General features: G+C 39.7%; 5 protein-coding genes across 5 annotated transcripts; 3 read left to right on the top strand and 2 right to left on the bottom strand.

Annotated features, from left to right (window-relative positions):
* The first annotated feature begins 5,719 nt into the window (after nucleotides 1–5,719).
* LOC134206565 (large ribosomal subunit protein bL27) lies at nucleotides 5,720–6,995 on the top strand. The gene is made up of 3 exons (XM_062682295.1): nucleotides 5,720–5,878; nucleotides 5,931–6,094; nucleotides 6,759–6,995. Exons 1-3 carry the CDS (start codon nucleotides 5,827–5,829, stop codon nucleotides 6,960–6,962), a joined length of 420 nt encoding a protein of 139 aa, XP_062538279.1. The 5' UTR covers nucleotides 5,720–5,826; the 3' UTR covers nucleotides 6,963–6,995.
* Nucleotides 6,996–8,976: 1,981 nt separating this feature from the next.
* LOC134205152 (DNA damage-binding protein 1) lies at nucleotides 8,977–41,306 on the bottom strand. Its single transcript, XM_062680128.1, has 8 exons — nucleotides 41,110–41,306; nucleotides 40,776–40,924; nucleotides 12,445–13,054; nucleotides 11,579–12,350; nucleotides 11,356–11,519; nucleotides 10,137–11,129; nucleotides 9,892–10,081; nucleotides 8,977–9,711 (listed from the first exon to the last, which is right to left on the bottom strand). Exons 1-8 carry the CDS (start codon nucleotides 41,168–41,170, stop codon nucleotides 9,234–9,236), a joined length of 3,417 nt encoding a protein of 1,138 aa, XP_062536112.1. The 5' UTR covers nucleotides 41,171–41,306; the 3' UTR covers nucleotides 8,977–9,233.
* A 10,558-nt stretch (nucleotides 41,307–51,864) lies between these two features.
* LOC134205156 (neuropeptide F-like) lies at nucleotides 51,865–135,164 on the bottom strand. Its single transcript, XM_062680133.1, has 5 exons — nucleotides 135,100–135,164; nucleotides 115,350–115,591; nucleotides 53,320–53,439; nucleotides 52,559–52,613; nucleotides 51,865–52,423 (listed from the first exon to the last, which is right to left on the bottom strand). The coding sequence occupies exons 2-5, from the start codon at nucleotides 115,532–115,534 to the stop codon at nucleotides 52,391–52,393; spliced, it is 393 nt and encodes a 130-aa protein (XP_062536117.1). The 5' UTR covers nucleotides 115,535–115,591; nucleotides 135,100–135,164; the 3' UTR covers nucleotides 51,865–52,390.
* LOC134205155 (synaptic vesicle glycoprotein 2B-like) lies at nucleotides 89,227–101,992 on the top strand. Its single transcript, XM_062680132.1, has 4 exons — nucleotides 89,227–89,765; nucleotides 100,680–100,801; nucleotides 100,862–101,249; nucleotides 101,327–101,992. Exons 1-4 carry the CDS (start codon nucleotides 89,275–89,277, stop codon nucleotides 101,901–101,903), a joined length of 1,578 nt encoding a protein of 525 aa, XP_062536116.1. The 5' UTR covers nucleotides 89,227–89,274; the 3' UTR covers nucleotides 101,904–101,992.
* LOC134205154 (synaptic vesicle glycoprotein 2B-like) lies at nucleotides 102,746–113,335 on the top strand. Its single transcript, XM_062680131.1, has 6 exons — nucleotides 102,746–103,020; nucleotides 103,344–103,505; nucleotides 104,160–104,322; nucleotides 104,415–104,536; nucleotides 112,112–112,523; nucleotides 112,585–113,335. Exons 1-6 carry the CDS (start codon nucleotides 102,888–102,890, stop codon nucleotides 113,171–113,173), a joined length of 1,581 nt encoding a protein of 526 aa, XP_062536115.1. The 5' UTR covers nucleotides 102,746–102,887; the 3' UTR covers nucleotides 113,174–113,335.
* Nucleotides 135,165–144,179: the final 9,015 nt, after the last annotated feature.

Genomic DNA, 144,179 nt, shown 5'->3' with positions numbered 1-144,179 from the left:
CATTTGGAATAAGCCTTAGAAATGGATTCAGATAAGATACCGATTGGATTTGGATTGCATTTGCATTGGACTCGGATTTTAATTGGATTTGGATTGCATTTGGATTGATTTTGGAAATGTTTTGAATTGGCTTTGTATTTTAATTAAATTAGATTTGCATTGAAACCGGATTGGATTTGGATTGATTTTTTATTGTATACTAGATTTGGATTCGATTTGAATGGATTTGCATTGGATATGAATTGGATTTAGATTGGAATTGAATTTTAATAGGATTTGGATAAGATTTGAATTGGATTTAGACCGTATTTTGGATTGGATAGCATTTGAATTGGATTAAGATCGGATTTATTTTGGATTTGATTTGGATTGGTGTAGGATTGGATTTGGGGTCTCCAGTAGCCTTGCGAGCAAATGCGTGGGATTGCTAATCCGGAGATGGCGAGTTTGATTCTCAGTCCGGTCTACGATGTTCTCGGGTTGGAAACTTTCTCAACACTCTGGGCATAGTGTACCCATTGTACTTGCCACACAAGATACATACTCATGCAATAGCGGGCATAGAAAACCTTTCAATTCATTCAATTGACTGAGGAAATGCTAATAGAATACTAAGTTGGAAAGAAGGCCAAGTTCCAGTTGGAATGTAGAGCCATTGAAGAAAAAGAAGAAGGAATGGATTTGAATTTGATTTGGATTGGAATTGATTTAGATTGCAAAATAAATCTGGATTGAATTGCGTTTGGATTGTATTTGCATTGAAATCGGATTGGATTTGGATTTAATTTGGATTGAACTAGATTTGGATTCGATTTGAATGAATTTGAATTGGATCTGGATTAGGATTTGATTTGAATTGCATTTGGACTTGGGATTGTATTTTAATGGGATTTGGATTGGATTTGAATTGGATTTAGATTACATGTGGACTGGACTAGATGTGGATACGATTTAAATGTATTTGGATTGGATTTGAATTGAAGTTGGATTGGAATAGGATTGCATTTGGATTGGATTTAGATTGAATAGGATTTAGAAAAGATTTGAATTGGATTTGTACTTGGATAGGATTTCGCTTGGATTGGATTTAAATTGGACTTGTATTCGGATTGAATTTGGGTTGTATTTCCATTGAAATCAGATTCGATCTTGATTGGATTTGTATTTGATTTGGAATTGAGTTTGTATTTCCCTTCGATTGGATCTGGATTGGTGTAGGATTGGGTTCGAATTGAATCTGGAGTGCAACTGGATTGGATTCAGATTTTATTGAATTTGGAATAGTTTTGAATTGGATTTGAATTTGAATTGGATTGGATTGTATTTGCATTGATATCGGTTTGGATTTAGGTTGGATTTGGATTAAATTGAGATTGAGTTTGAATTGCATTTGGATTATAGTTGGATTGGATTTAAATTGGATTGCATTTGGATTGGATTTGGATTTAAATTGGATTGCATTTGGATTGGATTTAGATTGGATTGAATTTGAAATAGAGTTGAAATGGATTTGTATTTTGATTGGACTTAGATTGTATTGAAGTCAGATAAGATTTAGATTGGGTTGTACCAGATTTGGATTCGATTTGAATGGATTTGCATTTGATTTGGATTGCATCTAAATTTTGATAGGATTTAAATTGCATTTGGATTGGATTTGAATTTGATATGGATTAGAATTGGATTTGAATTTGATTTAGACTGGATTTAGATTGGAATTGAATTTTAATGGGATTTGAATTGGGTTTTGATTGGATTTGAATTAGATTTGGATAGTATTTGGATTGCATTGCATTTGAATTGGATTTAGATTGGATTGCATTTGGATTGTATTTGCATTGAAATCGGATTTGATTTGGATTGAACTTGGATTAAATTTGAATTGAATCTGGATTGGATTTAGATTGCATTTGAATTGGATTGGTTTGGAATTGGATTTGTATTGTATTTGCATTGGATTTTGATTGGATTGAATTTAGGTTAGATTTGTATAGGACTTGAATTGGATTTGATTTGAAATGGAGTTGAACTAGATCTGGATTTGATTTGAATTGGATTGTATTCGGATTGGATTTTTATTATGTTTAGACTGGAGTTGATCTAGATTTGGATTGGATTTGGGTCGTTATTAGTTTGTATTGCATTTGGATTGGATTTAGATTGGATAGGATTTAGAAAAGATTTGAATTGGATTTGTACTATGATTGGATTTCGATTGGATTGGATTTGAATTGGACTTGTATTCGGATTGAATTTGGGTTGAATTTCCATTGAAATCAGATTCGATCTTGATTGGATTTGCATTTGATTTGGAATTGAGTTTGTATTTCCCTTCGATTGGATCTGGATTGGTGTAGGATTGGAATCGAATTGAATCTGGATTGCAACTAGATTGGATTAAGATTTCATTGCATTTGGAATAGTTTTGAATTGGATTTGAATTTGAATTGGATTGGATTGTATTTGCATTGATATCGGTTTGGATTTAGGTTGGATTTGGATTAAATTGAGATTGAGTTTGAATTGCATTTGGATTATAGTTGGATTGGATTTAAATTGGATTGCATTTGGATTGGATTTGGATTTAAATTGGATTGCGTTTGGATTGGATTTAGATTGGATTTAATTTGAAATAGAGTTGAAATGGATTCGTATTTTGATTAGATTTAGATTTTATTGAAGTCAGATTAGATTTAGATTGGGTTGTACCAGATTTGTATTCGATTTGAATGGATTTGCATTGGATTTGGATTGGATCTAAATTTTGATAGGATTTGAATTGCATTTGGATTGGATTTAACTTGGAATTAATTCGAATTGGAATGGATTTAGATTGGATTTGGATTGGATTTTAATGGAGTTTGGATTTGGTTTCTAGTGGATTTGGATTGGATAGCATTTGGATTTATTTGGATTGGATTTGGATTGCATTTGGATTGTTTTTGCATTGAAATCTGAATGGAGTTGGATTGAATTTGGATTGTACTAGATTTGGATTTGACTTGAATGGATTTGCATTGGATTTGAATTTGATCTGGATTAGGATTGGATTTGAATTTGATTTCGACTGGATTTAGATTGGAATTGAATTTTAATGGGATTTGGATTAGATTTGAATTGGATTTTGATTGGATTTGAATTAGATTTGGATAGTATTTGGATTGCATTGCATTTAAATTGGATTTAGATTGGATTTATTTTGGAATTGTTTTGGATTTTTGTAGAATTGGATTTGGATTGCATTTGCAATGGATTTAGATTGGATTGCGAAATAAATCCGGATTGGATATCATTTGGATTGTATTTGCATTGAAATCAAATTTGATTTGGATTGAACTTGGATTAAATTTGAATTGAATCTGGATTGGATTTAGATTGCATTTGAATTGGATTGGTTTTGAGTTGGATTTGTATTGTATTTGTATTGGATTTTGATTGGATTGAATTTAGGTTAGATTTGTATAGGACTTGAATTGGATTTGATTTGAAATGGAGTTGAACTAGATTTGGATTGGATTTGTATTGGATTGTATTCGGATTAGATTTTTAATTATGTTTAGACTGGAGTTGGTCTAGATTTGGATTGGATTTGGGTCGTTATTGGTTTGGATTAGATGTGGATTGGTTTTGTTTTTGTATTGGATTTGGATTGATTTTTTATTTGGGTGTGAATGGGCCTAGATTTGTATTGGATTTAGCATTGAACTGTTTTATCATTAGATATGGATTCGGCTTTGAATAAGTAATGATCTTTAACTATAATTAGAAACTCACTTTAACAAATTATTGAAAAATCTAGTGCTAGGATCTAGTGCTTTATTATATTTGATGTTCAATTTGGAAATGAACTGCTGGTGAGTTAGAACCTAGAGATCAAAAAAAAACATGATTTGAACCACAGGTGCAATTAAGTAAAGTAATTTTATAATATGCAATGATTTACAAACTCTGTACGTGCCAAAAAAAAATCATTCAGACTCGATTAAATATTGAAGAGTCATAAATAAATAAAAAAAAAAGAAACATTGATGGGTAGAAAATTTAAATAAAAATAAAGTTGATCGAATTGGAATTATAAGTTGATTTATAGGTTAGAATGTCGATAAACAATGGATGTGAATGTGAATGTGAATGGATGTGATAAAGAATGTTTGTAATGTATTTGGACTGGAATCTGGTTTAGATGTAATTTGCAATGGATAAAATTTTGATTAAATATTGATTCCTGTGAATTGTGATGGATTTTGATTGCATATGTATTTACTTCATATATTAAGTACTTGACTTAGATTAGTGAATATCTTGCGTATGAAAATGTAAAACGAAATGAGACATTCAATAATAATAATTGAATGTGGATTAAACAACAATGCAATATCTTAGAGAGTAGAGGTGAGCGGGATTGTGGTGATAGCGATTAAGTTAAAAATAAATAAAATAAATTAAAGTCCAACAAGTATTTAAATGTACTGAAAAAGCTTAAAAAGAAGTACAAGGCACTTATTATAAATCTTTGCATATCACAAATTCTTTAACATGTGATGTAAGCAAGCTTTGAAAGCTCAGTGCATATTGCTGGCAATTCGCCAAAAAGTAGGCAATTATATTGCACCTAATGAACGTGAAGGCATTTATGGTAAAATATGGCAACAAGGTATGAATGGCACGAATGGAGTGTTAACCCATCACTACCGGACCATGTCTCATATGTCTATAGATATGAGTAAAATGGTAGAAACAATTGGAAATTTTGGCCGATGTGTTTAGGCGCATCAACGGCGAGACCTGCACCTGGGCGGAGACTACCGTAGCGTAGTGCCCATTCCTGGACCAGGACCTACAGGAGTAGGTCCGAGCAGCGGTGGACCTATAGGAATAGGTTCGTGTTCCCGGTGGCAGTAGTAGGCAGCGGGTAAGCGGGTGGCACCGCCCCCTGCTGGTCGAAATGCCGCCGGAGGAAGCAGTTCCCGATGACAATCAAGTCAGAGAGCGGGTAGAACTGCTCTCTACTTTGATTGTCATTCGGAGGTAGCGGCAATCGCTCCGATTAGGAGCGGTGGTTGAATCGGTCACGACAAATATCATTCGAAATACAAAGCAGAAAACTTTTTTATTTAATGAACAACACTTGTGTCGAAAGTGTTTTGCTGTTGAAACCAATATGTGATACGGCGAGTTACTGAAAGTGTTTCGCACTCGATTTCCACATGTTTGACCAGTAAGGCAAATCAAAGTGCAAAACACTTTATAGTAGCGTGTATATTTTTTTGAGTGAGTGTGAAGATGTAATGTCAATAAGAAGAAGAAGAAGAGTCGATTAAATCCATTGAAACACGAATGATCGACATACGATCACTAACGAGTATTTTACGACATCCCTATATGCGAAGCGCGACGAATAGAGATGTCGTGAAATCCCAATTAATCGATTATTCTCGATTCTTGTCGATTGTTGAATCGATTAACCGTTGGATAGTAATCGATTCAAAATCAATCGATTATCATAACGATGAATCGATTAATCGAAGTAATCAATTAATTAGCGACATCCTTATGATGTCGTAAAATCCTGATTAATCGATTAGTAACTAATCGATTACCCTCGATTCCTCTCGATTATTATATCGATTAATCGTTGGGTAATAATCGATTCAAAATTAATCGATTATCACAACGATGAATCGATTAATCGAAGTAATCGATTAATTTGCGACATCTCTAGCGACGAAAAATGTCAACATTGTTTACGTAAAAGCGTGAAATCACTCCGTAATTTGTAAAATATCTTGTTTCTCTATTAATTCATTATTTAAAATAAAAAAAAACATGAATGTTTTTGCGAACCCTAACAATCTCTTAAAGCAGTATCCTTTCATAGGTAGGTGGAATAAACATAGAGTAAGGTGTTAATACAATTCGCTCTTTTTTAGCTTTCATAAGACATGCATCGAAAAAGACCGGTGGTAGCACCAAAAATCCTGCAGATCACGGGAGGCCAAAGCACCGCGGATGGAAGGTACAGGATGGTCATTTCGTATCAGCTGGAACCATTCTGGCCACTCAACGTACTCCACGCTTTCATCCGGGACTAAATGTGAGTGGTTTTATAACCAATGAGCTGAATAGGATTTCACTTTTCGAGCATACTATACTGTTGCTCAAATTATAAGACCTGTTATTAAATTCTAGGCAATAATATGGAATTCTCGAAAAAAGCTTCATGTGTATGTATATATACACTTATTTATCATATTTAATTTACTCCTTCAAATCTTAAACGGATAATAATCTCATCGGCGTATTGATAACAAACCCTACAAGACTTATTCATGTGAAATAATTGGATGATGTATCGAATGTTAAGAACTTTGTTATGTGTTTCATAACTGTTGGGGAAGGTACATGTACATGCTCGTAGTATGATCGATCAATCGTACTTCATAGATTATTGAGATTACGAGCTTTAATACGTGTCGGGAAAGTAAACTGAATGTATAAGTTACATCAAGCATAATCTGAATAGGCTATTATGTACATTCAAAGTGGGAAAGAAATTTTTTCAAATTGCAATAGTATATTATATTCAGACAATCGGTCATTACATAAGCGAATACCATGAGCTTATGATTATAAGATTTAAACACAGAGAAATTTTAAATGCATATAATTTTCATCTACATCCTACATGTAATTAATTATATTTTAGGATACTTTACCGATAAAATTTGTTTATTAAAATGGATTCAATGTGATTTTAGGTTGGCTTTGGTAAAAATGGAACCATATTCGCCCTCGAGCACGGAAAGGTTTATGTGACCTGTGAAAAGCTGGATTTAAACTGGGACCACACCTGGGTGCAGCGGATCTACGCTGGACGCGAAAATCAAACCATCTACAAGAAATTTTTCAACGTCGTTCCGGTTGAGCAGCACCACCGTTTTAAATTAATAGAAGAAGTTTAAAATAAAAAAAATCACTGATTGATCTTAAGAAAATTATTTTGAGTCGGGTCAAGTACGAGACACTGAAGACAATCTTACTGTTGAGGTCGAAATACGTATCTATCAAGGTACAATTAAGTGGTGGAATTAAATGGGATTGTACAAACTAGTCTTATGACAAATGAAACTGATTGATCTACCAAGCGGTGGATACCTTTCTCGTGCATATATCTATCATACCACTTTGATCCCAGAGTCCAATCTGACTAATTTTGAATATAGGAATGGACATGATTCCCCTCCGAATGCAACTTGTTAAAAGCAAATCGGTTAAGAGTAAGTGCCAAAAAAGTGTGATGTGGTGCACAACTCAGTTCGTCGAGTTAGTCGTGTGGATTTTTAGAACCCGTTGGATATGATGATTAGTTTGCTTTTGGTATGATCTATGATTAAAACCCGTCAACAGAATAGAAAAGTATGTAATAGAGCACAAGATTGAAATTCATTTGAGCACTCAGCTGGGGTCGTTCTGGATTGAAAATCCTATGAACGGCTCGAATAGTGTTATATTCAACTTATGGCAAATATATCTTCTGCTTGTCATTATTTGTGGCGTGAACTTTCATCATTTTTTTCCTAGAAAATAGAACGGCCAATGGTGACTGCATATCAAGAATCTACCAAGAATACGCTGAGATATGGCAATTTCTGCGAGAAACATTATTTTATTGCCAACGACAGAAATGATCACACCAATTATTGTTATCTTAAATACGTTAACATACTAGCAGACCCGACGAACTTCGTGTCGCCTAAAATTGATTTATTCTCTGCGCTTAATGTTAATGTTTTCGAGTTATGCAGAAATTGATGTTTCACTTGTATGGGAGCCCTCCTTTCCAAAGGAGGGAGGGGTCTCGAACTATCTTAAGAACCTTCCCCGGCCCCAAAAACCTCTGCATACAAATTTTCATGCCGATCGGTTCCGTAGTTTCGGAGTCCATAAGGTTCAGACATACAGAAATTCATTTTTATGTATATAGAAGAAGAAGATTTGGTATTGAAATACCTAAGCATGTTGTGCCTAAAATATTTTGCATATTAATTTTTAGTATTATTTATTGGTATTTTAGCTCTTATGCAAGGCTAGTAAATAACAAAGTATGGTATCAATAACAGAATAAGGTATTATTGAGCTAATTTCTCCTGCTAGGGATATTCTCCCTTGTAAAAGATCGCCGATGAAGCAGGCCTTAGTCACATTACGCCTTGCATATAGAGTCAAGGTTGGAAAGCTGAAAACAGCTAGTCTAGCCTTTGGCTGATTTCCCGAATGAAATAAAAGTTACAGTTCGAAAAGCTAAAACAGTTTGAATAAAAGTTCGATAGGTGAAAAAATCACCCGGTCATAATAAAAGATAAAAGCGAAGCCCAAGAATCTAGTCTATCAAAATTTTTAGGTCCTTGACTGTCGTTTCGCGTTGAAGTTATTTTTTTTCCAACATAATCAAATAATAACAGATAACAGAAAACAACACATTTTCATTATATATGTACCCTAAAAACGACACCTTTCCGGTGCAGGACGAGGACAGAAAACTAGAACTTTCTATTATTGGTTTAAATTAACAGGATCGGATTATTTTAAGCAAAGTTATGCTAATTTAAATTTGGCTCAATAAGGGTTCTTTCCCAAATTACGTAACGCTGAAGGGAGAGGGAGGGGGTCCAGCCGAGCGTTACGATCCATACACAAAATTTAACCTTCCATACAAAAAGTGTTACGTGGAGGAGGGTGGGGGTCCAAAATCACCAAATTTAGCGTTACGTTACGTTAAGACATTTCGGATTAGGGAAACAATTAGGGGCCGTACACTTATTACGTAAGCATTTTTTTTTGGGTTTTTAAACATGGGGGAAGATGTAAGATTTTTTCCATACAAATATTTTTTTATTTATATGGAGCGTAGGAAAATGGAAGACTCTCCATCCCCCCATAAGTGCTACGTAATAAGTGTACGACCCCTTACTCATGTCACATGTTTATGGATCACTGTATTTCGTTTATTACTCAGAAACAAGAAATAATGTTTTAGTATTTAAACGTTTACTTCAACTTTTTTTCAAACAAGTGTCGTTTGGTTACATTGCTCAATGCATGACTTGGTATTCGAGGGACGTCTTTCTACATACTCGTTCCCGGGAGCTAACTTCTTCAGGTCTTCTCTTCAACAACACCAGAACGACCAAGTTTGTAACCGTGGCAGATTGTAACATGACAGATAATTCCGTCTAGTGTATCCTGGTAAGATCTTCCACAATCTTTATTATGTCATCCACCGTCGCCTCTTTCTTGGTTCCTTCGACATCAATCTGCAGCCCTAGAGCCGCTTCATGCATCTTTTCCCGATTTAAATCTAGAAAACTTTCTACCAAATCCCCATCGATGAAGCCTTCGCATCGCTCCGTTTTCATCTCTGTGTGAAAACTGCGCCAGTAAGCATGATCTATTTTGCCTACTGATTTGATTGTATCGGTTAGGTTCTCCTGTAGCTTACGTAGAAATTCGTAGTAGTCGGCCGGAATTTGCGTAACCAGTCCAATCGCCCCGCTGACAGTTCCGAACAGTACACATCCAGAAGTGGGCGTCGTACGTTCGCCAATATTTTCCATTACGAGGGAGCCATGCCGGAACACGTTAACCATATCGCCGAGATGAACCTGGGCAACTTCGGGCATTTGTTGTCGTTCGTCGTCTGTGGTTGCAGCGCTACAGAAAGAAGGCAATCTAGATTAATCTTGGATAAATATCTGATAAAGAAAGCGAGTTTCCTCATCATCCAGTCCAACTTGAATTGCAATATTTTTTACTTTGGATGATTTTTCAAATAATAGTTATAAGGACAATGCCATTTCAATTCAAAAATGGAAATAACTGTAATACACATACCAGTCTTTCAAGCAAACGAAAAGATTGTTACTATTATCCGCCCCGAGGAAGGCGTCGTCGTCCAAAATTTCTACGGCCGTCATCCAGTTCGGTTGATAATCACGTGCGATTTCCTCGAAACTGCCCTCCATTTGTTTGTACTGCAGCAACGTGATGGATCTCATCAAATCGCCGACCAAAATAAAATCACCTGAATCAGGAAAAGTTAAAATTGGAGAATAAATGAAGGTTGATAGTATAGAAACCTTTTGTTTTGCAGTAGAGTGCCAGCACGTTGTTGAAATGACTGCATTCGAGTCGTAAGTCTTTATCATCAGTCCATTCATATAATCGTACAGTTGAGTTGATAGTCGCCAACACTCGTCCATTGAATTCCACCAGCGAGTAACAGGCACCTTTGATTTCTTTTTCACTGACTTGGGTAAGATTTCCATCCGCATAATGGTAGATTATAATGCGTCCCACCTTTGGTTCCGGCTCTTCTGGATTGACCAACGCCGTTCCAACAATGTAATACGTGTTGGGATCATTGCCAAGCTTCGCCGAAATCAATGACATAGCGTACTCTGTCTGCATGAAGTGATGGGCATGTAAGACCTCAAATGTATTCTGGTCAATAATGAGCAAGTTGTGAACTTCCACTTCCTGCCCGAATTCGGCGTTACTAGCTCCGGGCTTGAGTAGTGCTATATTCGTCGACGATGTCACATTCGAAGTCTGCGTTGAGGCACTTTGTCGGGACGGCGCCAGGCCACTGGAATCTTGAACGTCCGTTCGTACCGTAATGACTCCGAACGTTTGCGATGCTTCCTGGTAAGCAATCCGACGAGGCGACTCGCCCAGCGGAACCGTTCGAATGTGTAGCTTTTGTATTTCGTCGATCGTTCCCAGAATAACGGAATTCTTCGTAGCCAACGCCAAACTGTCCTGGTAAGCTTCTGCATTCAGGGAACACATGTGGTTCACCTCCTTCAAGTTGACGTTGGAAAACACCAATTTGTGATTGGAACTGTAGATGACTGTGGGTCGGTCTGAGCAAGCAAAGACATTCGTAGTCGATAAGGAACGGAACGTTTTCAAAATCGTTGGCTGTGTGCCTAAGGTGACTTTCTTCTGGTCTGTCAATCGGTTAGTTTTCTTATCGAGTACGAAATAGAACATTGATCCATCGCCAAGAGCACACAGCAGGTAGACGATTCCCTCGAAATGAGCCATCAAAATGGATCGGGGTATAATTTCTGTAAAAGTTTCATATTATAGAATCTGAAGAAAATTACAATATTTCTATAATAAATGAAGCAAGGGCCACTAAATCTACGATAAATTAGATTTCTATTGATGATTAAAACTGTGAAGAATTGCTTCAAGTATTAAAGATGATTGATAGAAAACAGAACCAACCCTGATTAAAAAGTAGTCAGGATGAGGTGCTTTGACGGTAAACTATAAAAAAAGGATACTTGCCTCCACCTAGCTTTTCAGTGTGTACCATTTCCAAATTCGGCAACCTCAAGATACAAGCAGAAATATCTGTCCAGAGGCCAACCGCCACCAATTCCGCCTCAGTAGCACTGTCTTCCAAAGGCGAAATATCTAAACAAGCTACTTCATAGTCCAACGTGACAGTACTGAGGGATAGAGAATATATTACTTTGATATTCGATAATCTGCTTACGAACAATCTTACCTCTTATGTACCAACTTTCCCGAACCAATTTCAATGTAATAGATATCATAAGCCGTGGCGCATACCATTTGACAGGAATTACAAGCGACAACGCTGATGCGCTTATCATCTGGAGGTTTCCACTCGAAAATCATTGCTTTGTTGTCACACTGAATCAACCGAGCGGTCGTCGGAGTAACCTGAATGATTTGGCCAAAGTCCACGTTGGCGCAATAGAATGTTTGCTGGTCGCTGAGGAATCCAGGAATTTCCGTTTCTTCCACTTCCTCCCCCGACAACGTGAGAATTCGGGTATGTCCAACAAAGGAAAGCACCAACGTATTATCATACGGACTGTCATCGATACCGACACGCAGCGCCCACATACCTTTGATTCCTGGTAAGTCAATGCAGGCATGCTCCTGTATACCGATTCCGTTCCGAATAATACGCAATGAGCCTTCCTTGTAGCTTCCCGAGCACGTGATCATTTGGCCTTGACCTTGCTTTTCCAAATCTACAATGCACATGTCAATTATAGGAGCCAAATTGGTAAACGTTTCCATGACGGTAACGTAAGCTCCGTTGTCGCCCGCCGTTGTGTTCAATTTCACCAACTGTGAATCCCCATGGCGGGATCCTATGAATAGAACTCCATTGTCCAAGTATGTAATACACTCTGGGATGGTAATGTCACCAAGAAGCTCTACTTTAATATCTTTTACACTCAATTGGCCTTTCGCGTTTTCCTCCGTTTCCAAGAACATCATGAAAAGATGACCGCTCATATTGCCTGATTACATAGAAAAATTGTTAATAAAAAGTTATGTGCTGAGAAGAATTCAAGGAACGATTTCTATCAATAGCCTTTCTTGTAATTTACATACCCAACAAATAGCGGAATCCTTTGCTGTCGACTCTGGCATAGCAATTTATGGTACTTTGCTTGATAATGGGTGGAGCTACTGCCACATAACTGTCTCCGTCGTGATACACAACCGACTCTTGTCCAATTACAATCGCTCCGCCGAGGGGTGTTGGCACCGGAATCAACATGGTGGCCTCGGTTTCAACATTATCCTGTTTCCAAGCAATCTTGGTGAAGTCCTTATCCTTCAGATTAATTTCGTGTGTCTTGATGTGGCGGCCATTCAAGTCCTGATGGATGACAATCAACGTCGGATGTTGAGTTCCGTACAAAAATTCCACATCCTGCACGTGAACTTCCTCCATTCGCAAACTGGTGGCCTTCAGCTCGTGGGTATCTCGATCCAGGGGGATAATTTTGAACAAACCCTCGTATAGCCGCATGCCGATAACTCGTGCCTTCGGGTCTATGACTGCCAGGATGCCAGTCTCGGCTGGTTTGCCAACGCGATCTGCCACATTACCGTGGGCTTTGGTGATTATTTCGATGTCATCTCCTTGCACGGCACATTCTAAGATCATCGCATTGTAGCGATGGGTTAAGATGAATATGAGATCCTTTTGTGCCTCCTGAAAAAGATAAAAAAGAATTTTATTTAGCTATAATGGAGCTGACGCCTTTGCTTATGGAACTACCCCACCCATTTTGGCCCTTCATACAGGAGTTTGATGAAATGCAAACAATAATATAAAAATGATCAAATCGTTTGTCAGATTTGGCCAGTGCTATCGGCAGGTGTCTTGCTACAATAGATGGTAGTATCATCATCATCAGCATCAGCATAATGGAGCTGACGCCTTCTGTTTAAAAGTTCACTGTATGCTGAAGTTGTAGAGTTTTGGTTTGTAAATTTAAGCTCAAGATCCAATTCTAATCTTAATCCTAAACTAAAAAACTTTTTTCATTCACCCCAAGGAATTCGTCCAGAAGTTTCCCCAGGTACTCCTCCGTGCTGTACCGATATCGATAAATCCGATATTACTGATAAATATCGGATACAAATGGTCAATACGATAACTCAAAATCCGATACCCAGTGTTAGCTGTCAAATCAAATTGGCGAGCGGCTATTTTCTCCGCGGATATTTTTGATATCGTCTTTGTATCGTATGGTATTTGTCTTTACGACCCGTAATTGTTTTTTTTTTCACGACGACGGATAAACCGGATTACCAACAAGGCAAATCATATGAAAATATGCATCCGGAACGACCCGACATGATTCGTGAATATTATTTCCGAGGCGGCTCACTTAAGTTCTCCATTAGTGCAGCAAACGGTAAACACAGGTAAACACACATAACTCTTTCGAGATGTTATCGGACGTGCGTGGATCCAGATAAATCACATACAGCAACAACAACCCAAAATGTAGTCAACAAAACGAAAATGTTTCGTTCACCTTCTATTTCCATCATATCTCAAATTCCAGTGTACAACAGCATCGCGATGAGAAAGCAACAGACATTACCATCTACTATCAAAACGTAGGTGGTCTGAACACCAGCATCGACGACCACCGCCTCGCTATTTCCAGTTCCTGCTACGACGTTATAGTAATAACAGAGACATGGATCGACTCCAGAACACTTTCCAGCCAAATGTTTGGTCACGATTACGAAGTATTTCGTTGCGATCGGAATCAACACAACAGCAGGAAGTCTACTGGTGGCGGTGTCTTGATTGCCGTGCGTTCCGGAATCAAAGCAAAACCAGTTGAAAGCGATTCTTGGAGGAGTCTCGAACAAGTCTGGGTATCAATCGAGATGGGTGACCGAAGCCTGTTCCTGTGCTCGTTGTATATCCCTCCTGATCTGGTCCGTGACATATAACTCATCGATACTCACTGCCAGTCAGTCTACGCCGTCTTTGAAACGGCCACTCCAACTGACGAAGTGCTTGTCCTGGACGATTTCAACCTGACTGGTGTCTCTTGGAAGCAGTCCCACAGCGGTTTCCTTTACCCTGATCCAGAACATTCGATCCTGCATGCTGGCGCTGTCTGCCTGTTGGATAACTACAGCTCAGCCACTCTTAGCCAAATAAACGACATTGTGAATGAAAACGTTCGCACTTTGGACCTATGCTTTGTAAGCAGACAGGACAATGCACCGCTCATCTTGGCAGCACCTTGCGCACTGGTCAAAAATGCTGCTCATCACCCTCCACTACTTATCAGCATCGAATACAGTCATGTACACGACTTCATCGAACCTACTGCTCCCGTGTCATATGATTTGAAGAAAGCCCACCACTTAAGTATTACAGATGTATTATCGAGTATCGATTGGGGAAACGTTCTCAATACGCATGATGTGGATGAAGCTGCTCTAGTCTTCTCACATGTCATGATGTACGTCATCGATAGGCACGTTCCGAAGAGAGTTCTGAATAACATTTCGCGACCTCCCTGGCAGACAAGCGGATTACGAAAACTGAAGACAGTTAAGAGAGCTTCTCTGAGGCAATTTACCAAGTATCGGACACTACCACTGCGAGATCAGTACGTGAGGCTCAACCATGAATACCAGCGTGTCAGTCGTCAGAACTTTTTGCGTTACCAGCACAGCATTGAGCGTAAGTTCAAGCAGCGGCCAAAATCTTTTTGGAGTTACATCAACAAACAGCGCAAAGAATCTGGTCTGCCATCTTCAATGCAGTACAACGGTGAAATAGCGTCTACCCCATCGGAGCTCTGTGGGCTATTCGCTGAAAAATTTGCCCGTGTCTTTAGCGATGAGCGTATTAGTGCTGACCAAGTTAGACTCGCAGCTAGAAACGTTTCATTAAGCAACCAAACATTAGGCGTGTTAGATGTCGACGTTGACGCTATATCTAGGGCCGCAACAAAACTCAAGTCATCCTATAATCCAGGACCAGACGGTATTCCGTCTGCTTTCCTCAAAAAACAAATTTCTTGTTTGGTTGACCCTCTTCATCGTATTTTTCATTTGTCACTGTCTAGTGGAATATTTCCATCTTGCTGAAAAATCGCTCACATGTTCCCGGTGCACAAGAAAGGTAGCAAACGCAACGTAGACAATTACCGAGGAATCACGTCATTAAGCGCCGTTTCTAAGCTGTTCGAACTCGTTGACATGGAACCACTACATTCGCACTGCAAGCAACATCTCAGCCCCGACAAACACGGCTAAACCGCCGGTCGTTCTACCACTAGCAATTTGCTATGCCTTACTTCGTACATCACCAACAGCATGCTCAGAAGGATGCAAACTGATGTTATCTACACCGACCTTTCCGCCGCATTTGACAAGTTGAACCATGCTATCGCTGTTGCCAAACTCGACAGGTACGGCATCGGTAGTGATTTATTGGGCTGGTTCCGCTCCTACTTGACTGGCCGACAACTGATGGTGACTTTAGATGACTGCGAATCGAATAGTTTCCAAGCAACATCTGGAATACCGCAGAGAAGCCATATTGGGCCACTTATATTCCTGCTCTACTTCAATGACGTCCATCTAGTCATCGAAAGCCCTCGACTGTCGTACGCTGACGATTTGAAAATGTTTCTCCAAATTAGTTCAACTACTGACTGTCTTAATTTACAACGCCAGATCAACCTACTTGACACGACACTCGAACGCACGAATTACATCAAGGACCTTGGTGTAGTCCTGGACTCAGAGCTAACATTTAAGCAGCACATCTCGTACGCTGTCGATAAAGCTTCTACACACAAAAAACAAAAATTGTTTTACAGAAAATTTCATACTTTCCACCTAAAAAGTGCTTGATTTCCTTGAAAATGAAAATGAAATTCGTTTCAGTTAAAGTTATTTTTTCTATTTGAAAGTGTGTTTCTCATTTTCTCAATGTGAAATTGAAAGTTCTTGCGTTCCGCCTTAAAATTGTAAAACTCTCAAATCAATCAACGGTAAACAAAGGTGCGAAACCGGCAAAACAGAGAAAAACAATAAAAAATAATCTTTCACTCAGATCTGGGGCACTACGTGTTACGTAGGTGGTAAATATATGAAATATAATATATCAATATTTTTTCCCAACACAATTGGTTCCATCTTTATAAGACCCACTTAAAGAAATTACTACATGTTTCATTATATTAAAATATTGCATACATCAAATATTCACCTTGCGTGAATATTTTCTTATACATAAATAAATAATAAACTTTACTATTTTTTAGCCATTGATTTATCAAGAACGCACATAGTGCCTTTCCCAGTACATCAGCAGCACCTCTCAGTCTCTTTGTATTAGAAAAGTGCGACGACAAAAACAATTAGCTCTCGACTTGGCTCTCGATCAATTTTTAGTTTTGTTTTAATATACCTAGTTAAACTCGTTTTTAAATGCGGTGTAAATTTGTTCGGTAGTGGCTGAATTTAGCACGATCTAGTGTGCTTTCTGGGTTTTCCGAAAAAAAATGTGCCTCGCAAGTGGGATTCAGAATAGCACCTCATGGAACAGTAGACCGTTCCGATGGTTTACTTCGTTTTCTGGGAACAAACACCAGAAAATAGCACCAACTGTTTGTGGCAAAAGTGCTACCACTAACCCGAGAATGTGCAGCTTGATGTGCTGTTATGTAATACTTGTGACACATATATGATACCAATATCACTGTACAGCATAAAATCATATGTCTGTCACCCAGAATCACGCTGGTATCACGATAGCAAAAGATATTTTAGTTACTAGATAAAGATTGTCGCTACTGTTCCCTTTGTTCTGCTGTCCGAAACATGTGTGGTACATACCTGTCAAATCGTATGGATTTTCCTTCTTTGACATTTAGCTCCCCTATCCTCGCCAGCAAAAGATGTTCCGGACAGCGACGACAGCGACAATCTTTATCTAGTAACTAAAATATCTTTTCGATAGCACGATGATTTCTGTACCCTGCCCTTCGACCGTTGTATTGTACGCAGGGTTACTGATTCCTACATAGCATCATCTTTCGCTTGAGATGCCGCTCAGCTATGAATAGCACAGTTTTTGTTTGTATGTCTTCGTCACACGTGAGAACACGATTCGTAATGAACCAAACCATACATTTCGGGCTTCTCTTTTCATCCGTGCTTTTGCCTATCACTGAGTTACCAGTATCTGCAAATTGGAAGCAAATGGCACTCACCAGTTATTTGTATCTGCACGGATTCTTGCTTTGCATATAAAGTGTTCATCGCATTCCTTGTTGATTGCATCACGAGCGATGGATCGCCAAAACGCATCGCGAGTGATGATGATTGGGTATGATTGGAAGTTGTAAGGAGTGTTACTCAGGATTCTCTTATGGATATAAACCTAGAGGTTCTGCGTTAGCCTTTCGGAACACTTGAAGCGCAAGCCGCGTGGGTTTGTATTTAGTACATGTGGGTGTTAATTATTGTTATATCGCTTCGAACTTAAGAGATAGACGCATACAGTATTCATCAAAGTTATTTGGGAGATCTAGGGCTTCTAGTTGAAGATGAAATCAGATGCATCTTCTTGACAGCACTAGAGTATGTGCGACGACGTAATGGGGTTGAAACTTATACGATTTAACCCTTTAAAAGGCAGATGAATCTAAACAATAAATTAACAAACACAACAATAAGACACAATGTCTGCATGGTATTAAACTCGAATGTAAGTTTGTTATACATTAAACAGTTCAGAAACATTAGAAAATGGTGCCTTGCAAGCGGGACAACATTGGTGGCAATATATTTGCCGCTGCCTTGCAAGCGCAATTTCAGCAGCAACAAAAATAAAAAAAAAAGATTTTTTAAAAATATGTTTTACGTTAAACAACTCAAAACAAGGCACATTACATTTTTTAGTGAAGAGTCCTAGTCGGGAAACGCATTATCAATAAAAACATTTTTTCAGTTTTGTTCCCAGGAAATCCAAAATCCAGGGAATACAAGAAAAGCAACGCATTTTTCACGCTAAACACCCCATAATCTAACACAGGAGATACAAAACAAATTAATACCAAATATATCTTTGTCGTTTTTTTTAACGAATTACAACTGAAAATCCATCTTTCACTCGAAACTTACAACCTATTCGTAAAAAAAAACTGTTCTCAGATTGACATTTCAATTTTTATGGCTTAAATTCATCTAGAGTGTTACTAGATATAAAATATAGCCACTAGATTTTTTTATTCTTTATTGAAGTGTTTTAAATAATTATAAAGTTCATCACTGATAGTTACTGCTTGGTGGTACACGTGTTAATTTGTTGTTCCGAATTTCATATTTGTGATTTTTTATATTTAAAAACTTACTCACTTGACTCCGAAAATAAGCATCATGAAAAAATTGGATTAAGGCATACCGTCGTCGGGGGTGACAATGGGTCTGAGGTGAGAAGCCAGCGTCCTGTCCTCACCGACAGTCTGGTGGTCGGAATAAAATCGTTCAAAAGGTCTCTTATAATTCAGTTGTATTGTTCTCAGATATACTAAATCTAATCTACAAGCATTTTATGTAGCTGAAACAGTGACCCCCATTTATCCCCATTTGAACCACTGTTACTCCCGAAGACGGTACCTAATAACACCTCGAACACATTTTTTGATTGCTATTGATACTATTGCTTGATTGTACATCATTTGCTCTATACATCATTTACCCCATTTAACCTATACATATTGGTGGAGCCAGAGTTCTGGTAATGGTAATGGTGGGGCACCAGTAACTTTAATACACACCAAGTCTCACTGGCATATAAAAACAAAGATTTCTCGGATACTTATTCAAAAGGACGTATGTGATTTTGTAACCAAAGACTTAAACGTCGATTTATCCAATCTGATAGCACTCCCACGCAAACCAACACCACCAACGGGTAGCCGAAGGGTTCTCTTACTTGTCTGTGGTGATGGTTTGCGTGGGAGTGCTATCAGATTAGAAAAATCGACGTTTAAATCTTTGGTTACAAAATAACATACGTCCTTTTGAATAAGTACCTGAGATTTCACATTAGATTCGGAAATATTCGAAAATTAATGCGTTGGCTAATCTCATTTCAATTCTCAAATTTCAGAATAAACATTCAATTTGGTGGGTCACGTGCCTACACAGAAAAAAAATCCGTGGTAAAAACTACTATTTAGTAGACTACGCTCTTTTTTTAAAGCTTTTTAAGAAATTCACCACTGATTCAGTTCATTTGACAACATTCCGCATGGGCCTCAGTTGATTTTACTGCGCGCATGGTAAAAACAAACAGGTTTGTTATCTGCTGAAAATCGTTTTTTTGTTCGGCAGTACGGTAAAAAAATACTGTCAGTATTTAAAAAATATTTTTACCGAACACCCCGTCAAATATGCTTACAAAGTTACCGAACACATCTGTTACCCAGCAACTGCAACTTGATAACAAATTTAGTCGCCATTTGCATTACTCAAGGTGTTGCGGTTTTTATCTCTAGCGTAGTTTTGCTTGAATTTGCTACGCTTTCCGATATTTTGTGGTAAACAATAGATCTTAAATTCTTAAACAAAACACAGAATTCTAAGATCGCAATTTCTTCTTTTTTAAACTCCTCTTCTTTCTTCCCTCAAAAGCGGAAAAGTGATTTTATAATCGCTTAATTTCCACCATACGCTTACATTTAAAAATAAATTAGTTATTACACATAATACTCATTTCCTATTTATAATATTACTTCAGGTATTAGTTTCTATTTTGAATTTTTAACCCCAAAAAAAAAACATCTTTTTACCGATCGATCGGTAATACAAATAAAGTTTTACCTAAAATATTGGTAAACTTTTACCGGCGTCCTGTTATTTTATTGACGGAAATTACTGAACACGTCGTTAATTTTTTACCGAACAAACTGTAATTTTTGACAGTTCATATCAATTTCTGACCCCAGTAATCTTAGTTTACTATGTACAGGTGAAGACAAATTGGAAGAAGCACTCCGCGCCCTATTTTAGAAATCTAAGACTTCCGTTTGGTGCCAACATATTGAAAACCTATTGGAATATGAATTTTTGCTATCACGTTGAAATCTTGGCTAATGTTTTACCCCAATTTATTATTTCTTCAATGCATTAGAATAATTAAATTCTTTGAACAGTGCTAATCACATAAACCAATGTGGTAGGATGGGTGATGCACTGCACACTCTTCTTAAGAAGAAATGCAAAAATGCTAAGCCATGTTTACCAGTATTAAATATATCCTTATAACAATCTCAATAGAAACTTGCATAAACACGCAATAATTAAATAACGTTAGATTTCTAGACCAACATTTGAAAAGGGCGTAACAGCCAAAATTTATTCCTTCTGATTCTTCGTCCACATATAAAGTTATATACGTAGACGAAGAATCAGAAGGAATAAATTTTGGCTGTTACGCCCTTTTCAAATGTTGGTCTAGATTTGTCATGCTATTAGTAATCTATGGTAAACTACGACGAGCAGCGATATCATTTGAACCTCGCTTCATACATCCCATGCCTAGGTAGGTATATTATTCTCCATCCGCATCGCTTGCTGTCCGTTGCAATGTTTGCCGGCGCACCGCGATGATTCAATTTTTCTATCATCTTCACCACTCATCGCCAATCATCATCGCATCCGATCGCAAATCTCCAAATTCTGCTGGAGATAAATCGAGGCCGATGCAAAAGCAGTACGAACAGTACAACACTTTTGCACACACCGAGTCACTCACCACATGGTGATGAATCAAACCGAAGCAAATGCAGTACGAATAAATACGAAACATATTCATACAGGATTCACTCGTCAGCTTTAGGAAGATGTATTTTGTGCGGTTCATTCGGGATGCATCGTTTATCGTTCTTTTCCTATTCCGTTCGCAATATATGAGTGAATGCGAGATACTTGATGCGATTTCCAGTAACCCTGATTGTACGAAACAGAACATAATTTGTTGTTTTGAAATGTCAAATACGCCGTTTGTCATATGAAATAAAAACAAACATTTGCAAGCTGACTGAGTAAAATTCGTTTTTCTGCAATTCCGGATGATATTTTTCACAACATTGGCAAAATAATTATTCGTAAGCCCATTGTTTGCTACAATTACGCTCTGAAGATGTCTTCTTATTGATTTTGCCAGTTCTTGGGTTGTTTCTGGGAAGATCTACCGTCTTTTTTGCATGATATTCAATGGTTTGCCAGAGTTCTGTATCGTGTGATTTCAAACATTTTGTTCAAGGATCCCATGAGTTTTAATTGGAATGAGGTCTGGGGATTGGGAAGGATGCGGGATCTTTGATTTGCCATTAGTCAGCATCTACTTTCTAGATGGGAAGAATGTTTTGTACCGTTGTTTTGGACAAATTCAAAATTGGATCTATGACCCAATTGAACGGTTCTGGCTTTATCCTTCAAAATGTCCAAATGAATTAAACGATCAGTGCCTTTTGCACTGAAATCACCCCAAACCATAGAATAGAGTGATTAACGTCCGCAGAAATAATTGCCCTGCGGAATATTTACAAGAACTCGCATATTGCTGCTGAAATACCTATACGAAGAATTGAAAAACTATGACTTTTTCATATCGATAAATGAACTGCTGACGAGAATTCACAATTTATTTTAAAAAAATATGGGTAAATATTGTGTAATTATGATGATCTATTGTAGCAAAACACCTGCCGAAAGCACTGGCCATATCTGACAAACTATTTTTGACATGATTATATTATTGTTTGTATTTTATCAAACTCCAGTATGAAGAACCAAAAATGGGTGGGGTGGTGCCATAAGCAAAGACACTTATGTGAATCCACGGGATGAATAGAGAATCTCCTTCCAGAAAAAAGTTCGTACATACAATAATATAATCTAGCCCTCAATTCCCAGATTGACCCAAGAGATGGGAAGAAGAGCCGCCCTTTATCCACGAGATGTTAACAATAGGAAGTTGGCAATTCCACTCTTCTTATCCAAATCGCCCTGATGGTTTTTTTATGTAAACTATAGTAACAGTTTATGATTTCTATACATTTTGATGAAAAATATAGTTTTGGATTTAGAGGTGAGCCAGCCTAGGGCTGCAAACCTCTATAATAAAGATATAAAAAAAAAAGTTTTGGAAAACGGTAAAGTCAGTTTCAAAACAAGCTGTCAAATAGATACAACGGTGGAAAGAAAATACGTGTGTCATCTCGTCACTGTACGCGTACAGCGTGATACGAAAATCATTGTGCGGAAATCATATGTCTGTCGATAGTATAAGCCGGCAAAAAAATCACTTTCATATAACGCTGAAGTGAGCTTCCGAAGCGCTGTTCTTCATGCGGTATCGACAGGTAAGTTTTTTTATTTACATAGAACCGAAAAATGTCAGTGGCAAGTGTGAAATATCAAAACTGCGCCCAGATTTGGTGCTCCAAAGCCGTAAACGCTGCTGTTTTAATTGCGGCAAATCATAGTATGTACGAGGTATTAATATACTTATATGATTTTTTCGGTTTCTTTTCCTAGGTAAATTGCGAGTCTCGGCATCTATGACGAACAGGAAATCAATAGCGCAATGCTTACGGATCCCTATGATGCGCAGCACGACAAGTGGCAGGATTCTTTTGTGGCCCTCTCAACCGTTGTTAAAGTGCTATGCAAATCATCAATGAACATAAAGAAATAAAAGCATGAATAAATAAATAAAACGAATAAATTTAATTTGTAAAGAAGAGTTGAGTGGTGGGTTTACGGGTGGGAGGTTTTTCGGGGCGAATGAAATGATTTTTTATTGAGAATAATTCGCTTTCTTTTTTAACAGTGTAGCCATTTTGGTTTGACATTTCTACAATTTGTTTTGAATGTTTGAACTTTTATTTCCAGGGCGGTATGCGGCTTTCAAAAATGTGGTTATTTTTAAAGTTGGCGTACTTTTAATTTGAACATTCGCAACTCTCTACGAAAAAGAACCAATGCAACTTTTCATTTTAAACAATGTTTTTCTTAATTTTAATAATGATTTTTCTTTCTGTGTAGGACATTAGGACTAATATTTAGGATTGCCAAGATTTTTTCCGACATTTATTGCTTGAAAGCCATCTACTGTTCTCTTGTGCGTTCTATCCTAGAGTACTGCTCTGCAGTTTGGAGCCCAGCGTACATCAATGGCGCCGAACGTATCGAATCGGTCCAACGTCGGTTCCTGCGATTTGCACTTCGGAAGTTGCCATGGAGGGATCCGTTTTGCCTACCGAGCTATAAGAGCCGATGCCAGTTGATTGATCTGGAACTTCTTCGTGCTAGGAGAGATATTGCTTTTTGCATTGAAACTTTTCGTTTCGTCGTTGAAGACAATGACATTTGCCTTCAGCGACTGCTTCCCCGATAGACCTTTTATACATGTTTTTCACTCATACATGAATAATACTGTCAAAACTTGCATTTGACAATGAAAAAATCAGCTAAAAGCTCTATTTATTGACATCGGTGCACTCACACAAACAATCGACATTAATTGCCAAAAATCAGGGTTACCAACTTTATAACTTTCACCTTGTCGCCGAGTCTTGCGCTGAGTGCTCGGCGCGGAAATCCAAAGGTGGGAATAAAATTTCGGGATTTATGCGCAATACCACCCGGGCGATGACGATCGCCGATATACTACAGGGACGAATCGACTGCGAAGGTATTCTGGAGCAGATAGATTTGAATGTTCGACCAAGGACACTCCGCAATAGCGGAATGCTTAGACCACCACTGCAAAGGACGAATTACGGACTACATGGGGCAATCGGTAGCTTGCAACGCGTATTCAACAGAGTTGCAACATTGTTTGGTTTCCATTTATCGCGTAATATGTTACGTCGGAGGTTTTTGTCTTTTTTTTAACACACCTAGATAGCAATTTTACTACTGTGACTTTTTTAAATTGATTGTGATTTCTAAATGTACTTTATATTTTAAGACCATCATTGGGGCCACACAGAGCCTGTTGATGTTGTAAACAAATAAACAAATGAGCATCATAGGCAAATGTCGGAACCAAACAAACTCGCGAGCTGTTGAATTTGGCCAACATTTCAGTCTGGGTAGCACATGAAAGCTATAAAATCAGGGGCTTAGCTTATCATAACCGAGGAAAATAATTTCAATGCTTCCATCACGGATTCTTTTTTTTGTATTTGTCCGTCAGGACCTGGCTAGGACCGGGGTTGGTCCAACTCGCTTCTGTGGTCATTCGTGTGTGGTTGGGGTTGCAGGGTGATGTGCGGATGTTCCGGTGCCTTTTTGGTTTCCGTGCGTGTGTCTGTCGTTTTTATTTATGGATATTGTGTTCTTCTTATAGCTGGATTTTTGCTTATCTTGGATGTAATCGACTATTTGCTTCATACTTTCTTCGCATTCTTTCCTGAATATGTTTTGTAATGGTTTCATATACTCCAGGAAGGACATGATAGTTTACACGGATGTTGTTCAATCTTGGACAGTCGTAAAGGACATGTTGTAAATCTTCACGTTCTCCGCAGTACTCGCAGTCGTCGTTCACTTCAAGTTTCCATAAAGCACGTCTTTTTTTGTGAGTGTGTCCACATCTGATTTGGTTTAGAACTTTTAGCTGGTTCGGATTTAATGACATTCCTCTGGTCCATATTTTCTTGTGTGGGTATTTCACAAACGTGAAGTGCCACATACCCTTTTCTGTAGAAATTGTGCCGTATGATCTAGTCCAATCGTCTTATATTTCTTTGGAGCTTGTGATCTTCGCGTCTGCTAGGGTGATGGAATTGAAGAGGGTTTGTTGTTCTTGGGCCTTCGCTACTGCTGCTCTATCTGCGATTTCGTTTCCTTTTATACCCATGTGGCTTGGAATCCATTGTATCCTGATCTTGTTTCTAAAGCTGGCTTCTTGTATGTCTTGAATGTTCTTGTATATCTCCCAGGCGATATAATTTTCGCCAAGAAGCATTTCACAGGCGCTTCTTGAGTTTGTCATGATGACTGCTATTGTGATCTTGTGCTCTTTGATGATTTCTGTTGCTTTTAGGATTGCCAGATGTTCTGCATTGGTTATTCAGTAGTTGTTGTTTATATTTTCGGCTATTGTTTGGTTATTTCCGATGTTGTAGATTGCAATAGCAGTGCCGGTGTCCATTTTGGATGCATCAGTGAACAATTGTTGATAGTCCTTGTACTTTGACTCGACCGTCTCAAGAAAGAGCTTCCGCCATATTTCGGGACTAAGTTTGGATTTGGTTGTTTGTGATTTTCCCAGTGTTGTGGAGACAATATACGAAAAGTCGAGCATACTTCATTCTACTTCGCTGGTGATATTCCCTGTCGGATGGATGAAGTTGGTACACCGAGTCAGCACGCTTGTGTGTCCCGTGAGATAGAATCCGTTTGGAATTTCCCTGGACAGCGTGCTACTAACGAATTTTAGAAGAGATGTTCTGTGGTGTACTGCCCTTAAGAGTTCTCGTTTTCCCAAGGATTCGATCCTTTGTTGCATTGGCATTTGTCCAGAGTCACATAGCATGACGTGCCACGGAGTGCTTTTAAGGTATCTCATGATGCAGCGGATATAGGCATTTTGGACGTCTTGCAGTTTGGCTATTGCCGTTTTTGCCATATACTGGAGTTCCGTATTCCAAGCGACTTCGGATGACCGCATTTCCTACTTTGATCAGCATTTCTGGATTTGCACGACTTTTCGGTCAGTCGAGGCAGAAAATCGTTCAGGTTGTCGCATGCCTCCTCTATGGTATCTCCAAAGGCTATCGCTGAGAAATCGTCCGCGAATTGTACTAGGATACTCTTTTCGTTGGTTAATCGGTGTATCGCTGTCGTGTACAGGTTGAAAAGAACCGGCGAAAGAGGGCATCCTTGCGGTAGCCCTTCGCTAATTTCCGATTTTATCTCACCTGAGATATTCATGGAGCCAGGATATCATTTTTTTCTGGTATTCCAAGTGTCATCAGTTGTTTGAGGAGAATCTCCAAATCCACCGAGTCGAAAGCCATTATGACATCTAGAAAGGCCACTACGCTGTTTTTGCTCTGATCCTTGGCTTCTTTGGCCGCGTTTACTATATAGTTGATGGTTGTTGTAGCTGATACGTTTTTTTGAAACCCGAACGATAGGTCAGGGATGATGTTTTTCAAAGTTGCTATTTCCATTATTCTTCCTTTCACAACTGAGTTTATGAGCTTAATTTCCACGTTCATGAGCGCTATCGGCCTTCTTGAATTGGGCAAACTTGGGTCCACTCCTTTCTTGGGAATGGGTTTTATGGTGGAAATGCGCCATCGGTCGGGAATGCGTTCATTCACGAAGACTTTGTTGAGCATCTCAAAAGTTTTGCCTTGCATTTCTGGGTATAGGGCCCTCCTTAGCCGTGCGGTAAGACGCGTGGCTACAAAGCAAGACCATGCTGAGGGTGGCTGGGTTCGATTCCCGGTGCCGGTCTAGGCAATTTTCGGATTGGAAATTGTCTCGACTTCCCTGGGCATAAAAGTATCATCGTACTAGCCTCATGATATACGAATGCAAAAATGGTAACCTGGCTTAGAAACCTCGGAGTTAATAACTGTGGAAGTGCTTAATGAACACTAAGCTGCGAGGCAACTCTGTCCCAGTGTGGGGATGTAATGCCAATAAGAAGAAGAAGATTTCTGGGTTTAGGTTCTTGAGTATTTCGTAGGATTCACTGTTTTCGCCTGGGGATGATTTGTTGTTTTTGGTATTGAGAGCTGTCTGCCACAGCCATCTGTCAATGCCATCTCGTACGCCTCGTATCCCGTCCCCGTTCCTCCGGATGGGAGCTGGACAGATTTTAGTTTTCCACCAAAGTACTAGTCCATGAACTCCATACTTTTCTCAAAATCGATGTCTTTCTTCCCGTTTTTCGTTCCACTGATCGCTGTGTCGACTCCATTTATGATGTTCCAGAGCTGCCGTGTTGGTGTGGCTTCATCGATCTTTTCCGTTAGCTCCTTGGTGTATCTCCGTTTCTGCCTTCTTACTACTTTCTTGAATTTTGCTCTTTCCTTCTGCAATGTGATGTAGTTGACTTCGGATTTGTTTTTATTATAGTTTTTTAGGACTTTCCGTTTCGATTAATACAGTGCGTTGATTTACACGTTCCACCATGGCTTAAGAAAGTTTTTTTTCTTGTTTTTAATCTGCACCATCTGCACCGTTTTTGAATATCTGCACCATTTCCTCCGGGGAATAGATGAATTGTGGTCGAATGTTATTTAATGTATCTATCACTTGTAACTTGTTAACTTTTTTAAACTTTTTCGCCGACATCGGGGAGTTGTTGTCGAATTCGATCCAGATATCGAAATGCGTACTCCCGAACTCTTACTCCCTCACTGACCAAGATGCTTTCCTCGCTGTTCCTGGAGTCGCTAAAGTTATATCCACCGCTGTGTCGTTTCCGCCAGGAGGGACAACCCTTGTCCCTGAACCGTCGTTCAGGAGAACTGTAACTGAATCTTCGAATAGTGTGTTTATAAACCTTCCTCTAGCACAAATGGTCGGATTGGGGCTCCAGTTGATGTGATGGGCATTTAAATCAGCTGAGAGAATTGTTTCCCCTTCTAGATTGTCGATAAACGAAAACAGCTCTTCTAGCGCGTTTCGAGTGTGGGTGTTCAAGTTTCCATTTGGTGGCCAGTATGCGGAAATAACGTTGCATTTGTTAAAACCGGCGAAATTTTTGATCTGTACTCCGACAATTTCGATTGGATCTATATCCGGGATTCTCAGTTGTGAGAAATCTAGCTCCTTCCGTAATAAAACGCCGACACCTCCGTACCCCTCATCTCTCCGACTAGAAATCAGTTCGAAATTCTCCATGGAGAAAGGTTCTTTGTGCTTCAACCAAATTTCTTGGAGTGTTGCGAGCTGTATGTCGTTTTCCATCATGCTTACGTATAATTCTTCTCGCGTTTCCATCTCCCTTATACTTTGTATATTGTGCTGTAGGATTCTGATTTTTTTAGTCGCCATTTCTAGTTGTTTCTTCTATTCTGTTGTTTCCCGATTGGAAATGCTCGGTCTCGGTTTTTACGATTTTGTCCAGTTCGTTGTAGACTTCGATCAGCAGATGGTCCGTGTCGGTGGTTGTTCCTTGTTTCCCTAGACAGCGCTGTATGTTGTCACGGAGCTGGGCGACCTGACGCAGCCATGACTTTTCATAGAAAACACTCAATAGGTCTTTCCTCAGTTGCCCAATTAGAACCTCCTTATGGTGATTTCCTGTATATTCCGAATTCGTACCTTCCCACACGATTCTGGCAAAACTAGTCGGCCTAACCGGAATGCTTCTAGGTTCGCTCAACTGTCTCCTGTTGCCGTTTTTCTCGCTGTGGTGTGCTTTCGATTTCCACCAGTCACCGCGCGAGTTTTGTAACGGGTCGTCGCCATCATCTTCCTCCAACGCTTCGTATCTGTTACTTGTGGGAATTGATGTTTCCAAGTCGACACCTCTCTCCTTCATTTGCTTAACTCTCTTTTCTCGTCTCACCCTTCCCTGGCATTCTTTGCTGGCAGCTCCATGGTCTTTCTTGCAGTTGACGCATTTCGGTTGGTTGGGGCACGTATTTTATGCTTCATCGTGTAGATCCCCACAGTTTCCGCACCGCTTTTGGTTTCGGCACTTTGCTGTCTGGCACTGCTTGACTGAGAAGACATAAAGGCTCGCTTTGAAGAAGCACCATAGATCTTGAACGCTCTTGGGACCTCCCTTCCCTCTACTACTATTTTGAGGTTCCTGGTTCTTACCAGATTTTCATCCTCGTCCTTGCGCTTCATTCATTCCACCTCCCTGACCTTGACTCCCGTAGCCGCCTCCGTGTTATGCAGAAATTCTTCCTCACCAAAATCCAGTGGCACCCCCGCGACGAAGCAAACCGTCTCTTTCAACGAGCTAGGGACAAAAACTTTCATGTTGAATTTTTCCAACTCCACCTTTTGGAGCAGCTGGTAATCCTCCTTCTTCTCCAGGTCGATTCGGAACCGAAATTTTCCGATCTTCACCGTCACTTTTCTGAAATTTGCGTCGTGCAAAATCCAACCCAAAACTGCTGCATGGTTTGGGATATCCTTTTCGAAATCCATCGGCTCAAAGGCGACTTCGGAGAGCACCGCGATTGGAGTTGCACTTGTTGTTTGCTGGGTTGAACTCCTGGCTGTGTAGGATCTTCGGATAATGTTTGAGCAGGGGCGTCTCGTGGAGTTTTGCTACACCTGTTCTACCATGCTGATAAAAAAATATTCAACAATTTAAATAGAAAAGATTTACAAAACAATAAATGACTTGATTTTCTCTTTTGTTACAAAAATGTTTTAAATTTAGATGCACTTAAAATTTTAGACTCTCGCAAATCGTCTAAAATCTAACTTGGTAACAGTTGGCAATAATTGGATATTGCTCAGAATAAAGATCTTTCATATCGGCTCATTCCACCATTCAGGGTACACGGGTCCCATCGGCGCTAATATTTAAACTCTCACATATTTTCTTGCTATGAAAGAAATGTTACTAACCATTATTAGTATAATAATTATAGTATATAATTAGTATATAATTATACAATTATTGTTTGATGCGACCCCAGATTGTGACGACCAATGAGTCACATTTAGAAGCTGAAATGTGTCCCAGTTATTTAATTTTTCAAATTTAGTGAAAACTATACCTTTTTCTCTATGTTGATTGATTTTGAGTATTCGTAAAAAAGCATTATTTAATCTCTCTTTTGAAAACGCAAATATTAATTTAATATTGTTCTTGATGCATTGCATATTCATCACGAGAAAAAAGAAAAACAAACTGTTTCCAATTATATCGGCGCGAAAGCGTGCGCGGTGCGCCTTTCGGCAAAGCACAGCCCGACACTACGATCGAGCCTAACCGAAGGTGCGCATCGTTGATTGTTCTCGCAGCGCGTCGAACGGGTTTGACTCCTGCGCGCATAGCAGAACTTGCATCTAAACGTGCTTGCTTCGCATGCGAAGGAGGATGATGTGAGAAAACGGAGAAAGCTGGCAACGCTCACGCTGGTTCTCTGCGCGGGGAGAACGAATGAGCATACCAAGGAGGAAATTATTTCAAATCATTTGTCATGGCGCAAAACTTAAAACTTGACTTCTGGCAGCGCTGCTGTTGGTTCTTCATTATAGATCGTACGACTGGCAAAAGCTTTATATGTGATGGGGTGTGGTTTTTCGGAGAAACACACATTCAGCTGCAATTTGACTGTACGCCAAGCATGTGGCGTTAACTTGATCTGCCTACGAAATATTTTGTTTCTTTAGATGTTTAGATGTTAAAATCATTGGAAATATTACGTGAAGCCTTGTTTAAAAAAATACTGAGTAAATTTGCCCTAATAATTAATTGCCAAGACATTAATTTCTTACTTCTGACCTAAAAATGGTTACCTGTTCCATGAACAGGTAGAACGTATGGACGAGTCGCCCCTGTGTTTGAGGTCGCTGCTGATGTAGTTCCACTTTTTTTGTGACGTTTGAAGACCTTGTGACCTCGTAGCCGTATGCGATCGCGTACTCCTAGCGTTGTGCATTTTTGCTTTTTTAACTGATCACATAAATTTAATTGAATACCACTTTATATTCGTTTTTACTTAAACTATATTTTCTTTTCACTTTTAAAACTATTTGTATTCTTCACTTAAATCTATATTTTTTTTCCTTATATTCTATATTGTGTTCAGTTATATATAATTTTAGGGTGGATACCATCCTTAAATTATCACTGCATAGACGCCATTTTGTAATGGCCCTTGCTTCACTCTTATAAATTTATTATTCACAGCAAATTATTCAAAACTAATTTCAATTTAACGACTGCTACAGAAACTTATTGATAAAACAATCCAAAATTCACTCCAAAATGTGCAATAAAACGCAATTTCTTGGTAAAATAAACTGCTGCAAAGACTGCAAACGTTGCTTGTCAAACTCTCGTGAGAATATGTTGAGGGCCGATTAAGATCGTATGCACAATAGTTGAGGCGTTTGCGCACCAAACGAGAGCATTGCACGATTTGCTGAGTGAACCACACCAAGAGAGCACACACGATAGGAGGCTAGGGACAGACTGAGTAGGCATCAATGGGAAAGGTGTAGAACTGTATAGATAGGCAATCAGAGAAACAGTATGTACGCTAGTATTAGTAAGCTGAAAGCTTAATAAAAATGGGATAAATGCTCCGCTGATCTATTCGACTACAGGAAATGTTTCAATAAACACTACAGACCAAAAATATTTGTAATCTACTTGTTATTTTTGTTAATTGCTGTCCCGATGAAGTGAAGCTGATGGAGATTATTTAATGTAGCACGTTTTCCGTATTAGTTTTTTTTTGGTATTATTTTTCTACTGGGGGGTTGGCTCTGAAACCCTCCGGGCAACTCTTTAACTCGACACGATTGGGTTGAGGGAAAATTTGGTCGCTTTACCAGTGATGATAAACCCCCTCCAGACTATTTCATCACTGGCCGACGCCCAGAAGAGTAACTAGAACAAATTCGTGGACAGAACCCAAATTATTTTTTTCAAAATTTGTACATTCTTATATTTTTTCAGATACTTAAAAGCATTTTGCATACTGTGACTATTTCAGAAGAGACCAAAAATTTTGTAAAAAAATATAATTAGGGCTCAAAATTGAGGTATTGAATTGAATTTTATCTACTTTATTTGTGACGTATTTGGAAAATCTGATTTTTACACAACATAAATGTTATCAACAAGCTATTATTAGTACACAATGAGTAGATTATAGTTGTATGTCTCTATTTTGTTCATGTTTATGGTCAAATTATAAATTTTATGGTTCAGGTGACGACCACTCAAAAATCACTAGTTTTTCTATTTTACATGTTTTTCTTCAGAAGAAAAGTTAATCTATACGGCAAGATCCGGCAGAGATAAATCACTTGGGTGTCAGTTCAAGATGTGGACTAAGCACTCCACGTGAAAACTCGTCCGCGAACGTCCGCAAATTAGTTTTTGAGCTATTTGATTAAAATGCGATTTTTCATCATTTTAAAACAAAATTCCAATATTTGTTCATAAATTACCACATATAACGAATCCAGTAAAAAATGTAAATAGCATGCTATTGAGCATGCATTTTGTCAAGACATAAATAGAATAATTGGTCTCCCATGAGGCGTGTTGATATTTTTTTGAAAATCTTAAATTACAATCGCTTATCTATAAATTCTGCATTGTAGAGAAATCTTCTACAACCTAGATTTAGGATGAACCCGTTTTCATTAAAGTGATCATAATTTATGAACGGTACCTTATTATAATAGTTTCGTCATGGCTAGCTATGATATTTTGTGTGCTTCGACTCGGACATGGTAATCAATGTGATGTAATTTTGGAATATTCTTGGTCATCTAAACTGTTCTTAAGTTCAGAACTTGCGGAACTTTTTTTGGTACGCAAATTATGGATATATTTTTATTTATATTCACAGCATCTCCTGGACCTGACGAGTGTTCAAGCAGAAAACTGTGTTTACTTTTGTGATGCGAATTTATACAACCATTTTTCTTTTGGGATCTTGGGTCCGAATAAGTTAAAATGAGCTAGATGTTTCTTTCCTATGTAAATGTTGAAAAATCCTTTTAAGGATAGAGTTTTAACTACGGGTTACTTGCCACTTTGTGAAATATAGTCATTTTAGAATCGTTCACGTACCGGAAGCAAGAAATTTTTCATAAAACGCGAGGTTTTATTTGAAAACATATGTATTTTGAGATTTCTATCTGATTTGTTAAGTGGATAGATTTAGCCATAATTGGTAATTATTACTTCGTCCTAGGAATATCAGGCCCAAATAACCGCAAAAAATAGTTTTGGCCAAGAATTGGCCCATTTACTCCTATGTGCGACGGTTGTACTTGGGTAACTGGCAATTATTCTATTAAGTCATTACTAGTAGCATCCTTCACAGGCGCAATTTAAGTTAGCCACCTGTCTTCCATACAGAATTTTTCTTTTCTGCCTGATAGTGTTCCGATTTGCAGTGCCTCATCCGCTCCTCGCCACATGCAGTCCGACACAGGGTAGAAATATTTCACAGTCAATGCAGTGAAAAACATGGATCTCAGTATAATCTGCAGTCGCCTTCATCGCCGCCGTGGTGAGTGCGACTGGGTGCAGCCGAAAAATCACTTCCAACACCGACAGTTCAATTTCGCATTCAGCCACTCACAAGTCGCTCTGACAGGCTGCTCAGTTCGCGCCGTACCGTATGACTGTGAGTGGCCCATTTAAACGCGTGGTGATTTTTTTCAATTTGGTGGGTGAATGTGTACATTTTGCTGTGGTAAATTTCATCTTCACGGCGCAGTGGGTGATGTGAGTTCTGTTGTTTACTTTTCTGCCTCTCCGGGAATGTGAGGTTGATTTCAAAGCAGGAAGAAAATAAAAACATGATATAAAAAAACATCACCTTCATCCAGTGCTGCCGAAAATTTACAACCCTGGTCCGACATATCCATCTACTATCAGAACGTTGGAGGAATTAACGGCCTTCTGGACGAATATAGACTAGCTGTTCTGAATCAGAACTACGACGTCATAGTGTTTACTGAAACCTGGCTTGATTCTCGAACTATTTCGATCTACGTTTTTGGAGCCGGCTACGAAGTTTTTCGCTGTGATCACAACACGGAGAATAGCAGGAAAACTACCGGAGGTGGCGTACTTGTTGCAGTTAACTCCAGCTTGAAAGCAAAAATGGTTGAGGACGATTCTTGGAACACCGTTGAGCAAGTATGGGTTGTTATTCAGCTTGGTGACAGGCAACTATTCCTCTGTGCTATGTACATCCCTCCGGATCGGACTCGCGACTTGGATCTCATTGACCCACACTGCCGATCTGTATCTTGTGCTTCAGATATGGCCGCGCCTTGTGATGAGGTTGTGATTTTGGGCGTCTTCAACCTTACGAGCATTACATGGACTCCTATTCACAGCGGCTTCTTCCGTGCGGATCTTGAAAGCTCCACGTTCCACGCAGGTGCCGTTAAACTTCTGGATAACTACAGTATCGCAACGCTATCTCAAATCAATGGCGAGGTTAACGAGAATAATCGCTCTCTGCACCTCTGCTTCGTGAGTGGTCGTACCACGACACCTTCCATCTGTTTGGCTCCTGCACCCTTAGTTAAGGATGTTGCTCATCACCGCCCTCTAGTGATTGCCGTCGAAGATAATGTTATGCGTGATTTCTTCAACCCCCCAGCCGTGGTATCGTACGATTTCCATAAGGCGGACCATCGCAGTATTACTGAAGTGCTATCAAATATGGATTGGGAACATATTTTTGATCCAGTAGACATTAATTCTGCTGCAGAAACTTTTTCTCACATCATGGTGTACATCATCGACAGGCATGTCCCAAAAAAGTCCGTTCGATCATACTCTCGTATCCCGTGGATGACGAATGCTCTCCGGTCGCTGAAAAGGTGCAAGAAAGCTGCACTCAGAAGTTACACGAAACACCGTACGTTGCCACTCAAATTCCACTATGTCAGACTCAACAACGAGTATAAGCGGATCAGTCGTTATCATTTCCTACGCTACCAAAGAGGGATACAACGACGACTAAGATCTCACCCAAAGTCCTTTTGGAGCTACGTAAATGAACAGCGCAAAGAGACTGGATTTCCATCGTCCATGGTATTCAATAGTGAATCTGCAAGCACCCAACAAGGTATATGCAACCTGTTCTCAGCTAAATTCGCCAGTGTATTTGAAGACGAACAACTACCTGTTGATGTCGTGACCACCGCTGCCAGCAACGTCCCATTAGCTAATCAATCGCTGGGTGATATCGAGGTGAATGTCTAAGCCATCTCGAGAGCGATGTCAAAGCTTAAGACATCATCTAAGCCTGGTCCTGACGGTGTTCCATCGATGATTCTCAAAAAGAATATTACCTGTCTGCTGGAACCCCTTCTCCTGTTATTTCAACGCTCTCTATCCAGCGACACATTCCCATCTTGCTGGAAGACTGCAGATATGTTTCCGGTCTACAAAAAGGGGAGCAAGCGTGATGTGAACAATTATCGGGGTATTACATCACTTAGTGCAACAGCGAAGCTTTTTGAACTGGTTGTCATGGACCCGCTGAATGCCCACTGCAAACAATATCTTTGCGCTGACCAACATGGTTTTACAGCTGGCCGTTCAACAACTACTAACTTGTTGTGCCTAACGTCGTACGTCACGGATAGTATGATTGCACGCACTCAAACGGACGTGATTTACACGGATCTTTCTGCAGCATTCGATAAGCTGAACCATAAAATTGCAATCGCCAAGCTTGACAGACTTGGAGTCGGTGGAAATCTTCTCGATTGGTTTCGATCATGTCTGACCGGACGCCAGCTTGTGGTTGCTTTAGGCGATTGTCGCTCAGATAGTTTCCGCACTTCGTCTGGTATACCGCAGGGCAGCCACTTGAGGCCTTTAATTTTCCTGCTTTACTTCAACGATGTTCACCATGTAATCGATGGACCACGGCTATCCTTTGCGGACGATCTGAAGATATTTCTTCGCATCTGCTCAATAGCCGATTGCCAATCCCTCCAAAACCAGATCACTGCGTTTGCCAACTGTTGTACTCTGAACCGACTTGTGGTCAATCCGGCGAAATGTTCGGTAATTACTTTTTCACTAAAGAAGGAGCCGATCCGGTTAAGTTACTCTCTTCTCGACACAACCATTAACCGAGTGCATTGCGTGAACGATTTGGGAGTTCTTCTGGATTCGCAACTTACATTTACCCAGCACATATCCTTTGTCGTCGATAAAGCGGCCAGAACGCTTGGCTTTGTGTTCAGGGTGGCGAAAAATTTCACCGACGTACATTGCTTGAAGGCACTCTACTGCTCTCTCGTCCGGTCGACGTTGGAATATTGCTCGGCGGTCTGGTGTCCTTACTGCAACAACGAATCAGAGCGCATCGAATCAATACAATGCCGCTTTGTTTGTTTTGCATTGCGCAAACTACCATGGAGAGATCCATTTCGCCTCCCTAGTTACGAGGATCGCTGCCAGCTGATCGACCTTCTTCCGTTGCGTATCCGTAGGGACTTAAGCAGAGCACTGACCGTCGCTGACATTATACAAGGAAGGATCGATTGTCCAGACATTCTGCAACAAATTAACATTAACGTGCAACATCGGCCATTGCGGAATAGCATAATGTTGAGACTTCCCCTTTGCCGCACCAACTATGGTCTGGGCAACGCACTGAACGGGCTACAGAGAGTTTTTAATAGGGTGGCATCAGTATTTGACTACCACTTGACAAGAGATGCGCTTCGCCGTAGTTTTGTAAATGTTTTTCGTCGTAGTAGCTGATGCGCATATGCTAGATAAGTGTATTTAAGTCCCATGACAATTTTATTTTTCGTTGTGATTTTACTGTTTTGTTAATAAGTTATTATTGTAATGACCATACTAGTTTTAAATCATCATTAGGATTACGAACAATCTGTTGATGTACACCATAAATAAACAAATAAACAGAATTGGGAAAAAAGGAACCTTCGTCCTTAGAGGGTCTCAACGGTCGGGCACATATAAACACGGTCGATGGTCTCCTACGGGAGTGGCGCATAAACCATCGTACTTAAGTACCTAAAAAGGGGAAGACGGTCCGGCGTACGGTTATACCATGTCATAATTAGGTTGATCTTCATCTTCCTTCAGAAATTCCTTTGCTTTAGTGAAATTTGTTTCGATTGGTGTTCTACTGGAAATCTATTCCGCCTTGAAAAGCCTTTCCTTGAGTGGCATGCACTTCCTCGATATCGCATTAAGATAACTGCTCCGGCGTTGTTGCACAATAATACAATAACTACCGTAACACCGAAACCAGAAAGCTCCACATGAAATGACTTCCTCCGACAGCAATTAGGGGTATCGCAATCGAAGTTGAGAGATTTTCTTCAATCAGAATAATTGTGTTGGGTAAGCAACCAAAAACAAACAAATACGCAGAGTATCAATCTCGATTTAATTGAGCAGAGTTAACAAAATGTGTGCAAAATCATGATCATGGGATCTAAAAGAAAATTGTCTCTCTATCAACAGTTTTTCCTCAATGTTGATGTTTGTGCTAGGGAAGCGCTTCAACATCAAATGACTTTCTCGATTGTATGACATTTCGCGGTAAAACATTCCGCGGTTAACCATTTCGCGGTGTACCAGTTCGCGGTCTACCACTTCGCGTTCAGTATCATATCGCGGTATAACATTTCGCGGTTTATATTATTTGGCGGTATACCATTCCGCGGTTAGTACTATTCCGCGGTGAAACTTTTCGCGGTCAATACCAATTTGCAGGTTTAATTTTACTAATGTTACAAGTAGTTCAATAATGTGTTCTTTAGCTGTGTAAAGCCGCAAAATTCACCTAATTATTATGTAAAGCGAATAATCATTGAGTTTACACCAGACTCATATAAATTCAAATCCCAACAAAAAAAAAATGTTTTGAAGCAAAACATATTTTTAAATGCGACTACCGCCACCGCATCGGGGGTGACAATGGGTCTGGGGGTGAGAATGGGTCACCGCTTTCACCGGCAGTCAGGAGGTCGAAGAGCAAAACCGTCTAAAAAGGTCTCTTATATTTTAATCTACTTGCCCTCAGATGCATTTGTCACCCCTAATGACGATAAAAGAATGCGAAACAACACACTTTGCCTTATACCGGGCAAATACAAACATTTAAAGAAGGCGAAACAACAGATTTTTCGTTCTACCGGGCAAATGCAAATATTTAAAGAAGGCAAAACATCACAATTTTCCTTATACCGGGCAAATGCGAACATTTGAAGAAGACAGCACATGATATTTAGCCTAATACCGACTAACGTTTTTGCCTTATGAATAATTTTCAGTCATTCCATCTTCTGAGTTCTACCAGAATACCATAACCTTTTAAGGTATTAAGACAGCGACCTTTATTATATGATATAGTGTATCTTGATGACAAAGTTCACACATCTAATATTGACAATAATGTATATGTCTTCTGGAAATAACATAAAATAATGCGTAAAAGACAAGAGGAAAATACTTGAAAGGGAAACGCAATGAAAGAAACGGCCATATGAAGAAGAGAAAATTAATAGTTGGTAGAAGAGAATGGCAAACTCTTAAAAATACAAAAAAAAAATCAAAAGATAAGCTAAGCTTGTATACCGCGAAACGGAGCACCGCGAAATTGTAAACCGCGAAATAATATATACCGCGAAACGGAATACCGCCAAATTGTATGAACCGCGAAACAGATTACCGCCAAATGATACAGACCGCGAAATGGTACACCGCGAAACGGTTTACCGCGGAATGTTTTACCGCGGAATGTCGGACAACCGACTTTCTCATCGTCTATTGCCCGAATCCCGCCCCATTTGTAAATGTTACCATTGTATGAATGACATACACTACCGTGAATCACATATTTGTTCCATACGAATTGGAAACCAAGGAAAGATGGGACAGAAATGCGATTCAAGGCAGTACACATGTTCTATACATGGTGCAGAAAAAGCCAATTTAAACTGAATGTAAAGAAATGCAACAGAATATCATTCAGCAGAAAAAGAATAAAACCATATACACAAGTTGTACTAGGGAACAAAACTGTAGAAAGACACGAAAGAGTTACGGATTTGGGAGTGATTTTAGATACGAAACTAACTCTTGTTAATCAGTATAACACAATCATTCACAAAGCCAATAATATGCTAGGCTTTATCAAGCGTTTTTGATTCAGCTTTCAGGATCCCTACACAATCAAAACACTATATATGTATTTCATATGTACGATCTATACTGAAATATTGTAGCATTGTATGATCGCCTTATTCAACCACACATGAAGAAAGAATTAGAATTAGTGAAAAATCAACTTCTATTATACGCCATGTAATACATGTAAATTTCCATACAAATTTTTATTTTAGTTTTACACGATTTTATTTTACTCGTAATTATCGCATAAGGAAATATCATAGAAACCAGTCGAAAACTGTAACGAACATATTTGCTGAAGGAATGAAGAAAATCCATCCAGCCGTTTTCGAGTTATGCTACGTTTAGACCTGAGACGAGACCTGCAAAGACGCTGCTTCTTTTCTCTTGTTTTGACACTTGTTCTTCTTTTCATCACAGTTGACCATCGAGTTTCAACTGTTTACTTGACTGTTTCACCTAAGCCCCAGGTGGACCCTTCTGAGCACAATAAAGGTGTATCCAATTCACGAAATAGTTAATTCATTTTCATAAGGATTTTTATACCGGGAACAAAACACAGGTTTATCATTGATTATTAACAAGCTAAACGGAAGGTTTGGAATACTCGTTAAAGTAAAAAAGTCTTGGTAAAACAAAAATGATGTGGAATATTTTATTTGGGATACCAATACTTTCACTCAAAAAGCTGCTGGTTGCACCTGACAGTTCGTGACAGCAGTTGACTGGCAGCAGCTGAAGTTACATTTTTTCCTCTTTGCAGGTCTCGTCTCAGGTTTAGACAAGGCAAGTGAATTGAGCAAGTCTTGAATCGAACGCGAATTGAACTAAGTAGTTCAACTCGCTTGTCCTGCCAAAACATAGCATGAGTGACAACACAAACTGTATTTAGGAAAAAGATCTACTTAATTTTTATAACTCACACACACCGCACCAAAATTAAATACACCCAGTTTTTTTTACACGGTTTGGTTTTAGTCGTTTAAGACCTTCAGCGTCAATGAAACAATGAGTTAACCCCACGAAAAAAATCACAAAAAATCAAAGAAAATTCAGGTGGTATTTAAAAAGATGTGATAGTTCGGGTTAACCGAGAAATTAATGAATCACACTTAAAATAAATCGCCGCATTCGGTAAAATTTTACCGAAATCTCAACAGCAGAACTGTTCGGTAAATAATTTAACTGATTTTCGGTGATTTTGACAGTTGAGCAATGGAAAAAATTACAAAAAATCTGTAAAATAAATTACCGAACAGTTCTGCTGTTGAGATTTCGGTAAAATTTACCGAATACGGTGAAATTAGTTAAGTGTGATTCCAACCGTGTAAAAAAACTGGGTGTAATACAATTATAATGTGACTGAATACAAAACATTAAGGAGTAATCTTAATATAAGTTGAACCAGCCCTGTTATTATTTTGCGAAACTAAACTATAGTAAACAAAAATACCGCGAAAGGATTTTTTAACCGAAATCATATTCGACGAGAAAGGAGGGAAACTTATTATTTGTTTTGACTTACCGCTGGGCGGAACAGCTTCATGACAGCAATCTTCCCATTAATGCCGATTTCCTTAATGGGGCGCAACCCTTCCGGAGTGACAAGGTAGATTTCCAATCGAGAACTTTTAGCCACAATCAGATTCAAATCAGACGTCGAGGTGAAATTGCCTAAAACAAAGTAAATATTTCTGAGTGTTCTGATGCGAAATAAAACAAACACCTCCTTAACCTCGAAAATATTACGCAAAGAAATGCCAATGAGACGAGGTTCCATCTTTTTCTTCAAACATTCATATCAACGCGCCGTCATGGTGACCAGAAGAAAAAAAGGTTTTTTCGCCCAAGGAACTTACCGGTAACGCACGCCGTGACAGCCGTTGGCTTCTGGGCGGTCACAATATAGTTATGAGCCATCGCAGAGCTGGGGTTTGGTCCTGCGGAACCGTATTTTTCAATATTTTTGTGCAACTGTTCACGTTTTGATAGCGCTACTTGTGGAAGGAAAAACAGAACACTGTGTTGCCGGACCGCGGAGAAAATCGTTTAATCTGGCGCGGTTTCACGCACACACTCGCACAGAAAGTGACAGTTTGATAGGGATGCTATTTTTTATTTTATTTGTACACAATAAACGATTCTGAAGGGCTTGCATCAAATCAATAAAAAAAAATCACAGAGAAACAGACCTAAAAACCATCTGTTGAAGTGAAATTTTATTGCACTTTCTCAATAGAGGTAATAAACTATAGAGGACGACTGTCACTGCGGTTCCCTTTGTTATCGTTCTCAAACTTGTTGGGTACCTACACGTAAAAAAATAACCTTATATGTTATGGCAAAAAACCATTCGAAAATACTAATACTCTTCATTATGCCACCTAATGAATGATCCCATATCAATAAGCTAATAACATTCATAAGTTAATGAAAAGTATAAGTTTCCGAATGTATGTGACTAATGCGATGTATAAGTTTTTTCTTATACATGTCATTAAGCGCCTGCTTTGGCAAAAAAGTATTAGAAATATTAATAATAAACAACATTAAATTTTTTTACGTGTATCTGTCAAAACGTACTGATTTTTCCTTCGTTGACTTTAAGTGCCAGCTGAGAGAGAAGACAGCTCGCTTTATTTACGTTCATCCTAATGTCACCGCGATCCAGTCACTGCGAACCGAAAAAGTAAACACTGCGATGCAACTTCAAATGGTCGTAACCAAAATTATTTATTTGGCAATTTATGTTCGCAACTTTTCTTATCTCTGCTACAGTGAATTGAACCCGTAATTATCCATGTGAATGACCCCGTATTATGCGATACATATCGGTTTAGTTCCACGTTAGGAAGTTCATAACCATTCAAATCAGCTAATTCGAACAAATTTTTATTGGAGTGAAAAATATTGCTTCCGACGTTATGAAATGTTACTTTGATTTGTTTAGGGTCTGTCTCATTTGGAGAATTAAACTTAAAAGTGACAGTTCGAGAATTAAGAAATCACCCCGTTATAAGAATGGCTGGTGCTACCCAGCAATTCCAACAGGACATCGATGGAAAATGATTCGATATCTGTCAAAAATAATCTTGCTCTGCTAGCAGGGTTATTTGATAATTATTGAAATGTCACTTTTAAGTTTAATTTCAGTTTAATTATCCAATTGAGACAGACCCTTAGTTTCCACGGTTTCCACACAAATAAAGAAGAAGAAGACATAGTAAATAAACGATCTGTAGTGAGCTGGCTTCTCTCTCTCAGTTCGCCAGCAAAAGATGTTTCACCAGTGACGACAGCGACAATCTTCCTCTATAGTTTATTACCTCTATTACTTTCTCTTATGGCAGTCAAAACTCAGGCAATTTATACTAAAGACACACTGGTGGTACAAGGACCGTGGTATACCACGGTTATATACCCTAGTACATATTGTACCATGGTTTTCCACGTTGTACCAGCATGGTACAAGGCGACACACCTGTGGTACAACTTGTACCATGGTACGAATACCATCAGTGTGTCATTAGTATTATTGTGTGTTTCTGTTCAGCTTAAAGTCCAGTACGGAATTTTGTTAAATATTACCAAGGGTCTGTTCACAAATTACGTAACGCTTTTGGGGGGAGGGGGAGGTCCAACTTGCGTTATACTTTGTTACACTAAAAGGTGGGGGAGGGGGTGGGTACAAGTAAATGTTACGCATAACGCGAATAAAAGTTAATCTTGAAGGTTTTTTTTAATCACTGATTGAAGTAATTGCTATGCCTTAATCTGAGAGAGAGAAGCCAGCTCACTGACAGATCGTTTATTTACTATGTCTTCTTCTTTTTTATTTGTGCGGAAACCGTGGAAACTCAACAAATCAAAGTATTCCGTGTATAGTAGAAAATCAAAAATTTGTTTTCAATAAAATGAAATATCTGCAGTTATCAGACGTCGCAACTCATTTCTGATTAGTGCGCATGATAGTACATCCATGCGTGCATGATGCGCACTACTAATGAAATATTTCAAATTGTCGCGACTCGCGTCGCAGCGCGAGTCCTCAATCGCGCGGTCCGGTTTGGTGCCGGCCCGACAATAACATTTCATAACGTCGGAAGCAATATTTTTCACTCCAATAAAAATTTGTTCGAATTAGCTGATTTGAATGGTTATGAACTTCCTAACGTGGAACTAAACCGATATCGCATAATACGGGGTCATTCACATGGATAATTACGGGTTCAATTCAATACATAGGCCGTTGTTGTCGGAGGATCGTGTACGTCACTCACTCCGATTTTGTTTTAACCTGGGTGGTGCGGATAGAATCGATTTGGTTGTCAAACTGAAGCCAAAATTTTCTATTGTGCCGGAGCCAAACATTGAAGATTGTGGTTATGTTCGTTTCTGATCTAATATTGAGAAGTATTGTTATTATTTTGGGAAAAATAAAAATAAACTTTGTTTGAGTTTTGTATTCTTTGTAACAAATATTCTCACATTATATTTCGAGTTGAAAATTAGTGAAAATGCAACTAAAAAGCACTCGTTACGAAATTTCACGAGATTCAGCAGCTGATTGGAGCATGAATGTATGTAAACAATCGTAAAGTCATGTAGAGTCTAGCGCATTTGTGTGCCCTCATGCAGCGTGGAAAGAGAAATTCAAAGAGCGGGAAATATTTGACAGCCAAGTAACTGCAAAATAATTTTGTTTATGGGAGTGATTTCAAAATATCCCTCTGTTCGCTTGTGCGCAGAAAAGCGGCTCTATCCGCAGCACCCAGGTTTTAACTATTCCCGTATAATACCGACTAAATCGCGTCGTAATTGTGTATTTATTGCTTTCGGTTATTAGTGTCACTTTTATGCAGTGGAGAATCGCGCGCAAATAGTATGTGATTTGAGAACTTTGTGTTAATTTTATTGCTTACCAACGACGGCGCATCGTTTTCGCCTTGTGTTTGTTTTTCTGTGCCCTAGCTACACTTCACTTTGCTACTTACTTTTGCATTGCATCGAAGAACAATTGAAGCGTCACACAGATTAGAGTATCCGCATCAAGATGAATACACAGCTAGGTGTTGCAGTCTGCCCAATTTATGGACGAGAAGAAGGCGGGGGTGAAAAATTCATTTTCGGTGCAAAACATAAACAAACCGGCTGGCTCTCCCATACTAAAATCCAAGATGGCTGAATCGTGAATTTGGCAGATTGGAACACCTAGTGGTGTATTCATCTTGATCCGCATCGTTGTTTTTATAACAGTTTTGGTCTCTCACAAAATCATGTCTTCTGCTTGTGACAAATGTGCGAAGCCAGTTAAAGCCGATGAGGAATCTGTCACATGCATGGGCTTCTGCGACAGAATGATCCATTTGAAGTGCTCTGGCTCAAACCCAAAGCTGAATAAAAACCTTGTAAACGTGCTTCTGACCAGTCCGAACCTATTTTGGATGTGTGACGAATGTGTGAAATTGATGAAGTGTGCTCGGTTCAAAACCACCGTCTTGTCGTTTGGAGACGCGATGAATTCGATCACTCAAAGTCAGGAGTTGGCCCACGCGGAGCTTAGAAAGGAGATAGGGAAGCAAGGTGAGCTAATTGCTCGTTTATCACGATGAATCGTCCACTCAACTCCTATTCATCCTGGGTCTGGAGGGCGCCTGCGCCAACCACCACTGAAACGACCTCGTACAGATGGACTGCTTCCATCCAAACCACTCGCTGTCGGTACCAAGGTAGTGACAAATAATGACATTGTGACTGCCCAAGCAACCAGAAGTTCAGATTTTACTTAAATTTACTCTTAACCGAACTAATTGGTTCACTGTGGTTCACATCAAATTCCAAGCATCCTTAACGGAACTTCAAAGTTCACTTTTACGCTCCCACCATACAAAAAATTACTTAAAATGAGAGCTGATTAAGCCAAAATAGCCCTTCTTATCCGAACTTCTGTTTGCTTGGGTGAGGTCATCACAGTACCTGAGCCCGCAGCGATGTTCTGGCTGTACCTCTCCCGTATTCACCCGAGCGTCAAACCGGAGTCTATTGAGAAACTAGTGAAGGACTGCATCCAGTGTGAAGATTCGGTCAAAATGTTCCCGCTGGTGAAAAAAGGAATTGACATTAAAAGTATGAGCTTCATATCCTTCAAAGTTGGGATTGACCCCAAGTTGCGTGAAGTCGCTCTTAATGCGAATACTTGGCCTATGGGTCTTCTATTTCGGGAATTCGAGGATATCAGCTCAAAAAACATGTGGAAGTTTCTCCTGTTTGCGGAATCTTCCCGTTATTGACACCTACCTCTGCTCCGGAACCAATGAGCTAAATTCGGCAGCCACGATGCATGTGACCTTTCCACCAGGACGCACCGACTCAGTCGCGCACACTGCAGCCAGCATTCACCATAGTCGTCCTGGCCCTGAGTTTAGAGGCGGATTAGGGGACTCCCAACTTGTTATTCAAGGCAAGTACATCTCTTATCGACATTCATCGCCTGATGCCGATTCAAATTTCAGCATCATCGATCAACTCTCAACATCTGCTGGTTGGTCGCCTGCAATTACTCCAAACTTCCGATTCGCGCCAAGCCAAACTTCTGTTATCTCTGCTAACATCCATTCGGAATTGAGTTCGAGTTTCATCGAACGAACAGGATCGCCGCATTTACAAGCATCAATTACCATTTCTCCACCGCAACGTCAAGTCTCTGCTACGCATTCATCTAGTTCTCATCCGGGACGCACTTTTGACACCAGCTGTGAGGAAGCCTCTATTCCACTCAACGCAGTCGAGCCATTCCAGCCAGCGACCAGCAGCCGTCCCGGCCCTGCGTGTGAGTTGGGAGACGAGGTCTTCCGGACACCAACTTTCGGCAAGTATGATCAGCCATCATCTCAGTCTCCGTATGAAAGTTTCCCGATTTGCAGCGAACCCACCCGAATGCCGCGCCTACAAGCATCACACATTAATTCCGGACCTCATCATCAAGCCGCTGCAACCCAGTCGTCAAATCGTTCACCGGGACGCACAATCGATACTAGCTGTAAGGAAGCCCCTATTCCTCTCAGCGCAGTCGAGCTTCCGCTGCCAGCGACCAGCAGCCGTCCCGGTTCTGCGTCTGAGTTGGGAGACGGGGTCTTCCGAAATCCTATAACCGGCAAGTACAGTTACCAGTACCTTCTGTACCTGAGAGCATTCCGATTTCCAGTATTGCTACACCATCTCCACGCCAGTTCAACTCCATGTTACCGGATGTTTCAAATGATAGGCGTGCGGTTCAAGAATCTTCGAATGTATTGATATACTACCCGAAAGTCGGCGGGATCAATAGTTCTCTTGCCGATTATCATTTGGCCCTTAGCGATGGCTGCTACGACATCTATGTCTTCACCGAAACCTGGCTCAACAAAAATACCACCGTAAATCAACTCTTCGACGAATCATACTGCATTTATCGGCAAGATAGGTCATCTTCTAACAGTAACAAAAGCACTGGAGGGGGTGTTCTGTTAGCCGTTCGCTCCTGCTTCAAATCTTGCTTAGTGAGTCCTCCTGGAAACTCGTCGGTTGAGCAATTGTGGGTCGCTGTAACTACTGTTGATGCCGCTCTCTTCATCTGCGTTCTTTACATCCCTCCCGATCGAATCAATGATGCGGAGTTGATCGACAGTCACCTCGCTTCGCTTAACTGGGTGGTCTCGCAATTAGGTCCAAGGGACAAAATGATTATCCTCGGTGACTTCAACTTGAGCACAATCAATTGGCAGCGCCATAAATCAGGATTTCTCTTCCCGATTGCATCGAGATCCCTGATCGGCCAGACGTCTCGTTTGCTGCTTGACGCGTATAGCACAGCTGGACTGTACCAGATGAATGATGTGGAAAATGAAAACAACCGAATACTTGACCTGCTTTTCATCAGCAACGAACTCCGCGGGAGCTGTTCGGTTATGCAGGCCCCATCACCGCTCGTCAAGATTGTCAGACATCATCCTCCCGTCCAGATGCAACTCAAGATAAAATCGCTCCATAACTTCCACGAGCCGTCTGAAAGCATTTCATATGACTTTTACAAGGCCAATTTTAACGGGATGAATGCCTTTCTTGCTCAGGTTGACTGGGATACGGTTCTTCGAGATTCTGACGTCAACCTAGCTGCTTCGACCTTGTCAAACATACTACTTTACGCCATCGACCAGTTTGTTCCCGTGAGATCCACACCAGAACCGGTCAAACCAGCCTGGTCTAACGCTCATCTCAAAAATCTGAAAAGAGTCAAACGCGCGGCCCTCAGACAACACTGCAAGTATCGTACGGACTCTACAAAAGCTAGCTATATCAAGGCCAACTCCGAATATCAGCAACTCAACGATCATCTCTATAACGCCTTTCAAAATCGTTTGCAAAGTCGTCTCAGAAATAACCCCAAAAGCTTTTGGCGGTACGTCAACGAACAACGGAAGGAATCTGGATTGCCCTCAACGATGACTGTTGGTTTATCTGAAGCCCAAACTACCAACGACATTGCTAATTTGTTCCGTACTCAATTCAGTAGTGTATTTACTAATGAGTATCTCGACCCGCAAGATGTAGTTATTGCCACTAGGAATGTTCCCAGTCTTCCTGTCGCTAGGCAGCCATTGGTCATCACAAACGATTCAATAATAGCTGCCAGTAAGAAGTTGAAATCATCCACGGGATGCGGCCCAGACGGTATCCCATCGCTTGTTATTAAACGTTGCGCAGAGTCGCTTGTCAGACCACTTACTGCAGTATTCAACCTCTCGCTGACTTCCGGGGTGTTTCCGGTGTGCTGGAAGCAGTCATATGTATTTCCAGTTTTCAAAAAGGGGTGCAAGAGGACCGTATCAAACTACCGGGGAATAGCTGCGCTGTGCGCCGTTTCCAAGCTATTTGAGTTGATTGTTCTTGGCGAATTGACTTCAAGCTACGCCCATTACATTTCAAACGACCAACACGGGTTTATGCCCAAACGTTCAACGACCACTAACCTGGCGTGCTTCACTTCCTTTGTAATAAGACAAATAGAGAATGGCCATCAGGTGGATGCAATCTATACAGATCTTTCTGCTGCATTCGACAAAATGAATCACCAGATTGCCATAGCAAAATTTGACAAATTAGGCATAAATAACGCTCTGCTCAGCTGGCTTCAATCCTATTTATCAGGTCGCAGTATGGCGGTGAAAATTGGAGATCACATTTCTTCACCGTTTGTAGTCCGATCCGGCGTTCCACAGGGTAGTCATCTTGGACCGTTTCTGTTTCTGCTTTATATGAATGACGTCAACTTTGTTTTGAAATGTCTAAAGTTATCGTACGCCGACGATTTGAAACTGTATTATTGTATCAAGCAAACTCAAGACGCAATGTTTCTGCAACAACAGTTTGAATCCTTTGCAAAATGGTGCCGTATCAACCGAATGACGCTCAATGTTGCTAAGTGCTCGGTCATATCTTTTGGACGCAAACATTCTCTTCTCCAGCATGAATACGCTTTGGCAGATAAAAAGCTTCAACGAGAATCGACAGTCAAAGACCTAGGTGTTTTGGTCGATACGAAAATGACATTCAAGGACCACGTAGCATATATTGTTTCGAAGGCATCTTCACAGCTAGGTTTCCTTTTCCGTTTTGCTAAGAAATTCCGGGATGTGTACTGCCTAAAATCATTGTTTTGCGCCACTGTTCGACCAATATTGGAATATTCCTCGGTCGTCTGGTCCCCGTATTATCAGAACGAAATTCAGCGCATCGAAACTATCCAACGCAAATTTGTCCGCTTTGCTCTACGACATTTGAGATGGAGAGATCCAGTCAACCTTCCCAGCTATAGTAACCGTTGCATGCTCATCAATCTCCATTCGCTTGAGGCAAGACGTAATGTGGCTAAAGCTTGCTTCATCGGTGACCTTTTACAAGCAGACATCGACTGCCAAACGCTTCTTAGCATGCTGGACATCAACACACGCCGCCGTAACCTCCGAACGCACTCGTTCTTCAATCTTCCTGCATCCAGAACTAACTACGGGCTACACGAGCCCATACGAAGCATGTCTCGCCTATTCAATAGATGTTATTCTGTGTTTAATTTTAATGTGTCACGAGAAACTAATAAGTGCAATTTCAGACGTGTTTTATGTTAATCTTGACAATACTAATGTATTTAGTTTTAAGTAAACGGTCATTGGGGTGACCATTTCACCTGTTGACAATAAATAACAATACAATTCACTGTAGCAGAGATAAGAAAAGTTGCGAACATAAATTGCCAAATAAATAATTTTGGTTACGACCATTTGAAGTTGCATCGCAGTGTTTACTTTTTCGGTTCGCAGTGACTGGATCGCGGTGAAATTAAGGCCACCTTACACCTCGGGAAAATTTTCCGCCGGATTTTGATCCCCGTGCATTTTAAATGGGGCCGGGATTTTGATTTTCCGTGCCCAAATCCCGAAAACATCGCATATGCAAAATTGCATGGGAAAAAATTCCGCGAACCAAATTCCCGAGGTGTAAGGCTACCTTTAGGATGAACGTAAATAAAGCGAGCTGTCTTCTCTCTCTCAGGTCTTAATCACGAACACGACGATTAATACGTACTAACAAAAGATATTTTAGTTACCAGATAAAGATTGTCGCTGTCGTCGCTGTCCGGAACATCTTTTGCTGGCGAGGATAGGGGAGCTAAATGTCAAAGAAGGAAAATCCATACGATTTGACAGCTTGGTACCCAACATGTTCAGGACAGCAGAACAAAGGGAACCGAAGCGACAATCTGATCGTTGCATTGATCGGTTGCCATTTATCCGGGTAACGTTGGAGGAATGCCTCCGAGAAGAACAAGTTGTCAGTCGTCAACAGGCAGCCCTGACGATGGGCTGCGGATCCGATAACTGACGAGGGTTAGGTGGAGGGGGGCTTCAATAGGAATTCCTCCTTAAATTTCTTCCCTGGAGTTCCATCAAGAATTTCTCCAGAGATTCTTCCTGGCGTATCTTCGGAAGTTCTTCAAAGAGTTCCTTCGGGAATTCCGTTTGTTTCCGTTTGTCCATGTCGTCTATCCAATGATCGTTGCATTGATCGGTTGCCATTTATCCGGGTAACGTTGGAGGAATGCCTCCAAGAAGAACAAGTTGTCAGTCGTCAACAGGCAGCCCTGACGATGGGTTGCGGATCCGATGACTGACGAGGGTTAGGTGGAGGTGGGCTCCAATAGGAGCTCCTCCTTAAATTTCTTCCCTGGAGTTCCATCAAGAATTTCTCCAGAGATGCTTCCTGGCGTATCTTCGGAAGTTCTTCTAAGAGTTCCTTCGGGAATTCATCCTGGAGTTCATCAATGAATTCTTCCTGGAGCTCTTCCATTATTTCTACTTGTGGTTCATCCAGGATATCTTTTTGGAGTTCCTACAGGAATCTTTCCTGGAGTTTCTCCAAAAAATCTTCTTGGATTTCCTCTATAAATTACTTTTGGAGTTTCCCAGGATTTCCTCCTGGAGCTCCTGGAGCTCCTGCAGGGATTCCTCCTGGAGTTTCTTAAGGAATTCCTCCTGGAGCTCCTTCAGGAATTCCTCCTGGAGTTCCTTCAGGAATTTGTCCAAGGATTCCTCCTAGCGTCTGTTCGGAAATTCTTCCTAGACTTCCTTTGGAAATTCATCCTGAAGTCCCTCAAGGATTTTTTCCCGCAATTCATCTAAGAATCTTTTCAGGAGTTTCTAAAAAAAAATCTTCCTGAAGAAATTACTCCTGGAGTTCTTCCAGGAATTTCTCTCGTAGTTTTTTTTTTCAGGAGCTCTTCCTGGAATTCTAGATGAATGCTCAAAGTTGCCGTTCCACTTTTTTTTGCGACCTTGGCACATTACGTTACAATTCTTGGCTCGATACTTGTAGTGTTAACGGTGTGAAGTTGCATTTGTTTAACAACTGTTAGACAACGATGCTCTAAATCAGCATTACGAATGCAACGATGTATTGCTGATGCTTTATTTCAACATGTCAACGTGAAGAACCATTAACTCGGTCTTATAAGCGCCATTTTCCACTTTAAGTAACTGAGCCTGCCAAATATATGAACTGGATAGAAAAAGGAAAAGTGATACATATCCTATATGGCTGGTACAGATGGATGTCGCTACATTGAGGAGGCGAATGATCCGCGGATTGCTTCATCTGCTCGTAGAACTATCCATCGTTCACGGCTCAAAAATCGAACACTTGTGGGGGGCTGGGCACGTAGCCAGAATGTTGAACAGAAACATAATGAAAATAGTTTTCGATAGCGATCCGACGGGCACAAAAAGGGAAGACGCAGCGAGCAAAGTGGAACGAACAGGTGGAATACGTTTTGTGGACCCTGCGTGGCTGGGGATGTGTAGTCATGGATCGAGCGGATGTAGAAATCTATGTTGTATAAATAATAATAACTTTAACAGCGAACTAGAAAAGATAGAGAAACACACAAGATCGGAGTTTTACATCCATTTTACAGCTCAATGATATGTATATTGAGCAATAATTAAAAATGATTACACGAATATTTCCATTATAAAAATCTAACACAATTAAATATTTCGGATTAAATAAAACAGCACAGTTGGTATTGGTTTGTTCTTTTAGAGAACTTTATTTTTGCTCAACGGTCAGAACATCATAACTGCGCCAGATACCACGCAGTGAATCTTGACATTTATTCTAATGCTGAAACAGTTCTTGTATAATATACGCTTATATATGTACATGTGATTCGTTTGTTGAAAACAATCGTAGCAGTAATTTTAACTATTTGAAATCAGATCCTCTTTTGAAATACTTTAATGCCTGATTATTTAAACATACCTTACAAAGAAAGATTATGTAGCAGAATATTGTATGTTTCAAATAATCTTATTCCTCATAGTCCAATTATAACAACCGATGATTGTTATTTGCAGTATTTTATTCTGATGTGTTTTTTTGCCCCATGTATCAATTATTTTGATATTAATCTTTATTGAAATTGATCATGGCTTATTGTGCTGATCGTGAGATAAATGATGGCGTTATCCGACGCTATCGTGATGGCCAGGCTAGATATGATAGCTCCTGATTGTCGTCTCATTCATAGTTTAATTTATGTTGTTTTGTTCATCTTGTAAATGCTGAATCCTGCCAATCATCCTGTAATAGTTACGCTAGAGAATTATTCAAGAGTTGAAGCAATGAATAGGTACGTGGACTTGTTCACAACGATTTACAGGATGATTGAAATGATAGGATAGAAGGTACGTTCTAACGATTAAGATGAAGATTTACCTCCTGTTCATCTTGACCATAACCAGCTGGATTCATGTAGCCGCGTTTGCCAAACCTGGAAACAAATAGAAGAATCAATTAATTAATCATAAATTATGTACAATGCTTTAAGTAATGTTTATTTAATGTGTGCTTTAACAACTTGTAGAAATTCACGGCTTGGGCACATTTTCGCATTTAAATAGTCTAATAATTACCAAACGCTTTTTGTATCAAACATTGATAAAACTGATCGACTGAATTAGCTCTGATGAGCATTATAAAATATCCTTGGCATTCATTTGTATAATTTTCCGAGAACTTTGTTAGGAAGTTAGATATCAATTATGAGGAATGAGGAACTTGTAGCGCTTAAATGTTCCTGTAACATTTCCCAATAGGACATTGCTGCTAACATGTAATCTTAGGCGTGAGAGGCAAAATGTCATTCAAATGACATTATGTCAAATGACACGTGACATTTTGAAGAGATTTCACTGTCTAGCGTCAGATTTTATATTTAGAGCAATGTACTTTTAGTCAAAAATATAGGACTACTCAAGAGTTTATCAAAAATTGTGAAGAGATTAGGACTTCCTGAAAAAGTTTGGGACAAATTAGTCGAATGAAATGCAGATGACATTTTACAACGCTGCCCATGGAAATAGCAGAAATCTAAATGCTCGAGCCGTAAGATACTCTACATAGTATAATTTTTACGTGTGTGAAATGCGCCAACAAGAATTTTATGGACATTCTTTTTGAGGTCTAAGACCCCTCACCTTGGTCTAGCATCAGATGAATGTGCTCTATCGATTGCTTCTAGGATGAAATATCCAATCATTTTGTCAAGTCCCGAGTGAACGCCATTATAATTTGGGGACAGTTCACTGCGTGCCAACCTACAAGAAGAAATACAAATAGAGTAGATGCTCTTGTGCCACGAGAAGGAGTAAAAAATAATACTAGGGAGGAATTTGTGCTCTTTTTGTAAGTTGGCATGCAGGTTTTAAAATAAAGTGAATAGTTTTCAAGATGATTAGCTTAATAATTTAATAAATGTCGAACTACCGCTACCTTAGGTTAGCTCAGACCTACTGCACAAATAATATTTGGTTGCTACTCTGTGATTGACTTGAACGGTTGAATAAGGTTAGTCAATCATTGTTTTGGGCCAATTTCAATGACAATGGTTTTAGAAATCCATAACAGCACCAGCCATAATATTAGGGGAGACTGAGGAGAATTGATCGCCTTTTCTCATTTCCGATGTATGAATATGTATAAATAAATCAACGCTAATTTCGAACAGACTCTCCAAGAAATATATAATTTAACTTTACTGATGTGTGACAGTCTGTAAATCGATTTTTGATATGCGATTTGACTGCGCAATCTTAGAATTTGGGGAGACTGGATCCCGTTTCTATCTCTTTCTATCTACTCAAGACATATTAAAAAACCCAGATTAATCCACCTACAGTGAGATTTTGACCCTTCCTTAGTTATAAGGAATTTTTTTCCAGTCTCCAGTATTTAAAACGAGATAAAACTACTCAGCTTCCCACGGCGATTTACCGTGAAAGTGACAAAATAATTGCCTACCCAAAGGCGGATGTCATGGATTGAGTGACAACTCAACGAATGATAACGTACTGTACTTCATGCTGCCTATCTATAAGGAGCTCGTCGGATTGAATAACTATTGTGACATGGTTAGTAACAATCGTAACGCTGGTTGCATTAGGATGTTAACGATCATTCAGTAATTTGCGTTCGATCATTTAGTAGTTCGTCAATAACACATTCCAGAAGCTGAATTTCAAAATATGTTGTATGGTGGACTTCTAGTGCGAAGGTTTTACTACAACTCTGCCTAGTGGTTCGTTGTTTGAATTCCACTAGTAACGGAGTTATAGCTATAGTTTCAGTAACTTAGACTAAATAATAACAAAATTCCAATCATTTAGTTTGAGTTACTGCAACTAGCGCTCTAACTTCGTTATTAGTTGAATTCTAATAACGAACCATTAGGCAAAGTTGCAGAAAAACTTTCGCACTAGAAGTCCACCATACAACATATTTTGAAATTCAGCTTCTGGAATGTGTTATTGACAAACTACTAAATGATCGAACGCAAATTACTGAATGATCGTAAACATCCTTGGTTGCATATATTGCACTCGTAATTCACAGAGACCTCGATATTAATTAATCCAGAACTAACTAAATCAGTCATTGATCTGAGCGAAACTCAATAGCGTTCAATAATAACATATATTTCGCCCTATGGATGCTTAATTTGGTAAAAATAAACTTGTTCAATACCTTAAAAATGAGCTAGATTTTTATGGTAGTAAATTTCAGAATTTGCACACATACGCACACATACATGCATACAATTGGTCTATTAGTGTATCAAAACATGCTCACATTTGCTATCTAGCTTCCACTGAAGAAATTTTTGAAATCCCTTTCAATTTTTTCGTTTTTGCTTTTCTGAGAAGATTTTTTTGTACATGCTTCTATATGTTCTCAATTAAAATCATTTGTTTCTTTGAAACAAATAAGAAAAATAGGCATAATTCCATATCATATCATTTGTTATAATTATATTTTCAATATCAAAGTGAATTTGTTTCAAATACCATACATTTTATTTAATAATTCACGAGATTTCTTGATAGATTAATACGTAACACATCTGCGTAACGCATACAAAGTGAAATTATAGACACTTCCGAAGGAAGGGTCAAAAAGACAGGAACACCGTCTTCTACCAGAGGTTGTACAGACTGAACACTTAACACCTAGACAACGGACAGGACATGTAACACCCAGTGGACCGGTGAAGAATTTTTCGTTTCCTCCTTATACCGGGCGGGAATCGAACCCACACTCCATAGCCCATGCATCTAGACGATCAGAGGCGCATCCACGTTTCAAATCGTGGGTAGGACAAATAAGAAAAATGACTTTTTATTGATTTCCACGACAAATATTGCTTTTTCAATTAACATGATTGTACATTGTATATTGCTTATTTGTTCAAAACGATGGTCAATGAATGATAAGGAGAGAAAAATTATTTCGACTATCTTTGCTACAAGAGAGATTGTATTGTACAGAAAATCGCCTTGGAAAGCGACTGAATATTTCATTTAACATAGCTACTTCAAGACATTAAGACGAAAACCATGTTCCACTGAAATGTTAAAAAATAATGCGCGTACTCAATGTGCTTCGTTTGATAGGCGAAAGCATATTCCATCACGTACGTAGACTGGGGTCGTTTTATACGCGAGTTTTTTTAACAAGTTTTTTTAAGCGAGTTTTCAAAAAGATCGTAGAAACAGCTAAAAATTGATTTTGGAATCACGCTTATTTCGATAGAAACGACGCGTTCTACAATTGTACGACCCATCAAGCACTAATTATTTAACGTCACTGTCTCGCGTCTAGAGAATAAATAACCCACATATTGCTCGCTCAGTGGCTGCTACACAATCACTGAAATTTGGTTAGAAAACTGCTCATGAAATAACAAAGGAATAGCTCTGCGAACACCTTAAAAAAAGCGTTCATGAATTTGTGAAATAACAAGTTCACGGTTTCGGGAACAACAGTCACATTTTCCGGAATGTTCTGGAAAACGTGACTGGTGTTCCTGAATTAAATCACATTGTGATTGCATTTTTGATGGTTCACGAATTCAAGAACGTTTTTTTGCGTGAAGTTATGTAAGTTATGTAGAAATTTTTGGCTATCTCAGTCTTGAAAACCATTAAACGATTAGCGTTTTACTCTGCCCGACGTTTCGGCCGTTGGATGTGGCCTTTTTCAAGGGAAAAATTGGTCAATCGTTTTCGAAAAATTGGTCATCGTTTTGGCTTTTCTACGGTGGTTTTGTTCTACAATTTGATATTTTATCAACGGTCGCAGTGCTCGACATAACAACGACTGTTGTGAAAATATTTTTAAAATTATATTTTCCAAACAGTCGTTGTTATGTCGAGCACTGTGACCATTGATAAAATATCAAATTGTAAAACAAAACCACCGTAGAAAAGCCAAAACGATGATCATACGACACCCAGAACAACATGTAAATTAGGACGAAAACGATTGATCAATTTTTCCCTTGAAAAAGGCCACATCTAATGGCCGAAACGTCGGGCAGAGTAAAACGCTAATCGTTCAATGGTTTTTAAGACTGAGATAGCCAAAATTCCTACATAAAAACTATCTCCAGACGTTTCCAATACCATACCAAGTTATGTAAGTTAGCCTTTACTCTAGAATTATGTTTCTAAATTTATTGTTGTAAACATTGTTTTAATATTTTTTGCGCATAAAATTAAATAAAAAACGATCAATGGGTAATGTTTTCAACATAACCGCGAGTAGACGTAGGACTTGTATAAACGTAACATATTTACATTTAAATTCTAACTTTTGGATCTGTGGAGTTTGATTATAGTATTGATATTGGAAACGACAACTTCCATGCTGTGTAGAATTATTAGCAATTTGTTTATTCAAAACTTCTGGAAATAAAACTAATAATCAAATACATAATTAGAATTGCTTTGTTTTTAACTATTAAGCCCTTATTTACTCAAGCAAATGTAGGGCATTTATAGATTTCTTATTGATGATAGTATTTGAAGTTTGAAAGTTCTATTTATAAAATTTTCAGACTTGGGCAAAATGTGCTATTTTAGGGGAACTGTCCCGTTTTCCAAACAAAGAAATACAGCACCAATTTCGTTGCTTCTTTTTGCTAACATGCGTGCTTACTGCTGAAAAAAATCACAACAATAAGAAACAAGTCAAGGAGCAGTAACCCTACTAAAATAGAGGAGGTACTGCTAATACATCAACGAAAAATTATTTAATGTTTTGATTCCAAACTCCGAGTCTACGTTAAGTATACAATTTCTCAGAAAATGAAAAACAAAGAATAAGATAAAGTTTATTTAAATATTCTTCTGGAAAGTGTTTTTTGCGGACTTTTTTAAAACATTTACATGTAATACAGCGAAATTATTTAATCTAAAATGGATTTTAACACTATATTGCTGATTGTGCTTCTTTAATTGTTAAAGCCTTCTGCAAATAAATGAAAGTAATTATTTTATTCAAATTTTTGTTTTCATCAGTGTAGTTGATTTTTTTGTTGGGGAATCAGAACTGTTATAGTAGTATAATAATGTTTCAATGTACGTGTCGTTTAGTACCAAGCACAACTTAATATATGGACAGTCATATGCCATCACTCGTACCCATCCCGGGATCATGTGGATTATGAAACCAATCGCTTTTCGTGGATGAGCAGACCAAATCTCTCTAATTTTATTCTTCTTTATCCACCACCGCTACTCTCGCTGCCTCAGCCATCATCGGCCTCTAACCGTGAACTCCGAGCGATGCGATGGGCGATTGCATCCATAGCAACCGACACCACGGCATCCGACCATTATCAAGCACAGAATGACAAAAAAATGCGCCCACTTCTTTCATGCATTCGCAGACCAACCGGCAGTTCTACCGCTGGTGCATGCTGTCGCTATGTAGGTGAACAGCGAACGAACGAACGAAACAAAAAATGCGCGAGCAAAAAGCACGTCAGTACGCGCTGCTGTCACAAATTGTAATGACTCGCACACGACAGGCTTCTTCTTCTTCTTATTGCCATTACATCCCCATACTGGGACAGACCCGCCTCGCAGCTTACTGTTCATTAAAGCACTTCCACAGTTATTAACTGCGAGGTTTCTTAGCCAGGTTACTATTTTTGCATTCGTATATCAGAGGCTAACACGATGATACTTTTATGCCCAGGGAAGTCGATACAATTTGCAATCCGAACATTGCCTAGACCGGCACCGGGAATTGAACCCAGCCACCCTCAGCATGGTCTTGCTTTGTAGCTGCGCGTCTTACCGCACGGCTAAGGAGGGCCCCACGACAGGCACTGCTTCTTTTATACACAAAGAAAATCTTCCGGTAGACACGAAGGCCCGTGACATACCGTATTCTGATGTCCATGTTAGTAATGCACGGGATTGGTTACATACGAAATTTGTACTGGCTTTGACAAGAATTGAAATTTTCAATAGCTTATCGTTAATAATCTTAAGTTTAAATGAAATAGGCAAAATGGTGGAGAGTGTCCGAGTCGATTGATATATAAATCTTTAAAATCCATCGAAAGATAAAGGCGCTAGTAACGTTCAAAATCTTCCCTTCCAGCGTAACGCTCTCGATTTCCAAAAATCTAAATGACACCCAGTATAGTAAAGAAAGACGTAAGTCCTACGTCAAAACCCAACTTAATTCACCGAGTAGTGATAATGCCTTTCTCACATTTAGCCAAGACACCAATTTTATATGGTGCTAATATGGTTTAATGTACCATTTTCTTCATAACTTTTTAACGCAATAGTCGTTCGTTATAAAATTCAATAGTGATCAACAAGGTTTTGTCCCCTGTCGAATGCAACTTGTTGCGAGAAATTCGGTTAAGAATTACTATATGAAAAGTTGTCTAATGTTTTCCGTAGCTTTTGTGCACACACATACACACACACATACACACATACATACACCCGGTCCAAGGGATCGGAGTCGGCTTCATGGGTCATACCGGTGGTCATGCTCTGTGGTCGAACTCGATCCATTTATCGAACAAGTGGCCGCGCGAAGAACAACATGGTATCGTCGCTTTCGTGGCGTCGGTCAACCGGGCGGGTTCCGAGCCCGAGGACGGAAAGGGGTCCTCGTCAAGGCTGGGGCAGGCGTAGGCACCGCGTCGGCAAGTCCCTCTGTGTGCTGGCAAATAGGCCCTATCGCAGAAAGGTCAATTTGGGGTGCACGCGGCAACATAATTTTTGATACCAGCCGTGCAGAGGGAAGCAGGTGCGAAGTCGACCCTTGCCACCTTCCGAGGACATAGGGCTAGGTAAGGCCACCTGGAAAGCCGGAAACGTGCTGGCACGATACCATGGTGTTCTTCTAAAAAAGCGAGTTACGATGTTCGGTGCTGCAAGGACACGCAGCTAACCTCGAGGGTGCGTTGTGCACTGGCCTCCCTTTGAAGCATTACTTTCTGGTTGTACCCTGAGACTTGTACCGAAGGGACTCTGGGCTTGGCGGCAATGGAAACGGTTTAGCGGGTCGGGGATGTAGTGCTGCCTCCCTCGGTGATCCCTAACCGCGCACTTCCTGGTCAACCCAGGATGTCTGTTGAGCAGATTCCCCCTCCATTGCTTAAGAAGAAAAAAAAACATACATACACAGTACACACGGACAGACAGACATTTGTTCAGCTCATGAAGCTGAGTCGATTGGTATATAACACTTTGGGTCTCCGAGGCAACTATAAAAAAATCGTTTTCGGAATGAAATGATAGCCTTTCGGTACAACTTTGTTGTACGAGAAAGGCAAAACATGTATTTGAACCTTCCCTTGTCCCTTGTCCCTACCACCTCAGAAACTTTTAGAAAATTCTATGGGTCGCAGCGATCCCAGGAAATCGTATGATCGTCAATTGATCCTTTGGGGAGTTCAGAACCCCTAGCGGACCAGATTTCATGCGGGCTTTGTGATGTTTGTGATTTTTTAGATTTGAATAGTACTTTCTATACTAATAATACTTTATTGCAGAGTTGAGCAGCCTATGGCTGCAAGCCTCTTTAATAAAGAATTAAAAAAAAATGTTGTTAGTAACATCAATAATAACACTAATAATACGTTACTGAACTAATAATACGTTAAACTTTCTAATATTATATGATATTTATGGACCCTTAGACATCAGATCTACCACACAATATTGAAACTTAAATAATTTCCTAGATGATATCTTCTAGCGAGAATCATGGGTAGGACAATGCCTTGTCTGTCCCACCCAGGAAAAATCGTGCGTAGGACATGTCCTACTTGTCCTACCCACTCCCGGCGCCACTGTAGACGATTGATGTCGCCACGAAGCCCATATTTTTTCGTATCAAATCTGTTGAATCTACACAAAAATAGCCACACGATAACACGTTTTAAAAAAAAATTCGACAATTTTTTGTATGAGTGACAAATGAGGGATCATGTGTCCCCATATTGACGCAAAAACTTGAATTCCAAATATTCTTAAACTATGATGGAATGTTAAAATTTTGACCAGTACAGATCATTTGGCATATTTATGGCTTTGTGCTGTGGAAAAATTATAGCATTTGATCAATGTTAGGAGAAGTTGTTATAATTTTGCCTGGCCACTAAGGAAATCTTTGGGAGGGTCAACACCGTCCTGCAGAATCAGTCTTTTTTTCTTCTATGGCTCTACGTTAGAACTGGAACTTGGCCAGCTTTTCAATTTAGTATTCTGTTAGCATTTCCTCAGTTATTAATTGAAAGCTTTCTATGCCCGCCATTGCATGAGTATGTATCTTGAGGGTCTGTTCACAATTTACGTAACGCAAAAATCCGAGTTTTTGACCCCCTCCCTCCCCCTCGTAACAAAAAGTAACATTTTTGGTACCCCTCCCTCCCCCATTGTAACGCGTAACTGTGAAAATTTTAAAGACAGATTTTTTTTCCTTTTCTGTAGCATGTGGGTTTTGGTATTTGTTGATCACTGTTGGAATAGGGACAACACATTATGAAAAACAAAGGATATCAATAATGCAGCTAGTAGAAACGAAAATAGAATTTGCGACCCCGACCATTTAAATCGTTTAGCGGAGCTGTTCTGTCGAGAAATACAATATTCGCTTGGTATTTTAACGCATATCAGTCCCGTAATATGCTTGATTTCGATAATAACTAATATACGATAACGATAAACATATAAATTTAAAATTGAACTGGTTGAGCTAAAATGCAATTGCTTAGAATGAAAATCGTGAATAGAAATCGTGAATATTCATCGTGAGACAAAAATGCCTAGAAATTTAGCAACAGTTTTTCAAGCAAAGCTCGCTATCTTTTAAAATTAAAAAAAAAGTAATAACAATACAAAGGTCAGCAATTACTTCAATCAGTGACTAAAAAAAACATTTGAAAAAAAATTATTCGCGTTATGCGTAACATTTGGTAGTACCCACCCCCTCCCCCACCTTTTAGCGTTACGTAATTTGTGAACAGACCCTGAGTTGCAAGTACAATGGATACACTATGCCCAGGGAGTCGAGAATGTTTCCCACCCGAAAACATCCTAGACCGGACCGAGAATTGAACTCGCCATCTCCCGATTGGCAATCCTACGCCTTTGCACGCAAGGCTATTTGAAGACCATCTGCAGAATCAATACGGCTGTCATTTACTCATCACTATGGTTATTTGTCTAGAGGACCTATACTAAAAAAATACGCTAGAACAAAACTGCTTTGGTTCTCCGTAAACCAGGAGGGGGGAGGTATCAGGAGGGCGCTCAGGTATCAGATTGCTAGACTAATGGAGAGGAGGTGGTTTTAACGGGTTACTCCTTGTCGTTACCCTACCTACGCAGGAACAACTCTCCATCCACCACGTGTACACCACTACACCTCTAGTGGTGCACACGTGGTGGATGGAGAGTGTAGAGTTGTTCCAGCGGGTACCACCCGCTGTCGAAGTAGTAGGTGGAACCTCCACAGGCTTCCTTAACGATCTGGCAAATTGTTTCTTCTCCTGGCCATGTTTCCTCTCGGTACGGGTCGCCTGACACCTCGAAATCCGGAATTGGTGAAGCTATCTCTAACCCAGCTTAATGTGCAATACAGATTTGAAATTTTTCACTGTGATAAGTTAGTAGCCCCGAGCAGCATAAGTCAGATAAAAATGGTTACAGCAACTTGTTTATGACTGAATCTGGTCACATATGAGTTGTAGTAACATATGTAAAGCATGCGTGCTGAGAGGCGGTGCCTTAGATTTGTGCGTGTGTTTACCGGCAGGCATGACAGATAGATAACATTCCCCATTGTGATTTGTATGTTAACGGGAAGACTATCGGAGGCTCTTCTTTTTAAAGCAAGGTAAACATCGTTGACTCGATTTAGAATCGTGGGTATGTGAATATTACATTTCATCTTGCCTAATGCATTTTAGGTAGTTAGCTGAGTCATCTGACTCTAAAACAACCGTGTTAGGACAACACCTTTTTAAGGCTAACAATAAATTGACCATATGTCCCCGATTGACACATCCAGAACTATTCTAGGGGTCACACGGCCTTTGACCGCGATGTTCTTTGCGCGTTGCCATCTAAGTAATGAAGCTACTCGCTTGGCACGGCATACTCCTCTCCTTGAAGAGTTCATCATCTTTTTCCAAGAATATGTCAACCGGCATCATCCCGAAAGACAGATACTGCCTTATACGATATGTGCAACATGCGCTGCTACCCTTATGCACTACGGCCGTATACCTTGATCATTTTCTTGATATTTTACTCGGTCTCTAATACTTTTTCCTATACTGGAACGCCATATAAGATTTTGCGACAGTGTAATAAGTCTACGTGGCCGACTGAATCACTGCCGACCTGCTGGACATCATTCGCGATAAGGATTTTATCACTAGCGCGGCCATTTGCATGTTAATCGACGTGGCACGTGAAATTGAGCTTATTATTGATCCTCATACTTGAACGATCTCACGGACAAGACAATCCAGATTGCTACAACCCGCGATGATTGCGTACTACCACGACCTCCATTTTGTGGTGTACTAGCACGCGCCTCTAGAGTTGAAGTTCATTCTAAAGAAGATCGCCAACGATCTCTAGCATTACATCGTCCGCAAAGCCCTCTATTTTTACATCGGGCCGGAGATTTAAACGTATTACTCGGTCGTACACGATATTCCACAGTACCGATCCGAGGATCGATCCCAGCATCAATGTCATACAATAGAACTCTACTTTGCAAAAAATAAAAAACTTTTCCGAATCCTGTGTAGAGAGTCTGAGGCTTTCAGACGGCGAAAGGAGTTAGCAGGCAATGTTAAGTACATGCTTTTACAAAGTGAAATCAATGTAAAGTAGCGAACGACATGCCTGTTCAATCCACAGTCCACGCACACACAACTTCAGTCGTGGCGGCCAGAGTTGCTTCGTCAGTACATACATCTACTTTTTCGGAAAACGAACTGATTGCTTGATTCACAAACACCTAAAAATCACAATTCGACTCAATCGGTTGTAGGTATTCTAATCGATATCAAACGCAATTGATTCATTAATCTATAATCAATTGATTCCTACGAAGTTTATGGCATCCTTAGTGGGGGGTTGCATTATGTCTATCTGTTCGAATTAATCCATATCCTCCCGTATAAACTAGAAACAACTGCTTTTTGCGGCGTCGTTTGCTAATACAAAATTTAAACACATTTTGACATGCTATCAGTGCCCGAGTTCGCTCATAAAGATAAGACCGGCAAAATAGGCCACTCCGAATTCCATTTATACTCTTGCCCATTCGCACCGATTCAAATTCCAGAGCAGCCAACCATGGTGTGAGCCGTTTTGAAATTAACGTCTGTTTGGCCAATGATTCGATAATTGCACATCAATGTTGTGAAGTGTCGCCTGCAAGTTATTTGGTTAATTTGTCCAATGCTTCTATGGAATGCCAATTCCTTTCATAATCATTTATGAATCTATAGATATATAAGCCTTAGTGCTCTCCAGTGGCCTTGCGAGTACAGGAGTAGGGTTGCCGATTTGGAGATGGCGAGTTCGAATCTTTGTCCGGTCTCGGAAGTTTTCGGGTTGGAAACTTTCTCGACACCCTGGGCAGTGTATCCTTTGTACCTGCCACACAAGATACATACTCATGCAATGGTGGACATAAAAAAGCTTTCAATTGATAATGCTAAAAGAAACTAAGTTGAAAAGCAGGCTAAGATCCAATTGAAATGTAGAGCCATTAAAGAAGAAGAAGAACCCCTTCTTCTTCTTCTTCTTCTTCTTCTTATTGGCATTACATCCCCACACTGGGGTAGAGCCGCCTCGCATCTTAGTGTTCATTAAGCACTTCCACAGTTATTAACTGCGAGGTTTCTAAGCCAGGTTACCATTTTTGCATTCGTATATCATGAGGCTAGCACGATGATACTTTTATGCCCAGGGAAGTCGAGACGATTTCCAATCCGAAAATTGCCTAGACCGGCACCGGGAATCGAACCCTGCCACCCTCAGCATGGTCTTGCTTTGTAGCCGCGCGTCTTACCGCACGGCTAAGGAGGGCCCCTTAGTGGTCCTATATTTTTGACTTTTGTTCAAAAGCACATTAGACCTCTTCATGTTTTCAAAAAGTATCAAAAACTCAACCGGTCAGCCCAGAATTCTTATACTAAAATAAGCCACCTGTCAAATTTTCAGCTAATTCGGATAAAATTTCGAGGAGGCTCAAATCAATTTAATGTTTTTGGGCTACTTTCAACTTTGAAAATATTCTAACACGAAATATAAACGCCGAAAACTACCACAACAACCTCTATACGAAAGCTTTTGGTGTGCTCTACAAGTCTTGTGAACATTGCGATTCGTTCCGTTCAGGTTTTGACCATGTTAAAGTGATTTTGGAGCTTTTAAGTGCAACAAATTCTGTTTCTTTTAATAGTCGTTGTTCTACAAAATTCTTTATAATTTATTATATTATTATTGCTCTTTTTTCCCTGGACTTTTGAATAATATAATTGCCAATGTGCGATTTTTCGTTAAATTCTTAAAAATCAGAAGCTGAACATTTGTTTTAACTTTGCACGTAAGGATTTCCTTAAACAAGTTGTTCGAACAAAGAAGCTTTGATTTCACTTGTTACTTCGATGCACTCAACGGTAAAAGCATACAGAGATTTGGTGAAATAAACCAAATTTGGATGTCGTTTGTTATAAGCATCAAATATCATACGATTTATTTTTTGTTTTGTTCGAATAACTTGTTTGAAGAAATCCTAAGGTGCAAATTTATGACAAATGTTCAGTTTCTGATTTTTAAGAATTTAACGAAAAGTCGCACATTTGCTATTATATTACTCAAATGTCCAGGGATAAAAGAAGAATAATAATATAAAAATTGACAATTATTTGTCATAAGCCCAAGAATATTGTAGAACAACGACTTTAAAGGAAACAGAATTGTTTGCACTTAAAAGCTCCAAAATCACTTTAACATGGTCAAAACGTAAACGGAATGAATCGCAATGTTTACAAGACTTGTAGAGCACACCAAAAGCTTCCGTATAGAGGTTGTTGCGGTAGTTTTTGGCGTTTGTATTTCTTGTTAGTTTTTTTTCAAAGTTGAAAATAGCCCAAAAACACTAAATCGACTTGAGCCACTTCGAAATTTTATCCGAATTAGCTGAAAATTTGACAGGTGGCTTATTTTAGCATAATAATTGTGATTCTGGGCTGGCCGGTTGAGTTTTTGATACTTTTCGAAAACATGAAGAGGTCTAAAGCACATGGCTTTTATTGTTAAAACTGTGACTAAAGGAATCACATGTCACGTGTCAATCTCATTTGAATGACATTTTTTCTTTCATTACAAATTTGCCTGTTAAACAAAGTTATTGGAACAGCAGGGACTATGTCCAAGGGCTTTACGACACCTCCAAAAAAAGAATACCCCTTGACTCATGAACTGATATCTAACATTTGGACAGTTTTTCCTGATTTGTAAAATAATATTTTTTGTGCAAATAGAGAATTTTTTTTACCTTCTCCATTGTGATAATGATTACCTAATAGTGGTTATCCAGAACAACATAAATATACGATCAATAGATTCATTTTTGATAAAAACTAGCTATTAGGTTGTATCGAAATGAACAATGGCTCTCTTGATGGTGAAAATATGAAACGGGAACAAACCGCTCACGTGCGATAACAAGTTTAAAATTTTAATTTCAGCAAAAGGCAGCGTTAAATATGGATTTCACATTTATTGAGCAGATTGTCACTTTACGTGAAATGTTTCAATCAAGTTTTTGGTAAGTGAAAAGTTTTGATGTCAGTGGAAAGTTTATTTTGTTTTCCATTCCTTGAAAAGTTTGAATATTTGTGAATATTTTCCCGGAAAAAAGTTGGAAGTTTATATCCCCCTTTTTCCTTTGAGCTGTGTAACATTTTCCGTATTTTCTGTCGAAAATTAAACATCACCGGGATGCGCGCCTGCTTGCCGTAAGGACGAGGTACTAAAACCCCTAAACACAGTCGAGCCATTTTTTCCCAGTGTTCAACAGTTATCCCGGTCCTGTGTTTGAGCTCAGAGGAAGGGGCCTCGTACCGTTTTGACTCAAATTCCTAATATTACTCACATTACGAACACTCGCATCTAAACGGTCATTTAAATCATGTTCACGTAGATTTCTCCATAGGATCTTGCATTTTTTTTGTAGTCATGGTCCTCCTTACGACAAACCGATGAATTTATTAGTTTTAGGCTGCTAAAACGTCAGTGTTCGGAATATGAGCCCTGTTTAGGATTTGAGCCAAAACTCATCCGTTTTGAATTTCAGTCGACTCACCACATCTCGATATTGATAAGAGATAAGATATCGGGGAATAGAAGAAACATTAAAATGGGTACTAGATCCAAAGAACCTCGTTGCTTTGAAAAAGGGCAACAAAACGAATGTAATTTCTTGTTTTAAATGTGTTTGTTATTGCCCAAAAATGGTCTTTTAGCCTAGAAATTTGAATATATCGAAATGGGTAGAGTGATTTCTGAACATAATATGACCAGTACACATCAAGATAGAGATATATCGAAATAGGAAGGTTGTTGAGATGTAGAAAAACAAATGTATGTGGATTAAAGGGATCGAGAAAACTTTCGAGTTAAGGTTCCCCCAAACACACGCGACGCGATTCTATCGTCCCCAATTCCTCGCAACACAGTCGAGCCTTTCCTACCAGCATCCAGAAAGGGAGAGTCTTTCGCTCTCCAATCGCTGGCAAGTACTCATCCAGACGACATATTCCTCGGTTCGATCGAGTGCAATTACGACGACAAACATTCTAACGAAGACTGGTTTATGGCTTAGGCGAGAGCATCAATTCGTTGCAGGTGCTTGGTACCTCTTTCATCGACGATCCACTGAATAGTGATAAGCGTTGCTTTGGTGGTGTATATATAGACCCCATCTCGCGGTGTAGCCGGCCGGGATACGATCAACCTTAGGGAAGCTATGGTAACCAACTCCGGTGGGAACTATTGCCGTATACTGATAGGGAAGAGGGGTTTGCTCCTCTCCGGAGGTGCAAATCTGATCGAGCATCTGTTCTCCGACTTACAACAGCCTACTGTTAGAGGCGGCTGCTCATCGAATGTGGATTCGGCATCGTAGCACTGCATGAGGATTGTTGGAAGGGATCAATGGTGCGTTCGCAGGTAATCGTATCGTATACTAGAACTAAGGCAATACACGAGCTGAGAACAGCTTTCACAGTGATGGGTGATTTGCAAGATCGCGTGATCGAGTGGTTGCCGACCAATGGGAGAATGTGCAGGTTGAGGATCGGAAGGTTGGTTCTTCAACTTTAGCGTAATCAACGTCCATAGCCAACACTCCGGGAGCATTGATGATAATAAGGACGCATTTTACGCGCAGCTGGAACGTGAGTACGATAGCTGCCCAAGCTACGACGTCAAAATCATCATAGGAAATTTTAACGCTCAGGTTGCCCAAGGGGAGGAAATTTAGACCGATTATTGGAAAGATCAGCGCTCACCGGCTGACGAACGAAAACGGCCTACAACGAATTGATTTGGTCGCCTCCATGAATATGGCCATTCGCAGCACCTACTTCCAACACAGCTCACCACTGCAGGCAGAATCTCAAATCGATCCCGTTCACATTGATGGACATCACTGTAGAGAATAAGGCTTGATCAATAAATACAGCATTATTCAAATTGTTACATAATTTCGTCCTACAATAAAAAATATGTTAATTCGCCACTCTATGATATTTTCGGTGTTTGCATCACAAGAGGTGTGATCAACAAAACAAATTTTGGCTCGCTGCATCTTGGTAGGCGTGGTTAATTATAACAAATAACACATCGTCGTTGCCAACGCCAAACAGTATAAAAGGCGGGTGTCAACGGGCAAGAAGTCATTCTTACAACGGATGGCGTGATGAACGCATCTTATGAAGAAAATCAAGCTTGCAGATTTATCAAGAGCATCAATATGGGAGAAATTGTTCAAGAAATACCAGAAGAATGGACCTTTCTTCTTCCACTAAAAACGGCCTGAAAAAATAAGTGAAGGGTGGAAGCTTGGTGACCGTGGCAAATCAAGAAGCTCCCTGTTTTTCAAGACGCATGAATACGGTTCGTGACGGCATCCGGTGAATTAAGGGCCAAAATCACGACAATGGCGTGGACGGTAGCAGAACTACATCTCCCAATTAGTCGGATCAGAAATATCTGAAGCAGAATAAAAAATATGCTGGACTGTAGACGAGGCAGTATTCAGCGTCAAGTACTGATCTCTGATTGTTAAGGCAGAGCATCAGAAGTTCCAAAAAGTAAATAAATAAGGCAGAGCTGTAGTCGAGGCAGCCTCCGATGATTAGAAAATTCTGATAAAAAAAAGCAGAGTTTTAAAAAATGGCAAATTTAAACTGCAGTCGAGGCAGTGTGCTTTATATAAAAAAAAAATCTTTGACAATGAAGGTAATTATAAACTACACTATTTACTGTGGCACACTCAGAAAGGTGAGGTAGAAATAACAAGCGAACATTTTGGATTCAACAAAGTATATCCTTAAGTAGTTAAAGTTCGATTTATAACGCGATATATTTGCATTGAACTAAATTATTTTTGGATTGAATTGAATTTATTTGGATTAAATTGAAATGAACCTCAGAGATATTTATATTGAATCTGACTTAATACTGAACGGCTTTGTTGGTTGATCAATTTTTTTTCAAATCTGGATTCTATTTTATTTAGATTTGATTTAGAATAAGATTTGAATTGATATTATACTTGGGTTCATTTACGATTTCATTCTCATATAAATGATTTAATTTAGACTGGATTTGTAATAAAGAATTGAATGTGAGTTAAATTAGATTAAATCATATTAGAAATTGAATTGATTTGTGTTGGTTTAGTCTTAAATTTCAATTAAATTTCATCTAAAATCAATCGAATTTTATAAAAATTTGATTTAGATCTGATTTATTTTTTTAATTGGTTTGAAAATGAATTGGATCAGATTTATGTTGGATCGGATTGAAAAAAAAAAAGGTTGACGTTGAACTTTATTTAGAATGAATTCGGAAAGCTTTTGGACTAAACATAAGTTATTTTCTAAAACGTATCAAAAACAAATTTATATTTTTTTCGGACTTAGATTATTTAAAAAGTTTCAAAAGGATTGGTTCATGTATTTTGACTGCTGCGCTATCGCTTATTGAGACAAATTGAGACAAGGCGTAAACACCCAATTGATAAGTTGTAGATATGGAAAAACAAGAGATCACGCAAATTTATGGAAAACAGAGGTATTTTAAAGGAGTATGGATAAGGAATCAGATATATTGTGAATAGATGTTTTCCTGCACTTTGAGGTAATTAGGGCTTTTATAGTAATTTTGAATTACCTAATACTGATTCATCGCCATCTTTGCATGAGACATTATAATTGCAATCCAATTGGACTTCATATAAAAAAAATGGGTTTCGAATAGCTTTTTTTCCGTATATTTGAGAAAATGCGTTAAGTTTTATGCAAATGGATTGAAATAAAATTAAATTTAAATTTGAGAGAATTATATTAGATTGTACATAACATTCAGATTTGGTATGGTTCCATTGGATTTGGATGGAACATGAACTAAGTTTGGAATGATTGAAGATTTTAATTGTTATAGATTTGAATTGGTTTAGTATTGGATTTCCATTATATTAGACTTAGAATTGAATATGGAATACAATTTTGATTAAAACAACGGAATAAATTTAGATTGCTTTTGGAATAATTTCGATTAGATTAGATTGGATTAAAATTGCGTTAAACATGAATGAAATAAAGAATGGAATTGGTATTTTTTATAGTGATCAGATAGGATTTGGATAGTAAGTGCTGAGTTTTCAACATTCTACTATAAACTTTTGAACAGAAATGACAATGACATTTCCTTTTGACATTCATCCTACCGAGCAATAAAAGAAAACATAAATACGACAGTAGCAGGATCATGAAATGGCGGAGAAAGGTTATGTTGTTATACCCCCACAAATATTGTTATCACACCATAATTGGACCTTATATGATCGATTTTCAGTTGATAATACTTATTTGACTATTCCTGGTAGAAACAGGCGTTCAGATCCGGAACCGTTAAAATGATCCTGATCTTTGATGTGAGTGAATGATTCGTGGCTCATTATTTTTAAACATCCGGTTCACCTAATCAGCAAATTATTTGACCATTTGTTAGGACATGTCAAAAAGGAAAGTTCATTATGGGTGCTTCATTCGCTTGTGTACAAGAGAGGGTAAAGTTATTGTATGAATGGATAGAAGTGTGAGTCTAAATGACAACCGTTTCAACATTTTACTTTTTTTATGATTTGTTCCGGTTGAAAGATTTGGATCATTAGAATGGATGACCTAAATCTGATCAGTTCATCGAAGTGATCCGTTCCGCCCATCTCTATATCCTCGCTTAGCTAAAAGATTAGCACTTATAAATCAGTACATTCGGCCAAAACTTCAATGGCTTTGAGCCACAGTATATTAAACTCAGCTCTATGCTGTTTGCAATATTCAAAATGGAATATGTCATTCACATGCACTAAGTTTACAATATACTGCGATATATATGTTTATAATACAAACAATATAAAGTAAAAAATGAATTCCAATTTTCCGCAGACCTTTTAATCAAGAGTAGAGGATGAGAGTATTGTAGAGAATAAGGCTTGATCAATAAATACAGCATTATTCAAATTGTTACATAATTTCGTCCTACAATAAAAATATGTTAATTCGCCAGTCTATGATATTTTCGGTGTTTGCATCACAAGAGGTGTGATCAACAAAACAAATTTTGGCTCGCTGCATCTTGGTAGGCGTGGTTAATTATAACAAATAACACATCGTCGTTGCCAACGCCAAACAGTATAAAAGGCGGGTGTCAACGGGCAAGAAGTCATTCTTACAACGGATGGCGTGATGAACGCATCTTATGAAGAAAATCAAGCTTGCAGATTTATCAAGAGCATCAATATGCGAGAAATTGTTCAAGAAATACCAGAAGAATGGACCTTTCTCCTTCCACTAAAAACGGCCTGAAAAAATAAGTGAAGGGTGGAAGCTTGGTGACCGTGGCAAATCAAGAAGCTCCCTGTTTTTCAAGACGCATGAATGCGGTTCGTGACGGCATCCGGTGAATTAAGGGCCAAAATCACGACAATCACTTTTTCGACATTATTGACGTCAGGACGTCATGGCGTTAACATCGACTCTGACCACTGTCAGGTGATGATTAAAATGCGTATTCTATAATATTCGGTACCAACGACGGCCGTCGCGGTACCACCTAGAACGACTGAAGCAACCTGCTGTCGCCACTGCATACGTCATACAGTTGAAGCAGCCATTAATGATGCAGCGGAGAGCAACGTTGGGCATGTGGGACGAAGTCGACGGAATGATTGGTTCGACGAGTACAGACAGATTCTGGAGGAGACGGACGCAGTGCATGCGGTCGCGCTTCAGCAAGAGACTCGGCAGAGCGTAGAACGGTATAGACGGAAACCGAGACAGCAGAACCGCTTTTTCATGAAAAGAAACACCGCCTGGGAAAAGCGGAGTGCGAGGAGATGGAGGATATCAGAGGCTCAACGCATTCCGCAAAGGCTTCATGCCACGAGCCGAGATGTGCAGGGATAAGGATGAGAGCGTTATGGCTGACGAACGTGTGGTGATCAAAAGGTGGAAGCAGCACTACGAGGAACACTTAAATGGCGCTAGTGAAAGTCAGGTAGGACAGGTAGTGAAAGTCAAGGCAGCGGAGCAAGGCAGCGGAGACCTTGTGGGAAGTTGTGGATGCAATCCAGCAGCCAAAGCCCAGTAAAGCAGCTGATAAGGATGGCATCGGAGCTGAGCTAATCAAGATGGGGTCGGAAAAGCTGGCCACTTGCCTGCGCATTCTGATAGTCAGAATCTAGGAAAATGAACAACTACCATAGGAGTGGGAGGAAGGTTACTAGCTGAAGTGTGAGAACTTTCGAGCGATCACCATCCGCCTACAAAGTGATATTCCAGATCATCTTCCGTAGTTGCATCTGACACCAATAGTTAATGTGTTCGTGGGGAAAAGTTATCATACCGGCTTCGCCCACTGCCTAATGCGCTCTGCGCCTTCTTACACCTGCCGGATCGGAAGCGAACACCATCTTTGCAGGGTTACTGTTCGGCATTCTTCCAACATGCCCTGCAATTAATTGCATATTATTCGGCAACTCGGCCGTACGAAAATCATTTCTTTATTAAATATCTTGGCTGTGCATATGCACAGCACATGTTTCAAAATGGACAGAATCCACTTGTCTTGGAAGGACTCGAAACCTCAACCTCCTACTCTCTAGATAGGCGTGATAACCCCTACACAACAAGACCACTTAAAAGTCACGTTTTCGGAAAAGCCATCAAGATTGGACAAATCAAGCATCCGAAAGATATTCAATTGGCAAAAAAGAGCTAACCGCGGTGGAGGTTGGTACTCGGATTCTGATGGCTTTTCCGCAAACGTGACCTTTAAGTGGTCTTGTTGTGTAGAGTTATCACGCCTATCTAGAGAGTAGGAGGTTGAGGGTACGAGTCCCTCCAAGACACGTGGATTTTTTTTTTGCAAATTTCATATCAATTTGTCCATTTCGAAACATGATATTTAACAAAAAGATGATTTTCGTACGGCCGAGTTGCCGAATAATATGCATTTAATTGCAGGGAATGTTGAAGAATGCCGAACAGTAACCCTGCAAAGATGGTGTTCGCATCCGATCCAGCAGTATAAGAAGGCGCTGAGCGCACTGGGCGGTGGGCGGACCAATGGCTAGCGTGGTGCAACCGGCGATGAGAGATGTCATTCATTGAACTGAAATTACATCTGCATTCAATTAACTAGACCATTAATAATAATGAAATAGTATAAAGATCACATTTCAATGCACGTCAGTTTTTCATTGTTCTAGGTATACCAGGCTGAAACTAGATTTCGTTCATTTTTGTAGGCAACGGTCGGAAGACTATAAAATGATAACAATCTGTTTTATGACCCAGCTATTTATTCCATAAATTGAAGACGCCAATAATAAAATTTGCTACACTACAGGGAAAACCTTTAGTTTGGCAGCACCCCCTATTCTCGGCTCCAGTTTGTATTACTCAGTATTACATATCCCAAGCTAATTGTTTTTTTGTACATCAGTAGTATCATGCAGATATTTACCAAATACTAAAAACCACGATATTCGGGTGGAGAGCGACCGAGTAATTGATGTTGGGGACGGGAATAGAATAGCTACCCTAAAAAGAACTTCCCCCTACTCAGCCAAAACCAAGGCACATTAGAGTACCCCAGTTTATCATTGTGTCGGTGGAGCAGACCACATGAACTCTGGACAAGAGTGGGCAGGCAAAGCATGTGATGTGCTGTGACTTCATCGCAAACAAATTAGTAGTGACACCACATAGCGATAAGCGATTGTTTTTAGTTGAAACTCTAACTGCTTAATGATGTTTTGGTTCCACATAGAATGACTGTATTTCTAGTAAGCAAGACTATATATTCGCTCCAAAAACAAACTTTTAATATAAGGCTCAGAGACCCATAGTGTTATATACGTTTCGATTCAACTCACGGAATTGGGGTGATGACGATGTGCGAGTGTGTATGTGTGTGCACCAAAAAGTCTAGCTCATTTTTTTTTGGCACTTACCCTTAACCGATTCGATGGGGAATCAATTGAAAATTGGCCGGATCAGACTATGGCTCAGAAGTTATGCCAAAATATGATTTTTTATACCAAAAACCCAGATTAATCCACCTAGCGGTGACGATGCCTTTCTCGATTCAATCGTTTGGCTTAGCCTTAGTGTGATATATGTACTTCATGAATAATTGCCTACATTACGGCTCTTGAAATCGCTGTATAACGAACCAACCAACCAAGCTTATATGGTTCAACACACCATTTTCTTTATAACTTTTAAACGCAATGACCGATCGTGATTATATTCAGTAGTGATCAACTAGGGTTTGTCCCCCGTCAAATGCAACCTGTTGCGAGAAAATCGGTTAAGAATTACTATATGAAAAAGTGGCTAATGTTTTTCGGTTTTCGTGTGCCCACATACACACGGAATGACAGACATTTGTTCAGCTCGATGAGCTGAGTCGATTGGTATATAACATCATGGGTCTCCAAGACTTCTCGATGTTGGAGTGAAATGATAGCCTTTCGGTTCAACTTTGTTGTACGAGAAAGGCAAAACGAGTAAAAAAGTTTAGCTCACTTTTCAAGTACTTACCCTAAGCCGATTTGCTTGTGATTGGGGAAGCAGGTTCCATTAGATGGGGAATCTTGTTCCATTGTTTCCTATTGAAAATTGACTAGATTGGACTACGGGCATGGGCTCAAAAGTTATGGCCAAAATCTTATTTTTATAATGCCCGAGAAAGGTACCATTATTGCTAGGAGGATTAATCATGTTTTTTTTCTCATTTTTAAGCTGCTTCTGTGAAAAAGTTATTGTCTGTGAAAACTGTGTTTCTGTTACGATCGCTTCTTTGGGGATATGATGGAGGACTGTTTTAAAAAGAAAAACACTTGTAAGAACGTGACCAGGACGTATTAAAAAAATCGGGCGACCTCATGGATTGTGGCAGTTTTAAAACGGAAGAGTGGATTCTCTGTTTAAGTCAAATAGAATGCGAAAAAGTGTTACCTTTATTATGCACTATACAGACACCATTTCTTTTCATCAAGCTGATTTCCTTGTTATATGGCATTCAATCTTCCGAACTCCATATAGTGTAAGTTTGCTTTTGGTTCGATATTCCAGTTATTGCTTAGAGGAGAAGTGAGTAAAACCGACACATTAATAGATTTTCAATCCTCAAGATAATTGTTTGCACTCTGACCACAGCAAATAGATTATTTAAGTTTTAGATTTTCATTACAGATCACACAATAATATCTATATATATAAAAAATGAAATGGTCTGTGTTCGTATCCGCATAACTCGAAAACGGCTGGATGGATTTTCTTCATTTCTACAGCAGATATGTTCGTTACCGTTTCCGACGGGCTTATATGACATTTCCTAAAGCAAAATCATGAGTAAAGTTGAGTAAATGATGAAAAAATTAAATTTAGATTCGTATGGAAATTTCTCATGGGAAGTTTACAGCGCTCTTTTCCGCCTACTTTGCAGGACAACGTCTGCCGGGTCGACTAGTTTTCTAATATAATTGAATTTCTGATGAAATAGGGGACGCTCCACTTTCAAGAAGAATACGGCTTTGTGCCGCGTGCCGAGACGTGATGGAATATAGATGAGAAGATCTTGGCGGGCGAACGTAAGATGTTCGAAAGGTGAAAGCAGCACTTCAAGTAACACCTGAATGGCACAGAGAGCACGACTGTGAGATTCAAGACAGCGGAGAAGACAACTTGAGTTCAGAAGATGGTAGACTCTAAGTGACTTTAATATCCGTGTCGTCAAGTGTCAGAATTGGAACAGAATCATCTGTCAGTTCTATATAAATGCACGTACCAAACGAGCATGCGAACTGTCAAACGTAGCACATGATAGTACTCTTCTGATAGGACTATAGTGGAAATTAAAGTGCCTGCATTATATTAATCCAGCCTCGTTAGGATGCCATTCAACTGCTGAAAAACAATAAAGAAAGGTATCGAAGCTGAACTCATCAAGATGGACTCGAAATACCTAGTCACATGTCTGCAAATAGGGGAAGAGGCGTATGTTAACCATGCACACGTTTTCTTTGAAATAAAATATGGTACCTTAGCTAATATTTTGGCTTTGGGACCGAACGAATAGCTTTAACCTGGGACGGGACTTGCAAAGAGGAAAAAATGTAACTTCAGCTGCTGCCAGTCAACTGCTGTCACGAACTGTCAGGTGCAACCAGCAGCTTTTTGTGTGAAAGTATTGGTATCCCAAATAAAATATTCCGCATGAATTTTGTTTTACGAAGACTTTTTCACTTATACGAGTATTCCAAATCATCCCTTTAGCTTATTAATAATCAGTTATAAATTTGTGTTTTGTTCCTGGTATAAAAATCCTTATGATAATGAATATTTAAATTCGTGAATTGGATACACTTTTATCGTGTTCAGAAGAGTCCACCCGGGGCTTATGTGAAACAGTCAAGGAAACAGTTGAAACTTGATGGTCAACTGTGATGAAAAGAAGAACAAGTGTCAAAACAAGGAAAAAGAAGCTGTCTTTGCCGGTCTCGTCTCAGGCCACGGGGATGACAAGCTACGCCATCTTTGTCACATCTTTTCTGAGTCACCAATACGAGTGCACTGCGAATGCAACACAAACAACTTCCAGGGTGAAAATGATATAAAACGAACGAAGGCATAGACAGTGTCTTACGCAAGTAGCATTCTAAAGAATTGAGCAAATAAGTTGAACATTCTTAAGTTTAAAGCATGGAATCGAGTCTAAAATAGTTTTAATTTATAGTTCGTTCATTTTTTCTCTATTTTCTCATGATTGTATCATGTTGCATTATTGATTGAAAAGGGCGTTTTGCATCATATTCTCCTGTAAAAACGTAAACATTCAAAATTCGCGCATATACTATTGCAAGATAAATCAGTATTGGGGTGATTTGACACTGGGGGATAAATTGATCACCCAAAAAGCACGAGCAGGCGAACCTGTCAAAATCCATAGTGAAAAAATTGGGTGTCGTTCCCCTGTCTCAGGCTATTACTATCCAAAACTAGTTGACCCGGCAGACGTTGTCCTGCATAGTAGGCGAAAATGCACGTGCACTGGCTATGTGAAATTTCCATACGAATCCTAATTTTAGTTTTTCATGATTTACTCAACCTAACTCGTGATATATGGAATGGAATGGGATATGGAAATATCATATAAACCCGTCGGAAACGATAACAAACATACTTTCTGAAGGAATGAAGATAATCCATCCAGTCATTTTCGAGTTATGCGCATACGAACACAGACCATTTCATTTTTATTTATAGAGATATCAAACGAGGCCGTAAAAATAGGGTCTGATGTAATTTTCAACTATTTTTCCGCAAGCTTTGATTCTTAATAAATTCATCATAACATTGGTACACTTCAGCTAGCTTCTGGGCCGATTTTTACATCGCAATATTTCTCAGAATCACATTTCTACCATCACACTGTTTGTCGACTAAAATTGATGCTGTTTTTCATAGGAATGAACTTTTTTGGATCTAGTACCCATTTCAATTTTCCTTCCATTCCTCGATCTCTCCCTATCTCGATGGTCCCTTCAATATCGAGATGTGGAGAGGCGACTGTATTTCATCTACTGCGGTAATAGAGGTAATATACAATAGAGGAAGATTGTCGCTACTGTTCCCTTTGTTCTCGTTCCCAAATATGTTGGATCCATACCTGTCTAAACGTACTGATTTTTTTGACATTCAGTGCCCGGCCTACCCTTGACAGCAAAAGATGTTTCGCCAGTAACGACAGCGACAAGCTTCCTCTATAATTTATTACCTCTATACCGTTAATAATATTTTCCTACATGTTTTTATCCAAACAAATACAAATTAAGTAAATGAATGCTGTTTTTATCTGGGACGGGACTTGCAAGCAGGAAAAAATGTAACTTCAGCTGATGCCAGTCAACTGCTGTCACGGACTGTCAGGTGCAGCCAGCAGCTTTTTATGTGAAAGTATTGGTATCCCAAATAAAATATTCCGCATGAATTTTGTTTTACGAAGACTTTTTCACTTAAACGAGTATTACAAATCATCCGTTTAGCTTATTAATAATCAGCTAGATACTTGTGTTTTGTTCCCGGTATAAAAATGCTTATGAAAATGAATTTACTAATTCGTGAATTGTATACACTTTTATTGTGCTCAGAAGAGTCCACCCGGGGCTTAGGTGAAACAGTCAAGGAAACAGTTGAAACTCGATAGTCAACTGTGATAAAAAGAAGAACAAGTGTCAAAACAAGGAAAAAGAAGCTGTCTTTGCCGGTCTCGTCTCAGGTTTTTATGTGTCGCAGTAAAAGCACCGACAAACCGACGGGCTCTCTGATTCCAAAATTGGCAAAAAAAATTACAATCGTTTTACTTCGAGTGTAGTAACTCCTTCTGTCATTACTGACATTATCGTTCATATCGTTCAAATTTTGATAGAAAAAGTCAAGAAAAAGAAAAAGCAAAATGCGCGCAATCCACCAGCTGGTCGACGTAAACATTATATGCACGTTTCAAACAATCTACACAGCGATGAAGATAAAAATAACCAAGTAATAGAAAATCTTTTTCGATGCCTAAATAAACATTTAAGTCTTGAAAGTCGAATGCTTTTCATTTGGCTAACGAAACCTATCATAAAACTCTTGATATTTATAATATCGAATATTGATTATTATGTGGAAGCTGATGAAATAAATTAAAGAGTGCATGATCAAGTTTGCCCGCACAATTGTGAGAGCTGTTGTGTAAACCATCGCACAGATGGAGCTAGGTAATGAAAGGAGAGTAATTGCCAAGAAATTTGAAAAAAAAAAATTTTTTTTAAAAACTTAGGTTTTCTCAAAATGCGATAGGGGAAATGGACACACATGATCCCCACTTTTTGTTTCGATTGTTTCTCGATGAAAAATGCTTAAATTTATACGATTTAAGATGGACTTCATTAGTTAATTTTAAACAACATTGGAATAAATTACTTCATCATGAAAGTTATCAAAAAAATCAATTTTCTCAAAAGATAGAAAATTAAGCATTTTCAAAACATGCGGGCGACTTGATCCCCATATCGGGGGAAATTGATCCCTCCATGAGCTGAACATATTTATATTCTATCAAGTCTAATGAAAGGCCAAATTGGTTTAAATTCAAATCCCAACAATTCATTATAGTCTAACGTAAAAACAGTCGTGCAAAAATGGAATGTTGTTGGTATTAAGTAAGGCAAGTATTTTGGTTCTCGAATAGAATAGCAGTGACACATATAATGCCCGCTTTATCAACAGTTGGAATGCTGATCATGTTCACTCCATTGAAAAACTTGGTATTATTACGACAACCATGATGTTTCCAAGAGGATCTCTCTTTTAGGCTGATACAGTTATGGTACCAAAACCGGTTGATCGACACATACATATTAAATATATCTTTGTTGTTTTTCAATCTAATTATCCTGTTTCTGAATTTAAAAATTGGCCGCGCCTCATGACAAGTGGTAAATATCCCAGAGTGCCTATTTTGGGACAAACAAACATGGTCTGTGATGCATCCAGATTGCCAGACTACTACTAATACCACGACCATGACCATACCAGGCTGATGACTTCATGCATCACGTATGCTTAAAACATCGTCCAATCGAGGTAAGGCTATTGGCAAATTCAAATTACGCGTGTGCTTGAATGATAAAATTGTAAGTAAATAAATTTATTTGAACTTTTTAGCCAGAAAACAATATTAACAGATCAATTAGTTGCATGTTATACAATAATATGGATATTCAATGGGATACAACAAACGCCCGAATAATTAAAATATCGGGATCAAGTGTGTCCAAACTGTGGGGGATTAAGTGTGACCATGTTGAGTATTTATCTTGGAAAAATACCATTCAATGCGAAATAAGCAATGATCTATCGGATTAGTTCATCCAATTGTACAATAATAAAACTACCGCAACCCGCGCACATGAAGTAACTAATATCAAATGTTACTCAGATTCAATCATCTGTCTAGCAGATCTGTTTACACATTTATTTACTTATTTATTATCAGACTAAGGCCGAAGTGGCCTGTGCTGCACATCCATGGCTGCACTTCGCTAACCACGCAATCTGCGGAGGGTCCGCAAATCGTCCTCCACCTGATTGACCCACCTTGCCCGCTGTGCACCCCGCCTTCTTGTTCCCGTCGGATCGTTGTCGAGAACCATTTTCACCGGATGTCCGACATTCTGGCTACGTGCCCGGCCCACCCCCGTTCTTCCGATTTTCGCGGTGTGAACGATGGATGGTTATCTCAACAGCTGATGCAACTCGTGGTTCATTCGCCTCCTCCATGTACCGTCCGCCATCTGCACTCCACCATAGATGGTGCGCAACATTCTCCTTTCAAAAACTCTCATTCCGGTTTGTTCCTTCACGAGCATTGTCCAGGTTTCGTGTCCGTAGAGAACTACCGGTCTTATAAGCGTTTTGTAGATAGTCAGTTTGGTACGGCGGCGAACTCTATTCGATCAGAGCGTCTTGCGGAGTCCAAAGTACGTACGATTTCCAGCCACTATACGCCTCCGAATTTCTTTGCTGGTATCGTTATCGAAGGTCACCAGTGAGCCCAAGTACACGAATTCTTCAACCACCTCGATTTCGTCACCACCAATACAAACTCGTTGTGAGTGACTTACGTTGTCCTCTCTAGAGCCTATTCCTATCTATCTATCTGTCGTCTTCCCCGTGTTGACGACTAGTCCAATCCGTTTAGCTTCGCTTTTCTGTCTGATGTAGGCTTCCTCCATCCTCTCAATGGTACGTGCCATAATATCAATGTCGTCGGCGAAACCAAAAACTGGACGGACTTCGTGAAAATCATACCGCTCGTGTCCTGCCCTTCGTATTACTCCCTCCAAAGCGATGTTGAATAGCAGACACGAACACCATCACCTTGCCGTAGCCCTCTGCGCATTTCAAAAGAACTCGAGAGTGCCCCTGAGACTCTAACTACGCATATCACCCGATCCATCGTCGCCTTGATCAACCGTATTTTTTATCCGGGAACCCGTTTTCATGCATTAGCTGTCATGGCTGGTCTCGATAGATTGTATCCTATGCGGCTTTGAAGTCGATGAATAGATGATGTGTGGGCACGTTGTATTCGCGGCATTTCTGCAATACCTGACGTATGGCGAACACCTGGTCTGTGGTAGAGCGTTCACCCATAAATCCCGCCTGGTACTGCCCCACGAACTCTCTTGCAATTGGTGTTAGTCGGCGGCATAAAATTTGGGAGAGTACCTTGTAGGCGGCGTTCAGCAATGTGATTGCGCTGTAGTTGCTACAATCCAGCTTATCGCCCTTTTTGTAGATGGGACACACGACACATTCCATCCACTCCTGTGGCAGAACCTCATCCTCCCAAACCTTGGTAATCACCCAGTGCAGCGCTCTAGCCAGTGCTTCACCACCGTGTTTAAACAGCTCTCCTGGTAGTTGGTCAACTCCAGGGGCTTTGTTGTTCTCCAGCCGGCCGATCTCCTCCTGGATTTCCTGGAGATTCGGAGCCGGAAGTCGCATGTCCTGCGCGCGTGCTCCTAGGTTCATTACCATACCGCCACCGTTGTCTGCCATATCGCCATTCAGGTGCTCTTCGTAGTGCTGTAGTTCTGTTTACACATATCAGTGGTATAAAAATGTTTTTAATTTTCGAGAAAACAGAGGGATCATGTGTCCCCGGGGATTACGTTGTCCAGTTTCCCCTATATTGTAAAAGAACAAGTTTTTTTTTTCAAAAGTAGTTATAAGTTATAAGCTATAATGATAATAAAATAAAGTCTTCGTTCATGCTGTATGTTTTTATTGCCTATATGTAGAGGATCGGCTCGGCACTTCATCCCAAAGCTCCTATTTCCATCCTATTAAAAATAAAGCAATGAAAAGGAATTTGGTTTGTTTCTTATTTTTGTGATTTTTTTACCAGTGTTAGAAAAAGAAGCGACGAGATTGGTGCAGTATTTTTTTGTTTTGGGATGAGATGAATATATGTTCAGTGAGATAGAAAACGAAACAGTTCCCTTATATTTTTTGTTTAGAAAATTAAATTTGATGAGTAGCCAATGCTTGCATAGAAACGTGTCGAAAACAACTTGTAGTAGCAATCACAAAATTTCTGAATAAGGAAGAGAAAGAAAAACAATTCTCATAGTACAGTCATTTTGAAATTTTGCTAGTTTTCCCAATACGAATAAAGATTCATACAGATTTAAAAAAAATCCTTTTTCTATTGTTTACTTGATTTGTTATTGTTGCTTTAAATAAAAAATGTGGAGCTGTATATTATTTTAATTGAGAAACAGTGCAACTGTAGGAGTGTGATCCTGAGGCATAATCAGATGCTAAACATGGACCCCAAACTGGTTAATGTATACCGAATTATCGCATTTTGCTGTTTGTGGTTGAATGACTTCGTGAGACTTGTAGATGAAAAGGGAGAGCTGTGGAGATCCGGTCAATCTAGCTCCTTACACTATTCTGTGTAAGATCGTTCACTAGCGTTTCCAATGAATCCGTTTGCCGCACCTGACTGGATAAATTGAGCGCTAAAGAACAACATTAAAACTGAAGGCGGGAAGGTATAATACGTTCGAACAATCAACACGAAACTGGAACATGGGCAACACAAAAACTTGCTTGCCATTTGATCCTAGCTCAGTGGCTTCAATATACCTGTAGCCTAAAAGTTACAGATGGGGTGATTTGTTCGATGATCCAGAAATATCTCTGAATCTGGATGTCACTAAACCCCCTATAGACAATATTTAAAATTAATTAAATTTCAAAACATATCAAATCAATTTAAATCAATGCCTAATTCAAAATTGGAATTTTCAAAGCATCAAAAATTTGCTCACCATCTTTGCTTAACATTTGCGTCTATCATGGCTGGGGTATAAGTATTTATAAGTTATTAGTCATAAGTTATTCGATGTAGATATGCTAGGTATGTGGTACAAATTAGATCAATGGGAAGAAAAAAATTATCATCGAACCATTGCTTCGAACGGGCGAGTAATAAATCAAAACGATAAAATTTTACAATGCGGGTGTTCCCGGGTAAAAGTCATGAACAGAATATCTAAACATGATATGGTTTTGATTGATATAAGAGATAAAAGAGCTGGCAACAATATCAAAAATTTGCACCGAAATATCATTTGAATATCAAGATATGCTATGGATAAAAACAAACTAATGACACATGATATTGATCGTTATACAAATAGCACAACTAGATCTCCTCATGATATTTTAGTGCAAAATATTGATATTGTCATGTGATCTTTTATCTCTTATATCAATCATGTCAATATCTCATTTTGCTATCTTATCAACATTTGATATTAATGAGTTATTTTCGTCTACTCGGGTTAATAGAATGCGGTTACCAAATAATGAGCTACAATGAGATGTCGACGAAGAGAGAATGCTAAAGGCTGATCTTTTGGACTACGAAACAGGGATTCGCTCGTATTCGGGAAATTATGATCCACATTTGGACAGTTAGGGGAAGTGGTGGTAGCACGCCCATAGGGGTTAAAACGCGCCACCCCTGAATAAGGTTAAATATCCCCATTTTGATTATTTCAATAGTCTATACGATAAAGCAATGAAAAATATTGCCATTGGATACATATATTTCATGATTTTCTCTAGTTATACATGAAAACTCGAAAAACGATTTTTGCGTGTTTTGATGCAATTCTAGCTCGGTGGAATTTAGTCTTTCTGTCGCTGTTATACATTGATAAATTAATAATTGAGCCATGAGCCATGCTGCTTACTCGTGTTCTTTATGTTCCACACGAAATCGTCGTCAAAAATGGTTTTAAAACGATTTTATGGGCCTTCAAACTTCTGAGGTCGGTGTGGGCATTACGCCCATGCTCATTTCGTATGACCGAAACAGCTGAAACATTTGGTTAATTGCCTTAATGTAGGCAATTAAAATGAAAATCAGTACGATAAGCACATGCGCGTTTTAACAACCCATCCACTGGCGCATCTCACCCCGCATGGTTTCAAAATCATTTTTTCGGGTGCTTTTAAAATCAAATTTCTGTGCAATAAAATGGACAATTAGATATCTGTTATCGGTAGTCAGTCGCAGATATGCTGTTCTTCAGTATGCGCTGATGAAAACTGGCTGAAATGGTGGTTTTCATTGATAAAAATGGCATTTTCCTTAACGTGGGCGTCCTACCCCCAGTTCCCCTATAAAGTTATTGCAAACAAATTCTGGCTGGCCTCATCTCTTCTTGTATTGTTTCCGTTCCCTCAAATTTTACTTTCGGCCAGTTTATTTCCATATCGTACAGAAAAGCGGGTCCACACATGAGGAGCAGAAGCGGTCACTTTCAGTTACCTGACGTCTTCGACGCCTTGTTCTCTTTCACAAACTCTCTTGACTTCATCCGTTCAATTAAAAATGCTTTGGGAAAGTGACCGAGAGTATCAACTCAATGAATTATCCGCATCAGGCGCGCAGACAGAGGTACACTAGGAGTTAACTTTTTAAAATCAGTATGGTGAAAGGCATCTAGGGTTTGACTTTTCGAAATTGGGCACCTTCATCGACACAATATTTGGTAGGCGTAATAGCGAACCACTGCTTAAACAAAACCATCAACAAGTTACTCATCAGCCGGGTATGTCTGTTAAACAACCACAAGATTCTAGCTCAAAATTGGCCAAATCAGACTTTAAAGTTATGGCCAAAATATATTTAAAAAATTCACGAGAAAGGCTCCATTGCCGCTAGGTCGACTAATCAGTTTTTTTTTTTATCAAAGTGATCTTGAATTTCAGGATTTTTTGAGGACATGTAGCGCTTGAATGATTCTAAAACATTGTCTAAATTCAAAATTTGAAGTGTAGGAAAGGAGAGCGAAATTATAAAAATTGTCATTAGATGACATGTCATTGATGTCTTCTTCTACATTCGTTTCAATTGCTGCAAATGCTAATATGATAATTGAAAGAGCGCCATTGCACAAGATACAATGTCTTAAGCACAATGTATTTATGCCCATAGAGTCAAGAATATTTCCCACGCGAAAACAATCAATATTGGGCCAAGAATCGAACTCATCATCTCTTCGTATTGACAATATTACGCCTTTGATAACAAGGATAATTAGAAATCAAAATTCACCCTTAAAATGTCAGATTTAGAACAATGTACTGTTAGAAAATATTTTTATGGGATCATTCAAACGTTACTGGTTAATAAAATATTTGTACCTTAGAATTAACTAAGAAAAAGAACTTTACTTATTCTACCTTACAGCGATGGTGTCTATTTTGTTCATTACAAAAAAGTAATACCAAAAGTACATTAGCACATCACTTGATGATAAGGTCAGAAATAGAAAAGACATTCAGTGATAAAAAAAAGGATTAAGTACACTTTGGAAGATATGCATTCATGAAGTTAGCGAAATGAATTCTCTCTTTTCATAACAATGTCAGGAATTCTTGCTTATTAGTACAATGTAAGTTTTTCCAGGTTTTGATATTTGTCATTTTATTTGTATGAAATACACGAAAAAATATTGGTTATTTTAGTCATGTTATGTTACGCTATTTACGATAAGACTGCTATCATTCTACATTTGAATCATTCAGGTATTTTGAGTAATACTGCATAATTTATTTTACTGTTGAAGTCGAGGGTTTCCCCTCGTCAACCTTCCCTTTTTAATTCGTCAACTTTTCTACGCTGCATTTTTCAACCTCGTTTTACAACAATTTTTATGGTTTGTGCTTAACGTTTTACAAATTTATTATGATTCATACAGCCTTACAAATATTTTTCCAATTTTTTTTGGGAAAAAATCTATGCGAAATGCACTTTGGGAGGTTCCATTTTCAAGCCAGTGACGCAATCTAGATAGGCGTCCCGCATTTCGCAGAACGCTTGCTGGTCACATTATGCATGATCAATCATTTCTTCAAGTTGTAGAATAAGCTATTCAAATTTGTTTGAAACCTCTCATGCGTTCTTGCCACTTCACCCCTTTAATCTTCTCCGAGACTAGCAACTGTCTATCTAGGGTACATGTATCCCATGGGGGTATCGTCGACAAAAATGCGTAGTGGTATATTATACGTACATTAGGGCAGTTCACATTTCAGAATTGTTCGAAAATTCCAACTCCCACGTGTCTATTAGCTTCTTCATTACAAGCTTTGAGTTACCTGCAGGTTCCTGCAGGTTATTTGGGGTAATATTTTTGAATTCATAACGATTTGACATTTGTAAAAGACTTTAAACAATTTTTATTTTATTCCCTTTGCCCCACCTCTAAATCACCTTTAAAATGACCTGAATTTCTGCCAGGTCTTTTAAGTCATTAAAAGTAAACTGAGACATATGGGAGTTGGAATTATCGAACATTTTTGCCTTTTGAACTGCCCTAGTGTACATACCTGACTTCTCGCTTAACTTTTCAAAAAATACATGAATTAATTTGAATAGCGCAATCAACAGACCAATATTCTGATTGCAGAACTCAAATTAATTCACGAAAAAAATGTTACTTGGGTCCTTTTGAAAAGTTAAGCGAGACTTATCTAGGCTCGTAAAGAAGCTAGAAAGCTCCAAATGATTTTTGAAAATTTAATCAAATGGAATGGTCAAGTTTGATAGTAGCAAAGTGAATTAACTAGAAAAGCTTTCAATTATTAACTGAGGAAATGCTAATAGAATACTAAGTAGAGCTATTGAAGAAGAAGAAGAAGAAGTGAACCAACCGAACTTCTACGCCCTGGAGCGGACTTTCCAGCCAAGGAACGTATTTCAGTCAGACGATCGACCATACAAATTCGCAATGCTCAACCACATATGGTTCATATGGTTCAGCACGCTTTAACGATTTCTACGCATTTTTCGATTTCAATAGGGACGTGAACCGAATGACGTTTGAGCGATGCGCTATTTATTAAAAATAAACACCTTCTTCATCCATCAAGTTCAATTAAAATCAATTTCGGCACCGCTCAAACGTCTAATGAAGAACCTATACACTATCCCATGGCGAATGGGATCTCGTCCACCGTGTTCCGGAATAAAGTACCTTTTCGGGGATCAATTCGAGAAGTGAAATTATTATCATTAACAATCAAACAAATATATGTACGATGTAGATAATCAAAAGTCTAACGTCGTGCTCCAAATCATTTTCAAATGCATATCATTTTGAATTTTTTAGATTGCTTGGAAAATTGGATCCCATATCTCGCTGTGGAAATTTTTTCGTGATTCTACTTTTTCTTTTTTGACTTTTCTCCTTGTGTATGGATTGTTAAGGTGATTATAATGATTTATTTGCTGATGGCATGGTCGGTAATAAACAAACGCTAATGAAAGATCGAAAAAGGAAAGTACGCAAGGGAGTGCAAGACTAAAACTTCTTTTGGAAATTGATCTAAGACAAGACTAAAACTTCTTTTGCCATATGATCAACTGTTGATTGATATGTCTGCTTTCTTTTGCCAAACGTCTTGGATTGAAATCCTTTGAACGGCTTGAATACTGTTGTAATGACATTTTTACGGAGACTGGCAAATGTAATATTGGAAAAGGTTCAATAACCCAAATTTAATTAAATGGAATTTAACTACAACGATATCTAGAACGCAAAAATTCTAATACATTCTAGTTGGCAGATTATACTATCCATTCCCCAACAAACAGCCAATAATCCTCGGTATCTTTAAGGACAAAATTCTCAGAATCCAAGCATGGCCACTTTCTGTTGCACCTCGCGTTTTCGAAGGCGCCACACTCAATTGATCTTCAGTCAACGAAGTTCATGTTTTGAGTTCACGCTTGCTGCGACGCATGTCACGGGTTCGTCTAGGTAATAATTTGTTTATTATTAAGATACGAATTGGGGTATCCAATTAGCCTTGTGAGTAAAAACGTACGATTGTGAATCCGGAGATAGCGTTTTTGATTTTAGGATAGGTGTAGGATATTTAATTCAAAATTTAATAATCTTATGTTACATGTCTATTGCATATGTTTTTGTGATTTGGTGCCAACTGAATAGGGCACTGTACAGAATAATCTCTTTCCATTTCGTTCTTCATAAGTTTTGACATTTAGTAGCCTTGTTGTTTCTAATTTCTTTGCAGCTAAATAGAGACAAAGCAGTCCGTGCAGTGCCCTATTGTGAGAGTGAGGGTAACAAAAGCTCATTATGTAAAGCTTATTTAATTCATACAGTTAACATAATTTAATAGGTACAGTTCAAAAGTTTCAATAAAGTAAAATGACATGCAAAAAAATAAAGGTCAGTGGAATTATGTATTCAACGGCTCTAAGTACCTCTAGTGCTGTTTATTTTGGCAATATTTCTAGATACATGAAGGAACAATGACCATAAAACTTTATTGGCTGTCATGATCTGATAGTAACAGCACAGTTATGTATCCAGGGATATGATGTGAGATATGATCCATATTGAATTGAAAGTAACACATATACAGAAAAATAGGCTTGACAATATTTCTTTGTGAAAAATTATTTCCAAATAAACAAGTTATGAAACCCTGGGTTTGTCTTTCCTCAGAAAATGTGCTCAAAACGGTGTTGTGTGATAAGGATGGGCTTCACCCCCTAACGGGGTCACGTCACTGTCAATTAGTGTTTCATTGCTTTTCGCTTATCCCATATAGTCGTATGTCCTGTATCTTATTCCCGAATTTGCAACAGACAGTCAGCTACAAGATGCCACCACAGCTAGGTGTTGAGATCTCTAACAGCTATATCGAGCAGAGAAATGCTAGTGAACCGAAGAATGGAAATAATCAAACAATCAAGTTCGATGATGCCTTGGAGCTGATTGGATTCGGCCGGGCACAGATAGAAATTGTGGCGCTTTGTTCAGTGACTATTATGTCTACTATTTGCGAAACTATGGGCATAAGTGTAATACTTTCGGCATCGATGTGTGATATACCGATGACTACCGGTAATCGGGGGCTCGTTAGCGGAGCAACGTTCCTTGGTATCGTAGTGTCGTCATATGCGTGGGGTTATTTGTCGGATACTCAAGGCCGGAAGAAAATGATGCAATACGGGCTGTACGCGAGTGCAGTCCTTGCCGTACTTTCCAGTTTTGCGCCAAATTTCGTTACATTATTGGTGCTACGTTTGATTGCTGGCATCTGGTAAGTACTGTAAAACATGCTAAATAGAACTTATATTTCGATGAAAGATTACAAAATAGATAAACATATGAATGGTTGATTGGAAGATAGAATGTGAATGGGAGCTATAAAGTGTTAGGAATATATTGAGGGGTATGCATATCGGTCATGCCTTTTCTACACATTTTCTACGATTTCTACCGTACGTAATTTATGGCTGTACTCAAGGTTGTTATCGATCATTTAGGAATCTGCCTTCGATCATTTAGTAGTTTTTCAATAACTCATTCCAGAGGCTAAATTTCAAAATGTGTTATGGTGGACTTCTAGTGCTAAGGTTTATCTACATCCTTGGCTGTACTTCTATGATTTCGGGGTTTTCATCTCGTTCTTCCATAGTAAGATTTATTGTGAAACATTTACATGGAGCGAGAGAAAATAGGTTCAGTTAGCCATGTGAGCAAATACGAAGCATGGTCAATACGGAGATGGTGAGTTTGATTTTTGGTCTGGTCTAGGATGATTTCTGGTAGGAAACAATCTCGACTACCTGAATGCAGTGTATCCATTGTCCTTGCAATTTACATATTCATTGAATATGATTTAAATGATGGCAAACATAAAAAAAAGTAAATTATAAAATGTTAATGGAGAGCACTTAGCAGAAAAGCATTGTAAGTTCTACTTGAGATGAATATTTTAGTTACAAGATAAAGATTGTCGCTGTCGTCGCTGTCCGGAACATCTTTGCTGGCGAGGATAGGGTGCTAAATGTAAATGAAGAAAAATACATACGATTTGACAGTTTGGTACCACACATGTTTCGGACAGCAGAACAAAGGGAACCGAAGCGACAATCTTTATCTTGTAACTAAAATATCTTTTGAGCATACCCTATAGTCCCCATTCCCAACGGTAAGCAAGAACAAAGCGTTTTACCATAGTTTGTTGGTGGGTACTGTTTATAAATACGATTATGTTTTTCCGCACTTGTATATGGTGTGATAAAGTTGTTTTGTCGTTAATCATTATCAATTGAGAGTGATTTCTGCCTACCCTTGATATGGTTGACATATAGCAACTGCAATAAAGTTGGACTTGGTCTCTGAGAGGAATTCAGCATTGTACAGGTATAAGAAATAACTTTACACAATTTTTCAGACTGATCTATATGGTGGCATTCATAGATACTGCACAACAAAAGTTATAAGCTACAGAAAAGTATTGTCACTTCAGTTCCCTTTGTTCTGCTATCTAAAACATGTAGGGTGCATAGCTGTCGAATCGTATAGATTTCGCAAAGACTATTTGCTCCCAGCATCTTCTTCTTTTATGGCTCTACATCCCAACTGGAATTAGGCCTGATTTTCAACTTTGTATTCTATTAGCATTTCCTCAATTATTAATTCAAAGCTTTTCTTTGCCCGCCATTGTAAAGTGTGGCAAGTACAGTGGATACGCTATGCCCAGGGAGACGAGAATGTTTCCACCACAAAACATCTTGAACCGAATTTAGAATCGAACTCTCCATCTCCGGATTGACGATCCTACGCCTTTGCACGCGTCACGCTGATTTATTCGCAGTCTCAACCTACCGAGCAACATACGGATACAATTATCCCAAGTAACCGTAAGCATTTTAATAAGTCGTACGTGCGACTATAACGCTATCACAGAGCTAACAAGCTTTATAGTGGTTCTATAATAGCCCTATATTGCCAAAAAGCCGACATATAGTGCTAATAGTTACATGGAATCCCTTAAGCTCTTATCTTAGGGCTTTTACAGACTGAACACTTAACACCTACCATGAAACAACGGACAGGACACATAACACCCAGTAGACCAGTGAAGAATTTTCGTATCACGAAACATTTTCTCTCTGCCGGGGCGGGAATCGAACCCACACTCCATAGCACATGCTGTACCATGTTTGTAATTTGTTTGATTTTAACCTGTCCAAATATTGTTTCAAATCTACAATAAGGCACTTAGAATAAAAGTAGCTGTACGATCCATCGAAGATGAATAAACAATACACAAATAATAAGCAAGCCTGACTGTAGAGCCTATTTCAGCCAGCAAAACATGTTCCGGACAACGCCGACAGCGTCAATCTTTCTCTGTAGTTTAAGCTGATACAATTAATCCCGCGGAGAATTTTAAATTCACCACATGCTTTTCTACTCCTATTTCCAAAACCCAAATCTGACGCAATAATGTTTATACATTACTATAATAAAATTCGATTGCTCAGCATGAGTAAGCAAATGGTTATGGTTCTTCAGCTCGTGCTCTTGAAAAATTACTAAAAAAAGCACGTGAATTCCAAAATGGCCTTTTTGTGGATTTGTTGTATAATTACCTTAAGAAATATTTTTCCTACAAAAGTTGTTATAACCTTGGTGCACGATATTGTTGATCTATCTGAATTAAAATTAAAAAAATACACTAGTTGTAACGAAAACTTTCAAATTGTATTGCAATTTTATCACAAAAATAAGATATTTTGTTACAAATTTCGGAACAAAAATATCTTATTCTTAACATAGTCAGATACTTAATATATTGTTTACTGTGCATTTGGATTTTTTTACAGGTCTTGACAGGTCTCCAAATTGTGACCAACAATCAGAAATTCTTGTTTTTGTTAGTTCAAGATTATTTTTAAAAAACATAGAACTAAACCCATTACAAATTAGGCAATCTTTATAATTTAGATCAGCATTGTAATATAAGTGGATATATTCATTTTTGTTGCCTGCTTCTGGGAAATTCACTGTTTAGCAGTTTTTAAATCATATCATGATAAAATCTTGTTTCAACATATGGAAGATACTGGCTACTAAGAACAAGTTATCAATATCACAATGTGTTAAAATTGTATAAATCGTAAATCTGACGTAATCATTTCCGTTCTGTTCGGAGATTTAAGTCGATTATTAAGAATAAGTAAGCAAATGGTTAGGAACATCCAACGGGTTGGCAGGCTAGAATTCTTTCTATGTACATTAAGGTGGCTCAAAAATACTTTTTAAAATTGTTTTGATTGGTCAACCTTTTATTCCGATCTACTTGATGTACTTATGCTATGGACAAAATTACTGCCAAATTGGTCAACGTTTAGGCGGTGTTAAACTCATTGGAAGTTTATATGAAAAAATATACGGAAAAACTTCGAAAAACATTAACTTAGATGACACCATTTACGATGAAGAACTGTGATACTCACTCAGTTCTTGCAGAAAAAAAATGTTATACTGAAATCCGATCAGAGATGATCAGAGTTTATCCTGTAAAATTATTAGCAGTATTGTGGGTGAATATAGGCCACCCAGAGTTGAAATTAATTACTATTACTGAGTGTCAGACATTATACTTGACATGGGTTTTTTCCATACTAATTTGAGCCACCCTAATGCACATAGGGTAGAGAACCATTTGGGCAGCACCCCCTATTCCCGTCAGCAAAGTTCATTACACGAGCGCATTACAACCGAATTACTTGTTTTTAGTATATAATTAGTTTATGTATAGTATATATTTAGTATATAATTAGTATAATATCTAATGACGTACAAACAATCAAGCCATTTGGTTGGAACGCGGTCGAGATATTTACGTTGTGGACGGGAATAGGGGTGCTGCCCAAATGGTCCAGCTCCCTACTTCAGCATTTTCCTACTACCATCAACTGATTCCTTGATTTTTTTTCTTTCTTTGCTAACCTTTGTTTTGCATCACGATTTTAGCTCCTTACTTCGGGTTACTCGATTTGATTCCGCTGGTTGTGGATAATTTCCAGTTGTTAGTTTTTTCAAACACACGTGAAATAATGAAATAAATAATAATTTATTCCACTATTTTTTTACTTCATGCAATATCTCAACAATGTCACAATAGGAAGAAGGGTTTTTTGTCAACAATGCATCCTAAAATAAATAGTGGTATTTGTCATAGAACATAGATAGATAAGAACATTACTTTTTCTGTGACTTAAAACGGGTATGCCGCCTATTTTCAGCACAGTATCGGCTATTGTCTACACGGCTACAAAATATAAACGCGGCTACAAAGCAAGACCATGTTGTGGATGGCTGGATTCGATTCTCAGTGCCGGTCTAGGCAATTTTCGGATTGGAATTAGTCTCGACTTCCCTGGGCATAGAAGTATCATAGTGTTAGCCTCATGATATACGAATGGAAAAATGGTAGCCTTGCTAAGAAACCTCGCAGTTAATAACTGTGGAAGTCCTTAATGAAAACTATGCTGCGAGGCGGCTCTGTCCCAGTGCACTGCAGTGTGGGGATTTAGGGTAAGACGGTATAATATGCCCCCCCCCTAAGGCAACTCCTCGATAACTTTTTACTTTTCAATGCAATTTATGCAAACTTTGTGTTATTTGGTAGTCCAGGAAGTCGCAAATGCATTGCCCGTGAGTAGTCATATAAAAATATTACAGATAACACGTAATAAAGCTTTTTTTTTAAAGTCGTGAAAAAATGAATTTCAAAAAGTGCCTGGGCAATACGCCCCACCTTAACCAAAAACGTTTCATAGCACTTCATTAGTATTTTATCAATCTCATAATAAAAAGGCTACAAATCCTTATGCCCTTGACATTAAAAAACCAACATATGTCAATTTAAGCAGGTGTGAATTACATTTCAATATTTTCCACACAATTTGGAAGCAACTGCTGCAGGCTCGCTGCGCTTGTGCCCAGTTGGTAAGGGCATATCGTCCTGCCTACACTGGGGCGTTTTGGCCAGTGAAATATGTTTTCGAAAATCGTTACATTTTTGAAGATGGAAGCAATTTTATATCATATTAACCACTGAGAAAAGTTATTTTGTTGCCCAACTGAGTGTTCCAGTGCAAGTTTTGCGGACAGTATGCCAGAGTCGCTCCAGAATGTTGAGCAAACAAACATTAAAAGTTACATCAAAACTATAACTTTTTGTATTTTGCTATTATTTTCATTGTGTAATATAAAAATACTTCCACATTCACATAGTATGATGGGTTTACAAATACTTATGGATACCAACTGATTTTGACCCTTAAATAGTTATAGTTTTCTAGAAATCAAAGGGGGCGTTTTGGCCAGGTGGGCGCATTATACCGTCTTACCCTAATGCCAATAAGAAGAAGAAGAAGACATTGTTGAAATGTTACGCGGTACTGAGTTTCCCATCATTCTTGAGTAATTCAGATGAAATGTGAGAAAAAGAAGCAGTTTATTAGAAAACCTGATTAATTCAGCTAACAGTAATATTGCTTTTCTCGTGTATTATATGAAAATGGTATTATGGCATTAACTTTTGAGCCCATAATCCGATTCAGCCCATTTTAATAGGAAACAATGGGAAAGAATTTTGTGTGCCTTTTGCTTGCGATTTCTTAGGTTCTTAATTTGTCGGTTATACTAAATTGGGTATTTATTAGCGGGCTTGGTAGTCATATGGCTACTGCTTCTGCCTCATACGCAGGAGGTCGTGGGTTCAATCCCAGGTCCGTTCCATTCTCCTACTTTGTATCTTCTTCTATATTTCTCATGTTCTAGCAATCGCTAGAACTGGAAATGGACTTTCATACCGTTTCCATTTTTATTCCTATACCTTCAACTTGAGTATTCTAACAGTAATCTGCTAGAATTGGAAATGAACTATAGAGCTCGTTTCCTACATCCAATTAGAAATTCCATCAGTTACCTTCTCCTATCTATCACATTGGCAGCTCGTTAACCAAAACGGACCTCTGCCTCTCCAACCTAACCCAGAAATTCCAACAAATTCCGCATGAACTCGTGGCAAGTGCAGAGGTATATTCGGCTTGCAGTGGGCGAGTGATTGCATCATCATTTCCCCCTACATTGACTTGCATTCTGACGTGGCAGGCGCCAGTATGACCTAACAAATGAGATCACCAGTACTTGTACATTGAAGATGTGTGCTAGTCCCAAGCAAACATCTGTTGGTTACCTGTGCAAGAACAGCTGATCTGGTCATAATGGAGTAGCAACTACGAGCAGTCAATCAAGCTCAAGCTCAAGCTCAGCTATACTAAATTGGGTATTTATTATTGTTATGACGTTGTTTTCGCTTCAGTGGAGTTTGTTGTGAAATTATTTTAGATAATAATCTGTACAAAGTGTTAACAGCTGCTTCAAAACACTATTTGCCTTTACACTGCTTAACATACCTTAAATATTTTCATAATTCGCTAAACTGAACTCAAAGACATCCTGTGTATGACACAGTCGTTTGGTCCTTGTTGGTCATGTATGTATGCTATGAGTAATCGCTTGCAGTGTGAAACGCTTCATTTTTCCACAATGGATTCTGTCACACACAAATCTCAATAAATAATGTCAACAAAAAGTCCAAATAGCAATTTTAGTTGGGTTATTGATGTGATTAATTTGATTCATTCCTAAACTTGGAGACTTGTCAAAAATAAATTGCAAAGTTTCGTTATCTCCAACGACTGGATAAATTCATTTCTGAGTCTAGACGGGCCTCCAGGGGTCTCAAGTAGCCTTGCGAGCATGGCGAGTGCGATTTCCGTCCGGTTTATGATGTTTTCGCCTTGGAAACATTCTCGACTGCCAATCCCAGCAGGATTGAGTGTTTGCTCAAAAACTTCAAACAATTTTGCACACCATACATCGTTGCTTTTATTAGTCTTGTAAGCTTCCTGGCAGAGTCCATAATTTCCTATACTGCCGTATGCCACATTGAAATTGGAAAACAGATGATGCGTTGGGACCTGATATTCGTGGCATTTTTTAAAAGGATTTACCGTACAGTAAATATCTATGCCGTTATGCTTTATCGTTTTTGGAAAATGGCGTATACGTCAATTTCAGATTACGGCAGAGCTGTGCTTAAGAAGGGCTCCATCAAGCGCATCGTCTTCTAGCAACTTTACATAAAGATGCTGTGCCTATGCATTGGCAACATCCGTTTTTTATCCTTCATTAGAGTGATTTTTTTTCGTAAGGTGAAGTTAATCACTTGCGACTTTCGGTTGCTTTATTCTAGATCATGCCGAGGCAACCGTCGGTACCGAACATTGTTGATTGTTGATAGTTTTAGGCACAGTTTAACTCTCACCAGATAAAGGTCAGGATCGATGTTAGCGTCACGATAGGTTCTGACGTAGATAGTGTCGGAGAAGTGCCATTCATAAATTCGAACGTGCTGGAAGTATGTGACACTAATGGCTATATTTTTGATGGTGTGCAACTGTCGTACTCACGTTCGAGCTGCACACATACTCTCATACATCTCGTGCATCTCGCCCATCGCAGCTCTGGTATATGGTATGATTACCTCTAAACGTTCGCACTATTGATCCCTTCCAACACCTCCTGTAGCGCTACGATGCCGCATCTGTAGTCCTTCAGCACATCGCCGAGTATGTGTGCGCCTCCGAAGAAGTTAAGAGATTTGCAGTTCCACGAACCGAACTTCCGATCACTAATCTCTTTCGTCCTTGTGGTATTCGTCAATTCTTCCGATCCGTGTTTTTTTGATGATTATTCGTTGATTGGTCTTTAAGCTGGCTTGCAGGGCCTGACACCAACTCCATACGGTTCCGGAAACACAAGGTCGCTTTGGTAGGGTCTACTTGTGGATACATGCAGCTTTTTATGGAACTTTATGTCTTTCATGTTTCCTGTTTCTTAGGTGTCGCGGAAGCATCAATTCCTCGACACTCCTGTCAGGCATATCGAGATCTTCGTGTCCCCTAATTCTGAGATGTCGCAGAGGTATCTGCCCCCCTCACTCCTGCCAGGCCTAGCGAGACTTCACTCATTCTATCATTACCGATCATGAGGGTGGCTGGGTTCGAGTCCCGGTGCCGGTCTAGGAATTTTCCGATTGGAAATTGTATCGACTTCCCTGGGCATAAAAGCCTCATGATATACAAATGCAAAAATGGTAACTTGGCTTAGATTGGCCAAAATAGCATAAATCTGAGACAAAAAAAACAGATATTTTGGCAAAGTTTTTTGTGGGGGGGCTTACAAATGATCTCGCTTTAGATTTTGTGACAACATTTGTGTAGGTTGTTAAACTAAGAACATGAGACGGCGCATTTTACCCAACAGGTGAATTTTACACATATTTCCCCTACACCATAATTCAAAACCCGAAGCCACTGAACATGCTTTGATAAAAATCATCAATTGGCGATCTACAATATAGAACCGCCACGCTGTTTCGGATGATTGTTTATACATTGGCTGTTATTGATCATACATATCTGTCGAAAGTATGACGGAGTAAATAATCGATATTAATTGACGAATATCAACATTTCATTGAATTGTATGGGGCGCAAACGAGAGTGATGATAACAGAGATGAAAGTCCATGTAAACAACAGAGGCGAAATCGTCTGCTTTTTAGTGGAGAGGCACTACACACCGTGTTATTTTTTCTACCTTTCGCAATATTAACTTCTTCTTCTTCTTTAATGGCTCTACATTCCAACTGGAACTGGGCCTGCTTTTCAACTTAGTATTCTATTAGCATTTCCTCAGTTATTTATTCAAAGCTTTTCTATGCCCGCCATTGCATGAATATGCATCTTGTGTGGCAAGTACAATGGATAGTATATTGGATAGTATATTGGATACACTATGCCCAGGGTGTCGAGCATGTTTCCAACCCGAAAATATCCCAGACCAGACTGAGAATCGAACTCGCCATCTCCGGATTGGCAATCCTATGCCTTTGCTCGCAAGGCTACTGGAGACCCTACGCAATATTAACTTATCACCTCGTAATTTTGGAGATGCGAATTTCGGGTTTTGGTTGTTTTATGTTCAGCATGCACATTGCGAGTAAGTACGCAGTGTAAAGGCTCCTCCAAACACACGCGACGCAACTGTCGACTTTGGTATGGAAGCGCGAACGGAACATTGCGTGCAGCGACGATAGAGTCGCATCACGTATGTTTGGGTTTTTTTTCAATACTTTTCCAAAGCCATATCTATTGTAGAAAAGTATATTTGAATCGCGATTGAAATGATGATGCTTTGATAGTTGCTCGTGTTTCCAAACATTTCGTTAATTTTATGGTAGGTTCATGGCCAACCACGCAGTCTACGGAGGGTCCGCAAAACGTCCTCCACCTGATCGATCCACCTTGCTCGCTGCGCACCACGTTTTCCTGTGTCCGTCAGATCGTTGTCGAGAACCATTTTCACCGGATTATTATCCTACTTTCTGGTTGCGTGCCCGGTCCACCGCAGTCGTCCGATTTTCGCGGTGTGAACGATGGATGGTTCTCCCAACAGCTGAGGCAACTCGTGGTTCATCCGCTTCCTCTACGTACCGTCCGCCATATGCACCCCACTATAGATAGAACGCAGCACTATCCTTTCGAAAACTCTAAGCGCGCGTTGGTCCTCCACGAGCATCGTCCAGGTCTCGTGTCCGTAGAGGACTACCAGTTTAATGATATACGAATGCATAAATGGTAGCTTGGCTTAGAAACCTCGCAGTTAATGACTGTAGATCTGCTGAATGAATACAAAACAGCGAGAAGAAAATATAACTTTTGAAATTTTAAATATAAAAAGTATGTAAAAGTGCGTTGTTGCTTGCAATCAGGCGGCTCTCACAAATGAGTGGAAGGTACTATTTTCTTTTTTCTTTTTCAAAATTATGTTTGGTATAATTGGATTTCCAGATCGACTGATACAGTTGGTCAAGGCGACGATAGATGTGCTTAGTTTGATCAGTGATGTGCTTAGTTTGAGTTTCAGGGGCAATCTTGAGTCCTATAGAAACGGTAAGGTGAATAGTCTTCCGTGCCTGCTATTCAGGTATTGACACGAGTGGTACGATTTTTATTTAGTCCGTTCAGCTATTCAATTTTGCCGACGGCATTGATATTATGGCACGTATCTTTGAAAAGTTGGAGGAAGCCTGCATCAGACTGAAGAGGGAAGCTAAGCGGATCGGAGTAGCCATCAACACGTCGAAAACGAAGTACGTTGAAACGAAGCGGTTGACGAATTCGTCTACTTGGGCACACTGGTGACCACCAACGATACCAGCAGAGAAATTCGGAGACACATCGCCTTTTAAACCGGTAGTCCTCTACGGACATGAGACCTGTACGATGCTCGTCGAGGACCAACGCGCACTTGGAATATTAGAATAGAAAATGCTTCATGGAGGCAGCGAATTAACCCCGAGCTGCATCAGCTGTTGGGAGAATCATCCATCGTTCACACCCAAAAATCGGAAAACTGCGGTGGGTCGGACACATAGCCAGAATGTCTGAAAGTATCCCGGCGAAAATGGTTCTCGACAACGATCCGACGGGTACAAGAAGGAAAGGTGCTCAGAGCACGATGGATCAGGTGGAAGACGATTAGCGGATCCTTCGTAGACTACGTGGTTGGCGACGTCATTTGTGCCATTAAAACGCGAGGAGATTTAAATTTGCATTCCGTGAAGATTGTCCTTCAATCCAATACATTACGTGATGAATCTTTGAAAATACGAGGTAAATGAAAAATACGAAGTAATTATTCATGAAATTCGTTCCGAATGATCTTGAATTCATTTGTAATCGTAATCCGTACGGATACCCGTTGATTTTTAAAATCTAAATCACAAGAACGCCCCTGTTCGGAATATGAGTCGGGTATACCACGTTTGCCATTTGGCATAATGGACATTAGACATAAAATTACCCAAATAACAGCCCATGACATAAAAAAGGCAGAACTATGCCTAACATATATTATACTTAATGTACTTATGCCAAATATGAGTCATGTTAGGGATTTGAATCGAAACGGTAGCCGACCATTAATTGTAGCAGCCATCTTTGACACTTTTATCCTTATTGTTTTTCCTTATTTTTTCATGATTATTATCTACTTTTTATTCAAAATATTTCCAGCGTATCAGCCCCGTCAGCAACAGTCTATCCTTACTTGGGAGAATTTTGCAGAGCTTCTAGCCGAGCGCAAATGATTTCCTTTTCCTCCGTAACGGCAATGGCAACAATGGCATATATCGCATGTAAGGAACTGTACGCGATATTTGTAAACAGTTAAAGCAAAAATAATTGTTTATTTACAGTATTAGGATGGTGGATTCTTTCCTACGACTTTGCACTAGAGATGGCAACCAACTACTACTTCAAACCGTGGCGGTTGCTGTTTATCGTGTATACACTACCGGGACTGTTGGCGGCGGTGGCGTTCCAGTTCGTTCCGGAAAGTCCTAAATTTTACCTTGCGGTTGGCAAAACGGAACGCGCACAAGAGGTTTTACAGTTTTGCTACTTGAAAAATAGAAAAACCCTGTTGGGATTCGCGGAATACCAATTGAGTCCTGAACCGGGAAACTCCGATAAAAAATTAGGACTGCTGGCCTCCATCCGATATCAAACCGTACCGTTACTCAAATGGCCAGTACTGTTATATTTCCTAGTCTGTTGCTTGCAGCAGATGAGTGCTTTTGCAGCGTGAGTATGCAGATAGCTAACTGCATAAATACGGTCATAATTAGATATTGAGCCTAATCTCCAATTTATTTTTCAAGGTATGGCGGCTTAGGTCTGTGGTACCCCGAGCTCATGAACCAAGTAACTTCATCCGAAAACGATTTATCAATCTGCGCAGTAATAAAGGGATCTGGATCGACGGCGACAATCGATACTGACGAGGTTTGCACCGGCTATGTCAACGACGAAACTTTCATCTACATTCTAATCATGGCAGCATTCGGGACGGCGTTTTCCATCATTATTTCCATTCTTCTTGGTTGGGTTAATGAGAAGATAATGACTGTAGCAAACCTTCTGGTAGCAGCTGCAGCGGGAATCGCTCTGCTTTTCACGTCCAATCGCTACGTAATGGTTGTACTGTTCTGCACCGAGGTTACTATAGCCGGATTTACGATGGTGGTCATCAACGTTACGGCCGTTTCAATATTTCCCACGCACGTGAGGGCCATGGCCGTGTCGCTGAGCATGATGATGGCACGTTTGAGCAGTTTTACATTCAGCAGTGTTGTTGGACTGATAATAAAGGACCAGTGCGAGGCCACTTTTTATATGTTTTCGGGAATTTTGATAGTAGGTGCTTTGTTAGTAGTATTTTTGCCAAGGAAAAATTGAGAAGAAGGTCTAAAAGTGTTTCACTCACCTGTGATAGGCTCATGTATGTTAATAAAGAATTTACCCAAAATATAAAATTGTATCTTGATTGTATATTTAATAGAGTATTTGTGTAAGCCACCCACCACGAGTTTGTTTCTGTGATGACGAAATCGGGGTGATTAGAATTCGTGTACTTGGGCTCGGGGTTCAGATGGAAGAAGGTACGTGGGGAGGCGAATGAACCACGAGTTGCTATTAAGAGAGCCATCCATCTTTCAGACCGCGAAAATCGGAAGACTGCGGTGGGTCGGGCACGTAGCCAGAATGTCGAACAAGAACTTGGTGAAAATGGTTCTCGATAGCGATCTGAAATTTTCCTAGACCGGACCGGAAAACGAACCCAGCCACCTTCAGCATGGTCTTGTTTTGTAACCGCGCATTCTGCCGCATGGCTAAGAAACCCCAGGCATTACATGTTAGGCATAGAACTGTCCATATATACCTCTTCATATTTCCAAAAAGTTTAAACAATTTAACCGGTCAGCCCTGAATCACGATTCTTATGCTAAAATAAACCATCTGTCAAATTTTCAGCTAATTCAGATAAAATTTCGAAGTGGCTCAAGCCGATTTAGTGTTTTTGAGCTATTTTCAGTTGTTCAGTTGTTGACAACCAGTGCAGATTTAATAGTTTTCATACGGCTTAACCGTATCTCAAAGCCCCGTTCGTCATCACATTGCAAATATCCCCAACGATCAAGAGATGCCATCCGAGAAATGTACACGGTGCCGTTGTTGGTTGCAACGTCAGGATCTTATCAGTTTCTATGTAGTGTATATGGGAACTAGTTGATCGCCAAGTTAATGATAGATGGTACGAGATAGTTGAAATCATTCAGTAGGATGGTGTAAGCTTTCAGTTGCTTGTGGACAGTGATTCTTATTGTAGGTCCACTATAAACGCGTTCAATAGTTTTGTTTGTGTATAAAAAGTAGATAGAAATGGTGCACGATCCTAAAAATATTGTGGTTGGGAATCTATTTTTCATTGAATCTTCAACTGACGGAAAACGGGGGCAAACAAAAAATAATGAGCTCAAAAGTCACACTTTTGATGAGGCGATTGATATTGTGGGTAAGTTGTTCGTTATGTCATCAAAATAATACCCATTGATATTTAGATGAATAATTACACGCATTCAGAATAATAAAAGTACGTTAAGTAAGATGGGTTGGATCTCTAGAAGTGTATAGTTATAGAGATCCAACCCATCTTTCCCCTATGGTCACAAGGTCATTGGACTCCTTATTATTTAGAACTTAAATGTCCTAAATGAAAATTGAATAGAACAAATGACATTTATTTGAAGGGTCATTAATTATGATGTAGGATTACTAATAAATCCAAAAGAATTTTCAAATATACAAAAAAATGATTCAATCACATATATTTCTTAGGATTTGGTCGAACTGGATGGCATGTCTTTTTGGTATCCGCATTGATTATGTTGGCCGTAATTAACGAAACCATGGGAATATCCATCCTTATTCCTGCATCGCATTGTGATTTGAATCTCTCGGCAACCGACAAAGGCGTACTAACAGGAGTGAGCTTCGCAGGTGAGTTGACGCAAATAGTATTGGGTATGATTTATTACTACTAGTCTTATCTTCATGGGAAGCTCATCTGTGAGGAGAATACGGATGATGTTTAATCTAACATTGTTCATATTTATAAAATTATCATTTTTATAAATATTTTTAGTTCTTTTTTTAAATTCATAGGCATTGGTAAAAGCGAAAGCAAGTGAACATGATTCTCCGAATTTGTAGAAATGAAGATTTGTTTACAAAAATACATAAAGTTTCAAAAATGTCATACCAGAATAAATCTTCCATGATGACTATGAGACACCATGGTCAAAAATCTTTCTTTTTTATACGAAACTTACAGCTTTATATTACTTCTTTATTACCATCTTCCGTCGAAATTCCTAATGAAAGGTCAACAGAACTGCTGTCCTTATGGCTCCAGCTTGAGCATTGAATAGATTTCACAGGTAATTTGCTTTCACTGTTTACACTGTGCTTTATCTATAAACCGCTGGAGAGGTGCAATACTGCAACCTCTTACTGGCAGTGCTCAGTGCACTTAAAGCTCATCTTACCGGGAAGCTGTATATGACTAGAAGTCAGTGTGTAGAAACCAACTGTAATAAATTCTTTTCTGTTTTCCCGTTTTCCGATATCTTCGTTGCCTCTCACAAACAACAGGTATCATCTTGACGTCGCACTTATGGGGTTATGTGGCAGACACCAAAGGGCGGAAAAACGTGATCGTGCTTTCGCTGGTAATCACTACCCTGTGTTCGCTGGTGTCAAGCATGGCAGTTAATTTCGCCACTATCGCTGTGCTGCGGTTGGTCGTTGGAATGAGGTAAGAATCTTCTGCCACGTTGTGTGAGATGAAATTATGTTATTTTACATTTCAGTTGACAATTTTGAACCACAATTTACTTTTGTTTACAGCATTTCTGCACCGTCTGCGACAATTTATGCCTATTTGGGAGAATTTACCAAAACTGAAAAACGAACGGTGGTGATTTCATTTGCCAGCGTTGCAGTTGGTTTGTCGTATGTCTTCACTGGAAGTAAGTACATGAATAAAAAGTATGATGTGATGAAACCAATGAAAACACTATTCTGTAGCCGTATTTAGCCTCTGTAACTTTCAGAATTTTATATTTGTCTCATAAAAGTCATGTCGGAACGACATGGTCTTCAAATTCGCTTCAAACCAAAATTCTATTATGGAGAATGTTTCCTTTTCCGGTTTGATTTCACATTAACGCTGATGATTTTTCGAACCAAAGTAGATACTGTCGAAATATCTTTATAGAGATCCATTTTCGTGTTGGAATTAAGATGTAGCTCCTAATCAGCTGATACATTTTTTCTTGGAATTCCATGTAAGAATGTTAAAAAATCTGGATATTCTCTATAGACTGCAATATTGACGACGTGCAGCCAAGGACCAAGTTGATTGGAGACAACTATTAAATGTTAAGCAAACCACTCTGTCCTTTTAAAAAAATAATACTAAACTGGACTCTCAGAAACCAAACCAAATACATTTTTACGACTAGTGATGATTTGTTCGTAAACGGCACATGGAAATCAATTCATATCAATATTTGTATACAATTGTTGTAGGATATCGTCAGTTAAAGGCATTGGCATTACTAAAGGGAAGATAAGAAGAAGTCTTAAGCCCCATATCCTTTCATGATTCCAAGGCTTCCAAAAATTAAATACTGCAACATCAGGTTTACTCGTATCACCTTATGGTTTTCGGGCTATGGCTAGGCTTGCTAGCAATTTATTGTGTCTCTGAATCAAAAGTGACGCAGGCAACGTTGGTCAACGCCAGTACAGCTTCCAAGATCTTCACTCATTAGCTTACTTTGGTGGCTAGTTCCACATTTCTAGAAGTCATATCCAATCAATAAAGAATTATTTTAGTTCATAGCCAGACCGTTGTAACCAAGATCCGTTCCTGTTGCCTGTAATCTTGCCCCCACGACCAAGGCATATATGTCAGTTTCAAGTTGTGCACTTCTTGTGATCTATTTCATCTCTGGTGGCCTAGACCAACGCTCGTGATCCAGCTCCCGTCAGTCGACCTACCGTTAGGAACCGAGCCCTTAATTTTAAAGGTATTTGCCTACTCATGGAGTTGATCTACAATGTTACGCATTGGCGTATATAAGGGGGGGGGGGTTAAGAGGGGGCTTAGCCCTCCTTAGAAAAAAAATAGCCCCCCTACGATTTAAAAAGTTAGTTAGCAGTGATATTAATTTTCAACATATAGCATAATAAATTGCTGAAAAATGAACTCATAATGAATTGAGTGGAAGACAAATAAGCTTGTTTCTCATTTCTGAGAAAAAATCTCATCAGCATCCGGGAAGGAATCTTATTAGTATTCGAGAGGAATTCCCATCAGAATCCGAGAAGAGTTCTCATTAGAATCTCTGAGGAATTTCTTTCAGAATCAGGATTTTATTCGGTATCGTTGAGGGATACCCTTAGGAATCTGTGGGGGTTACTCTTCATAATCCATGAAAGATTTACTTTAGAATCTCTCGTTGATTTGCTTCGGAATCGTTCGAAGAATTGTTCCGAAATCGTTAGGAAACTTGCTTCGGAAATCCTTGACAATTTGTTTGAGAATCCTTCAACGATTTGCTTCGAATTCCCTTAAAAAATCAATTCAGAGCTTCTTGAACTTTTTCCTCGGAATCCCTCTATGATTTGCTTCGGAATTCCTCGACGATCGGAATCCCTATAATGATATGCTTGAGAATCCCTCGACGAATTGCTTAGAATCATTCCACGATTCGATGTATGCCGAATACATTGACGGTTTGCTTCGGAATTCCTCGAAAATTCAGTTCGGAGCACCTCGACGATTTACTTCGGAATCCCTCAACGATTTGCTTTAACATCCCTGGAGGAGTTCCTTCGGAATCGCTGGAGGATTATTTTCGGAATCCCTGGAGCAGTGCATTAAAATGTACTGTCTTGAACTGAAAATCTTTTGATGGTCACGTGTTGCATGTGTAACGTTCATGAAACACAAAATATTATTAAATGACAGAAAAAAAAATGTCATGAGCTACCGTGACATTTTTCTATGAGGCATAATATGTGTCACAAAAGAACCGAATGGAATATGATGTATAAATGTCTAAATATTTGAAAAATAATACTGAGCTCGCTTTTTGTGCATTTTTTAAAAGGATTGTGGGATTTATACATAAGTTCAATCAGAATTAATTTCCTATATTCCGGGAACTGACTACCCGAAATGAACAATAATTACAATGTGATGAAAACCCGATTTGCATATATACAGCAAGTGAAATATCTAGGAAAGATGAAGGGGTGACGAGGTTTTATCGATTTCATTAGGTCGTTTCTAACGTAAATGTTGAAATTCATGTGGATTTTTTGATTATGGATAGGGACACGGCAGGTATTTCCGTCCATTATCGTAGGGGCTAAAATCAACGGAAGCAACGTACATTTGCTAGAACTCCACTATAGCAGAACGTTTCTCCTGAGCTTACGATTTGGTACGTATGAGTTTTACAAAAAAGCGTCTCTTTTATTGGCTTTCGAGACTATGACGAACAGACGAAAATACCTGCCGTGTCCCTATTGATTTATTGACTTTTTACGGCGTGCTTCTTCTTCAAAACCAATTAGGCTCATTTGAAATTTTTTTTCAAGAAATATGACCATAACATGTGTTCTTGAAAGTGATTATATTTTTTCAAGAAATATGCTCCGCAGCTTCTTTCAGCACCTTTTCGGCTGCTTCGGCTCTCTTTTTCAGCGTGATCTGTTCGTGTTCGGCTGCTTTAACGGCGGACTTGATGCTCGTCACTAGAAGCTTGATCTTCGTGTGAAGATTGTCCTTGTTCTTCGCGAAGTCATAAAGCTCGTTGACTCGTTTTCGCACCTCCATCAGGTTGGACCTCCCAAGTTGTAGCTCCTCCTGAGTAGTACTATTTTTTTGATTTTTGGGTGGACACCCTATTTTCGGATCCTAGCTCCTGTTGGCCTGCCTGGTTCTCAGCTGTCTTGGCTGTACTACTGGTACTCGCTACTGCTGCCTGCGACATCATTGGAGATCGCACCAGCTTCCCACCTTTTGCGAAAAAATTCGCCCCCTCCTGCTCCTTCGATGTTTGTAGAAGTTGTTTCCATGTTAAAAGGGTCTCCCCTCCGGGCCGTTATTTCTACCTGATAGTCGTCTCTTGTGATCCCATGGGTGCCTTTGTAAACAGCGAAGTTCATGCAAGGGTTGACTCCGGTGCCTTATAACACCGTGTTCAGAGCCGGATAGGCGTAAATCAGGAATGGTGCATCTGAACCTACTACCCACCGGAATAGGTTACAGGTTTTGAGCGCCACCGGAGGCCTGCCAGGTTGTTTATCGGGACGGAGGCAGACGAACCATTAACCTGCTTGCCATTTCAAAAAGATGGCACTCTTTTTTACTCCGGAAACAGAATAGCTCGATTGTCAGCCCATATACGCCTAATCCTATCCATAAATAGAGAATCGTTCAATGTCGTTTGCCGTGACCAGTATACCATAATCAGGATCTTACTGGTATGAATTCTGATGTGCCGGTTGGCACTCCTGTTGGGCTTGTGTACTTTGAGCAGCGCACGGTCGCTTTGATAGCAGACACATGCAGCTTTTTATAGAGGTTCAACAGAGCCCACTGTCAAACCCCACCACATCCTAGACAGGCCCCCTGTTTTTTTTCTTCTTAAGCAATGGAGGAATCTGCTCAACAGACATCCTGGGTTGTCCAGGAAGTGCGGGGTTAGGGACCACCTCCAACAGCAAACGAGGGAGGCAGGACTACATCCCCGACCCGCTAAACCGTTTCCTTTGCCGCCAAGCCCATAGTCCCTTCGGTACAACCAGAAAGTAATGCTTCAAAGGGGTGGCCTGTGCACAACGCACCCTAGAGGTTAGCTGCGTGTCCTTGCAGCACCGAACATCGTAACTCGCTTTTTTAGAAGAACACCATGGTATCGTGCCAGCGCGTTGCCGGCTTTCCAGGTGGCCTTACCACGCAATATGTCCTCGGAAGGTGGGAAGGGTCGACTTCGCGCCTGCTTCCTCTGCACGACTGGTATCAAGAATGATGATGCCGCGTGCACCCCAAATTGACCTTTCTGCGATAGGGCTTATTCGCCAGCACATAGAGGGACTTGCCGACGCGGTGCCTACGCCTGCCCCAGCCTTGACGAGGACCCTTTCCGTCCTCGGGCTCGGAACCCGCCCGGATGACCGACGCCGCGAAAGCGACGATACCATGTAGTTCTTTGCGCGGCCACTTGTTCGGTAAAAGGATCGAGTTCGACCATAGAGCATGACCACCGATATGACCCATGAAGCCGACTCCGATCCCTTGGACCACCTCTTATTTGCGCCTGAACTAGCCATCCTTGAGTCCATGCGCCACCTTCTGTGTAGCTCCGAGACGATTTGGGCGATAGCCGATAAATACAGGATAGTGATGGCTAGGACCAACAGCACACCTCCTCAGAAATCCCCGGAGATGTTAGCCAGGATCGTTGAAGGATTGTTCCCGAAGCATGACGCATCGAACTGGCCCGCCACACCGTACGAGTCAGTGAACGTGGTACCGCTAGTGACTAACGACGAGCTCATCGCCGTCGCAAGAAAACTTAAGCTAAATAAGGCACCAGGCCCGGACTGTATTCCTAACCTGGTTCTTAAGCACGCGATTCTTGCCGCTCCAGATATGTTCAGGAGCTGCCTCCAACGTTGCCTGGACGAAGAAAACTTCCCAGATCGTTGAAAACGGCAGAAGTTGGTGCTATTGCCTAAGCCTGAGAAATACCCGGGAGAGCCTTCGGCATACAGATCAATTTGCCTACTCAACACCTGGTAAGTTGTTAGAGAGGGTGATCCTAAAAAGATCGACGGACTATACGGAGTGTGCTGGTGGCTTATTAAGCAACCAGTATGAGTTCCGTCGTTCTACCATCGAAGCAATTCGGTCGGTAACGGAAATGGCTAAGATAGCGCGTCGTTTGAATAGGAGAAGTATTAGGTACTGTGTATTGATTACACTTGATGTAAAGAATGCATTTAATTACGCTAGCTGGTCAACTCTAGCTGATTCCCTGCATCGCTTGAGAGTCCCGGATTATCTGTGCAGGATTCTGAAAAGCTATTTTCAGAACAAGATATTGTTAGTCGACACCGACGTTGGTCAGCAGTCGATTGAAGTGTCAGCAGGTGTTCCACAGGGATCGATCCTCGGACCGGTTCTGTAGAGTATCATGTATAACGGAGTATTACGATAAAATCTCCCAGCTAGTGTGGAAATAGAAGGCTTTGCGGATGATGTAATGCTAGAGGTCACAGGCGACACTCTCGACGAAGTTGAATTGAAAGCTTCGTACGCGATTAGCAGAATCGAAGAATGGCTCAACTCAAGGAGGTTGGCGTTAGCACATCACAATGCTGAGGTTGATGTGGTGCATAACCACCATGGGTTGCAGCAAACGAGGATAAACGTAGAGACCTACACAGTTAACTCCGTGAGGTCATTAAAGCATATGAGCGTGATGATCGACGATAAGCTCAATTTTACGAGCCACGTCGATTATGTGAGGGGCTTCATTGGCAATAAAATCGTTATCACAAATGATGTCCAACGAATCGGCGGTGCAAAGTCAGGTACGTAGGCTTATAGCGGATGTAGCATTGTCTATTATCCGATACGGCGTACCAGCATGGTCCAAAGCACTAGAGGCCAGGTGCAATGTTAAGAAATTAATCAGGGTACATCGGCTGATGTGTCTACGGGTTCCAAGCGCATACCGCACCATATCTTATGAGGCGGTGTGCGTCATTATGCCGATAGGCATACTTCTGGAGGAATATGTGGAGTGCTTCAACGACAGGGACTCGGTGAAGTGCGACGTGTCAAAAGAGCAGCTTCGTTGCTCAAATATCGAAGAGCATGGGATACTGCAGTCAAAGGTTGTTGAACCCACAGACTAATTCCGGAGGTATCGAATTGGATTAGTAGGAAGCATGGTCAGATCAACTTCCACATGTCCCAGGTGTTGTCTGAACATGGCTGCTTTGAAAAGTTCCTGCATAGGTTCGGGTTCGCAGATTCTGCGGAGTGCCCGGATTATGTCGAATTATGTCGAAACTAAAGCGCTGGTGGCGTCTTGATCAAAACCAGCAACTGCAGTAGAGACTACTGTGATGCAGTGAACACTTTGCTCACCCCGACAACAAAAACGTCGCGGGTGGGCTGCGGTGACCTCCGTATGTAGATATAAAGGTCATTGCGGTTCACGCGTGGTGTTTGATGTGATCCTACGCGAATTTATGATACAGACCGATAGGTTACTATCATAGCTTGCGATCGAAAGGTGGTGAGGTTACCACCCTTGAAGTCGATGTGGCATTATACCGTCGAGTGCGTTAGCATAGGCGTGAGCGTTCTCAATAGTCATCCCCTGATGTATTGCTTAATTGCGGGCCGGGGATACGGACTGGCGAAAGGGTTTTGGTTTTAGTGGGTCGGGTTATCCCATCCCCACACTACCTGAGTTAACTTCCTCAGGTGTCTGTTTGCAGATTTCCGCTTACCCTCACTAAAAAAAGACCATAATTTGGACCGATCAAATTTGGCATAGTTTATGTAGTTCAACTATCCAAATATCTAAGAATAACAATTTCCGAAGTATATGATCTTGATCAAATCTAATAACCCATTACAAATCTTATCTGCCGAGCAAGTGGCTTTTTCGCTAGAAGGCCAACCATTTTTTAGTCATTGAAAGCTACATTTATGCATATATTCTGCTTACACGCGTTTCTATTGGAAATAATTATAAAAACAGGTTGTATGGAGCCCCATATCAAAAAAGTGGTGTCTTTATAATTATTTCCAGATTTGAAGGACAAAATCATGTATAAAGGTTCAAGTTGAAAACAGGTGCCTAGTAAAATTTTAACCAAATCGAATCGCTACGAATTGAGATTTCGATCCTCAAATATGATGAAAATGTATGAAAATCATGCTTTTGCACTAATTTCCGGCGGTATATTTAAGCCTAAATAAATTCCGCTTCTTTTTGGTGGAAGTCACGAAGAATGTTGAATAACAAAAAAGTCACATCCAGACAGAACAGATCAGCAAAAAGGGCTACCAGGAACTAGTTTTTTGAATCCTCATAGAGTTAAGAGCCCCGCACATATACATTTGCGTTGCGTTTGACAGATTTTCCATGGGAATGCTATCAAACGCAACCAAAGCGTTTCCTATATGCGGGGTTCTTTAATTAAAAGTTCAAGCCAAATATGGTTGTGTTTATCAACGTTCAAAATACTGGACTCTATAAAAGATCTGAATTGATATTTGATTAGAATCATAAATACTCAGTTGAGCCATGACAAAATAGCGTAGCTTCTATTTGTACCGAAACAAGCAAGACATAGTAAAGACCTGTGAGACGTCCCCACATCTATGTCAACCTGTTATTTTTATTTCTTTATTAAAGTGGCTTTCAGCCCTTGGCAGGTTCACCTCTAACCTGTTAAATGTAACTGACATTCTAGTAAAATCTTTTTCCATATCGTTACAGCTATTGGCTGGATAGTACTATCCTTCGATTGGCGGGTCAACATTTTCGAGCTGGTGGAATTTCGACCATGGCGACTTCTTTTCATTCTGTACTCACTGCCGGGAGCCATCGGTGCCATCTGGTTGATGTTCCTGCCGGAGAGTCCCAAGTTCTACATTTCTCGCGGCGAAGATGACAAAGCGTTGGCCATTCTACGGAGGATGTACGTTGAAAATCACCCCGAACGAAGCGGGGATGATTTTCCGGTAAAAAGGCTCACACCGGAGTGCAGCGAAAGTGTGGAGTGTGTGAAGCAGCATGGATTGATCGGCATTTTTGCTAACATGTGGAACCAAACGGTACCACTTCTGAAACGACCCAACTTACTCTATTTTTCGGTTTGCTGCGCGTTACAGTTTGGAATGTTCATGGTGTAAGTATTTTGAGACAATGGTTGTTGGTTTAGGATAATTGACATTCATGATCTGTTGCAGTTCAGCTGGAATGGGTCTATGGTATCCGGAAATAGTGAATCGCGTGACGAAATCCAATGGAAATGATTCAGCTACGATATGCGAAGTATTGCGAGGGGTTGACTCACCAGAGGAGGATTTATATTCATATGTCGTAAATGAGTGTAACGATCATGTCACTAGTGATGTATTCGTGTATGTTATAGCACTTGGATCGATTTACACTTTCTTGTACCTCGCCATTTCGGCCATGCTGCGGAGGATCAGTCGAGGATACATCTTGTTGATTAACTTGTTAATCTCCGGATTGTCAGGGGTTCTACTCGTGTTCATCAATGAACCGTACGGTGTATTGGTGTTGTTTTGTTCTTTTATGGTGTTTGCTGGTATTTCTATTTCTATAGTAAACGGTGCAGCAGTATCTCTATTCCCTACTAGCGTACGAGCTATGGCGGTGTGTTTGAGTTTGATGATGGGCCGTCTAGGAAGCGTAGTCGGAACTAATATAATTGGGCTTATAATAGAGGACTATTGTAATTTGACTTTCATCTTGTTTGGTGGTTGCTCGTTACTCGGAGCTGCACTAGCACTGATTCTTCCTAGTCGGTAGATACCTTTTGTTAGCAATAAGTTCCATAAATGGCTAATAAATGTCTCTAGTCAAATTTGAAGCTACTATTATGATCTGTTTAAAGTCAGTCGATATCCATGGTAATAAATCAAACATTTTCCAGTGAATGACAAAAATAAAGCTTCTTCAACTGGCATTCCACTTATCGGTGTTTATTTTCAGCTATGATAAACTTGTACCTACTTGAAAACAAAACCGCCTTTTCTTTTGCAATCGCCTTGCTTCATCCCGTATCATCTCACTACCGATAGCATTGAAAAACGACGAACGTGATGTGCAGGTTTTATTTTTTTTCCTGTTCCATGTACCCACCCACTAGTAAGCATCAGTTGAAAATCATTCCATGTTGTGAGAAGAAACTTGAGTTTTGTTAGGGTTACTCCTGATTGTCTTTGATGTAGTAGAGAATGGTCTAAAACGTATCCTTAATTTCCAATGTTGTCCCAATATAAACACAAGTATTCATTCATTTTAATACATATATCATATTAATTTCCTACACAGAATGGTATCGCTCAAATGCATTTGAAATGAGCCTAAAAATAGCTGCTGAAAAGCAACCCCAACAAACACTTTTAGCTGGATAAGCTAGTTTTCTTGCTGAAGAAGACTATTTTTGGTAGAATAAGCGCTTGACTATTAGCTTCCAACGGTCGTTGGTTGCTTGTTTGTTAAATAATTAAACTTCCCTGAACAAATTCAAACTTACCATTACAGTTTGACACTGAAAAACTGCATAACGAATTTGTAGTGTATAAATCTGAGTACCTAAAAAATGTTCTGATTGAATTATAAGCAGGGCCACTTTGATCAACGGGTGCATTTTTAGCCATTCTTTTCAAATATGTACCAGAATGTGATGTGCTCCGCCTTTGGTCATATTCGTTATGCTTGCCTATGATGCCTCAGTTTTGTCGTTATATTGCATAACTTCAGAAATTGTTCTGAAGCTACACAAGAGACTAGCTGGTAAGCGAGAAAAATAGACTATTCTCTCACACACACGTACAGTATCGTGTTTGTCAGCAGAAAGTAGTTGATTGTCTTAATAAGGTTATTTAATTAAAAATTGTTTTGTAGCAACGACCATGGTTTCGTGTTCTATCTCAAAGCAGTAGCAATAGTGTTGAGCAGAAGTTTTGGCAGTACGAAATTTTCTCCTGATGAAATCAAATTAATCAGTACTGGTCAACAGGTGGGATTGTTATTTCTACGCAACATATATTATTCTATCATGCTCCCAAAAAGACAAGTTCAAAATCGAATATTTGAGTATGCATACGTATGTTACGTTGAAGTAGTTAACACAATTCTAAACAAAGGGATTTTGTGCATGCTGTAGGGTTCTAGTTTGCTCAAGAATTTGTTTCGAATAATAATTTTACTCAATCTGGTGCGAATACTCCCATAAAAAGTTAAGGGCAAATAACCATAAGTTCAACGGCCTACATCTTGGAGCATAGGGAACACTTTGTAAAGAAAGCACGATGTTCAAAAATAAACAAATATTTTAGCCATTGTAACAGTAGACCAAATTATAAAACAAAATATCATTTGGAAAATTTTGCCTGTATAACAATTGTTTTAACATATTTATGAATAGTTTTAAATCAACTCCTGTACGCGATGCAATGCATGATGTAAATGCTTCCCGCAAACATAAATTTGTTTCTTTGTCTCCGTCGAAGCGAATTATCATTAATGGTAATTCGTTGTGCGTAGCGTCCTCGTATCATCAGGTAGCACTTCGGTTCATTACTACATCGCACGGTAAAAGGTCGATGCATCTGCAGCTGGCCCTTGCATTGTAGATTAGTTTGGGGTTGGGCACCTTTAAGGGCATTGGATGCGAGAAACCAGAGAAAAAACGTGCAAAAATAAATAAATCTGTCAATGCACGTGGGCATGTTTTGTTGCATTTGCTGCGGAATGCAATTAAATATAAATCGTTAGCCGATCGCAGTGGGACCTTAATAGTGCAGAAGCAACATCTATCTTTCGTTTGCTCTGGGTGTCGGCAATTTCCTCACGGCTTACGCATTTCAAACGCGCTGTCACCTGATTGTTATTAATATTTTCGATTTATGGTTTCATGCATAACGAATAGGTGTACTCGCTAGATCGCGGTTATCGGTTCAAATGGGCAGTCACTTACCTTGGCCTAGCGTGTTGGGCGTGTTTTGATTCCAGTTCCTGTAGAAGTCGAATGGCTTCGGCCACAGATGTTGGGTCATCCTGAGGCCGAGCTTCGGTGAAGACGCTCAGGTCTATGAGCAGCGTGCATACCAGCAGGGCAACGAGAGCACGCCGGGACAAGCTGGACGAAGATGAGGATTTCATTTTGTTATGTGATAAATTGGTTTCCACTGCCAGGGGGGTTGTCCAGAAAGAGAGAATCTATAAATGGGAAAGTGCAAAATAGGCATCGGTGAATCAAGATTTGTCCGATTTTTTAATTATTAATAAGAGACGGGCATTGCAACAGTACCAGGGGGTTTCATTTCAGCGTTTATCACATATAACGCATAATTAACGACATTTTTTCCACTTTGGTGATTTTTATGAATTCACGTTCAAAGGGAAAGCATAATGCGATGATAAATTATTGTTTTGCACTTAATGTACTCAAATAAATCAATCTATTAAAATAATTCAGTGCTGGTGCATAAGGCAAAGCTGACGAGTGAAACTGGGATTATCTCCTTTATTATCTTGAATTTTGGAGGTTATATCCAGTTCTTCGCTGGCCATGAGTGTGCAGGAGTCAGACGAGCTCTTGACTAAAGGGGGAGGGTCGTACACAGTGTTGTAAAATGTTATCCGCAAATCATTTGACTATTTTGTTTAATACTTTTCTAGAAGCCTGATTCACTTCATAATTTATGATGAATATACATTATACAATGGTTCTATATTTTTATGTGAGGGTACAATGCCTATCAATCCCCGGAAGCTATACCTAAGATGACAGCCCCATCCCGGTGGATAGGGAAGCTTGGGCCAACAACCTACTGTTCCCGAAACATCAATTTGTTCGAGAATCCGATAATGAAAGAATACGGACTGATTTTACGGCGACGACTCTTAGCGCGAAGCAACGGACACGAATAGGAACATGGAACGTTTTAAACCCTAGTCCAGCAGGGTAAATTGGCAAAACTTGCCAATGAGGCACGCCGCATGAAGCTTGAGATCCTGGGGCTGAGTGAAGTCCGTTGGCCAAACTTTGGAGAACACAGAACGCCATCGGGACAAGTTCTGCTATTCTCTGGTTTACGAGGTGAACACGCTCCCCGGCACCGCGGAGTTGGCTTCCTACTAAGCGCTCAGGCACACTCTGCGCTAATGAAGTGGGAACCTATAAGTGAAAGGATAATTGTTGCCAGATTTAGAACACCGGTCCGAAACCTTACTATAATCCAATGTTATGCGCCAACCGATACTGTCGATCTGTAAGACAAAGAGAACTTCTACAGTCAACTCAATGCCGTCGTAGATAGAATTCCGAAGGGTGATATCAAGATCTGTTTGGGCGACTTTAATGCGAAGATCGGATCCGACAACTCGAACCATGAGCGCATTATGGGACGCCATGGTCTCGGAGAAATGAGCGAAAACGGAGACCTGTTCGCAGAATTTTGTGGTAATAACGGCATGGTGATCGGGAGATCGCTCTTCCCTCATCGACCGGTTCACAAGGTCACATGGGTCTCCCGTGACGGCTTTACAGAAAATCAAATCGACCACATCTGCATCAGTCGAAAATGGAAACATAGCCTTCTTGATGTACGGAATAAACATAGTGCCGATATCGCGTCTGATCATCATCTCCTCATCGGCGAAATACGCCTGCGAATTGCGCAAATTCGTCGGCAGGAGGAGAGAGCTGAACGACGGTTCAACATACACCGACTGGAAGATGCCACTGTGAAACGGTCCTTCGTCGAAGAACTGGAGACGCGTGCTGCAGATATTCCGGAAGGTGGCAGCGTGGAAGACCAATGGACCGCCATCAAGAATGCTTTCATTGCCACCAGCGAGAACAATCTGGGCGAACTGCGCACCCAGAGAAAACAATGGATCACCGATGAGATCTGGAGGAAGATAGAGGAGCGAAGAGAAGCCAAAGCCGCGATAGAGCGAACCAGAGGAGCCAAAGTCTTAGCCGAAACTCTGGTTCGAGCACTTCGAACAACTTTTTCAGGTGCCAGCCAGGCCATCACCACCTCGGCATGATCTGTCTAGGATCCGACGTATAACATGCGTCAATACCGAAGCTCCATTACTGCTAGAGATTCGAACAGTCATCCAAAGCATGAAATCGAATAAAGCCCCAGGGGTCGATCGCATATCGGCCGAGATGCTCAAAGCTGACCCCATGACATCCGCTCAACTACTACATCGTCTATTTCGTTAAATCTGAGACACCGCAAATTTCACGGTTGACTGGATGCAAGTTATTATAGTGAAGGTGCCCAAAAAGGGTGAGCTGACTGTATGCGACTGTATGGCGAGGCATTATGTTGCTGTGTACAGTTCTCAAAGTTTTATGCAAAATTATCCTAGCCCGGATTCAGAAGAAGATCGATGCGACTCTCCGGCGGCAGCAGGCCGGATTCCGTGCCGGAAGATCCTGTGTGGACCATATTGTCACGCTCCGCATCATTCTGGAGCAGGTCAACGAATCCCAAGAGTCTCTTTACTTGGTATTCATTGACTACGAAAAGCTTTCGACCGTCTCAATCACGAAAATATGTGGGACGCCCTGAGACGCAAAGGGGTTCCTGAGAAAATCATCGGCCCATCGAGGCACAGTACGAGGTCTTTTCGTGTAGAGTGCGAAAATGGGGTATTGTCCGACCCTATCCGGGTCGTAGCTGGTGTGAGGCAAGGATGTATTCTATCACCGTTACTGTTCCTCATCGTAATCGACGAGATTCTGGTAGATGCGATTGACCGTGAACCAAACCGCGGGCTGTTATGGCAGCCTATAACCATGGAGCACCTAAACGACTTCGAATTGGCTGATGACGTTGCACTCCTCGCGCAACGGCGCTCTGATATGCAGAGTTAGCTCAATGACTTTGCTGAGCGCTCCTCTTCGGCAGGTTAAGTCATCAACGTCAACAAAACCAAATCGTTGGATGTAAACACGTTGAGCCCTTCCAGTTTCACAGTAGCCGGGCAACCAGTGTAGAATGTTGAAAGATTCCAATATCTTGGTAGCCAAATGGCGTCAGACGGCGGTACCAAGATCGACATAGGCGCACGGATCAAGAAAGCAAGGGCTGCCTTTGCGAGTTTAAGAAATATCTGGAAAAACAGGCAGATAAGTGAACGCACCAAAATACGAATTTTCAACTCTAACGTGAAATCTGTGCTGTTATATGCTAGCGAAACATGGTGTGTATCAGTGGAGAACACTCAACGGCTGCAGGTGTTCATTAACAGATGCCTGCGGTATATAATTCGAGCCTGGTGGCCTTACAACTGGATCCCAAACAACGAGCTCCATAGTCGTTGTCACCTGAGTTTGATAGCAACAGAAACTCAGGATCGGAAGTGGGGCTGGGTCGGCCACACTCTACGTAGGGGCGGAAACGAAATCTGTAAACAAGCATTAGACTGGATCCCAGCGGGACATCGCAGCAGAGGCAGACCCAGAGGCTCATGGCGGTGAAGCCTCAATAAAGAAATAAAAAGAAGTCGACCGAAATCTAACCTGGCAACAGGTTAAAGCGATAGCCGGGCAACGCTCAGGATGGAGATCTTTCAAATCGGCCCTTTGCACCACCGGAGGTGTACAGGATCCATAAGTAAGTAAGTTAACTACAATGCCTAAATATAAAATCTGAGGCTTGAGAGTGGAATTTCTCCAAAATGTCACGAGTCATGTGTAGGCGTAAGATTGCCAATCCGGAGATGGCGAGTTCGATTCTCAGTCTGGTCTAGGATGTTTTCGGGTGGGAAACATTTTCGACTCCCTGGGCATAGTGTGTCCATTGTGTTTGACTCAGAGTATAAATACTCATGCAATGGCGGGCATAGAAAAGCTTTTATTTAATAACTGAGGAAATGCTAATAATATAATAAGTTGAAAAGCAGGCCAAGTTCCAGTTGGAATGTAGAGCCATTGAAGAAGAAGAAGAAGAAGAAGAAGATACCGGCTGAGGAGTCTGTGAATTGCAAGCGCATACCGCACCATATCGTATGAGGCAGTGTGCGTCATTGCTGGGATGATGCAGATCGACATACTTCTAGAGGAAGACGTAGTGCATTGGTGTTGTAGAATCGGCGTGACATGTGATGTCAAGGGGTGGGTCGCTGAGCACAGTTCAATTTGTGTTCATCACATTCCTTGTGACTCTGTGTGCCACAGTGTGCCATAAATTGTGCCTCACTTTAAGTATGACACATTGTCATGTTGACAGTCAGAAATATCTGGCAACACTAGCGACTAGACATCAGCAGAGTGAAACGGTTGTCATACGTGATACCACGAGATACAATGATACTCCTCCCAACATCGTTTTTGCCGAAGTTTTTGCTTAGCATCAAGCTGACTCTTGCCGTGATGGGAAAAATCGGAGTGCAATGCAGTTCATTAGCATCGGGTGCAGTATATCCGCAGACAAAGTAAATCCGCATGATTCGGTGGTAACAAAAGTAGAGATGGTTCAAAAGAAGGCAATTATTAAATCAAGGGCTACTTCACACATTTTGCTTCCTATTGGGGAAGATCCACAAAGTACGTCACGTGATCGGCGATTTTCAACGCCCCCATCCTCTTTCTTCACACTTTTTGTATTGAACCTCTAAATTTTTTGAATGAATCGTCACGCTGCTTGGAGCCCTTCCTCCTGAAATCGTGACGTACTTTGTGGATGGCCGTTTGTTCAGCAAAAGCAAAGAAATTTAGACAAACAACAATTTTCTTTAAAAAAAAATCAATGGTTTGCATGATCGACTAGCTATAACAGCCTCTCCGAGAAACACATAAAGATCTTACTTAATTACTTATGGATCCTGTACACCTCCGGTGGTGCAAAGGGGCCGACTTGAAAGATCTCCATCCTGAGCGATGCCCGGCTATCGCTTTAACCTGTTGCCAGGTTAGATTTCGGTCGACTTCTTTTATTTCTTTATTGAGGCTTCGCCGCCATGAGCCTCTGGGTCTGCCTCTGCTGCGATGTCCCGCTGGGTTCCAGTCTAATGCTTGCTTACAGATTTCGTTTCCGCCCTGACGTAGAGTGTGGCCGACCCAGCCCCACTTCCGATCCCGAATTTCTGTTGTTATCGGCCTCTGGTGACAACGACGATGGAGCCTGTTGTTTGAGATCCAGTTGTGAGGCCACCAGGCCCGAATTATATACCGCAGGCATCTGTTGCTGAACACCTGCGGCCGTTGAGTGTTCTCCACTGATACACACCATGTTTCGCTAGCGTATAACAGCACAGATTTCACGTTAGAGTTGAAAATTGTATTTTGGTGCGTTCACTTATCTGCCTGTTTTTCCAGATATTTCTTAAACTCGCAAAGGCAGCCCTTGCTTTCTTGATCCGTGCGCCTATGTCGATCTTGGTACCGCCGTCTGACGCCATTTGGCTACCAAGATATTGGAAGCTTTCAACATTCTCCACTGGTTGCCCGGCTACTGTAAAACTGGAAGGAGTCACCGTGTTTACATCCAACGATTTGGTTTTGTTGACGTTGATGACTAAACCTGCCGAGGAGGAGCGATCGGCAAGGTCGTTGAGCTTACTCTGCATATCAGAGCGCCGTTGCGCGAGTAGTGCAACGTCATCCGCCAATTCGAAGTCGTTTAGGTGCTCCATGGTTATAGGCTGCCATAACAGCCCTCGGTTTGGTTCACGGTCAATCGCATCTACCAGAATCTCATCGATTACGATGAGGAACAGTAACGGTGATAGAATACATCCTTGCCTCACACCAGCTACGACCCGGATAGGGTCGGACAGGACCCCATTGTGCAGCACTCTACACGAAAAGGCCTCGTACTGTGCTTCGATGAGGCCGATGATTTTCTCAGGGCGTCTCAGGGCGCCCCACATATTCTCGTGATTGAGACGGTCGAAAGCTTTTTCGTAGTCAATGAATACCAAGTAAAGGGACTCTTGGAATTCGTTGACCTGCTCCAAAATGATGCGGAGCGTGACAATATGGTCCACACAGGATCTTCCGGCACGGAATCCGGCTTGCTGCCGCCGGAGAGTCGCATCGATCTTCTCCTGAATCCGGGCTAGGATAATTTTGCACAGAACTTTGAGAACGGTACACAGCAACATAATGCCTCGCCAGTTATCGCATACAGTCAGGTCACCCTTTTTGGGCACCTTCACTAAGATACCTTGCATCCAGTCGACCGGGAAAGTTGCGGTGTCCCAGATATTATGAAATAAACGATGCAGTAGTTGAGCGGATGTCATGGGGTCAGCTTTGAGCATCTCGGCTGATATGCGGTCGACCCCTGGGGCTTTATTCGATTTCATGCTTTGGATGGCTGTTTGAATCTCTAGCAGTGATGGAGCTTCGGTATTGACGCGTGTTATACGTCGGATCCGATCAGATCATGCCGAGGTGATGATGGCCTGGCTGGCACTTGAAAAAGTTGTTCGAAGTGCTCGAACCAGCGTTTCAGCTGGTCAGTTGGGTCGGTCAATAACTGATCATTCGCGTCTTTCACAGGCATCGTTGCATTCATCTTCGCCCCGCTTAAGCGTCGTGAGATATCGTAGAGGAGGCGAATGTCCCCGGTTGCGGCGGCTCTCTCTCCTTCGTCGGCCAGAGAGTCTGCCCACGCTCGCTTGTCCCGTCGACATGAGCGTTTTACTTCCTTCTCAAGAGCCGCGTATCGTTGACGGGCTAAGACTTTGGCTCCTCTGGTTTTCGATCGCTCTATCGCGGCTTTGGCTTCTCTTCGCTCCTCTATCTTTCTCCAGGTCTCATCGGTGATCCATTGTTTTCTCTGGGTGCGTAGTTCGCCCAGATTGTTCTCGCTGGTGGTGATGAAGGCATTCTTGATGGCGGTCCATTGGTCTTCCACGCTGCCACCTTCCGGAATATCTGCAGCACGCGTCTCCAGTTCTTCAACGAAGGACCGTTTCACCGTGGCATCTTCCAGTCGGCGTGTGTTGAATCGTCGTCCAGCTCTTTCCTCCTGCCGACGAATCCGCGCAATGCGCAGGCGTATTTCGCCGATGAGGAGGTGATGATCAGACGCGATATCGGCACTACGTTTATTCCGTACATCAAGAAGGCTCCGTTTCCATTTTCGGCTGATGCAGATGTGGTCGATTTGATTTTCTGTAAAGCCGTCACGGATCTTGTGAACCAGTCGATGAGAGAAGAGCGATCCCCCGATCACCATGTCGTTATTACCACAAAATTCTGCGAACAGCTCTCCGTTTTCGCTCATTTCTCCGAGACCATGGCGTCCCATAATGCGCTCATGGTTCGAGTTGTCGGATCCGATCTTCGCATTGAAGTCGCCCAAACAGATATTGATATCACCCTTCTACGAATTCTATCTACGACGGCATTGAGTTGACTGTAGAAGTTCTCTTTGTCTTGCAGATCGGCAGCATCGGTTGGCGCATAACATTGGATTATAGTAAGGTTTCGGACCCGTGTTCTAAATCTGGCAACGATTAGCCTTTCACTTAAATGTTCCCACTTCAAAATCGCAGAGTGTGCCTGAGCGCTTAGTAGGGAAGCCAACTCCGCGATGCCAGGGAGCGTGTTCACCTTGTAAACCAAAGTATAGCAGAACTTGTCCTGACGGCGTTCTGTGTTCTCCAAAGTTTGGCCAACGGACTTCACTCAGTCCCAGGATCTCAAGCTTCATGCGGCGTGCCTCATTGGCAAGTTGTGCCAATTTACCCTGCTGGGCTAGGGTTAAAACGTTCCATGTTCCTATTCGTGTCCGTTGTTTCGCGCTAAGAGTCGTCGCCGTAAAATCAGTCCGTATTCTTTCATTATCGGATTCTCGAACAAATTGATGTTTCGGGAACAGTAGGTTATTGGCCCAAGGTTCCTATCCACCGGGATGGGGCTGCCATCTTAGGTATAGCTTCCGGGGAATAGCATTTCATACTCAGCCGCTGGATGCCAGAACAGACGCTGTTGGAGCCGCACCTCCTTGGTGGACAGACGCTCGATCAGTCGGGTCATATTTGTTTAAAGTCCCACCCAACACCAGGACTAGGCTAGTGCGCTTTGAGCGGCACACGGTCGCTTTGATAGGGCCTGCTTGGGGACACATGCAGCTTTTTATAGAAGTTCAACAGAGCCCACTGTCGAACCCCACCACATCCTAGGCAGAAGACCCCCAGTACGCACCCTCTCACTCTAGCTGATGTCAGAAGGACAACAGAGCCCAGGCTGCACTACCAGCTAAGTACGCAACCCTTAGCTGGCGGTCAATTGTCATCGGAAGACCCGTGGAAGCGTGAGTATTGGAACTTGTGAGGACCAGAGCTATGTTAGGCGCCCTTCCCGGATGTCAACTCACCATTTCGCAGCCCACATAAAGATCTGTACTATCTTTTACTTCCTTATTTTCTTTAATTATTTTGTTCCCAAAACTCCATATAAAAAATATAAACATTGCCCCCACGTGAATCCACTCGGATTTATACGCGGTCGGAAACATGTAAATATTGTCCTAATATGATGTCAGATGACGTCACGCTGCATTCGTTCATAAGTCGAAACAAAATTTAGCAAGATTGCCGGTATTTTTTATTCTGATCACTAAAATGTCAAAAGTTTGCCGCAGAGTGTGCCACCACGTACCACACTTGTGAATAAAATCCTTAAAATGTGTGCTTGGAACATTGTGCTCAGCACACATTTTAAGGATTTTATTTGATTTTTATGTTCCGTTTCGGAACGTTCTTCTTTCCCATTATGGACCCCCCAAAATATTCCTATAATGGACACTCTCGTGTTTATTTTTCATAGAATTGTAAAAAATCATCTAATTTTACTTTCCATAGCATTTCCAATGCATGTAGTCAAATCATAGGACTGTAAGGCAGGTTCTCCCGATGCAATTTCATAGCAAAATGTTTATATTGTGCTGTAAAAATGTAAAAATGGCTGGAGGGTCTATTGGTTGAGGGTCCACTATTGGGTACTTTACCCTATATCGTTTCTGCGGCATACATGTAGAGGACTCGCAACATCTTTTATGCCATTGTATGGAAATTTTTAAAAGGGGGCAGTAATTCCCGTTCTTCTGATTAAGGTTAGGGGAGGGGCGAAGATGGGTAAACGCTCCATATTTCCGAATGCCGTCCTTAAGGTTTTTGATATCACGGTTCTGAGCTGGGAAAAATTCATTAACCACATAACGAAAAAATGGCCTTTGTCAAATCCCTCCCTCCTATAGTCACATTTTTTGTATGGAGCATCTTCAAATTTTCTATGGATCGTCTCACATCTGGCAAGCCCCACACAAAAAAGCGTTACCAAATTCGTGAACCAACAAAAATACATTATGATTTAAGTCATGGGTTTATTTATTTAATCAAAATGCTATTTTATTTACGTTATCTTCAGGTCATTTGAATAAAGACAAAATACTTTCTTTTCTAAATATTAGGTAATTAAAATCACCACGTTCGCGAAAGAAGACCCGCTCTTGCAGTATCGATTTGGCCCTACGCTTATCTTAATCCAGACTCGATTACACCATAGTTTACTTCTTCGACGCCAACGCAATCAACAAGCAGATTCTCACTGCAACCGTGTTGGAGGCAGGGATGAACAATGGGGCGGCATGCAAATTAATTATCTTTTCTCTGGCCAAGTTGCTTTCCCATTCATTGTAGTTTATGCCTCTTCAGGCCACCATTAGCACTGATCGGTTACGCCTGGCCGTAGTAAAAGACACGGAAGCGAAGCCCAGGAACGTGGCTTATCGCTGATTTCGGCAACTGTTGCTTCAACCAGCAGCAGTCGTCGTTACTCTATTTTTAATATCTGCGAGGGTGTGGGGTGGCGATCGGGGTACGACATAGGAAATTATTAAACATGGTTTCGTCAGAGAGTTATGTTTGTGTATTCTCGATATGACGTTAAAGATACAATAATTTTGATATCGGTAAATGTGCTGGGTTGAGGTAGAGGACAAAAGTTTGATGGTGTGTTCAATTTTTTCCTAGATATTAGTTTTTAATTGTACCTCTTAAAATGAGAGTTTAAACCTATCACATGCTTCTTAACCTTCTGTCTGTGCTAAAAAAAAACTTACGTTGTCTGTGCTCTGGGGTCAAATTGACCCCAAATTGAAATTGCTATAACTTTTTTAATGTTTGGCCAATTATGAATTTATGGGGCTGTTTCGAAAGATAATTTAATCATCTTTCAGGTCGTTACCAAAGATTGACCATAGGTGGGCGGGTACATCGCGGGGAGGGGTTTCCGTAAAAAGGGTACAAAAACAGTGATTTTTCATGCTTATTTTACTTATATCCGAAAATCCTACCCTTTTTGAACTGCACCTTTTTAAAAAGGTTATGCAGGAAGGCATGTGCTCTGGCTTGAGGCGTTGATAAGTTTAGAACTCGGCCGCCAGGTGGTGGTATATTTGAATTAATTATTTTGGACTACTTAAGATATTGCGATATATAGAATTCTCCTCAGTGTAAATATTCTTATCGCACAAATTTAAAAATTGGAAGACGTACTCATTATATTGAGCACCGTTTTGTAGTGCTAGACATCCTGAACAATATTGCCGAATACAACTTGAGTGTAGGTATGAGGGATCTCAAGCTAAAACAATACTTCATATATGCAAGAATATTGCAAGTACGCTAGCGCCGCCTATTTGTAAATTTCCTAATTATTTATTCCGTCACATGACAGTCCATTCCCACCAGACGAACTTTATTAAAGACGTCATCTTTAAAAATTTCAAATATGTGCGATAAGAATATGTACAATGAGGAAAATTCCATATATCGGAATTACTTGAGTAGTCTAAATTAATGAATTCAAATATACCGCCACCTAGCGACCATGCTCTAAACTAATCAATGCCTTTATATCAAAGCACACACCTTCCTGCATAACCATTTTGAAAAATTGCTGTTCAAAATGGGTAGGATTTTCAGATATAAGTAAAATAAGCATGAAAAATCACTGTTTTTGTACCCTTTTTACGAAAACCCCTCCCCGCGATGTACCCGCCCACCTATAGTCAATATTTGGTAACGACCTGAAAGATGATTAAATTATCTTTCGAAACAGCCCCAAAAATCCAAAATTGGCCAAGCATTAAAAAAGTTATAGCAATTTCAATTTGGGGTCAATTTGACCCCAGAGCACAGACAACGTAAGTTTTTTGAAAAAAGTACACTGTAGCTCATACTTCCAAGATTTTTGAAGTGAATTTGCACCTAGGAGACAGATCTCGGCGAGTTTTACCAAACTACCAAAAATTAGGAGAATCGGTTGGAAATTAAAAAAATGGCAGCCACTCAAAGTGGCCTGGGGTCATATTGACCCCAGAGCACAGACAAAAGGTTAATCAACACACTTTCTGTATCATGTCGACGCCTCCGAGGTATGATATGGTAGGGTTAGAGTGAAGAAGTTTTGGTGAGTTTGATTCTCGGTCCGGTTTAGGATGTTTACATTAATCAATCAATCTGTTTGGTGCAATTGAACTATTTTACAATGATATGGAAATGCTGAACGCCACTTATCATGGCGAACAAGTGACAAATTGAAATCCTTCTATTATAAATAAAAATTGAAATCAAAAATGACTTTGACAAAATGAATTGAATTCTAAAATGAATTGATCATGCATTTAAATACATAAATTTAAAGGGTTGGATTTAACGCTTGGCTCAAAAGCTCGCATATTAGGCTCCCTACGTTCTGTATGGGGTGTATGCTTTTGTTAAACTTAAATTACACGAATTTTATTGATGCCTAGTTCTTCATGGGTGATAGTGACTCCTTTTTTGCATACAATATTCGGTATACGATACTTGATGAGACATTATCAAGATTTGTGTTGTTGCTAAAATTCTCAGCAAAGGGAAGCTAAACAAGATCATTCTTAGTAACAATATCTCACCGGCAAAAAAAATAGAACATCAGTTTAGGAAATTAGAAAATTTAGTTAGAATTTCAATTAATTTATTCTTTTTGAGAATCAGTTCTTCCGGCAATGTAAGATAACACTTACATTTTCACGAAATTTGGTCTTAAATCCCTTCGGGTTTCTGGTCTGAAATTCCACCAAAAGATGGTCTCGGATAGATTTGGGAATTTTATTCGTTTTTTGCTGTGCCTGCTGTGTGCTGTTAGAGTTTGACCTGACGGAATCAGGTATAATGTTCTCTCAGAGTTTCGTCTTAAGGTCACTCCTCACGGAATCCAAGTTTCAAAGTGCACGCGTTTCCGGGGGCACACCACTCGATACGGAAGCAACCCACAACTGTAATTTTTATATTTTCAAGCTTGCTGCGATGCAGCAAAGCTAAATCAACAAAGATGACAGTTGTGCGTCGCCTCCGTATCGAGTGGTGTGTCCTCGAAAACGTGAGCACTTTGAAACCTGGATTCTGTGAGGAGTGACCTTAAATCGTTCATTTATTTGCTAGGCTCACGTTGGGCGCTACGGAGCTATTATTTTTTCATACAATTTGGAGAACCGAAGTATTCGCGGTTGAATTATGGGTTTCGCCCGGGTGATCGGGGAGCATTATAATGAATATAACACTGAACATTCTCTGATATTTCCTACTAAACCCAGATTATTCTACTTAGTGGCCAAAGTGCTTGCACATTTCAAAGAACTTCAGGCATATTGCTCCCATTATTCCATAATTTTTGCAAACATTCATATACATTAGAACAACCATCTTATTCCATTCTATTTGATGCTCTAGTTTTTTGAGGCAGCAGAAACCGCCAAAACGACCGTGTGCCGCTCAAAGCTCACAAACCTAAGTCGTGGTGTTAGGTAGGACGCTAAACAGACCTGACCCGACGGCCCTCCGACGAGACAGGAGGTTTGCGCGGGCCCAATAAGCCGCCTTCAAAGCAACCATTGCAAACGACATAGAAGTTAATACGACTCGATAGGAATCACGAATCACGAAGCTTGGGACATGGATGGAATTGCAAGTCGCTAGGTTTCGCAGGTTGCGACAGGATAATATACGATGAATTATATTCCCGACTTCGTCGCGCTGCAGGAAATCTTCTGGACAGGGCATCGAACAGCTACCTTTTTACCAAATCTGTGGCACCACCAACGAGCTGGAAACTGGCTTCATAGTGCCAACGCGTGATTGGGGCAGCCAATCAACGCAAGGATGTGCAAGCTGAGGATAAAGGCCGTTTCTTCAACTATAGTATAATTAATCGCTGTTATCATGTCTTTGACTTCAACTTGTCTCGTTCTCATGTGAAAATGAAGTTTAGTGATATATTTAAGGGAAACTGATAAACTTGTTAAAATTGTCTCTCAATGTATTTATTATTGTACTATAGTTTAAGTGTAGTTTATGTCATTTAATTATTTAGTTAGTAAGACCATCATTTGGAATGTATGTATTTGTATTCTGTTGATGAAAAAAGATGAGGAGGTTTTGCGCCCATTTGAGAGAGAGCCTAAGTTAGCTCTACTCAAATGGGCTTTTCCCTGCTCCTAAATAAATAAATAAATAAATAAATAAATAAATAAATAAATAAATAAATAAATAAATAAACATGCACTGACCACATGAAGGGAGGCCCGACGACGAGAAAGAAGCGTTCTATGCACAGCTGGGACAGACATACGATAGATGCCCACTGAGGGACATCAAAATCGTAGGTAGGCAGGGAAGAAATGTATAGATCGGTCTTCGGACCGGATAGACTGCATACCGTATTGAACGACAACGGTCAACGATGCATACACTTTGCAGCCTCCCGCGGAATGGTAGTCTGCAGCACTCTCTTCCCGAGCAGGAGAAACAACCTCATTAACAAAAATTGGTATGAAGTAGCCTTGCATAAGAGGTAAAATACCAAAAAAATAATTCCAAAAACTTATATGCAGAATACTTCAGGCATAACATGCTTAGGTATTTCAATACCAAACGAATAATAATTGGTTATGCATTTAATATTGAAATAGAATTTAATAACAAAGTGTGTTATGGCTCAAGTATTGTGTATATTAATTTTTGGTATTATCACTTTGGTATTTCACCTCTTATGCAATGCTAGGTCATAACAGAGTATGGAATCAATAACAGAATTAGGAATGGGTGAGCCAATTCCTCCTGCTCGGGTTCTCCCGCAAGAATATCCACAAGGCCACATGGAAATCTCCTAATCAAGAAACGGCAAACCAAATCGACCACGTTCTAATCGACGGTAAATTCTTCTCCGACATCACGAATGTCCGTACTTACCGCAGTACGAATATTGAATCTGACCACTACCTCGTTGCAGTATGTATGCGCTTAAAATTCTCAACGGTGTACAACACGCGTCGAAGTCGTGCGGCGCGGCCAAACATTAGGCGGCTACAAGACTGTAGACTAGCCAAAGACTTTGTTCAGCAGCTAGGCGCAGCTTCCCTTGAAAATGACTGGAGAATATATTCGATTCGTTTTTGTATGACGACGAATTTGAGCAGTTAGTGGAAGAATGCAGCATGGGCGAGATTGCTGCAACACTGCACGATGGCGAACAAGGCACGATACAAACGAGCACGGAATAGACTAAATTCGATTTTGTGGAGGAAGATCGAGAGCGTGAAGCGACTGTACCGCGCTAACCATTCACGTAAGAGTCAGGTGCCACAGCCCGATATGTGTACAGACATAAACGGGAACCAACTTACAGGCGAGCGTGAGGTGATCCAAAGGTGGCGGCAGCACTACAAAGAGCACCTGAATGGCGATGTGGCTGACAACGGTAGCGATATGATAATGAACCTGGGAGCACGCGCGCAGGAAACACGTCTTCCGGTTCCGGATCTCCAGGAATCCAGGAAGAGGTCGGCCTGCTAAAAACAACAAAGTTCCTGGGGTTGACCAACTACCAGGAGAGCTGTTTTAACACGGTGGTGAGGCACTGGCTAGAGCGCTGCACTGGGTATCAAGGTTTGGGAGGATGAGGCTATGCAGCAGGAGTGGATGAAAGGAGTCATGTGTGCCATGTACGAAAAGGACGATAAGTTGCGGATTGTAGGAACTACCCACAATAGGAAAAAGGACGTATTTTTGGTCAAAATTATGAATCATGAGGCTTGGGTATAGGAGCATCAATTTTTCTCATATTTCACAAAAGTAACGGAATTCGGTCACTTTTTGGCTTGCTATAAGCCTGTTTCAAGCTGCATAAAATACTAATGATCATTTAAAGGTTTAACGGTATGTTCGTGTCACAGACAAATGGACGCAACACAGATTTCATAAAATGATCAAAATCACTATTAGCTTCTGGTGTTGAAAATTCACTGAGTAGAACTTATTAAACCAACAAAGGAAGGTAGAACAGATTCAATTAGCGTCATATTGTGACATCAACTAAATAGAATTCCATTTATTTGATATTTCATTTGATTTCATTTATAATTATAAAAAGGTACTGTGGCAAGGAGTTATTCAGCACACTTTCATCCAACACGTTATGGTTAAATCTATAATTCGCTTCTATTATGTAGTAATGTCAAAATTGTAAATATTGAACCCCATCCCTTCTCACTGCGTAACGCTGATGGTGTTGATTTTTTCTTGAATTAGGCGTAACGTTAAGACATAACCCTCCGCCTCAAAATGTTGTGTAAATTGTGTTCGTCGCCAAATTCAAATAAAGTGGCATTATTGAGTAACTCAGATGAAAATTTGAAAAAAAAAAGAAGTTTACCAAAAATCTGATTAATCCTAACGGTAATGTTGTCTTTCTCGTGCATTATAACAAAATATATTTTGGTTATAACTTTTGAGCCCATTGGCCGATCCAGTTTACATCATTTTTGCTCACACACATACAGACATTCACAGACACGTACACACAGACATCGATCGGTATAAAACACAATGGGTGTTCGGGTTTTCTTTTAAATGCTTTTGAAGCAATCATATAGCTTATATGCATACTTAGTACACCAGAAAGGCAAAAATGAAAAAAAAATCAAATTCATGTATCTTACAAAATGACGAATTTGGGCAGAATTTTATTCTTCTTCTTCATTGGCATTACATCCCCACACTGGGACATTGCCGCCTCGCAGCTTAGTGTTCATTAAGCACTTCCACAGTTATTAACTGCGAGGTTTCTAAGCTAGGATACCATTTCTGCATTCGTATATCATGAGGCTAACACGATGATACTTTCATGCCCAGGGTAGTTGAGAAAAATTCCAATCCGAAAATTGCCTAGACCGGCACCGGGAATCGAACCCAGCCACCCTCAGCATGGTCTTGCATTGTAGCCGCGCATCTTACCGCACGGCTAAGGAGAGGCCCCACGCAGAATTTTATTCATGGTCTTCAAAGCTTAGAAGTACAACAGTGTAGTGCATGATGTTTTACTGCGGGGTATTGCGGGGCACCAAACTGTTTTGTTCGTTAAATATTGCTTAAAATATGCTTTTACAAAACTACAAAAACTAAATTCTGGATGAAGCTATTATTACATTATCAAGCCTATAGCATAGATCTGTTAAAGAGCTTTGTAACGATATATAAATATGTTACTTTTGAGACGAAAATATGGCAAAGCTGCTCGTTTTCAAAAAAACGTAAAAATGTCATTTCTAGGAGGGGTCAGTTGGAACGTCGCTTACCCCTCCCAAAAAAAAAAATCAAAAAAATTACAACCGCCCTAATTACAAAAATATAAGTCGTAAGCTGTGTATTCATCACATTTTACACCCCCAAATCAAAAATTGGCCTTTTGGTAGTTTTGGCCACTTTTTTATATGGGGCTGTCCTATTGTGCTACCGTGCAATCACACTGCTGAACAATTGCAAGAAAGTGTGTGGTGCAGTACCAGCCGGGCTTTATGGGTGAACGCTCTACCACGAACCAGGTGTTCGCCGTACGACATGCAGTGAATACAACTTGCCCACACATCATCTATTCATCGACTTCAAAGCCGCATATGATCAATCGATCGGGACCAGCTATGGTAGCTAATGACGAAAACGGTTTTCCGGATAAGCTGATACGGTTGATCAAGACGATGATGGATAGGGTTATGTGCGTAGTTTGAGTTTCATGGGCATTTTTGAGTCACTTCGAAACGCGCAGAGGGTTACGGCAAGGTGATGGTCTTTCGTGTCTGCTATTCAACATCGCTCTGGAGGGAGTAATATGAAGGGCAGGGATAGACACGAGTGGTACGATTTTCACGAAATCCGTCCAGCTATTTGGTTTCCTTTCCATAAGACGAGTTTGTACAATTCCATTAAGCATCCATAAATGGAATTGTACAAACTCGTCTTATGACAAGTAAATACATTCCACTAAAAGCTTAAAATATTTTTTCGTATTTGGTTTCGCCGACAACATAGATATTATGGCACGTAACTTTGAGAAAGTGAAGGAAGCCTACATCAACCTGAAGGGTGGAGCTAAACCGCACAAGCAGCGCTTTGTAGTCTTGGACATCCTGAACAATTTTGCCAAATACAACTTAGGGGTAGGTGCTAAGAATCTCAAGCTAGAGCAATATTTCACACTTGCAGGAATCTTGCAAGCTCACTAATTGTAAAATTCCTATTTTTCCGTCACAAGACAGTCTGTTCCCATCAGATGAACTTTGCTAAAGATGTATTTTATACAAATTTCAAATTTGTGGAATAGGAATATTTACAATTTAGATAATTCCATATATCGGAAAATATTGCGTAAGTCCTAAATAATGATTTCATATTTACCACCACCTAGCGGCCAAGATCTAAGCTAACCAGTAACGTAGTAATTCCTTCATAACTTGTTTGAAAATCTGCAGTTCAAGGTGGGTAGGATTTTCAGATATAAGCAAAATAAACATAAAAAATCCCTGCTTTTGTACCCTTTTTCACTAAAACCGCTTCCCACGAGGTACCCGCCCACCTATGATCAATCTTAGGTAACATCCTGGCAGATGATTAAATTATCTTTCGAAACTGCCCAAAAAATCCAAAATTGGCCAAACAAGAAAAAAAGTTATAACAATATCAATTTGGGGTCAACATGACCCCAAAGCACAGACAACTTAAGTTTTTTTTAGCATAGACAGAAGGTTAATATATTGCTGATTTTGTGGCCCTATGTAAGTTATTGAATATTGAGAACGTTGTTAAGTGTTGAATTAAATAAAAACAAATAAATATGGGGTTAAGCAAGTTGGTTATTGGATTTCCGCAGCAGACATTGTGACATACGATACAAGCCACACCAGCTATGATTTTTTTGTTGAATATTTGTATTGCTGATCAACCTACGCACTCCAAACTAGTGTTTTCCTTGATTTGATCAAATCTTATATCGCCGTTTCTAACCGTCGACCATTACTCGAGAATTGGATTTTATTGACCATAGATCTAGGTAGTAGTGCATGAGTTCACGAAAAAACAGAACTTTTTTTATTTGATTAATTTCTAATACTTTCCCAATAAATTCCTTAAAAATTTAAAAAGCTTTCTAGGCTTTTATAGATATTTTGCATGTTTCTACTGCTTGAACGCTCCTTAATTTGGGATCGGTGAATAGTGGCGTATTTGGCAATAATATCTCAACAATCGAAACGTTTCTAAAGTGTTATACCAATAATAGAAGAAGCTTTACTAATTGTAACCGACGAACGATTACGCAATAGGTGGATATGTGGCAAAAAATCTTTCATTTGAAAAACCCAAAAAATGCTCACGTAATTAGTGTACGACCCCAATTAAATAAATATTTGTAGCCTCAAGCCTTTCTCATTGGGAATAAAGTTTGAATTCCTACAAGGAATTCCGAAAATTTCGTTAATTTCGATTTGCAACAGTACATTATATCTTCGACTATTGATTAACTTTCCCTTGTTATAAAATATAGAGTTGTTATGACATTTCCTGCGTTTCTAATCATATTCTTATTAAACGTTTTTAGTTTTTACATTTTATACAAACACCTGGACATTCAAGCAATGAAAGATATTGAAGATGTGTGAATTTGTATCAAGGATTTCAAAAAAAATTATGCTGAGAAATTCTCGCTTTCATAACGTAGTGAAATTTTTTAAATTTCATCATTTACTAAGCAAAAAAGTCTTGCTAGATCACATATTAAGTTAACATACAATGTGAGATAAGTAATCCGTCCAGATTTTTGAGTCTACTCTATAGTGTAATGTTCTTGAATGAACTAAGATTTAAACTCATTTTCCAGACTTAAACTTTTATGCTACATAACTCATTAAAAGCGTGCTAACACTTGTCATTAACTAATAAAATTTAACATAATTTTAGAATATAATTGCCCATTCGGTAGGAATTTTCCATCACATATTTTTATAATATTCCGTTACACGTTTGTATTCCATTTGGAAATAACTGCCAGTCGTACATAATTTAGAAGTTACATGCAAGTTTTCCTTATAATAGGTAAAGCATTGCTGTCTTCGATCATTAATTGTGGAAAACAATTATGAATAATGGATTTTTTCATTCATTGCACATATTTCACTCATTTGTGGGCTCACTACAATACCAAAGTTGATTAATCGCATCATTTTTTCACATCAAGATGCAATGTATGCTAAGCCAAACTTCTTGACGCACAATGTTCAACACTTTTTGATTCTTCTGTTACAATGCCACTGAACAGTCAGCAGTTACCTACAAAAACGCACTATTGCAATACTGCAATACTCTACGAAACGCACCTGAAGGGTTACTTCCGCACGAAAACCGGTTTGTTTTGGGACTGTCGTCTGCACTGGTTCCTCGTTGTGCTTTTATACAAGTTTTTCCTTCACGTGAATGGTTTTTCCCGTGCTGGCTGCATAACGGGGACATCGGGGGAAAAGGCAGAAAATAAAACAACATGATAACACCGACCAGGAGTTTTCTTTCCACGATTGCGCACGATTTTCCGTATTGATAAAAAATGTCCCTACGTAGCGTGCAGTGCGGATCATCGAGTGGAATGTGGGATAAGGTGCTGAGATCTTCCCCGTTTACAGTGCTGTTGGATTGAATCAAGTTTTCTTTTCATGATAAAAAAGGGAGGGATGGATTTCGGAGCAGCTAGATCAGCTTTCATACCTAATCTGTTGCAATCGAAGATGGTATTTAAGATGAAGCGAAGATGAACAGTACTCGAGAGGCAGAAGTTTGGGAAGTGTGAGGTGCTTGACAAAGAGAGATAAGGTGCACGCACTCGCGTGGTTATCGAATTACTACATTTCACTTGTAGAGCAGAGTGGTTTCAAGATTGCATATTTAGTAAAGTGTACAGGAAAAGATTACGTTGAATACATTTAAAAGCTCAGCTCAATTTGAAAATCAAATAATTTTGTTTCCATTGTTTCTTTTAATAAAACATAAGATTTATGGATTACATGTTTAATAGATAAATTGATGTATGGTTCCTTATTTATAGTTTTTTGCCTTTCTCGTATACTACGTATACGTAACGGTTATTATTTCACTCCACAAACAAACTTTTGATAGAATGCTCGGAGACCCATAGTGTTTGTTATATACCAGTCGACTGAGCTCAACGAATTGAGTTGATGTCTGTTTGTGTATGTAACCCATGTATGTATGTGTGTGTGTATGTGTGTATGTGTACAAATTTTGTAGACACACTTTTTGGAACTTAGCATTACACGATTTACACGCAAGTTGAATTCGACAGGGAATGCGGTCCCATTGTTTGCTATTGAAAATTGGCCCGATCGGCATTGCATTTAGGAATTATTGAAAAATCATTGTTTTTCCCAAGGGTCCCCCCTTGGAAAAAATTTCAAAATCGAAAAAAAAAAATTTTTTCCAAGAATGGTGGAAATGCGTAGTAATTAATGCAAAAACATGCAAAATGATAGAAAATATGCGATCTATCCCCCTAAAGTGCTTTTTTGACATTTCCTATGTGATTTTTTCAGTACATTTTACGATGCACGAGAAAGGCACCATCGCCGCTAGGTGGATTAATCTGGGTTTTTCTGCTTTTATCGTAGTGGATCGGATTTTTTGACCGAAAGTGCTACGTACGATAATCGACGTGAAACTAGGAAAAGTGTGACTCAGACACAGGCACATGAATCATGATCTGTATCAAGTGTACAAATGGAAAGATATTATCGATCTTATAAAATACGGCGGCTTTAGAGAGGTGGTTACTTAGTGCGAATGCCAGAAGAAAGAATAGCAAAACAATATTCATCGGAAAACCGGATAGCGACCGGTGATCTCGTGGACATTTGGATATTTGGATATGAAAACTTTAAACGTTTTGGGAAACTTGATAAAATTTGTTAACTGAGACCACTGTGTAGACAGGTAAATATGTAGAACGAAGCGCAATAAGGCGTTTCGGCAAAACAAACTGCTTTGCAAAAATCGATCAGATTAAAAATTAATTAAATTTATCATCAATCTATGACTGAACGATAACGTAGGGAAGTTGAGTTGGACGACTGACGCCATGTTCTGCAGGGTATATCAGTTACCACGAGGTTATTAAATAGATCAGTCAAGTTCTTGAATGAAAATATGTGTTAGCTCTTTCGCAACGGACCTAGGATAGTTCGCGATAAATATAATGTCTGGGGCTTTCGTCTAAATGAGGAAAACGTCTGTTTTTTCATGACTTTTTGTCTTTTACGATAATAACAAAAGAGAAACATAAATCCTTTTTGTTCTGGGGAGCGTTATTGGGTCGTAAACAGAGTAGAGGTCGAAAGAGCAAAAGGGTCAATATTAATGCTGTCCAATGAGAGCTTGAAATAGCTCGATGTTTCTCCCTGTCCTGGTCATGTCCATTTGTTGACAAAAAAGAACGAGCAGGACGGGAATAACTTCGAGCTGCTCATTGGACAGCACTATTGTAAATTTAAGGAGAGGTAAATTTTTACAATAAGTAAATCCACATCAGCTGAAGCATTTTTTTGGCTTTTCAAACAAAGGTGTAGGATTGCTGTTCCAGAGATGGCGAATTCAATTCTCAGTCCGGTTTAGGATGTTGCCAGGTAGAAATCATATGAGCGTAATTTAATGCGTGATGAATTCGTATTCTCTACTAAATTACTAAAATTAAAAAAATCGTGCATATATGCCAAACGTATTCTCTACTAAATTACCATCAGGAAACATAGAAATGAATAGCCGCAATCGGTTTTCAATGATTGCTGTCATAGAAAAATGCATTTTGTAGAGGGACATGGGGCAAAACAGCCACTTTCAGTTTCGATCTAGATCCGGAACGTATTCTCTACAAATTTAGCAACAACAACAAAAACAAAAGTTAGTAGGGGGCCATCCAGAAACCACGTGGTCATATTTTTGAAGATTTTCAACCCCCCCCTCCCCCCATGTGGCTTATCGTGGTCATTTGGCAGACCCCCCTCCCCCCCTATGACCACGTGGTTTTTTTCAAGTACAAAAATTAAAAAAAAATCAAACCTTATGTAACTAAATCATATGGTTAATCCGATCAATTTTGAAGATGGACAATTTCAATTGATTCAAAATCAAACTAAACCCAGCATGGAAATTATAAATTTTCATGAAGTCGAAAATTTTGATGACACCTTCAACACCTTCAGCAGGAGGATACAAAAAAATGTGGACTCGCGAATATCTTATAAAAATTTCGAGAAAAATTTATAATGGTTTAGAAATTTTTCAAAATATCCCTATATTTTAATTTTTTTTTAAATTTTTTTATTAGTGTTTTTTTTAATAATTTTTAAGATTTTAACCTCAGCGAAACATCTGAACTGAACTCCTACAAAGAAAAGTTAATCAGAGAATCACAAACTTAATATGTAATCTTAGCGATGCAAATTAAACCTCCTACTGTTGTTTCTTTTGAGTAGCATTCTTGTACAAATTTCAGTATTGTTTTCAGAATCATCAATATTATATATATTTTTTTTTAATTGTTCATTGCTAATATTGATTTATTCATGAAAATTTTGCATTTTTTCGTTGAACATTTTGATTTCTTTATGGAAAATTCTTATTTCATAATTGCAATTTTTGCTTTTACAAGTGCTAATTTATTATTATTGTGTGTATTACTGTTCTTTATTGGCAATTTCCTATTTTATTATGGAAAATTTCTGATTTTTGCTCTACTAAAGAGAGTTTCAATCCAGAGCTGGCTCATCTCTCAAAATTTCTAATTCTTCGTTGAAATTTTATTTTGATATCGACTCGTGGAAGTCAATGATGCCATACTAAAAATGTTTTCTCGGTTACTCTGATAGTTCTTTGGAATATTTCGAATATGCTTCAGTCAATGGTCCTTTCATAAGCGACTCATAGAGAAATGAATGTAGTAGACAGGTTTTTTAGGTTATACAAAACGTCGTAATGTTTGAACTACTTGATCATTCAAGTCCGTGAACCCAGTGCTTCTAAGGCCCTACAAAAACAGTTTGCGAACAAACCTCATAGTCATTGTGCAACTTGATGTTGACTCAAGATAATTTTGGGTACCTTGTCTCTTGGATCTCATGTTATTGAAAATTAGGATCATATGCTTATTTCGTCGGATTGGGTATATACCGATGATGAGAACATTGCAAATGTCTTGGTTGATCTGGTAGATTCGTGGGCAGAACTTGAGAGCATTTTGAAGTACTTTGAGCATCTTGTATTTCTGAATATTCATCACTGGCTTAACGTTCAGGATGACCCATCTTATCTGACCACCCATCTGATCAGAATGATTCAAACATTTAAGCTTTATTTACATGCTCTTAGAATCGAATCTTCCCAAGGTTTCGGATATATGAGTTTTCATGGTCAGCCAAATTTGAGCTCCCATATTTTTTCTGTAAAGCCAATATCTAGATGAACAATTTTACTGAAGAAAATGGTGGCTCAGCTCTCTTTGTGATTTTATAGACAATCTAAAACGCTGGACATATATGACCCATCATTCCTGAAAGGGTTGTTGAGGGTTGTTTTGGAATTTAATTTCAATCGTTATTATAAAACTTTTTTTAACCTAGATTGCTTTAGGAATTGGTTTTTTTAGTTTTTTTCTGGAACACTGCCACTTTTTTCATATCGCAGGAATCTCCTTAGTTCTAAGACCCTTTTATGAATTTAAAAAGCATTTTATTCAGATTTTCATGTTGATTTTTTAAATGCAAGCTTCTCTATGTCATAACCTTTTTCATGCGCACTACTAGAATTTTGTGCATTTAGAAAATTTAGGTGCATTATTAATTTTTTCGATCAATTATCCTAATTATTCAATATCATAAAAACTAGGCTTCTTAAGCCTAAATCATTGCCTACATTTATTGCTTGGATTAATTTTAAATTCCAAGATGTTCTTAATTTTCAAGAATAATTATTCTGGAGTTGCAAGGGAAACCCTTCGGAAGATTGATAAGAAATTCTTCGGAGTCTCCCCTTTAGAATTTCAACGACATTTTTTTCCGAAATTCTGTGGAAAAGTTCCGAAAAATGTTCGGTAGAAATTTTGAAGAACTAGAAGAATCCGTAGAAGGATCCGAAATGCATATTTACGATGAAAATTCCAATAAACATCAAATTCCAAAGAATTTCCAGTATAAATTTTTGAAGATAATCCATAGACTCTTCCGTGGAAATTCTAAATAATGCCTCGAATAAAAAAATACTTGGAAAATTTAAAAAATGTGATAGAATTCACAAAGAGCGTAAAAAAGTATTCCGAAAAATTTTCATTTCAAAATTCCAAAATTGAAAAAAAATCAACGGAAATATCAAAGTGTTTCATGTGGCATTGGCTCCATATTCCAACTGGAAGTTGGTCTGCTTTTCAACTTAGTATATTCTATTAGCATTTCCTCAGTTATAAATTGAAAGCTTTTATATGCCAGCCATTGCACGATTATATATCTTGTGTAGCAAGTACGATGGATACACTATACCTAGGTAGTCGAGAATGTTTCCCACCCGAAAACATCCTAGACAGGAACGAGAATCGAACTCGTCATCTCCGGATTGGCTTAATCCTACGCCTTTACTCGCAAGGCTAACTGGAGACTGAACATTTGAAGTTGCACTCCTTAAAATGTGCGAAAAACTCCTATTGTAAATGAAGAAGAATTTCTGGCGAAGATTCGGGAAGAACTTGTCGAAGAAATTCATTGAAATGTTTTTCCACCGAAAATTATATGTATTTCCCACGGGACTGTTTTTAATTTTCAGACAGAATTCACAAGGAATTTTTTTCGGAGTTTTAAGGATTTTTTCGGAATTTCCACTGGAGATGTTTTGTTTTTCATTATCAATTTGTAGCAAATTACCAAGCAAATTTTTCAGAGAGAATTGTTCTAAAAACAAAATTCTGAATCCAGCACTTTATCAGGATTGTATGAAGTAATGTCAAAGTTTTACAGGAGAATTTGTTTACTTGATTTTCCTGAATATCTTCAAGAAATTGTTTTGAATTTTTTCTTGGATTATTTTAAAAACAATAACATTTTTCAAAATTGTAGCTGCAGTCCGCTGATGCAAAAGTGTCGGCGGCGTGATGCCAAAAAACCATCTGCGGCGGAAATTTTTTTAAATATTTTTCCATTTTTCCTTTCCATTTTTTTGTGTGTGGAAATTGAGACTGAATCGCAACCTGTTTTTTCGTTTATTTTTGTATGGATATAGGATCTTAGGCTAAGATGGTCAAATAATGCAGATATGCATCGGCGTTGCGACCAACGCTGCGTTATCGATTTTTCTCGATGCACACCTACGTCTTTTTAACGCTGAGTTGAAAAGACGCTACGTGGTCATCGACCCTTAGATGCGCATTGCGTTTAATGATTAAATCATTAAATTTCAATGATTTGTATTTTTTACACAGTTATTATTATTCACCAAAAGATTTTCGTGTAAAAAAACCACGTGGTCCGAGAACAACACCCCCCCTCCCCCCATGTGGCTTATCGTGGTCATTTTCCAAACCCCCTCCTCCCCCCATATATGACCACGTGGTTTCTGGACGGCCCCTAGCAAATGGTTTTAAAGAGTAGCTGCATAGAAAAAATGCATTTTTAGAGAAAAATGGGGCAAAACAGTTACTTTCAGTCCTAATCTAGGGCCGGAATATATACCATACTTATTTTCCACACAATTATCATAAGAAAAAATAGAATTGGTTAGTCGCCATCAATTTTAAATAATAGCTGTCATAGAAAATATGCATTTCTAGAGGAAACTGGGGCAAAACAGCCACTTTAAGTCCATACTTATACTTATTCTCTACTAAATTTGCATCAGAAAACATAGGAGTAGTTAGCCTCAATTGGTTTTAAAGAGTAGCTTTCATAGAAAAAATGCATTTTTAGAGTAAAATGAAGCAAAACAGCTCCTCCCAGTCACGATCTAGGGCCAGAATATATACCATACGTATTCCCTACAAAAAAAACATTAGAAAACATAGGAGTAGTTAGCCGCAATCGGGTTTCAAGTATAGCTGCCATAGAACAAAATGTTTTTTAGAGGTAAATGGGGCAAAACGGCCAGTTCCCATAATTTCCGGCGAACGAAAATAGCACCATTCGATTTGTCGTGAATTTTCCTTTAAGGAAGGGCAGTTTTTCTCTGCCGCAACAAGTAGCCGCAATAAATAGGTAGCTTTTGGGTCAAGCTTTTCCCCCACTGTGGGATGGTTTAACAACGGATCGGTCATCCCAGAAACAGAACTCCAAGGTTTCCCATGTGGCCCCTCATTTAGTAGAAACCTTGCCATCTGTCTTCTTTAATGGTTTTACATGATCATTGGCTTTATTAATGCCGCCGTTCGGCCGAATACCATTTATCTGGCCAAAAAAGTTTAACAAATTCGGACTTAGATTACAAGTAGTGAATAGTGAGTAATGAGAAGTAGGAAGAGAGAAGTGAAAAGTGAAATGAGAAAAGTGGACTGAGAACAGAGAACTTCTTCCTTATAGTGACCTTATATGATATCACCCAAACCTAAATTTTGTCTTTTTTGAATATGTCACTGAGTTTCCATCTCCAGCGTCGTTTGATACTCTAAATTTTTGCCTTTCTCGCTCTTAAAACGAACTTTTTATAGGAGGCTCGGTGACCAATAGTGTTATATACCGATCGACTCAACTCGACGAATTGAAGTGATGTCTGTGTGTGTGCGCAAACTAATCTCACTCATTTTCTTACTCACTTTTTAGGCACTTTCTCTTAGTTGATTTGCTCGCAATAAAATTCATTCGACGCAGAATCTTGTATCATTGTTTCCTATTGAAAATTTGACAGATCGGTCAATGGGATCCGAAACTGTGGCCAAAATTCATTTTTTTTACATAAGAAACACGTACAAAATTCTCACTGTTTTCAGGCACATATCTTTATTCAATTTGCTCGCAATATTCGACGCGGAATTCTGTCCCATTGTTTCGTATTAAAATCATTGGCCGAATCGGACTATGGGATTCTGGAATTATGGCCAAAAATACTATTTTATAACACACGAGAAAGGCTCCATCACTGCTAGGTGGTTTCATTTGGGCTTTTCATTTTGAAATCGAAAAAGGTACCTGCGTATCCTGTCGGTGACATAAAGGTTAATATTTATTTTTATTATTTATTGACCTTTCGAATTGAGAGCACATTAAAGAGCTAAAGCACATTACATTTATTTGCATTATTGGCATTACATCCCTCACTGAGACATTGCCGCCTCGTAGCTTAGTGTTCATTCAGCACTTCCACAGTTATTAACCGCGAGGTTTCCAAGTTACCATTTTTGCATTAATATATCATGAGGCTAACACGATGGTACTTTTATGCCCAGGGAAGTCAAGACAATTTCCAATCCGAAAATTGCCTAGACTGGCACCGGGAATCGAACCCAGACACCCTCAGCATGGTCTTGCTTTATAGCCGCGCATCTTACTGCTCAGGAGGGCCCATTCATATAATATAATTTAGTCTAACAATAAAATTTTATCTTGCGATGAGGATCCGTGGTAAGAATAATGATTTGTCAATAATCTCCTAAACGCAAGCCAATTTCATCAGCCGAAAAAAGACCACATCTCCCGTTTAATCCAACTTGCTGCGAACAAATCGAATAATGCTAAATATTGAAAAATGGATATAATATTTTTGCACACATACATACTCATACATACATACATACACATAATGATAAACATTACCTCAATTCATCGAACTGGGTCGATTGGTATATGTATATTAGGGTGTCCCAAAATTGGACAAAGTCTGGGATTTTGGGGGCTCAACCTTCAAATGAAAGCTTAGGGTATAACAAAAGAAAAATTGTTCTACGACAACTCTGGGAAATGACGTTTAGGGGTAGCCCCGACGCATTTTATGAAAAAAGTGCTTTTTTTAGAGGTACCATCGAAAAAAAGGTATATCGGAAAAAAATTCGATGAAACCCATCAATTTTATATTTTTTACATTTAACCTAATATCTAAACTTTATGTTAAAAACTTTTGATATGGCATGTTTTACATTCAATATTTTTGTCCACTGAAGTTTTAAATTCGCTAGGAACGATGATTTTTAAATATATTTTTCTATTAATGCACCCAAATCGGGTAGTACCATGGTAACGCCGTTAAAACTAGGCATACATAGAAAGATGGGGAATTTTATAACGAACAACTTTGTTGAAGAGAAGAGCATCTTTTCATTCTCCAGCCGTTTGAAAGTTATTGGCCCACGATTTACTGCAGATAGACTGGCATCTTTTATTTTAGCATATTGATATGTTTATCATCTAACACTCTATGATATTTATGGGAA

This window comes from Armigeres subalbatus, chromosome 1 (genome assembly GCF_024139115.2).
Source record: "Armigeres subalbatus isolate Guangzhou_Male chromosome 1, GZ_Asu_2, whole genome shotgun sequence".
In the NCBI taxonomy this organism is placed as follows: Eukaryota; Metazoa; Arthropoda; class Insecta; order Diptera; family Culicidae; genus Armigeres; species Armigeres subalbatus.
Note: the sequence above shows the minus strand (reverse complement) of the source record. Positions and strands in the feature narration are given on the sequence as shown.

Bases quoted from the DNA above. Each gene is read 5' to 3' on its own strand.
- LOC134205154 (XM_062680131.1), top strand. From the start codon at position 102,888: ATGGTGCACGATCCTAAAAATATTGTGGTTGGGAATCTATTTTTCATT. The intron at 103,506-104,159 runs GTGAGTTGACGC...CACAAACAACAG, and splicing joins AACAGGAGTGAGCTTCGCAG to GTATCATCTTGACGTCGCAC. The intron at 104,537-112,111 runs GTAAGTACATGA...ATATCGTTACAG, and splicing joins GTCGTATGTCTTCACTGGAA to CTATTGGCTGGATAGTACTA.
- LOC134205152 (XM_062680128.1), bottom strand. From the start codon at position 41,170: ATGGCTCATAACTATATTGTGACCGCCCAGAAGCCAACGGCTGTCACG. The intron at 11,520-11,578 runs GTAAGATTGTTC...TCTATCCCTCAG, and splicing joins GGAAAGTTGGTACATAAGAG to TACTGTCACGTTGGACTATG. The intron at 9,712-9,891 runs GTATGTGTATTA...TTCTTTCTGTAG, and splicing joins TTCGTTTGCTTGAAAGACTG to CGCTGCAACCACAGACGACG.
- LOC134205156 (XM_062680133.1), bottom strand. From the start codon at position 115,534: ATGAAATCCTCATCTTCGTCCAGCTTGTCCCGGCGTGCTCTCGTTGCC. The intron at 53,440-115,349 runs GTAAGTGACTGC...TTCTTCTTGTAG, and splicing joins GCCCAACACGCTAGGCCAAG to GTTGGCACGCAGTGAACTGT. The intron at 52,424-52,558 runs GTAAATCTTCAT...TAACTATTACAG, and splicing joins ATGGTCAAGATGAACAGGAG to GATGATTGGCAGGATTCAGC.
- LOC134206565 (XM_062682295.1), top strand. From the start codon at position 5,827: ATGAATGTTTTTGCGAACCCTAACAATCTCTTAAAGCAGTATCCTTTC. The intron at 5,879-5,930 runs GTAGGTGGAATA...GCTCTTTTTTAG, and splicing joins AAAGCAGTATCCTTTCATAG to CTTTCATAAGACATGCATCG. The intron at 6,095-6,758 runs GTGAGTGGTTTT...ATGTGATTTTAG, and splicing joins GCTTTCATCCGGGACTAAAT to GTTGGCTTTGGTAAAAATGG.
- LOC134205155 (XM_062680132.1), top strand. From the start codon at position 89,275: ATGTCCTGTATCTTATTCCCGAATTTGCAACAGACAGTCAGCTACAAG. The intron at 89,766-100,679 runs GTAAGTACTGTA...AAATATTTCCAG, and splicing joins CGTTTGATTGCTGGCATCTG to CGTATCAGCCCCGTCAGCAA. The intron at 100,802-100,861 runs GTAAGGAACTGT...GTTTATTTACAG, and splicing joins AACAATGGCATATATCGCAT to TATTAGGATGGTGGATTCTT.